This window comes from Leptodactylus fuscus, chromosome 3 (assembly GCF_031893055.1).
Source record: "Leptodactylus fuscus isolate aLepFus1 chromosome 3, aLepFus1.hap2, whole genome shotgun sequence".
In the NCBI taxonomy this organism is placed as follows: Eukaryota; Metazoa; Chordata; class Amphibia; order Anura; family Leptodactylidae; genus Leptodactylus; species Leptodactylus fuscus.
This window is the reverse complement of record NC_134267.1, coordinates 178006307-178150485: the sequence shown is the minus strand read 5'-3', so window position 1 is coordinate 178150485 and position 144179 is coordinate 178006307. Positions and strand designations below refer to the sequence as shown.

The 144179-nt window shown below is 43.3% G+C and overlaps 1 protein-coding gene across 2 annotated transcripts; it reads right to left on the bottom strand.

Annotated features, from left to right (window-relative positions):
• Positions 1 to 43348: 43348 nt before the first annotated feature.
• Positions 43349 to 103566, bottom strand: U2SURP (U2 snRNP associated SURP domain containing). 2 transcript variants are annotated; one of them, XM_075268840.1, is made up of 25 exons: positions 103490 to 103566; positions 95305 to 95406; positions 90945 to 91059; positions 90518 to 90648; positions 89026 to 89093; positions 87828 to 87922; positions 86772 to 86804; positions 86606 to 86688; positions 83715 to 83880; positions 80480 to 80691; positions 78038 to 78081; positions 67901 to 68005; positions 67714 to 67780; positions 67331 to 67494; positions 66468 to 66630; positions 65648 to 65727; positions 64770 to 64857; positions 61421 to 61700; positions 61206 to 61316; positions 55608 to 55674; positions 51435 to 51591; positions 48183 to 48293; positions 47366 to 47484; positions 44583 to 44750; positions 43349 to 43988 (listed from the first exon to the last, which is right to left on the bottom strand). In XM_075268840.1, exons 1-25 carry the CDS (start codon positions 103532 to 103534, stop codon positions 43850 to 43852), a joined length of 2913 nt encoding a protein of 970 aa, XP_075124941.1. In that variant the 5' UTR covers positions 103535 to 103566; the 3' UTR covers positions 43349 to 43849. The 2 variants fall into 2 exon arrangements, with proteins under 2 accessions (XP_075124941.1, XP_075124942.1); XM_075268841.1 differs by having other exon boundaries at positions 61224 to 61316.
• Between the last annotated feature and the right edge of the window lie 40613 nt (positions 103567 to 144179).

The window sequence follows — 144179 nt, the reverse complement described above, 5'->3', positions numbered from 1 at the left end:
TAGCCTAACAATAGCAGTACGCTTCACTGCTGAGTGTGGAGTGGTCCTGCCGGCGGTCAGCTAATGGTAAAAAGCAGTTTTTATTGCTGGTAATAGGGAATCTGTACGAAATATTGCTCCTGAAGATTCTCGTGTCAGAGATGAAACGCGTAGGGCTATAACAGGAGTTACTTATGTCTAAGTGTTTTGAACTGAGCCTTATGTGACCCAGGGCAGAGTTAGCCTGAACCTTTATTCCCTGTTGGTGTGGCGTTAGGCCAGTAGCCTCAGGAAAGGGGGGAAGGTGGCTGCCTTTTCATTAAGCTCTTTTCATTTTCACACTACGGCATATTATTACCACTGACTGACGTAGACAGGGTTCTATCTATTGGGATACTTTGCAGTTTATATCCTCACCCTGTTCTCCACAAACGTATAGGAGAAGTTCTCTACATAGTAGACATACTAAGTGGCCATAAGCATTGGTATAAGTGGTCTGATACATTTCTTTTAACCTTTCTAATACTTTTAAATACGTCAATAAAGGTGAAGTTTTATATTTATCTCCTATTTTGGGAATTTTTTGCTCTTCTACAATTTACACTGACACATAGCAGCGAATCAATCAGCTTTTTGGACACTCAAGTCAGTAAGGATGAAAGGGGCAACTTAACCACAGATCTATTCGTCAACAGTACGGATAGAAATAGCCTCCTCCACTTTTCTAGCTTCCATCCACTAGCCACTAAAAAATCCCTACCCAAATCTCAATACGCCAGGATTAATAGAATAGTGGAGGATGCATCAACACGCACCTCCAGATTGCAGGAGATGAGTGAAAAATTTAGGGAAAGAGGTTACCCAGAGTCTATTTTGGAGACACACGGAACAATTACAACTCAGACGGGGAGCAGGGTTAAACCCAAACGGGTAGCGTTCGTTCACACCTACCACCCTTTCTCATATAAGGTACACCGTATTATAAGAAGACACTGGGGAATACTCCAAAGAGCCTTTCCCAACATAGAGGAATTCCAAAATGGTTTCATGCCCTGTTACAGGCGTCCCAGAAACATACGAGACACCATAGTAAGGGCTGACTTAGGTTCTGATCGTAGAATCCCCAGACAGACGTTCCTGGATACACCCAGACGGGGTACATTCCCCTGTCTGGGTTGTCTCCAGTGCTCTAACATCCTTAAAGGGGACAAAATTTACCACCCTCTTTCAGGCCGCATTTTCCTCTCACCTGGCTTTTTCACTTGTGAATCCACACATGTCGTATATTTAATCAAATGTCCGTGCGGTCTCGCATACGTTGGGGAGACCACCCAGCGTGTGCGAGACCGCATACGGCAACACAAATCAAACATTCGGTGCCAGTTGACACACCTGCCCATCCCAGCACATTTTATTGACAAGGGTCACAACATTTCTCAGTTGAGGTTTCAGGTTCTGGAACAGGTGGAATCCCCTAGAAGAGGAGGTGATAGAGTGCGCCTTCTAAAAAGAAGGGAGGCATTCTGGATCTACACGCTTCAAACGATGGAACCATTAGGTCTGAATAGGGAATACGACATATCAGCCTTCTTGTAATGTTTTGACGCGATTATTTAAGTGCTTTTCGTTTTATTGCAGAATCGCCGCTAGACAACCTTTTGAACAAGATTTGTGACATCGTGACAAAGGTATCCTTGGTCTACATTAGAGAGGTATCGCAGGACTCTGTGATACCGGATCACTCCTATTTTTCCACATTATTTCCTGACTATCTTTTACAACTATTTTCTAACTCATTTCCATAATTATGCGTATTCTCAATATACATTCATTATGTTTATTTCCTCCTTTTCAATTCACATAATTTTTCATAAATTTTTTATCTTTTAGTTTTTCATCTTTTCACTAGTTTCATTTTTGCCACTCCTTTTCCATATTTTATTTTCCATAGTTCTCATTTCATGTCTATATTTCACTACCAACTTACGTCCAGTCCAATTTACATTAACATCCACAATGTCCATTTAGGCAAACCTTACCTCTCACAGGCGTCTTAGGTTCCCCAGGGAACCAGGGTCATGTGAGTGCATTACCCACGTGTCCATCGTATTGGCCGCGGCTAACGTCGGAGCAAGGGGGCGTGTCCTTGCTCCGGCGATGGCCATGACGCGCGACGCTAGAGCGTCGTGACGTCATCATTGAGCGGCGCGGCGCGATTGTCCGCGCCTAGCTCAGCATATACCACACCATCAATGAATATAAGAGAGACACCGGAACGGGCATCATGAGATTACATTACTCTCATGACTGCCTTGTTCGGCCCTGGTAGCGGTTCTTGTCCACGAAGGGGCGGGTCTCGATGCCGACTGACGTCATGACGCACGTCGCACGTGCGACGTGACGTCAGCATCTGAACAATTTAAACACGCACCAAGCCCAGTCCCTACCACACCACCAATGAGATAGGACGTGCAGCCATCCACTCTTTCAGGTAAAGAAACTGAAGTCCTAGCTAACCATGCTCTCCATGAACTATTTATGATTCGCTAAATTTTGGGCCTTGTTACTTACAGATCCCTATCCTAGGCAACCAGCATCATCCATGCTTTGCCATTAATTACCAGCAGGCATCAGCCTTAAAGGTAAAACTGTGTACACATGGGGATACCACTAGGGGCTCTTATTAACTAGATATGTGTTCATGGGTGCCCTACTCATTACGTCTATCATCTTTCGCAGCATTTGCATATTTACTGCCTACATTTATCGCATTCCCCGATACATGCACCCAACTACCTCACGGTTACGGGTAACGATTGAGGTGAGCTAATTTTACATAATTTTACATATCTTTACAGCTGTTTACATAGCCATTAGCGATAGAAATAACATACTTTATTCTTGTGTCCATCAGGTACTAACACCTTTACTTTGGACGTCTTCCTTGTCCTACATTTGTCATACGATTAACTACTGGTACGCTGTTTTCTACCATTTCCCTAACTATCTCCTTATCCTTATTTATGCTTCATAGGGGGCTTATTAGGACAATACTTCACAATATGGATTCTTTACACTTTCTTGTTGTGATGGTGGAATATATTCTCTCTCAATATGACACCTCTTCATCTAATTCTACCACCACTAAAAGACCAAGGACCTACACGATGAGTCGTCGTCTCAATATCTTTGTATACTACTATACAGCATGTACGCCACAGGAATATTTTGTCCCAGTATTGTATGGAGCTCTATAATTTTCAAGATCAACATGAAACGTGATGATGTTATATATGTTTTAAATCTGTTATATACTGTACATAGTCCAGTCTGTGTGCACCAGTTTAGACTGTACTACTATGGTGGAATACTCACTTATTTCGTTTTGTTATTTTACTTTATTTTGTTGTAGAGTCTGATGAAGGCCGGTCAGGCCGAAAACGTTCATTTATTTAACACCAAGTAGTATACACTTTATTGTGAATAAACGCAAATACAAAGAAAACCAAGTTGCTTCGAGTGGGATCCTTTATATAATTGAGTACGGATTGGGACCCTATCCCACACACGAATTTACCCAATTTCATCACACCCTCTGGTTTCTCTACATAGTAGACATACTAAGTGGCCATAAGCATTGGTATAAGTGGTCTGATACATTTCTTTTAACCTTTCTAATACTTTTAAATACGTCAATAAAGGTGAAGTTTTATATTTATCTCCTATTTTGGGAATTTTTTGCTCTTCAGTGATAAGTGTATGGTAAAATAGGATAATACATCATTTCTTTCAGTGAATTACCCATTAATTATCAAAGGCCCATGTATGGAGCTGTAAGCCCATGGCAAGACCCAGGAGAGGTCCTATACAGCGCCGCACCTCCCATGAGGCGACCGCTTCAAGCGGCGCTATGCCGAGGCCCCGGGGGAGGGCGGCAGTTTTGCTGACCTAAGCCAGTCCAGGACAAGCTGTCCTGGACTGGCGTAGCGTCACCGTCTCGGGAGCCCGGCATGGGAAGCGAGCGGTGGATTGGGGTGGCTCTGTGGATGCAGCGCTGCTCCAGCAGCCGCCCCTCACACTTAGCAGAGAGCAGGTCCTCTCCTTGCCTGCTCTCTGCCTGCTAATGACACTCGCTCCGCTCGGCCCCGCCCCCTCCGTTCTGCCCCCTCCTCCGGGGGGGGGGGGAGCGGCTTTCTGACGTCTGCCTCAGGCGGCACAAACCCTAGGTTCACCCCTGGTCCTATACCTGTCCATTTTGCAGAGATGGGCTTCATACTCATATTCAAATCTTGTCTGATGATTTAGCAATTACATTCTGCAGCTTGCAGAAAATTTTAACTACATTAACAAGAAAGGAATATACAGCAAGATACTTCCTCTGACAGCCAGCAGAATGTCTGTTCTAATAGGGAAGGGAATAGAAGGGTAGGTGGGATAGACATGTACTGGTAGTGGGGAGTTAAATTATTAGGGGAACAGACAGGATAATCTGTCACAAAGATAATCAATCATTGAGAAGTGAGGTTAACACATTGCAGATCAGGTTGCTACATTACAAAAATGAGCTGGTGAGGAAGCAGAGGTCCTGGTGAACATTATAGGCAGGTAGAAGTTCTTTAAAAATCATTTAAGGGTCTTAGGCCATAAGCCAAAGGCAAGGACCATCAAAAGCAGCATTTTCTGAAATATAACTGGCACCAAGGGCCACACCAGAGAGGCAATGGGAGATTGGGGAGGGAAACAAGTGGCCCAAAAACTGGTGTAGGAAGGAGGGGTTTGAATTTTTAAAGAACTGGCTGAACTTGCTGGGGACTACAGTTATGTTGGGGAGAAGATGGTGTGAGGGTGTGAAGCTAGAGGGTGCTGTAGCGTGACCAGAAACAGGGTTAAAAAGGTCACTGACCACACCCATACCAAAGAAAGGTGCTCAACTCCAGAGGGAGTGCACACAGCAGGATAGTGCTGTGGGGCCTGCAGGAGCAGGTGGACTGTAGACCAGTTGGAGACAAACAGGAGGGTCTGTCCCAAGAAGACTGGATTCCAGAAGGAGCCCAAATCCAGAGAGGGAGTGTTGCTTGTGACCTGCAGGAGTAGGTGAATTGTGGACTAGTTAGAGACAGATAGGCGGTCTGTTTTGAAGAGAACTGGAATCCAAGAAGGGACTTGATTAAGCTCAGTGTGAGCCAGACTGGTGAGAGGAAACCTCAGAAAAGTGTCTTGCCCTTGGTAGTTTAGACAGGGTTCAAGAAGTGAGGTATTGCCCTGTGTGTGGGCTAGGCTGTTTGGTGTTTTTGAAGTTCCACTCACCCCTCCTGGGTTTCTTACTTCTTTTCAGCTGTAGGCAACAATTCACATTTAGCAATACTGCAGTTTACCAAACACTTGTCTTCCAGGACTTGCGTGGATCTCTTTATGCCCACATCCGAAGCACCATATGTGATGATTGGGGGTAGTTTAGCATCAAAGGTAGCGTTTTTCCTGGACTCTACAGAGGTGTCGGTGGCGCTAGGTGCCAAATAAACAGCAGATCAAGTAATGCGATCCAATATAAGTGGCTTTATTCAGCTTATAACAGAACAAAAATAACAAACAGCTGTTATTAAGGAAAGAAAGCATGTAAACTACTTACATCGCATTCATGTATGTGTGCCGGCTTTACCAACCTGAACATAGCCTGGGGGAGGGACTCCTAGTGTTCTAGTTAGCGATGATGTTAGGAGTCCCTGCCTTCTGTACCTTAGTGATTATATTGCTGGGATAGTTCTTTTTGAGGGATCTAATGACTATTAAAAACAGACTTACACGCCTGTTTTTAATGGCCATTTTGCATCTGTTTTTCCATTTTTGACGGCTAAGTCATCTGTTTTGCATCAATTTTTAACTGTCAGTGACAGTCAAAAAACTGATGAATATCCTTGGTCTTCTTTTTTGACCCAACCCACATCAGTTAAAAAAAGAATCTATTGATCTCTATGGTAAAGCATGTCAGTTTTTTTGATGGTCGTTAAAAAGAGTGAAAAAACTGACGTGTAAATAGACACATTGCAATAAAGTGTGTCCTCAAATGGCCCCGTAAAGGATGTTGCAAAAAAGGACATGAGATGGCTGTTGTGTAAATAAGCTGCACTAAAAAACTACAAGGATAAAAATAATTCATGTAAAACAGATAAAAGCAGCAACGCAGGAGACAGAGAGGATCATGGCCAAAGGGAATAACACAGACCTAAACATATTTTTCAGTTTAATAAAGAGTAAAAAGGTAAAATCTGAAAGTTTTGGCCCTTTAAAGATCAACGAGAGAGAAATTGTGGAGCGTGATGAGCAGAAAGCAAATTTACTAAACATCTTTTTTTCTCCTCTATTCACAGAGGAAAACGAAATGTCAGGTGAAATGCAGAGTGACAAAGTAAACTCTACATTAAATGTCACCTGTTTGACCCAAGAGGAAGAGCAGAGCTGCCTTTAAAGATTAAAATAGAAAAATCACTGGGTCCTCCAGATGGTATACACCCTTGAGTCCTAAGAGAATTAAGTAACGCAATAGACGGACCCTTGTTTCTTTTATTCATAAAACTGGATCTGTACCGCAGGATTGGCACATATCAAATGTAGGGCCAATACTCAAAAAGGTGTCAAACACTTAGCCTGGAAACTATAGGTTGGTAAACTATGGTTATGGGTACATTGGCTATGGCTATGTTATGCGTAATTTGCTTGAAGGATTTTTTAGACATGTTATCCTGGAAAAGACATTTATGCCATATCCAAAGAATATGTCTGATAGACATAGGTCCCAAATCCTGGACCTGCACCTATCTCTAAAATGAGCCCCCCTACTGCTGTGCCCTTCTATTTACCTGACTGGGACCTCACTGTGAAGATTGTTAGCAATGGTCAGACTTTATAGAAGCAGCGTTTCCATAAAGCCAGTCCATAACGGATACTCTTCACAGTGAGGTTGCAATAAGATAAGTAGTGGAGCATGGAGGCTGCGGGGGTCTCATTATAGACATAGATGCAGGTTCTACCTCTGGAACCCGCACCTTTTAGACATTTATGGAATACTAGCTGGTACCCGCGACTTCGTCTGCGGTGATTGTAGAAGTGGGTATATACAGGCGCGGGTAAGGTTTTCGTACTGTGTATAAGGTATGGGATATAAAATGTAACTGTGTATCTTGTTTTTGTTGTAATTCTGAGAGCACATGAGACTTTTGTGTTGAATGTAATTTGTATTTCAGCCGCTATACGGTGTTGGTATAAACTGTACATAGTGTCTTTGGGACAGAAGTATTTCAGGTTAATATACTTCGATATACGACATTGTATGAGTTGTTATTTTGCGCCAGTACATGTAAGTTTTGGGCACAGGATACTCTTGAGCAAGCAACATAAAGTCTGGCCCTGTGCATGACAGTTTAGTAACTCCATGCGCCTCTTATTAATAGCAATTAACCCCATCATGTCCCTCACATTAACCCCAGTGTAAGAGTTACTGATAGAGATGAGCGAGTACTGTTGGGATCAGCCGATCCGAACAGCACGCTCGCATAGAAATGAATGGACGTAGCCGGCACGCGGGGGGTTAAGCGCGCTGGCTACGTCCAAGCGGAAGTACCAGGTGCATCCATTCTTTTCTATGGAGCGTGCTGTTCGGATCGGCTGATCCCAACAGTACTCGCTCATCTCTAGTTACTGATATGTGAGAGACTTGGAGGTAATAATTAAGTATCTTCATTACTGAGGTCTTTTATTAGTACCTCCATATGTCTCACATATTAGTAACCATTATATGGGGCACACAGGGGTTAATATGAGGGACATGATGGGGGTTATTCCTATTAATGTGAGGCACATAGAGTTACTAACACTAAACTAATAACCCCAAATGCCTGACATTAATGAGAATAGGAAGTAAAGGAAGGGAGCTGTGTGTTTCTTACTTTCAGTTTGCTAGCAGCTTCGGCAGGAGCTATCACTATAGCAGGCAGAGACCTGAGCGATTAAGCTCCACCCCCTGGGTTTCCTGCACCCCTCTCAAAGGGGAGTGTCCTTATGCCTCAGCTCTAGTAGAGATTTCATTTAACTCTTGCAGGTCCTGTGCTGCTGGCATGCCAGTGAAATATGGCAGGAGTGCCACTCTTGGCATGTGTGCCAGGGGTTGCTGACCTCTGCTGTAGAGGGTAATATGAATTTTGTGGCTTGCTATGGTCCAAAGTGTGTGAGATTGCAGAGATAGTGATGTGAGTTTGGGTTTTGTGGGGGTCCTGGGAAAAAAGTATGTGCGCTATTGTGACGAAGAGTAGCCTATTGCGCAATCGAGTGTAGGGACTATGTTTGTGGAAAATTTCAGCCAAATCGGTGGAGCGGTTTTTGCGTGATTGACCGCCAAACATCCGAACATCCAAAGGGTCCTGGGAAAATCGTATGTGCGCTATTGTGACGAAAAGTAGCCTATTGCGCAATCGAGTGTAGGGACTATGTTTGTGGAAAATTTCAGCCAAATCGGGGTCCAAAGTGTGTGAGATTGCAGAGATAGTGATGTGAGTTTGGATTTTGTGGGGGTTCTGGGAAAAACGTATGTGCGCTATTGTGACAAAAAGTAGCCTTTTGCGCAATCGAGTGTAGTTACTATGTTTGTGGAAAATTTCAGCCAAATCGGTGGAGTGGTTTTTGCGTGATTGACCGCCAAACATCCGAACATCCAAAGTCACAAACCCACAAACATTTCACATTTATAATATTAATAGGATTCCGTGGATATACCATAAATATCTGTTATGGGACAATCCTTTCAATGATAATAACTAGAGATGAGCGAACAGTGTTCTATCGAACACATGTTCGATCGGATATCAGGGTGTTCGCCATGTTCGAATCGAATCGAACACCGCGTGGTAAAGTGTGCCAAAATTCGATTCCCCTCCCACCTTCCCTGGCGCCTTTTTTGCACCAATAACAGCGCAGGGGAGGTGGGACAGGAACTACGACACCGGGGGCATTGAAAAAAATTGGAAAAAGTCATTGGCTGCCGAAATCAGGTGACCTCCATTTTAGACGAATAGTGGATTTCAAATCCGGGTCATATGAGAATGTGAACTTTGTGACTATGAGACAGGGATAGCTGTACAGGCAGGGATAGCTAGGGATAACCTTTATTTAGGGGGGAATGTTATTAAAAATAACTTTTTGGGGCTCTATCGGGTGTGTAATTGTGATTTTTGTGAGATAAACTTTTTCCCATAGGGATGCATTGGCCAGCGCTGATTGGCCGAATTCCGTACTCTGGCCAATCAGTGCTGGCCAATGCATTCTATTAGCTTGATGAAGCAGAGTGTGCACAAGGGTTCAAGCGCACCCTCGGCTCTGATGTAGCAGAGCCGAGGCTGCACAAGGGTTCAAGCGCACCCTCGGCTCTGATGTAGGAGAGCCGAGGGTGCACTTGAACCCTTGTGCACCCTCGGCTCTGCTACATCAGAGCCGAGGGTGCGCTTGAACCCTTGTGCACACTCTGCTTCATCAAGCTAATAGAATGCATTGGCCAGCGCTGATTGGCCAATGCATTCTATTAGCCCGATGAAGTAGAGCTGAATGTGTGTGCTAAGCACACACATTCAGCTCTACTTCATCGGGCTAATAGAATGCATTGGCCAGCGCTGATTGGCCAGAGTACGGAATTCGGCCAATCAGCGCTGGCTCTGCTGGAGGAGGCGGAGTCTAAGATCGCTCCACACCAGTCTCCATTCAGGTCCGACCTTAGACTCCGCCTCCTCCAGCAGAGCCAGCGCTGATTGGCCGAATTCCGTACTCTGGCCAATCAGCACTGGCTAATGCATTGTATTGGCGTGATGAAGCAGTGCTGAATGTGTGTGCTTAGCACACACATTCAGCTCTACTTCATCGGGCTAATAGAATGCATTGGCCAGCGCTGATTGGCCAGAGTACGGAATTCGGCCAATCAGTGCTGGCTCTGCTGGAGGAGGCGGAGTCTAAGATCGCTCCACACCAGTCTCCATTCAGGTCCGACCTTAGACTCCGCCTCCTCCAGCAGAGCCAGCGCTGATTGGCCGAATTCCGTACTCTGGCCAATCAGCACTGGCTAATGCATTGTATTGGCGTGATGAAGCAGTGCTGAATGTGTGTGCTTAGCACACACATTCAGCTCTACTTCATCGGGCTAATAGAATGCATTGGCCAATCAGCGCTGGCCAATGCATTCTATTAGCGTGAACTGAGTTTGCACAGGGGTTCTAGTGCACCCTCGGCTCTGCTACATCAGATTGCTACATCTGATGTAGCAGTGCCGAGTGTGCATCAGATGTGTAGTTGAGCAAAACTGACTCAGCACTGCTAAGTCTCTGCATTCGCATAGGAATGCATTGGCCAGCCTTCGGCCAATCAGCGCTGGCTCTGCCGGAGGAGGCGGAGTCTAAGGTCGGACCTGAATGGAGACTGGTGTGGAGCGATCTTAGACTCCGCCTCCTCCAGCAGAGCCAGCGCTGATTGGTCGAGTTCCGTACTCTGGCCAATCAGCACTGGCCAATGCATTTCTATGGGGAAAAGTTAGCTTGCGAAAATCGCAAACTGACAGGGATTTCCATGAAATAAAGTGACTTTTATGCCCCCAGACATGCTTCCCCTGCTGTCCCAGTGTCATTCCAGGGTGTTGGTATCATTTCCTGGGGTGTCATAGTGGACTTGGTGACCCTCCAGACACGAATTTGGGTTTCCCCCTTAACGAGTTTATGTTCCCCATAGATTATAATGGGGTTCGAAACCCATTCGAACACTCGAACAGTGAGCGGCTGTTCGAATCGAATTTCGAACCTCGAACATTTTAGTGTTCGCTCATCTCTAATAATAACCATATAAGTCATCATGGGTTTCAGACTAGATCTAGGTGAGACTGGGAAAGCATTGGATATTGTACTATAAAAGGTTAATTTATAAAATGAGAATATTTGGACTAGAAGAACATGTCTGTAAATGGTCAGAGATAGGACAAAGTGGGTAGTTATGTGCAGAATATTCTCAGCCTGCGTCACTATTGCTAATAGGGTTCCAGATTGGTCCTATTCTCTTTAGTATACTTATACACAGTCCAGTCACATTAATGTGAACACCTGTCAAAATCCAGAATAACCACCTTTCGCTGAGCGGACCACTGCGAGACGTGCAGGAAGAGAAGGGATGATGTTCACTGGGATGTTGAGCCATGCCGACTCTAGTGCCGTGGCCAGCTGCGCTAGGATACGCGGTTGAGCATCCATGGCACGAACAACCCGATCAAGGTGGTCCACAGATTCTTGATTGGGTTCAAGTCTGGGGAATTTGCTGGCCAAGGGAGAACGGTAAACTCCTCCTGGTGCTCTTCAAACCACGCACGTACACTGCGAGTTTTATGACACGTCGCATTGTCCTGCTGGTAGATACCATCATCCTGAGGAAAAACAATTCCCATGTAGGGGTGAACATGGTCCGCAAGGATTGATGCATACTTGTGTTTATCCATTGTGCCTTCCACAATGATGATTGTACCCAGATGGCTGATGACACGTGCCTTCTGCGATTGGTTATGTAACGTTGACGTCAAAAGTAGGAGGTGGTCACATTAATATCACTGGACTGTGTAAATGGCCTTACAGAAGGTTGGCTCAGTAAAATATGCATTTTTGTGGATGATACTAAACATTGTAGAGTGGTACAGTGTAACACAAAAGATGTTACTAATGGATCTGGACAACGTAGATACCTGGGCAGAGAAGTGGCAAATGAGTTTTAATACTGGTAAATGTAAAGATATGCACATGGGTAAGGAAAGTGCATATCCGGATACTTACTAAATGGGACTACACTGGCATCAAACATAATTGTAGCTGCCAATGCCAGGCAGCTTCTGCCGAGGCAAATAATGTCATAGGGCACATCAATAGAGGCATGGGTGTGCATAACCCAAAAACGTTTCTGCCTTACTTGTCAGACCGCACATGGGATATTGTGTACAGTGTTCAGCCACTGGGCATAAGAAAGATATAACAGAGACTAAGATTCAAAGCCAGGTAGCCATTATTTCTTGTAGAGCGTGTGAGCGCAATCCGCTCACCGTATTGAAGTCCAAGTTAACAAAGTTGTCTTTTCCTTTTCATAAGCCAGGCTCAGAGAAACTCACTCCACAAACAGCTTGTGTGTGTAAAGTGTGTTCTATTTAATGGTAACAACACAGCGGTATATAATACATAGCATAGACAAAGAAGGTTGGATTAGCATAATTAGCATAACATGATTGGTGGAGAAGTTGGAACAATAGTCCTGGCGCATGTCTATTGGATAAGAAACTGGAGAGAGGTCACACCCCCCTGAGAGCAAAGTGGGGGTTCTGAGTTTACTAAACAAAATGGAGTCCACAGCACATGGCATGGTGGCGGCATGGTCTCACAAAATGGCAGCCGTCAGCACACGTCTCAAATACAAAGTGGAGGTTACACAAGCTGACATCCTCCACAAGCACCACCTTAAGGCTGAGGATATTAACCTATAACGTAGTATTTTATTTTAAATTTGATTTTTATTGAATTTTTTATAAAAACAAAGAATAAATACAACCGAGTAGCACATGAGGAAATACAAAGAGGAAGAAGGGAGGAGAGAAAACACAATGTAGCATAAATACAATTCCAAGGTCAGATGGGTCCAAGAACGCCGAATCGTGACCGTAATGTCCAGAAATGGATTTTCAGAGTCCAACAGCGGTCATGAAGGCCTTATCCGGCAATGGGAGAGGAAAATATGCGGTAACACATCCGACCAAACAGGAACATAAGGCAAACAGGGAGAATGGGACATGAGGGGGAGGGGGAGGGGGAACCAAAACAGCATAAATGAGCAAACAAACAAAATTACAACGAATTAAGCAAATAATACAAAGTATAACAATGCATAGCTGAGTACGATGGTACCAGTAGTCCTGTATGGAAAGTAGTTTTAATATATATAAATATAGATATATGTAGGCCCGAGTCACTGAGGTCCAATGTGGTCAGAGAATAGTAACGGTAGGAGGGGCAGGATGAGAAGATGTGTGTGGTGTGTCTGAATCATCTCCTTTATCCGAAATGTTGAGCCACAGGGCCCACTTAGATAGAAATTTGGAAAAGGAATGGTTTTTGGAAGCCAACATCCTCTCAAAGGTACAGGCTAGGTTAACATGGTGTGTCAACTCATTCACAGTCAAACAAGGCGTAGACCGCCATTGACGGGCTATCATGGATCTGGCCACTACCACAATTTGGCCAAGGACAGTATGGGAACCAGTCGGAAGTGCGTCAGCATCCAAGAAACATAGAGCTAGGCCAAGTGATGGTGGAATATTAAGGCCTGCCACAGAGGACATAAGTTGAAATACAGCCACCCAAAAAGTCTGGACCGGGGGACAGTCCCACCACATGTGGATAAGGGAGCCCACCTGTCCACAGCCTCTCCAACAAAGTTTTGAATAAGTAGGATTTATATGTGCCAACTGGCAGGGGGTCCTATGCCAACATAGCGCGATTTTCAGTGCTGTCTCCCAGTGTGCCGCTCCCCTCGATATACATTTAACAAAACTATTAGCATCATACCAATCCTCAAGGGAAATTGACCTCGTAAGGTCGGTCTCCCTCCTCAGCAGGCATGCGAGTTTGGGCTGTCCAGATGGGGCAGAAAGGAAACTATAAAACGAGGAAGTACCACCCTTTGTGGGGTTCAGCTGTCTCCAGAGGCGTAGGGCCACCTTGGAGAATACGAGCCTCGAAATATCATAGGTCTGGAAGAGGTGTCTTATTTGCAGATATCTAAAAAAGTCATTTCTGGGAAGATCAAACTCTCCCCTCAACATGGAGAACGTTTTAAGGTGCCCATCCGTAAACAGTTGGGTAATCTTATGTAGACCCCTAGATACCCACCCCCGCACTTCCAAATGTGGGATATACCGCCAGGTATAGTAGCGGGAGTTTTACCAGGGGAGACAATGCTTCCAAGGGGGAATGTAACAATAAATATCGCCATGCCCAAACAGAAGTTCTCACACTTAAGAGGGGGGACATTCCCACCGGGGCGCCAAGATCCCTGGGACGCAATAAGCTAACTAGCGGAACACCAAGCATCTCCCTCTCAATCTCCGTCCAACGATAGTCAAGAGAGTCATCCCACCAGGTTCTAAGTTGTTCCGACTAGAGATGAGCGAACAGTGTTCTATCGAACACATGTTCGATCGGATATCAGGGTGTTCGCCATGTTCGAATCGAATCGAACACCGCGTGGTAAAGTGTGCCAAAATTCGATTCCCCTCCCACCTTCCCTGGCGCCTTTTTTGCACCAATAACAGCGCAGGGGAGGTGGGACAGGAACTACGACACCGGGGGCATTGAAAAAAATTTGAAAAAGTCATTGGCTGCCGAAATCAGGTGACCTCCATTTTAGACGAATAGTGGATTTCAAATCCGGGTCATATGAGAATGTGAACTTTGTGACTATGAGACAGGGATAGCTGTACAGGCAGGGATAGCTAGGGATAACCTTTATTTAGGGGGGAATGTTATTAAAAATAACTTTTTGGGGCTCTATCGGGTGTGTAATTGTGATTTTTGTGAGATAAACTTTTTCCCATAGGGATGCATTGGCCAGCGCTGATTGGCCGAATTCCGTACTCTGGCCAATCAGTGCTGGCCAATGCATTCTATTAGCTTGATGAAGCAGAGTGTGCACAAGGGTTCAAGCGCACCCTCGGCTCTGATGTAGCAGAGCCGAGGCTGCACAAGGGTTCAAGCGCACCCTCGGCTCTGATGTAGGAGAGCCGAGGGTGCACTTGAACCCTTGTGCACCCTCGGCTCTGCTACATCAGAGCTGAGGGTGCGCTTGAACCCTTGTGCACACTCTGCTTCATCAAGCTAATAGAATGCATTGGCCAGCGCTGATTGGCCAATGCATTCTATTAGCCCGATGAAGTAGAGCTGAATGTGTGTGCTAAGCACACACATTCAGCTCTACTTCATCGGGCTAATAGAATGCATTGGCCAGCGCTGATTGGCCAGAGTACGGAATTCGGCCAATCAGCGCTGGCTCTGCTGGAGGAGGCGGAGTCTAAGATCGCTCCACACCAGTCTCCATTCAGGTCCGACCTTAGACTCCGCCTCCTCCGGCAGAGCCAGCGCTGATTGGCCGAAGGCTTGCCAATGCATTCCTATGTGAATGCAGAGACTTAGCAGTGCTGAGCCAGTTCTGCTCAACTACACATGATGTAGTTCGACTGAGTTTGCACAGGGGTTCTAGTGCACCCTCGGCTCTGCTACATCAGATTGCTACATCTGATCACGCCAATACAATGCATTAGCCAGTGCTGATTGGCCAGAGTACGGAATTCGGCCAATCAGCGCTGGCTCTGCCGGAGGAGGCGGAGTCTAAGGTCGGACCTGAATGGAGACTGGTGTGGAGCGATCTTAGACTCCGCCTCCTCCAGCAGAGCCAGCGCTGATTGGTCGAGTTCCGTACTCTGGCCAATCAGCACTGGCCAATGCATTTCTATGGGGAAAAGTTAGCTTGCGAAAATCGCAAACTGACAGGGATTTCCATGAAATAAAGTGACTTTTATGCCCCCAGACATGCTTCCCCTGCTGTCCCAGTGTCATTCCAGGGTGTTGGTATCATTTCCTGGGGTGTCATAGTGGACTTGGTGACCCTCCAGACACGAATTTGGGTTTCCCCCTTAACGAGTTTATGTTCCCCATAGACTATAATGGGGTTCGAAACCCATTCGAACACTCGAACAGTGAGCGGCTGTTCGAATTGAATTTCGAACCTCGAACATTTTAGTGTTCGCTCATCTCTAGTTCCAACCCTATAAGGTAGTATTGTGCATTTGGTGAAATCTTATATGTTCTGACAGCAGAACTCTGCTGCAGTCCAGTTACATCTGACAGTCAGTGCGGTTGTAACCTTATTAATATATTGCAGTTGTAGAACTAGGGCACAGTGGGTAAGTGTTACACGGCTCATTAGCTCATCTAACAGGATTATGATATCACAGGTCCTCACCAGAACAATGTATCAATTGTCTAGAAACTTCTAATGAGCTGATCTTCTTTTTACCTCCCTGAAGCATTACTATGATTAAATTCCTTTGTTCTAACGTTTTTCATTCCTCTCTAAAGAACTCATCCACATAGCTCTGCGCACACACATGGCACCCGGCTCTGTGCACTGACATAATCTGGGCTTTCCTGTAATCCCAACATCTCTATGAAACATGTTATATAATATCAATGTGCCGAGGATAAGAGTTTAGGAGAATATGATCAGTGATGTTTCTGAAGGATATATATATTATATAATTATCACAAATATACATAACTTCAGAACAGCAATACTTACAGGCAACAAAATGCGGAGTTTATAAATGGCATTTCTAATAGATTTATTCTGACAGCTCATTCATTTTTAAGCAATGAGCTAATGGCAGAACATTAGTAATGTAACACATGGTAATACATCTGAAAATAAGTATAATGTAGATATTGGGAGATGAGGATATATAAACTGTCACGGGATGGTTAGAGTCTATACTATAGGCAATGTGTAATATATATTTCATGTGGAATGTATTCTCTAACCTGTTATATACATCAGTGTGTAGTTGGCTGATTCGGGTCTAGTGTGTTAGCACATTGTATGCAAATACCTCTAACTAGTGAGGACCAGTGAGGACAATGGGTGGAGATAATCTGATCAGTGTCTCCAAGAAGATGTTGGATGGTGCATTGTCCATAGTAGACAGGGAGTCTGCTCTCCTTGGCATAGGTGAGGGGGGAAGGATCTGTGGCTCAGCCCTTCCCACCCCCAGGTATAGGTGTAACAGTTTAGTATATAGTATATAGCTAGCAGTTAGTATGTGTTAGCCGGCCTGTGCACAGCTCTGCAGAGAGCCAGAATTTAGTTACAGGACCAAGGAACCAAAGCTATCATTGGATTGTGACTTCTGTGGACTTATTGTTATTACGGTTGATGTGACCGCCGCCGGCTACTAACTTTGTGGATTACAATAAATTGCTGTTGTCTCCCGACCTCTTGCGTCCCTGTTGATTCAAAAGACCATCCGGAGGAAGACGTATACCTTTGCTCCGTGACAACTGGTTGGCAGCGGTGGGATCAACAGCGGACAGCGAGATGGACTACAGCAGCCCAGCGATTAATGGAGCCACAACCTCAGAATACAGGAACTGGACTATGGCAAGTCTACAAGTAAGGGCCCGGGAACTAAACCTGAGTTACCAGGGAAGAACGAAAGAGCAACTGATCGAGGCACTGGAGGAGATGACCCTGCAAAGCGACCATGAGGAGGGCTGCCCCCAGGAGACAGTAGAGATACAGGAGTGGCAGGTACAGACCCAAAAGAGCAGATGGGTTGTTTTGTATGAGGAGGAATTGGCAGTGCTGGGGCTAGGAGCAACTGCAGAGCAAAGGAGTAGAGCGTTACAGAGGGCTCAGGAAACGGAGAAGGAGGAACAGAGAATGGCGCATGAAAAGGAAAGAATGGCGCATGAAATGCGAATGGCTGAGATAACTATGAGGAATTATAATCAAACGTCGACCCCCAGCCCAACAGTGAGAGAACCACCATATGTCTCCCATAAACACTTCAAGACCTTTGAGGAAGCGGCTGGGGATGTTGATGGATATTTTCAGGACTTCGAACACCAGTGCCACCTGATGGAAGTCCCAGAGAAGGATTGGGTCCGGTATCTGGTGGGGCACCTACGAGATGGGGCTGCGGAAGCTCTCAGAGCCATGGACCCTAGTGATCAGCGGGACTATGAGGCCATTAAAAGAGCGGTGCAGAAGTATTATGCAGTCACTCCAGAGACCTACCGAGTTCAGTTCCGCTCTTTGTCTTACAATGGGGGAAGCTCCTTCCACATGTTCGCCCACAAGTTGAAGCAAGCATGCAAGCGCTGGCTAGAAGGAGAGGAGGCTGTCACAGTCGATAAGATCCTCCAAGTCATACTTAAGGAACAGTTCTTTTCCCAGTGCCCCGCTGAGATCCGTGAGTGGGTGCTGGAACGGAACCCAGCCACAGTTGAGCAAGCTGCTTCTCTTGCAGATGAGGGCCTGACCATCAAGCCGCAGTGGAAGAGGTTGTTTGCAGAGGAGCGGAAAACTACCACAGTCCGCCAGACACCCTTCAGCCAGCCAACCACCTTTCGTGCCCGGCCTCAGGATTACAATTCCCCCTCTACCCCTGCCCCAGCCCATCGGCCTCCAGCTATGAACAACCCTGTCCCTAGACAACGACCTACTGGAAGAATGCTAGAGCGCAGATGTTTTGGGTGCGGGCGGCCTGGACATTTGCAAGCTAGTTGCCCTGTTAACATGGGGGCACGGGCCACCGTGGCATCCCGGCCTATTCACTACCTGGGAACCACTCCTAGGACAGAAAGTTTGGCCCCATTTCCAGATGACTCCATGAATGACACATCTGTTCCACCTCCAGGGGTCTATGGGATTCAGCCTTCCGCCACACATCCCGCAAACCTTCAGAGGAAGCACTTGCAGGAGGTCCTACTGGATGGCCGAACAGTTGTTGGATTCCGGGACTCGGGAGCTTTCCTAACGGTAGCGGACCCCCGAGTTGTGCGACCCGAGGCCCTAGAGGAGGGTCCTGGCATTTCTATCAAGTTGGCAGGGGGTACTCAAAGACGTATTCCTAAAGCTACCGTGGAACTCGACTATGGTTATGGACCAAAACGATGCACAATTGGTGTGATGAGCGGGCTGCCGGCCGATGTTCTGTTAGGCAACGATGTTGGAAATCTACAGTGCCACTTTGTGGGAGCAGTGACCCGAAGCCAAGCTCAGGGAGAAGCCAACATGGATCCACCGGATTTTCTGACAGATGCCAGCCCTTCAACCCTACAACTTTACCATTCAGTACCGCCGAGGGAACCAACACCAGAACGCGGATGGGTTATCCCGGCAGGAGGACATATGAGCTATAGAGACTGATGTGCATTCCCCAATTTACCTGTGTAGGCCAATTGTGTCATGCACATGTTTTGAGAGGGGGAGGGGTTGTCACGGGATGGTTAGAGTCTATACTATAGGCAATGTGTAATATATATTTCATGTGGAATGTATTCTCTAACCTGTTATATACATCAGTGTGTAGTTGGCTGATTCGGGTCTAGTGTGTTAGCACATTGTATGCAAATACCTCTAACTAGTGAGGACCAGTGAGGACAATGGGTGGAGATAATCTGATCAGTGTCTCCAAGAAGATGTTGGATGGTGCATTGTCCATAGTAGACAGGGAGTCTGCTCTCCTTGGCATAGGTGAGGGGGGAAGGATCTGTGGCTCAGCCCTTCCCACCCCCAGGTATAGGTGTAACAGTTTAGTATATAGTATATAGCTAGCAGTTAGTATGTGTTAGCCGGCCTGTGCACAGCTCTGCAGAGAGCCAGAATTTAGTTACAGGACCAAGGAACCAAAGCTATCATTGGATTGTGACTTCTGTGGACTTATTGTTATTACGGTTGATGTGACCGCCGCCGGCTACTAACTTTGTGGATTACAATAAATTGCTGTTGTCTCCCGACCTCTTGCGTCCCTGTTGATTCAAAAGACCATCCGGAGGAAGACGTATACCTTTGCTCCGTGACATAAACTATCATAGCAATGTGGTAAAGTAGTATGAAAAGTAAGATAAAGGGAGTCTGTCACCAGAACCCAGTATATCAACCCAGCCCTGCAGATAGATAGGTTAGCGTCACCAGAACCCAGTATATCAACCCAGCCCTACAGATAGATAGTTTTGTGTCACCAGAACCCAGTATATCAACCCAGCCCTGCAGATAGATAGGTTAGCGTCACCAGAACCCAGTATATCAACCCAGCCCTGCAGATAGATAGGTTAGCGTCACCAGAACCCAGTATATCAACCCAGCCCTGCAGATAGATAGTTTTGTGTCACCAGAACCCAGTATATCAACCCAGCCCTGCAGATAGATATGTTAGCGTCACCAGAACTCAGCATATCAACCCAGTCCTGCAGATAGATAGTTTTGTGTCACCAGAACCAGCATATCAACCCAGCCCTGCAGATAGATAGGTTAGCATCACCAGAACTCAGCATATCAACCCAGTCCTGCAGATAGATAGGTTAGTGTTACCAGAACCAGCATATCAACCCAGCCCTGCAGATAGATAGGTTAGCGTCACCAGAACCAGCATATCAACCCAGCCCTGCAGATAGATAGTTTTGTGTCACCAGAACCAGCATATCACCCCAGCCCTGCAGATAGATATGTTAGCGTCACCAGAACCAGCATATCAACCCAGCCCTGCAGATAGATATGTTAGCGTCACCAGAACTCAGCATATCAACCCAGTCCTGCAGATAGATAGTTTTGTGTCACCAGAACCCAGTATATCAACCCAGCCCTGCAGATAGATATGTTAGCGTCACCAGAACTCAGCATATCAACCCAGTCCTGCAGATAGATAGGTTAGTGTCACCAGAACCAGCATATAGGTTAGCATCACCAGAACCCAGTATATCAACCCAGCCCTGCAGATAGATATGTTAGCGTCACCAGAACTCAGCATATCAACCCAGTCCTGCAGATAGATAGGTTAGCGTCACCAGAACTCAGCATATCAACCCAGTCCTGCAGATAGATACGTTAGCGTCACCAGAACTCAGCATATCAACCCAGTCCTGCAGATAGATAGGTTAGCGTCACCAGAACCAGCATATCAACCCAGCCCTGCAGATAGATAGGTTAGCGTCACCAGAACTCAGCATATCAACCCAGTCCTGCAGATAGATATGTTAGTGTCACCAGAACCAGCATATCAACCCAGTCCTGCAGATAGATAGGTTAGTGTCACCAGAACCAGCATATCAACCCAGCCCTGCAGATAGATAGGTTAGCGTCACCAGAACCAGCATATCAACCCAGTCCTGCAGATAGATAGGTTAGTGTCACCAGAACCAGCATATCAACCCAGCCCTGCAGATAGATAGGTTAGCGTCACCAGAACCAGCATATCAACCCAGCCCTGCAGATAGATAGGTTAGTGTCACCAGAACCAGCATATCACCCCAGCCCTGCAGATAGATAGGTTAGCATCACCAGAACCCAGTATATCACCCCAGCCCTGCAGATAGATAGGTTAGCATCGCCAGAACCCAGTATATCAACCCAGCCCTGCAGATAGATAGGTTAGTGTCACCAGAACCCAGAATATCAACCCAGCCCTGCAAATAGATAGGTTAGGGTCATCTGGATCCAACTGTGTTTTCACCTCTCTGCCTCCATTTTTGAGATCGCTGTTTTTGTCAATATGCAAATGAGCTGTTTGGAATTTAATTCTTTGTAACAATGACAACGCCCTTTTTACTACAAAGAGCTTATTTGCATAGTGACAAAAACAGTAATATCTCGGCAATGGAGGTCCCGATTCACAAGGGAAAAACACCATTGGATCCAGATGACCCTGACCTATCCTATCGGGGCAGTTTTGGAAATCGCAGTATGTGAATTATACCTACAGAAATGCTGGCAGTTTCTATATAGGAATAATGGAAGCAGAAAGTCTGCAGATGAAAATTCTGCGGACTTTCTCTAAAAAGTGCTGAGGGAAAAACAATGCCAGACTGTTACAGTTATAATAAGTTTTCTTCTTATGGAGTTAGTCAATTATTGATAACTACTTAGTTAGTTTACAGACATTGACAAAGAAAAAACACAGACCGGTATGACTCAGCTGGTAAAAAGTATGCGGCATCTTCTGGATGAAGACACTATGGTCATGGGGGATCATTTTTCACTAGAAAGTCCAGGGCAATTTTGTAGGATTGAGGAATTTTGTCCGCAATGTGGACAAACAAATCTCACAACCTCGACTTTTTAGTATCACGTGAATAACAGTGAACACAAGGCAGATTTTTTTTTTTTTTTTAGTAAATAAGTTTCATTTGTCTGAATTGAATTGTTCGGGCTCCAACCATATGGATTTCTAACATTCAGATATATAGAACAATTGCAGAAATTTCTGAAAGTAATCTGTTGTGTGAATATAAACTTAGGTTTCAGGTTCTCCAGAACTTCCATGGAAAATGATTGTCGTAAGAAAAATATTGCATGTGGTTTTACCTGAAATGGAAAATGCAAGAGGGGATGTGTGTCCTGAAAGACAATTTGTGAATCCCCGCTGACACAAGGATCATGTAGCAGGTCAATGCTGTGCCGACTACTCATAACAAAGAAGTAAATGGAATCTTTCATATCTACTGACCCATGATGCCACCTGCTGATTCTCTCTTGCATTACTTCCCATGTAGTGACTGGAGTATAAGTTCTAGTCACTGACTATCCATAGTGTACATAGTATAGTATACATACATCTGTAAATACCATAATGTTTTACTGCGTAAAACTCTTATACAACATCTGTAATCCAGTGTAGCAGATCTACGTGTGGATTGTATAGGCGTAATGTATGACCTGTCGACTTTACTGTTATTTCCCATGGCAGCGAACCAATGAATCTTTTCTTATCTACTGACCCATAATGCCTACTGCTGATTCTTTCACATCATTGTATACAAAGCTGCTCATGAATATAAGCTCAAGTTATGTGCTGAAAAAACAAGACCTATGTACAAGTATTTGACACTGTTGACCACCAACTATCACTATGCTCCTCTCTGTCGGCCTTTCTCTTGGTTCCCTTCCTATTTCTCAGCCTGCACTTTCAGTGTCTCATTTGTGGGCTCTGTCACTTCCCCTTGCTTATTTGTGTTCCTCATGGATCAGTCCTAGGTCCCCTTCTATTCTCATTGAACATAGCCCCTATTGGGCAAACCATCACTAGATTTGGCTTCTGGTACCATCTTTATGCTGATGACACTCAGATATATTCCTAATACCATGACATCTCCCCTGCATTACTACAGAACACCAGTGCCTGTTAGAGATGAGTGAGTAGTGAAATATTCGAGATTCGATATTCGTTTCGAGTAGAGCCTCAATATTCGACTACTCGATTAAATATCGAATCCCATTATAGTCTATGGGAAAAAATGCTTGTTTCAGTGTAAACCACTATTCGACTAAAGGAGAGTCACTAAGTCCACGACTAGTAAGAGGAGAGTGTTTAGGAGGGGCGCTGCGCAGTTAAAGCGCACGGACCCCATTATAGTCTATGGGGTCCGTGCGCTTTAACTGCACAGCGCTTGCAGTTGCGCTGATATTCCGTTCAGGGGGTCCTCCTGCGGACTCCTTCCGGACGGGAGGCAAGCGCTAATGTAACTGGCCCTTACTCGTCCTGCAGAACCAGCATTGATTGGCCGAATACTATACACTATATAGTATTCGGCAAATAAACGCTGGTTCTGGAGCAGGCTCGTCCTTGCTAGTCGGGAGAGCTGGCAGCTTGCGGTTAGGAGGGAGCTGTACTTTTTCTCATAGGAATGCTTTGACCAGCATTAATTGGCCAATGTACAGCTTTCGGTCAATCAATGCTGGTTCTGCTGGAGGCTCGTCTGTGAGGAGGAGGAGTCTAAGATCGGACCACAGCAGTCTCCATTGTGTTCCGATCTTAGACTCCGCATCCTCACAGACGAGCCTCCGGCAGAATCAGTGTTGATTGGCCGAATGCTGTACACTGTATAGCATTCGGCCAATCATCACTGGTTCTGAATCGAATCTTTACTGCGAATAGCGATACTATTCAAACGAGTAGGAGTATTTCAAATACCGTAGTATTCATTCGAATACCTACTCGATCGAATACTACTTGCTCATCTCTAGTGCCTATCTCTCTGCTGTCTCTCATATCATGTTTTCCCTCTCTGAACTAATCACCCTCATCTCCAAAGCTCTCCATGGCACTGCATCTATGCTCTCCTTTCGGCCAATGACCTAAGACTTACATCATCTATTATCAGAACCTCCCACTCCTGTCTCCAAGATTTCTCCCAAGTTGCACCACTTCTCTGGAATGCTCTACCCTGGACAGAGTAATCTCCAACTTCTACAGATTCAAGTGAATTTTAAAAACGCATCTCTTCAGACAGGTCTATCGCATTTCCCAGTCTAAACACTTCTGCAGTTACGCTCCCTAATACTAACCCTCATTTGTTCACACCCAGACATCTCCCCCCCACCCCACACACATTATCCCACAGGACATGGTGCCTTTATTGGATTGTAACCATGTGTGCCTAGGCACTTTGTATCTGCTAATAAAGACTCTGGCTGGCAATGGCTCATACAAATGTATTTATTTATTTGTATAATTATAGTAAACTTCGTTATAAAAAAAATGGCTAGTTCAGTGTTTAAGTAATGCTACGTCTTGTGTCACCCCCGTATAATTCACAGATTGCAAGCTCTTAAGAGCAGGGCCCTCACTCCTGTTGTGTTAATTGATAGATTACTCTGTTAGGTCTAATTTTGTCCCTTAGAGTGAGTAGAGCCTTTAACAGCAGTGTTTTTGGCCCCTGGAGTGAGTAGAGCCTTTAAAAAGCAGTGGTTTTGGCCTTTTGAGTGAGTACAGCCTTTAAAAAGCATTGTTTTTGGCCCTTGGAGTGAGTAGAGCCTTTAAAAAGCATTGTTTTTGGCCCTTGGAGTGAGTAGAGCCTTGCACCAGCAGTGTTTTTGGCCCTTGGAGTGAGTAGAGCCTCTAACCAGCAGAGTTTGGGGGAATCAGGGTGGATTGAGACTCTAACCAGCAGAGATGGGGGGAATCAGGGTGGATTGAGACTCTAACCAGCGGAGTTTGAGAGAATCAGGGTGGATTGAGACTCTAACCAGCAGAGTTGGAGCAGGGGTGAACCTACCTTTTTTGCCGCCCCAGGTGGACGACAGAAAGGTGCCCCCCCTTCCCCCGGGAGGAGGGGGCGTAGCAGAGGGGGCGGGGCGGAGTTGCGTCAGCAGGCAGGGAGAATACCTGCTCTCTGCCTGAGCATGAGGGGAGGCCGCTGGAGCAGCGCTGCGTCCACAGGGCCTCCCCAATCCATCGCTCGCTTCCCGTGCCGGGCTGCTGAGACGGTGACGCTAAGCCAGTCCAGGACAGCTTGTCCTGGTCTGGCTTAGGTAAGCAAAAATGCGGCCCCCCCCCCGTTCTTCCTGGTGACACTAGGCCCCTCAGTGGCGGTAGTTTGGCGAGTGGGTGCCATTAACGTGTCCCAGACCTTGGAGAGTGTGCCCCTGCCGGGTGTGGACCGGATGGCAGTTGTTAGCCTGTTGGAGCAACTCTCCTGTCTGCGGCAGCAGCTAGGGCTACTATGGCAGTACTTAGAACACTGATAGTGTTGTAGGAGCCTTGGTAGGTGCAGAAACATACCCTTGTGGCTGTATATATATATATATATATATATATATATATAATATATATATATATATATATATATATATATATATATATATATATATATATATATAAATATTTAGGGCAGCCTGGGTTATCATATTTGCCCTCAGACAACTGTGACATAGATAAAGGATACAAATGCAAATTACAGCTAAACCGAGGCATTGGGCAGTGATTCCAGAGGAGAGCTGGTGCACTTGCAGCTGTCTGTATGGCTCCACCTCTGGTGCACTTGCTTGGTGATTTGCATATCCTAATAAAGGTGATTATCTCTGCAGTGCTTCACAAAGGAATGTTCTGCACCTAGCCGACTCCCTTTACATGTTATAGTATTGCAATGTAATCATTACAGACAGGGCCGCCATCAGGAATTTTGGGGCCCCATACAGCCTAAGTGTCTGGGCCCCCACCCCCCCCCCCCCCCCCCCGCCGCCATTTTAAAACTACAGTACTTTAATTTGCGACATACCCATTATGTATTACATTTCCCTTTATTTAGCAGCTTTACAAGGCTTAATCAGATTCTATTTGCAGGTACAATCTGCTCCGTGTGACAGCGCCTATAGAGAGCCAACACCATCTATAAGAGCTCTCTTAATAAATCCTCAGGGCTTATTCACATTGCGTTTTTGGCCTCCCTTGCCGGGATACGTTGGTAACCAGTCAGAATCAGCTGTCAACTTATCCCTGCACGAAGAACTGGCCATTAAAAAAAAAGGGGGGTCTGCAGTTCTCTGTGCAGGGATAAGTGGGGAGCTGATTGTGACTGGTTACCAACATATCCCAGCAAGGGAGGGCAAAAACACAATGTGAACACTCCTTTAAAGTGAAAGTCCCACCCCCAAACAGGCTGCTATGCTAGTAACATAGCCTACATCATTATTAATACAAAGCACACATACCTTTGGAGGTCTTGTGTGCTTTGTAGTTCTCCAGCTAAAAACTTATATATCATATATTATTGCCCCAGTTCCCTCTCTGCAGTGCCGCACACCCGATGCCCCAACAATCCCCCTCCCCCCCCCCGTCCACCTTCTAACATCTTTCCACTGCCCCCTGTACCCATACCTCCCAACTTTTGAAGAACCAAAAGAGGGACAAAATGTGCGGCGCACTTTGCGCGCCGCGGCAAATTTAGCCCCACCCACTGTTATGTTGACTCCACCCATTCTCATTAATTTTTCATGTGCCCACACACAGTATAATCCTCCTACAGTCACCCGTACATTATATGTCCCCCCTCTATCTCTCCCCCAGCTTCATATACACCCTTCATCTGCCCCCAGTTTCATGTCTCCCACCCAATCTCTGCCCCCAGATTCATGTCCGCCCATCCATTTCTGCCACCAGTTTCATGTCCCCTCCATCTCTGTCCTATTTCATGTCCCCCATCTCTACCCCCAGATTCATGCCCTCCATCTCTGCTCCCCAGATTCATGTCCCTCCATTTCTGCCCCCATATTCATGTCCCCTCCATCTCTGCCCCCATATTCATGTCCCCTCCATCTCTGCCCCCATATTCATGTCCCCTCCATCTCTGCCCCCATATTCATGTCCCCTCCATCTCTGCCCCCATATTCATGTCCCCTCCATCTCTGCCCCCAGATTCATGTCCCCTCCATCTCTGCCCCCAGATTCATGTCCCCTCCATCTCTGCCCCCAGATTCATGTCCCCTCCATCTCTGCTCCCATATTCATGTCCCTCCATCTCTGCCCCCATTGTCATGCCGTCCTCTCCATCTTTGCCCCCAGTGTCATGCCGTCCTCTCTCTGCCCCCAGTTTCACGTTCCACATTCCACTGACTGACTTACCTTCTCCTTCGTTCCCTCGCAGCTCTCTGCGCGCCTCTCTCTCACTGGCGCACAGTTATAGACGCGATGTGACGTCATCACATCGCGTCTACAAGCCAGTAGCGGAGGCGGCGAAGCGAGGAGCTGACACAAGTCAGCTCCTCGCTTCAGCCGCATATGTGACAGCGAGAGAGGCGCACAGCGGCGAAGCGAGGAGCTGACCTGTGTCAGCTCCTCGCTTCGCTGTCGGCTACTGGCTTGTAGACGCGATGGCTGAAGCGAGGAGCTGACCTGTGTCAGCTCCTCGCTTCGCTGCTGCTGCCGGCTACTGGCTTTTAGACGCGATGTGAAAACATCGCGTCTAGAAGCCAGTAGCAGCGGCGGCGAAGCGAGGAGCTGACACAGGTCAGCTCCTCGCTTCAGCCGCATATGTGTCAGCGAGAGAGGCACGCAGCGGCGAAGCGAGGAGCTGACCTGTGTCAGCTCCTTGCTTCAGCCGCGTATGTCTTCAACTCAGATCTGCGTCCTCTGGATGCAGATCTGAGTTGAAATAGGACATACACAATGACTGCTACGGGCGCCAGGGGGCCGGCACACGGTGGCAGGCCAAAACCGGGCCCCCCCATTTTTCAATTTGGCCGGGCCCCTGACGCCAGTACCAGTAGTACTGGCCTCTCGGCGGCCCTGATTACAGATATTATAACTTACCTGAACTGCAGAGGAGCTGCCATGTACGGCTCTCAGCAAGAAGCAGAGCTTTCCTTCCTTTTCCCTGTTCTCTGCCCTGCTGACAATATTCCTCACATCAGGGGGCATTTTAATAAACTGCTGGTAAATTGAAAGGTGCTTTGAAGGACTTTATATAATATGAAGATTCATTTTCACATAGATGTTTTATAGTGCTTGGAGATGTTATTCTAGGTCTATTTCTTCTATGTAATAACCTTAAGAGCTCACCTAATATCCTTTAGTGATGATGACTGAAAGTTGAATGAGTTGCACAATGTCCGCACCGCGGGAGCAGCTGCATATGGGAATATCCTGTTAAGTACAATTAAATGCCACAAATATTGCATCTGATAGTCCAGAAAGGCTGATAATCTGGAGCAAAGTACAATATGATGAGCTAAGATTAATTAATCGGATCCAATTAGGAAACTGCTTTGATCTATTACTGTAAAACAATGCTACGCTCTCTCCATATCATATTATACTAAAAACACAGTAGAACAATGGGTCCCAAAATGGAATTCATGACAGGTCTCTGAGGTAAGGTTATACTTTACATACGCTGGCACCCTTCCATAGCAAGCACAGGAATAGTATAGAGTTCTACAGGAATGCTACCTGTGAATAATGTATTACATCAGGGGTATAACTAAGATAGACTGGGCCCCTTGGGCTCCCACATGATATAATGCCCCTTTTACCTGCCCCCACACAGTATAGTGCTCCCTTTCTAGAACCGCCCAACATAGAATAATGCCTCCTGGTCCCCACATAGGATAATGGCACTTTTCCTGGCTCCCACACAGTGTGACTTCCCTTTTACTGACCTGCTACACACTAATTTGACTACTTTACTGAACCACCCCTGTACTGCACATTGCCCACTTTACTGACTCCACACACAGTTGTATTGCCACCTTTATTGGACCCCACACAATATATCGCCAATTTATTGGCCCCACCATACAGTATATTGACTCCTTTATTGGCCCCATACAACATACTGCCCCTTTTATTGGCTCCAACACAGTATATTATCCCTTTATTGTCCTCTATACAGTAGTGTTCCCTTTACTAGCCCCCACAGAGTAACGCTGGGTTCACACCAGCATTCGGGTCTCCATTATCAGGTTTGCAGAAGACGGAAAACTGTCATGCCGAGTCCGGCTGTGAGCACTGGTGAGCGTTTTATGCTCTCCGCGGCGAAACCTTTTTTTAAACCGCTCACGGGCACTCACGACCAGACACTTTTCATACCCATTCAAATGAATGGGATTGAAAGATGGTGGCAGGTTTCCGTCTCCTGCCCAGTTTCGTGCAGGAAACGGAAACCTGCATAACGGAGTCCCAGGTGCAGATGTGAACAAGCCCTTATTAATACAGCAGCTAATGGCTGATATTCACTTACCCATCCTGCTCTTGTTCAGGGGTGCCTCTGGTTCAGGAACAGCCCTTTTTCCTTATAGACTTAATAGGGAAAGAAGAAATGCAGAGACAAATGCAGCAAAATCTCAATGACACCCAGTGTGGGAAAAAAACTCAATGTTTTGCTTCATTTTTTAGCTGCATTTAGCTGCATAACCTTAGACTTCCTGATGCTCTTTGTAAAGCCAAATCTGGGTGTAGGTCATAAAGGCAGAGATGATAGAGAATGGTAAAATGGTATTTCCCCTTTTTTTTCAGTTGCAGGGGCGGATCCAGGGCCGGGCGAGCCGGGCAACCGCCCGGGGCCCCGCGCTTAGCGGGGCCCCGCGGCCCGGCCCTAACAAAATGGTCCCGGTCAGCTCGGGATAGTCGGGCAAGTGCCGGGGCCCACAGAGCCTCTGGGGGCCCCCGGCACTTGCCTGTCACGATTTCAGCTCATCAGCGTCCGTCCGCCGATGAGCTGAATCGCGATTAAAGCAGGAGCTGTGAGCTCAGCTCCTGCTTTAAAGCTCCGGCCCGGCTTGCGTGTGTAGGCGCGATGACGTCATCACATCACGCTTACACACGCAAGCCGGGCCGCAGCTAAGCAGGAGCTGAGCTCACAGCTCCTGCATCGCGTATGTGACTGGAGTGAGAGAGAGGAGCGTCGGGGGAACGATGGAAGGTGAGTGATGGAAGGTGAGTGTAAGTGTTTGTTTTGTATTAAATATTAAGATGGAACATAATGAAGGGGGCCCATGAAACTGGGGGGGGGGGAGGGGGGGAACGGCATGACACTGGGGAAGATGAAGGGGGTGGGGAGAGAACGGCATGAAACTGGGGACAGAGATGGAGGGGGCCCAATGAAACTGGGGGGCAAATGAAGGGGAGGGGGGGAACGGCATGACACTGGGGCAGATGGGGGGTGGAACAGCATGACACTGGGGCAGAGACGGGGGACATGAAACTGTGAGCAGATGAAGGGGGAGAACGTGATGAAACTGGGGACAGAGATGGAGGGGGGACATGAAACTGGGGGCAGAGGAAGGGTGTATATGAAACTGGGGGAGAGATGGAGGGGGGGCATATAATTTACGGGTGACTGTAGGAGGATTATACTGTGTGGGAGCACATGATAAATGAATGAGAATGGGTGGAATCAACAGAAAAGTGGGTGGAGCCAAATTTGCCGCGGCGCGCAGAGCCCCCCGCCTCCTTTACAAGGGGGCCCACTGAGGCTCTGTCGCCCAAGGGCCCATAAAAACCTGGAGCCGGCCCTGGGTCAGCATGTCCCCTCCTACGGACGCCGATGAGCTGAATACATAGGCGTTTAAAGCAGGAGCTGTCACAGCTCAGCTCCTGTTTTAACGCTGCGCTCCGGCATTTGTAGTCGCGATGTGATGACGTCACATCGCGCCTACAATATGTGTATGAGGGAGAGAGCTGCGGGGGAACGAGGGAAAGTGAGTGTGTGTGAGAACAGTATGACGCTGGGGCAGATGGAAGGGAGAGAACAGTATGACACTGGGGCAGATGAAGGGGGGAGAACAGCATGACACTGGGGCAGAGACGGGGGGGACATGAAACTGTGGGCAGATAAAGGAGAATGGCATGAAACTGGGGACAGAGATAGAGGGGGGGGACATGAAACTAGGGGTAGATGAAGGGTGTATATGAAAATGGGGAGAGATGGAGGGGGGACATATAATTTACGGGTGACTGTAGGAGGATTATACTGTGTGGAATCACATGAAAAATGAATGAGAATGGGTGGAGTCAACATAAAAGTGGGTGGGGCCTAATTTGCTGCTGCCCGTAGGGCCCGGCCAAAGTCAATTGCCCAGGGCCCCGCAAACCCTGGATCCGCCACTGTTCAGTTGAGTCCTGGTTTTGGATTCCAAAACTGCATCAAAAAAACCTGACTGTCCTATCAGTGTTTTCAGCATCAGGGTAAGGACGCATATTCAGGTTTTGTTCACGAACTTTTTGAAGCCAACATAAATGGTGGATCTTAAATGGAGCTTCTATTTTATTGTCTATAATAATCCTGGTTTAACTTCTATACCTTTACCTTCAGACGGTGTAGGCTCACAAGCCTTTCCCAAAAGCGGAACCAGTGACTCACAGTTTTTTTATTTTATTTAAATTCCTATGTGTAATAACACAAAGAATAAATATAAATATACAAGTACATTTACTGAAACACATCAGGAGAGGTGACAGATCCTCTTTCAATGCCAACTTGTCAAATAGTTTGCAATTTGCACAGAAATACTGTGGCCATATCTGGAATTGCAGCTCAGTCCCACTCACCTGGATGGGGATGAGCTACAAAACCACACACAGCCCCCAGATAAGCATGGCAATGTTTCTGGAAATCTGTCCTTACTCTAACCAAACTCAAGTTGTTAGTTGGTTTAAAAATTTTGGTGTATTTTTGGCACACCTGAGCACATTCCAACCCCACCCCTTTTTACATAAGCCACACCTCCTTGACATACAAGTTAAAATGTCTAAAAATGATCTAAACGATAAATGTGGTGCACGGCATGTTAAGACAATATTTTGCTACAAATGATATAAAATCCTCTTTATACAGAAGCCTCTGCCTAAGTACTGCATGTCCTCTAATTCGTACCATCCTGGATGTTCTACTTCCCGTTTTAATTCTTTTATTAATGGATAATTATATTACTATTAATAATCATGGTATTTATATAGCCCTAATAATAGTAGTGATAATTTACTGACGGTAGCAGCAGACCACAAGGGAGCAGAGGAGGATAAGAAGGAGACATGTGATTCCCAGCAGTCTGCAGTTAGATATGCCTGCTCCTAATACAGCTCTGGAAAAATCAGTAGAACGTTCTAACACTTAGGAATAGAGATGGGTGAACGGCATAACAAGCCGTAGCTGACCCAATTATTACAAAAGTCTTGGATTCGTCCCCGAAGCTGAAACTCTGGGGGTTCTTCACCCCCAAACCCAGAAGTGAAATTATTATACTCTGGGTTCTCTTCAGATCCCTGAGTATAATGGTTGGAGGCCCAGGGGAGGTGTAAAAAATTAACCAACAATTGGGATGTGCGGCCATGTCTTATTCTTTTTTGATACATATAGTAAGTCTGTCCCCTCATTTTTTGTTTTTCTTTGGTACCAGCACTCCCCCCATTTTGCTGAGGTGTTTTTAATTAGCAGGAGACTGCAAAAATTGACCCACCTACTAGCTCTGTCTTCTGACTGGGGCAACATGGTAAGGTGAATTTTTGAGATCTGTTCACAAGGTGCGGTGCTGCATGGTGTCTGCTGCTCCTGTGGCGCTGTGCCCGTGGGGCGGCAAAGCCCAGAGCCTGGGGGCTTGGTCTGGTGACAGGGGTGTTGCCAGGCCGCTCGCCCTGTGGGCGCTGTGTTGCAGTTGTGGCGGTCGCTGTGCGGCGCCACGCCCAGTAGAGTAGGGACCCACTATAAAGAGGTCGCCGTGAAGTGGCTAGTGGGGTTATGCACATTGATCAATATATATACTAAGAACCTCATGTTCAGTATTATAAAATTTGCTGAGAAGCTCTAGATCATTGTATAAGGTTGGGATGTGCGGCCATGTCTTTTTCTTTTTTTGATACATATAGTAAGTCTGTCCCCTCATTTTTTGTTTTTCCTTGGTACCGGCACTCCTTCCATTTTGCCCAGATGTTTTTAATTAGCAGGAGACTGCAAAAAGGGACCCACCTACTAGCTCTCAGTCCTCTGATTGGGGCAATATGGTAAGGTGAATGTTTGAGCTCCGTTCACACACATGGTAAGGTGAATTTTTGAGCTCCGTTCACACACATGGTAAGGTGAATTTTTGAGATCTGTTCACACGGTGTGGGGCTGCATGGTGTCTGCTGCTTCTGTGGCACTGTACCCGTGGGGCGGCGTGGTCCAAAGCCTGGGGGCTTGGTCTGGTGACAGGGGTGTTGCCAGGCCACTGGGACGCTCGCCCTGCGGGGACGCTGTGTGGCGGTCGCACTGCGGCGCCACGCCCAGTAGAGTAGGGACCCACTATAAAGAGGTCGCCGTGAAGTGGCTAGTGGGCTTATGCACATTGATTAATATGTATACTAAGAACCTCATGTTCGGTATTATAAAATTTGCTCAGAAGCACTAGATCAATGTATAAGGTTGGGATGTGCGGCCATGTCTTTTTCTTTTTTGATACAACAATTATATTCACCTTCTGCCTCCTCATGGCATCTGCAGCTCTCTTTGAATCCCCAAGGGGAACCACACATGCCTGTGACTGGGACTTAGTGGTCACATGGGGCCCACCCATTATCATGAGGTCTCCATAGTCACGTTGTGTGGAGAACAGTTACAACCTAGTCACATTGGATCTAGTTGTCCAGTTTCCTGCTCTAAGGTGTTCTCATTTGCTGACCTGACCTGGCTTTTAGACTTTGTCCCTGCCTGCTGTTCTGCCCCCAGCCTCATCTCAGCTAGTTTCTGACCACCTGCCTGTTCTTGACCATGTACAAACTCTGCCCGCTGGTACTTCACACTGGCGTCGCTAGGTCTTTCTGGCCAGGCGCTACCACCACTAGAAAATGGAGTGACCTGGTAGTTTCCTTGCAATGAAGCCCATATTCTTATATTAATAACCGAGGAGGCCACTTAAATAAACCGTTTAGTAGTGGCTCAAAGTCACACCTGTTTGGTAGCCTGATGAGTCCACATCCGCTTGTTTTTACACCAAGTCTGGAGACATGCTACACAGTCTATATAGCCATTGACATCCCTTCTGAAGGCTGTGCCAATCCCAAATAATATGCAATTGGGACTATGCTGTTTGATGTAAGCTAGACTCTTGTGAACAGTATTCATGCGTCTAACCACAGGGAAATGATGTTACCTATACGTCCTAATATTACCATACAGAAACTTCTGGTTATGCTGATATAGTTTTTAGGACATTTCTATGGTGCTACATGAACCATAACCTCAGAGGAAGCATTAAAGGGGCTCTATCAACAAAATCATGCTGATAGAGCCCCACATATGCATGAATAGCCTTTAAAAAGGCTATTCAGGCACCGTAAAAGTTATATTAAACTACCCCCCCCCCGTTTTAAAAAAATAACCTAAAAAAGAATGTGCTCTACTTACGGATCGTGCATGCTGGGCGGGCATTCAGGGTGTGTCTTCATCTTCATCCCCACCTCTTCTTCCTCCGATGTCTTCGGGTCCCGTCCTCCTTCGGCGCTCGCTCACGGACACTGATATAAAAAAACGGCCTGGGCGCATGCGCAGTAGCATGCGGCTTCTACTACGGCTACTGCGCATGCGCCCAGGCTATCACTGTCCGTTCGTGAGCGCCGGAGGAAGACGGGACCGGAGGACATCGGAGGAAGAAGAGGCGGGGAAGAAGATGAGGACATACCCAGAATGCCCGCCCAGCGTGCACGTTCGGTAAGTAGATAACATTCTTTTTTAGGGTTTTATTTTAAAACGGGGGGGGGGGGGGTAGTTTAATATAAACTATTACGGTGCCCGAATAGCCTTTTTAAAGGCTATGCACGCATATGTGGGGCTCTATCAGCATGATTTTGCTGATATAGCCCCTTTAAGGAAAATCTCCTGAATGTATTCACACTTCTATGTGATCGGACCACACACTGGCCTTACAGTGCCCACACTGAAAATCATTGCTTACAGTATATTGCATGAGGATGAGCTTTTTGATACCCCCATGTAATGGAATTTTGTTACATAAATCACAGAGCAGTTTTTTAAGTTGACTGAGTTCCATTCGTCTGAATGAGGATTAACTGCAATAACTTCTTGAATAAATCGACACGTAAGAACTCAGGATTAAGTGTTTGGTGTTTTGCATCAGTGATTGTAAGCCAAAACCAGGTGCCCTTAGGTCAATGAGGGATTCAACTAACCTCTTTCTAAGATTACAATCCCTCCAACATGTGATAGAAGGAGCTTCCTCCGGGACACTGGAGATCACTTCTGAGGATGTCTCAATGTTTTTGTATACTACAGATTTCCTTTTTGTGTGTTAGGGTAAATATCTTCTGTGCTAGATACTATAGCGCTCCTACTATAGAGATATATGTTCTACATTGTCTGTGATGACTGCAGGTCTTTTACTAATGCAGTGTTATAGTGGCTGCTCTGCTGCGTAAAGTGGGCTCAGTATTAAGTGTGGGCATCATAGTACTATTTTCGGTCACTATGTATACTATCAGTTTACATGTAGTCTATTTTTCAGGTTACTTCTCTTTTCTTTGTGCAACCTTATAGTACCTCTGACGTCAATGCAAACACTTAAAATGACAATCCACCTCTGCTGGAGTTTTGTATTATTTTGGGAAGAATGTAGCTCAATGGGACACGTCATTTCTTCCTTTCCTGTGAAAATGACTCTGCCTTTATGTACAGTGATCACTTCTGGGGGAAAAAAAAAAACCTTAAAAATTGCTCGCTATAATTACTGAAGTTTGTGTCATGCTCTGCAGATTAGATTACATGACTTATTAGCTGGAATTTTTCAATCTACGCTTTCATATCTATCAAACTGTTAGAAATGAGGTCTACATGGCTTCATTTACTTACTTACACTCACACTCTCTCTCTCTCTCTCTCTCTCTCTCTATATATATATATACAGTGCTGACCAAAAGTATTGGCACCCCTGCAATTGTCAGATAATACTCATTTTCTTCCAGAAAATGATTGCAAGCACAAACTCTTTGGTATTATTATCTTCATTTAATTTATGTGCAATGGAAAACCACAAAAAGAATTGTCAAAAAGCCAAATTGGATATAATTCCACACTAAACATAAAAAAGGGAGTGGACAAAAGTATTGGCACTATTTGAAAAATCATGTGATGCTTCTCTAATTTGTTTAATTAACAGCACCTGTTACTTACCTGAAGCACCTAACAGGTGGTGGCAATAACTAAATCACACTTGCAGACAGTTGAAATGGATTAAAGTTGACTCAACCTCTGTCCTGTGTCCTTGTGTGTACCACATTGAGCATGGAGAAAAGAAAGAAGACCAAAGAACTGTCTGAGGACTTGAGAAGCAAAATTGTGAGGAAGCATGAGCAATCTCAAGGCTACAAGTCCATCTCCAAAGACCTGAATGTTCCCGTGTCTACCGTGCGCAGTGTCATCAAGAAGTTTAAAGCCCATGGCACTGTGGCTAACCTCCCTAGATGTGGACGGAAAAGAAAAATTGACAAGAGATTTCAACGCAAGATTGTGCGGATGGTGGATAAAGAACCTCGACTAGCATCCAAACAAGTTCAAGCTGCCCTGCAGTCCGAGGGTACAACAGTGTCATCCCGTACTATCCGTCAGCGTCTGAATGAAAAGGGACTGTATGGTAGGATACCCAGGAAGACCCCACTTCTTACCCAGAGACATAAAAAAAGCCAGGCTGGAGTTTGCCAAAACTTACCTGAGAAAGCCAAAAACGTTTTGGAAGAATGTTCTCTGGTCAGATGAGACAAAAGTAGAGCTTTTTAGCAAAAGGCATCAACATAGAGTTTACAGGAAAAAAAAGAGGCCTTCAAAGAAAAGAACACGGTCCCTACAGTCAAACATGGCGGAGGTTCCCTGATGTTTTGGGGTTGCTTTGCTGCCTCTGGCACTGGACTACTTGACCGTGTGCATGGAGTTATGAAGTCTGAAGACGACCAACAAATTTTGCAGCATAATGTAGGGCCCAGTGTGAGAAAGCTGGGTCTTCCTCAGAGGTCATGGGTCTTCCAGCAGGACAATGACCCAAAACACACTTCAAAAAGCACTAGAAAATGGTTTGAGAGAAAGCACTGGAGACTTCTAAAGTGGCCAGCAATGAGTCCAGACCTGAATCCCATAGAACACCTGTGGAGAGATCTTTTGATGGCAGTTTGGAGAAGGCCCCCTTCACATCTCAGGGGGGACCTGGAGCAGTTTGCCAAAGAAGAATGGTCTAAAATTCCAGCAGAGCATTGTAAGAAACTCATTGATGGTTACCGGAAATGGTTGTTCGCAGTTATTTTGTCTAAAGGTTGTGCTACCAAGTATTAGGCTGAGGGTGCCAATACTTTTGTCCGGCCCATTTTTGGAGTTTTGAGTAAAATGATCAATTATTTGACTTTTTTTTTTTTCTTCATTCTTTTGTGTTTTTTCATTGCAAGCAAAATAAATGAAGATATTAATACCAAAGAGTTTGTGCTCGCAATCATTTTCTGGAAGAAAATGAGTATTATCTGACAGAACTGCAGGGGTGCCAATACTTTTGGCCAACACTGACTGTATATATATATATATATATAGCCATATAACAATCCCTTATGTGACACATCTGACCTCACCTGGCAAGTAATTCCGCACCTGAAGAAGAACTTGTGGAGCTCAAATCACGTAGTGAAGTACGTTTTTGTCCAATAAAGGTCATATTTTATTTACCTTGTTGACACTCCAATCTGTGGACCAGGGAGCGCAGACGTCCATCTCCAGCCGCTGGCCTCCTTCATTCCTTTATGACTTAAGCCAGAAAACTGGAGAGCTTTATAATAAAAATATCAAACTGAGGTGTTCCTATCCCCAACCAGCCAATATTCTCAAAATGTGAGGAGAAAACCTCAGATCGGGCTTGTGGCACACATTTGGCACAAGAAAGGGCCTTACCCCAAAAGTATGCAGAAATATCATTGTAGCCTCCTCCTAATATTTTTTTTTTTTTTTTTTAAGTCTACTGGTGTTATTAATGGGTTAATAAATGTACCCATCTACCTTTTTTGTGTGTTTTGATTGATTTCTAGGTGTATCTGGGGGCTCCTAGTGTCTCCTGCTTTTGTTTACATGCTTCTGCTTCCTGTAACTTCCTAACCCCCTCAACCCCCCCTTCTCTCTAGCTATCCTTCCTAACCCATATTACATACCTGCCCTCCATGCTTCTTCCTGTGCAGACGGCTCCTTCTCCAGTGACGAGTCACCTCTACTGCGAATGTGTAGACGCACAGTAGAGGTGATTTACCAGCAGCAGTGCGCGCACACTGCTAGGAGAAGAGCATGCACCCTGCCTGTACAGAGGAGTCGTCGTCTTGTCAGAAGAAGCCAAGGATGGGTAAGTATGAGCGAAGTGGCTGGGAAGGGGTTAGTAGTAGTAGTAGTAGTGACGATCCAGTTCCAGAAATGCGGAAATGGATCGTCACTGGATAATCAGAAAATGTCCCTTGGGTGGTCACATGACCGACCCAGGAATATTGATAAATATTTTTATTACCATTATTGACTGTCTCTCTGCTGTCTCAAATATCATGTCCTCTCTCTATCTGAAACTAAATCTCTCCAAGACTGAACTACTACTGTTTCCACCATCTAATAGATCTGTCCCTGATATATCCATTGCAGTCTCAGGCCTTACTATAACTCCTAGGCAGCAGGCCCGCTGCCTCGGGGTCATGTTTGACGCAGACCTTTCCTTCACCCCTCATGTTGAATCACTTGCACGTTCATGTCACCTCCACCTCAAAAACATCTCCAGAATACGCCCTTTCCTTACCAGAGATACACTAAAGACACTTATTGTCTCTCTGATTCATTCTCGCCTTGACTACTGTAACTCCTTACTATTCGGTCTTCCCCTCACTAAACTCTCCCCTCTACAATCTATTCTGAATGCAGCGGCCAGGCTCATCTATCAGTCTAGACGCTACAGCGATGCCTCCGGTCTGTGCCAGTCGCTACATTGGCTGCCTATTCAATATAGAATAAAATATAAAGTTATCACCCTCATCTACAAGGCTCTCCATAATGCCGCACCTCCATACATTTCCTCCCTCATCTCTGTCTACCGCCCAACCCGTGCTCTCCGCTCACTCAATGACCTAACACTTACATCCTCTATTATCAGAACCTCCCACGCTCGTATACAAGACTTCTCCCGAGCTTCACCACTTCTCTGGAATGCTCTACCTCGGACAATCAGATTAACTCCCAATTTCTACAGTTTCAAACGCAAACTAAAGACGCATCTTTTCAGACAAGCCTATTACAATGTCTAACGTAAACCCTTAACCGTCCTCTGTCCCCGCTCCCACATTACCCCACATGATATGATGTCATCTCAGGATAACTTTATAGGTCCAAGCTCCATCCACATGTTACAGGACACGACTGGTGACGGCTCATAAAGTTTTATGTTTGTGTAATGACAGTCACCTCTATTACAGAAGTGTCTGACCACTGTATAAGCAATGCCGCCCCTGCTACCTCTTGTGTCACCCCCTCTACCTCATAGATTGTAAGCTCTTGCGAGCAGGGCCCTCAGTCCCATTGTGTGAAATGATTCTCTTTGTAATGTATCTGTCTGTATTTTAACCCTACAAATTGTACAGCGCTGCGGAATATGTTGGCGCTATATAAATAAAATGTATTATTATTATTATTACCAATGTTATTTAGAAAGTAGAAGGGAGAGGGTGTTTAGAATAGTGTAGAGATTTCTAATTATCCCGGACAACCTCTTTAAGGCATGAGTTTTCAACACATGGCATGTCAAATTACACCATGGCCACCAATAGCTCAGGTAGTCGCTCAGCAGGGATGCAGCAGAATCAGCTGTTCAGTGCTATTAGGGAATTCTCTTGCAATTGTCCTTGGATCTGACTGTATATCTTTCACACAGTTAGTTTATATTCACACTACAATTCAATGCTTCCTCTCAGTAATGCAGGATAGGCTCCCTATGGAGACACATGCCTTGAGTATAAACTGCTGCCTTCATTGTTTTATAGGGCACACGCTGTGAAAATTTATAGAATTTTTTTCTAAACAAATTTAATTCATTTTAACCTTGGCTAAGTCTCTAGAGATGAATATTTTGCTTAGATATCAATGCCGAATTTTATATTTATATAGAATTATGGGCTAAATAAATAAGGATAGAGCGGATATACAAAACTGTCAAGAGAAAAAGCCCAGACACCCATATGAAAGGAAGCCATTACATAGTATAGGAGTACAATCCACATTCTGGACGTGTGTTGGGACAAATGCTACAATGGATTGTTGTTCCAGATGGTGTTATGTACACAGAGGACACTACTAAACTTGTAGATGTTCTGGTGGAACTATGAGGAATTCCCTACAAAATCCATACGTACTGCATGCATATTACCAGCCTAAGGCTACTTTCTTATAGCAGTATATTGCATCAGCATTTGTAAGCTAAAATAAGGACTGGGTCCAAAATAGAGAACAGCTAAAAATCTTTTAATATCTTATTTGGGCAACCAAGACAATTAGGGCAATGAGTGGATTGGAGAACAGACAGATTAACAAATATGGGGTTAATTCTGGAAAAAAAAGATGGAGCTGTAATAATGTCCAAATATCTGAAGGGACAGCACCAAGAGCTTTCTAATATGACAAGGGGAGATCCTTCGTGGCCATCAGAGATGGGGATCCTTTACTGTAAGAACAGTGAGGATATGGAACTCATTGCTCCAGGATACTGTGATGGGCAATTCATTGTATACGTTGAACAATCCGGATGCCTTACTTGAACTGAAAAATGTTAAAAGGTTACAGGTTTTACATTTTTGGAGCATACGGGGTTTTATACTGCTTGGGGGATATGGATCAGGAAATGGGTGTTTTTATTTTCTGGATCAACATTGACCTCATATTATATTATGTCCTAGTTTTAGCTTACAAATACTGATCAAATACTGCTGTGTGAATGTGGCCTACATAAAACCCTTGAAGAAACCATTGCAGTAAAGCCACATTAAGGTGAATGGAATAGTTTTCCAGCCATTTTGGGGGAAAAAAAAAAAAAAAAGTAACCTGAACTAGAATTCATACAGATTTATACAATTACATCCACAGACTCTATACTTAATGTAGGTTGTCACATGAATTCTGCACCATGTAAATTCATCTGAATAGGATCAAAACAAATCCATTCATATTAAATAAAAGACCTGGCAAATCTGCCATGTGAATCTCCTCAGGCTGTATTCACACAGCTATAACATGTCCGTATTCTAGCCAAAAATGCTGTCCCAGCCAAGGGTCTAGCTTCGTAAACTAACATCATCATATGGATTACTAATACTGCAAGTTTATCTCATAAGACTTACAGGTCTGGATTGGATTTGCAACTGTAATGCAGTCTGTAAAATACTAACTTACTATGGCCCGAATCCAGCCTTATATGCAACAAGTGTGGTCAAGATGTTCTGGTAGTCTCTGATCTCCTGACATTTTTAAATACAGGGCCGCACAGTGTGAATGGTCTCCTGTAAGTCAGTATGTCAAAAAAAAACTCAAAATGAGAGATGCTTTTGCTGCAGCTCACCTGCATGTCTCTGGAGGGTCACACTTCCTGCAATGCAAGGCTGAAATTCCAAGGTAAAACCTGCAGCAATAACAGACATGCAGCCAATATTATTAACCCCTCAGCTCCAGTCACTTTACGCTTTGGGTTTCAGTCACAGCAGGGGGATGAATTTATTTAGATGTCATTCACAGGATGGCTGCAGTAGATCGCAGCGGAGGATTCAGGCATCATGTAGCTCTGTCCTAAGGTGTATAGACAACGTTGCACCAAACAGAAGACATCTAGTGAGCATCTCATCTGAGTAAGTGCCTTGTTAAAGAGAGAAGTCAGACTGGTTTGCAATGACAGGAAGATGACAATAAGTATTGGTGCAAAACATCATCTAAAACACAGCATGCCTCATTTAGGCGAATGGAAGAGATTTTAAAGATGAGAAATTTCTACAACAATCTGCCACACGTGAAGACCTGCTTAGCATCCAATTATTTCTAGAATGAACCTGTTGTTACACGATAGATGTGAAGTACCTCAAACCTTCACACCTGTTCATTATCACTGATTATAACAGTGTGAACACTGCTTCAATGCAGTATATACAGGTACACTGCACCATGCAATATTAGCAATCCTATCAATCCTGTTGTAAGGTTGTAGCTGCACATCAGGACACAACAATCTTCATATTAGGGAGAAGGATCTCAGGCAAAATTAAGTGCTCTGGGAGGAGCAGAAACACCCTGGGTACACAAAACAGCTCATTAGGAAGAAAGCATTTTGACACAGCAAAAATAAGTTTACAAGGTATACCAGCCCATATAACAGAGTATAAAGAGGTTTAAAGGCTGTGGAAATGCAGCTTTATTTCTTGTAGGGTTTTTTTTTAGCCAAAGTCAGGAGTGGATTACATAGAAGGTGAAAGAATAAGAGCTTTCTAGATACTCCCCATTCCTTTTGTAGCCATTTTTAGCTTTGGCTCAAAAAACGCAGCAAAATCAGCAATAGAAAGGCAAAAAAAAAAAGGCTTCTTTTTACCATCATGGGGTCTCAGCCTAAGGCCCCACAGGCCAGAAACGCAGCGCTGTGGGAACAACTACGGCGTGAACGCATTGCGGTTCTTCCTGCAGTGCTTTGAACAGAAAGTTCACAAAGTTTTCCTCTGCAGACTTTCAGTTACGATTATAATCTATGAGAAAGCCGCCGGAATTTCCATAAATATTATTAACATGCTGCGATTTTCAAAGCCGCAACGGTTTTGGAAATCGCAGCGTGTCCGCGCTGCAATTTGTTCCACAAATTGGAGATGGGATTCACATGAATCCCAACCACTTTGGAAGTACTGTAAAACGCTGCGATTGTTCCCACAGCGTTTCTGCGGTAGGCAAATCGTGGCATTTCCGTCCCATGGGTCCCCGGCCTGAAGTGATTTTGGAGTTGGGAGCCTCCCTCCGTTAAGTAGGCTTGAACTAAAACATACGCCATATGTGATAATAGGCTTGGTTGCCAGTGGAGGGACCTGCACCTATCTCTAGAACTGACAACACATAACAGAAGCGCCCAGAATATAGGATTACTTATGGCTGACCATTATTCTGCAGGAGGACACACCTAGCACAAGGGGAACCAGCTGGACACCCGAATATCAGGGAACATGACATTTTTTTTCCTTTAAAAGTAAGAAGTTAATAATCAGTTCAGATTTTATTTATTTGAAACCTAACGCAAATTTCCAAAGCTACAAAACAAGAAGGTATGGGGACAATGAAATTAGATTTTTTTTCACAACATATTAAAACAGAGATTATGGGAAGGTAAAAAAAAATAAAAGGAAAAGAAATAAAATTAAAAAAAAAAAGAAAAAAAAAAAAAAGAAAGAAAAATCTACTGCCGGCAGATCATATACACAAGGTGTGTGAATCCTAGCACAAAATGGTTCCTTTTGGAGGAAATACATAGCCACAGTCAACAGGATTTTTTACAATATAAAACAGTGACAAATTCTACAGATGCAATTGCTCATAAGTATACACATGCATTCACAAAAAATGTTGGAATGCCGCCTTACAGGACTTATTTTTATCGCTTTTTTTCTTTTTTTTTTAATTTTCATATTTTTCTTAATATGACTTCTCAGGCACAGAGAAAAAAAATTAAATGACATCTTCATAAAAAAAGAAGAAAAACAAAAAGCAACAGTGATGTTCTGTCAGTGTTTGCTTTTCTTTGACTTTTTGTGAGATCTGTGAGGGGATCTGGACTGGGACCTGGACTTTTTCACAGACTTTTTTGGGGACCGTGACCGTGACCTTCTGGATCTTTTAGGTGTTCGAGAGCCTGAAGGTGACCTGAAATATAAATATTTATATACATTAATCAGAGTATTAATAATTATTTCAGGATTATAATAAATATGTACAGACAAAAAAAAATCAACACTGTTAAAAAGCATTTGTTTTTGAGTGGTCATATTCTAAAACCTATAATTATTTTTCTATCAATAGACTTGTACAATGGCTTATTCTGCAGGATAACGTTAAGTTTTCACTTGTATCATTTTAGGATTCAAGCGACTTATTGATCGCTTTGTATTCTGTTTTTTGGATGGAGGGATAAGAATGTGCTGATGTCATTGCACTGTTGACTTTATAGAGGTATATAAAACCAAATTTCAGTGACATCCCTGGAGTCCAAAGGCTGAGCTTCTGCCGTGACACAGCTACACTCCTATGATACAACCAGCTTTGTGTATCCTATGCGCCAGTGAGTACCAGGGGCCTTTCTGATGATTGTGGGTGGTCAAATGCCAATTGTTAAAAGCTTTTCCTAAAGAGGTAATCAACAGAAAATCTTAGAAACCTCTTTAATCTGAAGACACTAAAAGCAAATTGGATTTCTAACCTGCATGAGCTAATAGAGTGCTATAGGGACCTCTACCTCACCTTTTGCCTTTTTTAGTGACATCTCTGGGAGAGTCCTTATGAGAGGATCTGGATCGTGAGTTATCCTTATGCGACCTTTCAGATCGTTCAGATTTTGGTGAAGGAGATTTGCCTCGTTTACTGCTGCTGCTCCGTGACGGACTGGGAGATCCACTGTGACGCCTTTTCCTACAAGGCATAAACATAAGCAATCATTTCATGTCAAAGGTCAGCAAACACCCTATGTTTTGCTCCTCATACACAAGCAGAAAACAGCAATTGTAATCCTGATGGCTGACCGGCAACCCACAACATGGAAGGTTTGCATGTTCTCATGCAGGCGACAAGACCATTAAAGATGTATTCTCATTAAAAGAAACGTGTCAAACGCATACAGTCAAAAAAGTTCAAATGTGCAAGTTTTTTTTAAATTATTAACTGAAGATCTATTACCATATTAAATAACCCCACATGATTCTGAAGCATATGATGTAAAAGTTATATGCATCGGAATAAGGTCCATTGGTGACCAAAATACAAAGACTATTATATTTTAGTGCTTATCCCATTAGTGACTAACAAACATTTACCCTGCATGGTAGAAGATACAAGTGGAAGAATTGGTTTTCACCATTTCATCCCACAAATAAAATCTATTTTATACACACCACACATACATTATACACTCACCGGCCACTTTATTAGGTACACCTGTTCAACTGCTCGTTAACACTTAATTTCTAATCAGCCAATCACATGGCGGCAACTCAGTGCATTTAGGCATGTAGACATGGTCAAGACAATCTCCTGCAGTTCAAACCGAGCATCAGTATGGGGAAGAAAGGTGATTTGAGTGCCTTTGAACGTGGCATGGTTGTTGGTGCCAGAAGGGCTGGTCTGAGTATTTCAGAAACTGCTGATCTACTGGGATTTTCACGAACAACCATCTCTAGGGTTTACAGAGAATGGTCCGAAAAAGAAAAAACATCCAGTGAGCGGCAGTTCTGTGGGCGGAAATGTGTTGTTGATGCCAGAGGTCAGAGGAGAATGGCCAGACTGGTTCGAGCTGATAGAAAGGCAACAGTGACTCAAATAGCCACCCGTTACAACCAAGGTAGCCAGAAGAGCATCTCTGAACGCACAGTACGTCGAACTTTGAGGCAGATGGGCTACAGCAGCAGAAGACCACACCGGGTGCCACTCCTTTCAGCTAAGAACAGAAAACTGAGGCTACAATTTGCACAAGCTCATCGAAATTGGACAATTGAAGATTGGAAAAACGTTGGCTGGTCTGATGAGTCTCGATTTCTGCTGCGACATTCGGATGGTAGGGTCAGAATTTGGCGTCAACAACATGAAAGCATGGATCCATCCTGCCTTGTATCAACGGTTCAGGCTGGTGGTGGTGGTGTCATGGTGTGGGGAATATTTTCTTGGCACTCTTTGGGCCCCTTGGTACCAATTGAGCATCGTTGCAACGCCAAAGCCTACCTGAGTATTGTTGCTGACCATGTCCATCCCTTTATGACCACAATGTACCCAACATCTGATGGCTACTTTCAGCAGGATAATGCGCCATGTCATAAAGCTGGAATCATCTCAGACTGGTTTCTTGAACATGACAATGAGTTCACTGTACTCCAATGGCCTCCACAGTCACCAGATCTCAATCCAATAGAGCATCTTTGGGATGTGGTGGAACGGGAGATTCGCATCATGGATGTGCAGCCGACAAATCTGCGACAACTGTGTGATGCCATCATGTCAATATGGACCAAAATCTCTGAGGAATGCTTCCAGCACCTTGTTGAATCTATGCCACGAAGAATTGAGGCAGTTCTGAAGGCAAAAGGGGGTCCAACCCGTTACTAGCATGGTGTACCTAATAAAGTGGCCGGTGAGTGTATATAGCCATTTTAGTAATGTTTTTTGCTCTAGTTGCCATAGTAATGACTACCAGAAGCTGTACAATGGTGGACACTGCCCACCCCTCTGCGTGCAGGTCCCTGCTAAGTGTTGCCTGGATTTGGCCTCTTTTCTCTGCTCTCTCCTAATATGCATGAGCTAGGGCAGTAAACAGCATTCACACAATTGCTATGCACTCCTGATAAGGACAGTTGCTTGATAGTTGCAAGGTATAAGCATGAGCCTGCTGACAGAAAAGGAGCAGAGATGTACAGGGGTGACTAAAGAGGCTAAAGCCGGGGGGGTACGGGCCGGAAACTCTGCAGGAAAAATCGCAGCATTTTAAAATATCTGCAAAGTGGATGGGATTCATGGGAATCCCATGCCCACTTTGCGTTAAAAACCGCAGCGTGGGCACACTCCGATTTCAAAAACCGGTTTTGGAAATCACAGCATGTCAATTATATCCACAGAAAAGCCGACGGCATTCCTGTAGATACAAGGGTAACAGAAAGTCCATGGAGGAAAACTCAACTTTTTGTTCAAAGCACTGCAGGAAGAACCACGATATGTTCCCTCTGCAGTTGTTCCCGCAGTGCTTTAGCACTGTGTATCGTCCTGTGGGGCCTTAGCCTAAGGGTGAAAATTACACTACAGAATTCCAGTGTTTTGCTTTGATAGTTTTGCCATAATGGTGTGCTAAACTCCAGAGAGCTTTTTTCTTTTACCATTTGTGGGCTGTCCCCTTAAAGAGATTGTGCAGGATATTTTTTATTTTTTTTCCCCATTTGCGGCAGATTTCTATAAGAATTAGCACTCATGAAAATTTGAGACACTTCATACAGGCAATACAGATTTGTGTGTAACTTCTATTATAAACCTCTTGTATCTTTACTTACCTCTCTTTCCTGGTTGGTGTAGTCTCATCTTTGTCTTTTTTCTCTTTTGATCGGTAATCAAACTTGTCCTTATCTTTCTTATCTCTGTCTCTTTCTCTCTCCATTTCTTTTTCTCTTTCCTGTCAGTAACAGTAGAGTTAGTTGGACCATTAAATATCGCCACCTTGTGGTACAATAAAGGTACATACTCGTCTGTGTGTTACATTGCTGAAAAACACTACAGAATATTGGTGAAATAACCTAAACGTGTTAGAATAAGCAGCCAGGAAGTCATGACTCCATCTATTGAGCTTTACAATTACTCGCCACTTAAGGTTGTTATTGTATACTAGGCAACTTACTCTAGTGAATAAAACCCGGGAAACCAATGACACATTTACATAATAATAGGAGGAATCACTTGGCCAGATCAACAGTTGATCAGTGAGATCATAACGTTTGTAAGCTGAAAGACACGATAGACCCCAATGCCAGGTGGTTACCTGATAAGCCAGAGACTACAGATGATCTATTGTTACGGACACTCTACACCACCACCAGGTCTCCACCATTACACTAATCGTCAATCTAATGCTCTCATGAACCCTGGGACTATTCTATTCTACTCAAGTTCACTTGGACATTCTCTCCAAGGAACCAAATATGTGGCAGGATATAAAACTTGGGGTCATAAGGCTACTGGAAACAAAGGGATGTTCTCAGCTAACAATACACACAATGCCCCCTCCATACATTGCTAAGAGGTTGTCATTTGGATTGGAGCAGGGAATATGATGCATAATATACAGAGACAAAAAACAGTTGAGAACACACATACCCTCTGAAGCAGCTTGTCTCTATAATGTTCAACTTGTTCCTGGATACTCTGTCCGGATTTCTTTGGCCTTTTACCAGACTCAATTTCATCCTGGAACTTCATTACCTTCAGCTTCACAGATAAAAGGAAAACATAAGAAAAAAGAAAGAAGTTAGGCCAAGGTCCCACGTGGCGCCTGCAGCAAAAAAAAGCGCTTCGGGAAAAAACGTGGCAGCAATGCATTGCAGTTCTTTCTGCAGTTTCCAGAGGTTTCTCTGCAGACTGTTTCAATTCTAGCTATGGGGAAACCACCAGCGTTTCTGTAGGTATAATTGACAAACTGTGATTTCCAAAAAACGTGCTGCTTTTGGAAATCACGGTGTGTCTACAGCGTGGTTTTCACCGCAAAGTGGGCATGTGTTTTGTTAGAATCCCATCCACTTTGCTCTGAATGTATAATGCCGTCTATTTTCCCATGGTGGATTGTGGAGTTTATGCCATGTGGGGCCCCGGCCTTAAATAGGTTTGAGCCTACTTCTAAAATGGTGAGCCAATTTTATTAGATTAATACAGCAACGTATTGAGGATGGTAAAAAAAAAATGTACAAACTTTTCCTGTAACATATTACATTTTCATTATGCAGATGTCTTAAGACAGAAAATATACAGATTTAGCGAACTTCAACTTCAGTCTGGCTTTCAATGGCTTTTGCAATAAGCTTCAGTATACACGCTGCAGTATAAGTTTGCAAATAAAGCTTTCCTACAATTGCTGGGGTCACATGGCGCTATACACTCACCGGCCACTTTATTAGGTACACCTGTCCAACTGCTCGTTAACACTTAATTTCTAATCAGCCAATCACATGGCAACAACTCAGTGCATTTAGGCATGTAGACATGGTCAAGACAATCTCCTGCAGTTCAAACCGAGCATCAGTATGGGGAAGAAAGGTGATTTGAGTGCCTTTGAACGTGGCATGGTTGTTGGTGCCAGAAGGGCTAGTCTGAGTATTTCAGAAACTGCTGATCTACTGGGATTTTCACGCACAACCATCTCTAGGGTTTACAGAGAATGGTCCGAAAAAGAAAAAACATCCAGTGAGCGGCAGTTCTGTGAGCGGAAATGCGTTGTTGATGCCAGAGATCAGAGGAGAATGGCCAGACTGGTTCGAGCTGATAGAAAGGCAACAGTGACTCAAATAGCCACCCGTTACAACCAAGGTAGCCAGAAGAGCATCTCTGAACGCACAGTACGTCGAACTTTGAGGCAGATGGGCTACAGCAGCAGAAGACCACACCGGGTGCCACTCCTTTCAGCTAAGAACAGGAAACTGAGGCTACAATTTGCACAAGCTCATCGAAATTGGACAATTGAAGATTGGAAAAACGTTGGCTGGTCTGATGAGTCTCGATTTCTGCTGCGACATTCGGATGGTAGGGTCAGAATTTGGCGTCAACAACATGAAAGCATGGATCCATCCTGCCTTGTATCAACGGTTCAGGCTGGTGGTGGTGGTGTCATGGTGTGGGGAATATTTTCTTGGCACTCTTTGGGCCCCTTGGTACCAATTGAGCATCGTTGCAACGCCAAAGCCTACCTGAGTATTGTTGCTGACCATGTCCATCCCTTTATGACCACAATGTACCCAACATCTGATGGCTACTTTCAGCAGGATAATGCGCCATGTCATAAAGCTGGAATCATCTCAGACTGGTTTCTTGAACATGACAATGAGTTCACTGTACTCCAATGGCCTCCACAGTCACCAGATCTCAATCCAATAGAGCATCTTTGGGATGTGGTGGAACGGGAGATTCGCATCATGGATGTGCAGCCGACAAATCTGCGGCAACTGTGTGATGCCATCATGTCAATATGGACCAAAATCTCTGAGGAATGCTTCCAGCACCTTGTTGAATCTATGCCACAAAGAATAGAGGCAGTTCTGAAGGCAAAAGGGGGTCCAACCCGTTACTAGCATGGTGTACCTAATAAAGTGGCCGGTGAGTGTATTTCTATTAAGAAAATTCAGCAGCATGTTTTCCTCAAAGCAGCTGCCTTAAAACCCAAGTGAAATTTTGGAGGCTGCACAGCTGAAAGAACTGACTTTAAACTGACTCCCTTCTTTAAACCTTTGCTTAGCACTGGCTTCAAGTATCATCCAAGGCAAACCCATCCTAAGAAAAAAATCTATGACCAGCTAGGCATTTTCCTTATAGTGGCTCAAATGAATGACCAATCACATAATTCACCATTAACCTAAGTCTTGCACATGTGAGCAAAAAAACTGCTTTTCACAAATTAATAGTACATCTGAATAGAAGAAACTTTGTAATATTTATACTGTTTAAGAAATAGGCTTCCTTCTCCACTTATCACGCATTGATAAGTCTTAGGGTGCATTCATATTACTAATACGCTGCCTGATTCTGAACGTTAAAAACACGTTCAGAATCAGCGCGTATAAAGCAGTTCCCATTCATTTCTATTGGAGCCGGCATACCAGCGCTCCCCATTGAAATGAATGGGCTGCTTTTTTCACTACGAGTGCTCCCATTGAAGTGAATGGGAAGTGCTCGCGTGTATGGCTAGCTCTGCTCATTCTGACGCTAGGTTCACACCTGCGTTCAGCACTCCGTTCTTTGCTTTCCGTCTTCTACATGCAAGAAGACTGAAAGCACAGTCCGGGTCCGGCCGTGAGCGGCGGTGAGCATTTTATGCTCTCCACCGCGAAACGTTTTTTTAAAAAATCCGGACACACAGTACTGCATGTCAGACTCTGTGTCCAGACTAAAAAAAAAAGCTTTCGCAGCAGAGAGCGTAAAATGCTCACCGCCGGACAGCTTTCTCACCCAAGACGCCTACAGGTTTCCGTCTCCTGCTCTGTTTTATGCAGGAAAGAGAAACCTGCATAACGGAGTCCTGGGCGCAGATGCGAACAAGCCCTTAGCCGTACACACGAGCACTTCCCATTCGCTTCAATGGGAGCGCTCGTAGTGAAAAAAGCAGCCCATTCATTTCAATGGGGAGCGCTTGTATGCCGGCTCCCATTGAAATGAATGGGAACTGCTTTATACGCGCTGATTCTGAACGTGTTTTAACGTTCAGAATCAGGCAGCGTATCAGTAGTGTGAATGCACCCTTACACTATTGTCTAGAGAGAAGTGGCACTGCTGGAGTAACTGCTACACTGTGAGTGCCCCCTTGCCCTCCAGGTGCTAGAGACATTGAGAATGATGAACGCACTGCATTGTGAGATCTTCACTAACCTCAATTTCTCGGAGTTTGGCACGCTTCTCTTCACTCATTTCAGAGTATTTGAAGGATTTGGAATCAGACATGTCATCGCGAATAGGGTTGGAGTAGTAGTGTTGGTCCTCTGACTTAGAACTCTGTGTGTCGTCATCTTCACTGTCCTCCTCTTGGCTACAAAATAAATATTAATGTAGAGAGCAATGAATATTAGTCATTCATTACACACACATACAACTCGCTTTAATAACCTAAACCCAGTATGTGATCCATTTGACATACTCCGTGGTATAATGATGCTGTTCACTCATTACTGCTTAAAAGGTTTCTGCAGGACTAGAACATGGGATTGAAAAAAGTTACAGAAAGGGACATCATACCTATTACCGGTCACATGGCAAAACTGCAGCTCAGTCTTGTGAGGCTGTGCTGTAGCATTGACATGTGACTTCCTTAAATGAAGAAAGCAATTATGTTTTCTAATCTTGCACAGCCCCTTTAACCACTTCAGTATCAGGCCAATTTGTGGTCCAGGACCAGACACATTTTTGGGTTTCTTTTGTATGTGCGGTTTTGAGGGCTGTAACATTTTTCCTGTATGTCTCAGTGAACTAATTTTTGCGTCTTTTTTGGGGACACATAGGGCTTTATTTTTAGGTTTTTACTTTCGAATGTGTTAATTTTTTTTTTATATCTGGGAAAATATAAAGATAATAGGAGGGAAATTGTTTCTGGTTTTCAATTTATTATTTTTTTTAAATTTAATAACACAAAGTGCCACTTTATAAAATAGTTTTTCCTCTCCGTTACGGTAATTTTAACCCCTTCCCGCCGATGGCATTTTTTGATTTTCGTTTTTCGTTTTTGACTCCCCTCCTTCTAAACCCCATAACTTTTTTATTTCTCCGCTCCCAGAGTCATATGAGGTCTTAATTTTTGCGGGACAATTTTTTCTTCATGATGCCACCATTAATTATTCTATATAATGTACTGGGAAGCAAGAAAAAAATTCAGAATGGGGTGGATTTGAAGAAAAAATGCATTTCTGCGACTTTCTTACGGGCTTTGGTTTTACGGCGTTCACTGTGCAGCCAAAATAACATGTCCCCTATATTCTGTGTTTCGGTACGATTCCAGGGATACCAAATTTATATGGTTTTATTTACATTTTGACCCCTAAAAAAAATTCCAAAACGGTGTTAAAAAATTTTTTTTCTAAAAGTCGCCATATTCCGACGCCCGTAACTTTTTTATACATAGGTGTACGGGGATGCATAGGGCGTCTTTTTTTGCGGGGCCGGGTGTACTTTTTAGTTCTACCATTTTCGGGAAATGTTATTGCTTTGATCACTTTTTATTCAAATTTTTATCAGAATTAAAACAGTGAAAAAACGGCGGTTTGGCACTTTTGACTATTTTTCCTGCTACGGCGTTTACCGAACAGGAAAAATATTTTTATAGATTTGTGGAGCGGGCGATTTCGGACGTGGGGATACCTAACATGTATATGTTTCACAGTTTTTAACTACTTTTATATGTGTTCTAGGGAAAGGGGGGTGATTTGAACTTTTAATACTTTTTATATTTTTTTTATATTTTTTTTTTACTTTTTTTTTTATTTTTTTTTTGCATTTATTAGACCCCCTAGGGGTGTTGAACCCCAGGGGGTCTGATCACTAATGCAATGCATTACAATGCTAATGCATTGCAATGCATTGCAAAAAATCATCATCTCTTTTGCAGGCTGTATACACCAGCCTGCAAAAGAGAGAATTTGCAGACTGGCTGGGAGCCCTTAACAAGGGGGGGGTCGGCCCTGGAGCATGCTCCAGGAGCCGGCGATCCTTGCCAAAATGGCGCCGGAGGGGTTAATGATCCTTTGACAGCAGCGCCGGAGGGGTTAATGCCTTAGGGGTTAATGCATTAGAGCCGGTTGTCTACTGCTTAAAGCAGTAGACACCCGGCGGCTATGACGGCCGCCCGGTTCCCGGGCGGTCGCCATAGTTACAGACCCGACACGCGCCGTACTATTACGGCGCATGTCGGGAAGGGGTTAATTTTGTATGGTGTTGTCGAGGAGTGGGCTATAACCTTTAATAACGGCGTTTTATTAGCGTATTATTATTACTTTTTTTTTTTGTGACAGAGGCTGATTTCCCCTGCAACTGAGGCTGGTACATTTAGCCTCAGTTGCAGGAGGAATACAGTGTCCTGCACGCTGTATACACAGTATACAGAGCTGATCGGGGTCCTGTAGGACCCAGCAGGTCTTGTAAGACGATCATGGCGGCGTCCACAGCCGTGTATACAGCGCTCATAGAGCGCTGTATACACAGCGATCGAGATGGCAGGGAAGGGAATAAACCTTCCCTGCCATCTCTCTGGGAGCTCTGGCTGAAGTTACCGCCGGCTCCCAGCTTCAGTAGCTGCACGATCTTCGTGCAGCTGTGTTCTGACTGGACATACCGGTACGTCCTGTCAGAACTAGCCAACCACTATCCGGACGTATAAAGTCTATGGGCGGTTCAGAAGTGGTTAAGGAATTCAAGTTACAATACTATTCTGTAATGATGTGGTAATGCTACACTGCAAACTACAGCTCGTGCGTTAGCAAGATCAAAAGATAACCTGTATCCTGTTATACGAAATAATACTTTAACCTAAAGGAAGACTTACCATTTAAAGTAGTGACTGTGAATAAAATCTTTATTCAATCCACTACAGCCTTAGTCACATGAAAGAATCTCCTTTTTCATATGACATAAAAAGGAAGTTTGAATTTTTTATAAGATCTGAAATATTTTTTTTTTTTTTTTTTTTTAAGTGAAGCCCCCTCCCCCATTTACTCTACATATTACACAGCCCCCTACTCCGAACACAGTAAAATTCAGTGAGAGACAGAAACAGCTCTCAATAAAGAAGCAAGGGAAAGAGTGAAAAAAAATGCAGATTTTAAAGAAATGATACAAAATGTGTTAATGAAGTATAATCAAAAGATGTATTAATGACACAAATACTGTCAGAAAAATCTAAAAATCTAAAGTTATCAGAAAGTTTAGTTACACTTTAATTAAAATATTGCTGTTAAAAAACCTCTCTAAAGTTCCTGCCACTAGGTGTCTCACTTCTAGCTAATTTGCAGTTCAGTTCTGGTTACTAGCAAAGAACTGTTCACAGATGCATTAAATAAGCAAGACTTCTTCATAGTGAGTGAAGGGAAGGGAAGGGGAGGGGGAGGGGAGGGGGAGAGGGGGGAGGGGAGGGGGAGAGGGGGGAGGGGAGGGGGAGAGGGGGGAGGGGAGGGGGAGGGGGGGGAGGGGGGGAGGGGGGGGAGGGGAGGGGGAGGGGGGGGAGGGGAGGGGGAGGGGGGGGAGGGGAGGGGGAGGGGGGGGGAGGGGGGGAGGGGGGGGGGAGGGGGGGAGGGGGGGGAGGGGAGGGGGAGGGGGGGAGGGGGGGAGGGGAGGGGGAGGGGGGGAGGGGGGGAGGGGGGGAGGGGGGGGAGGGGGGAGGGGGGGGAGGGGGGAGGGGGGGGAGGGGAGGGGGAGGGGGGAGGGGGGGGGAGGTCTGGTCTCTTCACAAAGTGAATACAGATGGGAATGGCTGATTCTCCTTCATAGCATTCTCTCATGTATGCAAACTGCTGAAACTGAACATTCTGCAGAACCTCACAGCTTACAAGTGTAAGAAAGGTCTCCCATCTACCTTTACTACTTCTGGCTGTTTGTGTGATTACAGGTGGGAGATTATTTACAAACAGCAAGCAGTTTTACCGAATGTGCTTACAGGCTGCAACATGCCTGCATGTATTTGCAGTCCATTGTACCTGAATCTCCTATTTTAGGCTCACTTGAGCTCAGTTCTTTACTATTGTACAGTAACTCCTGGCAGAATTACATGTAAATAGAGGCAATTTAGTAGTAATGGATAGGTGAGGGGAGCAAACTGCCCCTTATTGTACAAGTGACCGGTATCAGTGACAAATGTATAATATGCTAGAGCCATAATAGACATATTAGCAGCAGAAAAACTAATAGGACGCCATGTATGAAGGCTTACACAGCCATAGAACAGAATGCCCAGCAAAAACCTGCACAGAATTCAACTTTTCATGAAAACTCAGGTACGCTTTTTAAAGCCAACCATAATCAAATTGTATCCATAATAAGTGTCAGATTCTTTCTTAGCCTTACTTTTGATTTTCTTCTTCATCAGATGCCTCATGTTGATCAAATATCTCCCATTTAGATGTTGTTACAGCTAGAACAAAATAAAATAGCATAGCGCTTGATTTAATCCAACAACTTTTACTTAATCGAAGACACCATATTAGAAAGACAAAAATACAGAAAACCTACAGCTAAGGGCTCGTTCACATCTGCGCCCTGGGTCTCCGTTATACAGGGTTCCATTTCCTACCCGAAACTGGGCAGGAGACGGAAACCTGCAGGCATTTTTCAAACCCACTCATTTGAATGGGATTGAAAAGTGTCCGGCCGTGAGCGCTGGTGTTTTATGCTCTCTGCGGCGAAACTTTTTTTTTTTTTTTTTTTAACCGGACACAAAGTCGGACATGCAGGACTCTGTGTCCGGTTTAAAAAAAAACTGTTTTGCCACGGAGAGCATAAAACGCTCACGGCCGGACCTGGTCTGACAGGTTTCCGTCTTCTACCGGCAGAAAACGGAAACCTGAGTACGGCGGAGATCGAACGCTGGTGTGAACCCAGCATAAGGCCATATAGTTCCAGAAGAGTTTTTGTGAACTGTGAAAAAGAGTCTTTTTTCTTTTTTTTTTACAGTTGAAGCAAACAAAATTAATAATTTTCATTAAAAGATGACCTTCCAGCACTTCCACCAACACCAGCTGAGGTGCTGCTCTACTGATTCTGGCAATATTGGAATTTATTCATTTGTTAAGTTTAAAAACAATTATGTCCTGTACTGTCAGGGGGGCGGAGCCAGGGCTAAAGCAAAAAGACAGAGACCGCCCATCCAAGAGCAGAGAGCATAACTGCGCTGAACCGTGGGGCTAGAGCAGACCTGGGCAAAGTCCGGCCCCCGGGCCATATCCGGCCCTCTGACTGATTCAGTCCGGCCCGCACAGCTTTGACTAGGGAGGCGTGTCTAGGGGGCGTGTCTTAGTGCCGGCAGAAGATGGAGACATGTATGTGTGTCATAAAAGAGATGTAAGGTGAGATGTAGGGTAGAGAGTGTGTGTGTGTGTCTATATGCGTGTGTCTGTCTGTCTGTCTGTCTATATGCGTGTGTCTGTCTGTCTGTCTGTCTATATGCGTGTGTCTGTCTGTCTGTCTGTCTATATGCGTGTGTCTGTCTGTCTGTCTGTCTATATGCGTGTGTCTGTCTGTCTGTCTGTCTGTCTATATGCGTGTGTCTGTCTGTCTGTCTGTCTGTCTATATGCGTGTGTCTGTCTGTCTGTCTGTCTGTCTATATGCGTGTGTCTGTCTGTCTGTCTGTCTGTCTATATGCGTGTGTCTGTCTGTCTGTCTGTCTGTCTATATGCGTGTGTCTGTCTGTCTGTCTGTCTGTCTATATGCGTGTGTCTGTCTGTCTGTCTGTCTGTCTATATGCGTGTGTCTGTCTGTCTGTCTGTCTGTCTATATGCGTGTGTCTGTCTGTCTGTCTGTCTATATGCGTGTGTCTGTCTGTCTGTCTGTCTATATGCGTGTGTCTGTCTGTCTGTCTGTCTATATGCGTGTGTCTGTCTGTCTGTCTGTCTATATGCGTGTGTCTGTCTGTCTGTCTATATGCGTGTGTCTGTCTGTCTGTCTGTCTATATGCGTGTGTCTGTCTGTCTGTCTGTCTATATGCGTGTGTCTGTCTGTCTGTCTATATGCGTGTGTCTGTCTGTCTGTCTATATGCGTGTGTCTGTCTGTCTGTCTATATGCGTGTGTCTGTCTGTCTGTCTATATGCGTGTGTCTGTCTGTCTGTCTATATGCGTGTGTCTGTCTGTCTGTCTATATGCGTGTGTCTGTCTGTCTGTCTATATGCGTGTGTCTGTCTGTCTGTCTATATGCGTGTGTCTGTCTGTCTGTCTATATGCGTGTGTCTGTCTGTCTGTCTATATGCGTCTGTCTGTCTGTCTGTCTATATGCGTCTGTCTGTCTGTCTGTCTATATGCGTCTGTCTGTCTGTCTGTCTATATGCGTCTGTCTGTCTGTCTGTCTATATGCGTCTGTCTGTCTGTCTGTCTATATGCGTCTGTCTGTCTGTCTGTCTATATGCGTCTGTCTGTCTGTCTATATGCGTCTGTCTGTCTGTCTATATGCGTCTGTCTGTCTGTCTATATGCGTCTGTCTGTCTGTCTATATGCGTCTGTCTGTCTGTCTATATGCGTCTGTCTGTCTGTCTGTCTATATGCGTCTGTCTGTCTGTCTGTCTATATGCGTCTGTCTGTCTGTCTGTCTATATGCGTCTGTCTGTCTGTCTATATGCGTCTGTCTGTCTGTCTGTCTATATGCGTCTGTCTGTCTATATGCGTCTGTCTGTCTGTCTATATGCGTCTGTCTGTCTGTCTATATGCGTCTGTCTGTCTGTCTATATGCGTCTGTCTGTCTGTCTATATGCGTCTGTCTGTCTATATGCGTCTGTCTGTCTGTCTATATGCGTCTGTCTGTCTGTCTATATGCGTCTGTCTGTCTGTCTATATGCGTCTGTCTGTCTGTCTATATGCGTCTGTCTGTCTGTCTATATGCGTCTGTCTGTCTGTCTATATGCGTCTGTCTGTCTGTCTATATGCGTCTGTCTGTCTGTCTATATGCGTCTGTCTGTCTGTCTATATGCGTCTGTCTGTCTGTCTATATGCGTCTGTCTGTCTGTCTATATGCGTCTGTCTGTCTGTCTATATGCGTCTGTCTGTCTGTCTATATGCGTCTGTCTGTCTGTCTATATGCGTGTCTGTCTGTCTGTCTATATGCGTGTCTGTCTGTCTATATGCGTGTCTGTCTGTCTATATGCGTGTCTGTCTGTCTGTCTATATGCGTGTCTGTCTGTCTGTCTATATGCGTGTCTGTCTGTCTGTCTATATGCGTGTCTGTCTGTCTGTCTATATGCGTGTCTGTCTGTCTGTCTATATGCGTGTCTGTCTGTCTGTCTATATGCGTGTCTGTCTGTCTGTCTATATGCGTGTCTGTCTGTCTGTCTATATGCGTGTCTGTCTGTCTGTCTATATGCGTGTCTGTCTGTCTGTCTATATGCGTGTCTGTCTGTCTGTCTATATGCGTGTCTGTCTGTCTGTCTATATGCGTGTCTGTCTGTCTGTCTATATGCGTGTCTGTCTGTCTGTCTATATGCGTGTCTGTCTGTCTGTCTATATGCGTGTCTGTCTGTCTATATGCGTGTCTGTCTGTCTATATGCGTGTCTGTCTGTCTATATGCGTGTCTGTCTGTCTATATGCGTGTCTGTCTGTCTATATGCGTGTCTGTCTGTCTATATGCGTGTCTGTCTGTCTATATGCGTGTCTGTCTGTCTATATGCGTGTCTGTCTGTCTATATGCGTGTCTGTCTGTCTATATGCGTGTCTGTCTGTCTGTCTATATGCGTGTCTGTTTGTGTGTCTCAGTAACCTAGGGGGAGAGATGGAAGGGGAATGTTATACTAGGGCAGAGATGGCAGATGGAGGGGGGTACATGAAACGGAGGGGGGTACATGAAACGGGGGGGGGGGGGGACATGAAACTGGGGGGGGGGGGGGGACATGAAACTGGGGGGGGGGACATGAAACTGGGGGGGGGGGAGATGGAGGGGGGCATGAAATGGGGAAAATAAAGGGGGATATGAAACTGAGGGAGAGATGGAGGGGGGGGACATGAAACTGGGGGTAGATGAAGAGGGCACTTAGACTGGGGGGGACATTAAACCGTGGAAGAAGCTGTAGGGGGACCTGTCTGCCTCTAGTTGCCCCCAGTTTAATGTCACCCTCCAACTACCCCTACTGTTTAATGTCTGCTTCCCGATTTTAATGTCCCCCTCTAGTTGCCCCCAGTTTCATAACCCGCTCCAGCTGTCAATTAATTGCCCCCCTCCAACTACCCCCACTGTTTAATGTCCCCCTCCAGCTGCTCCAGTTTCGTGTCCCCTCTAGTTTCCACCAGTTTATACTGGGGCACCAGGAAAGGGACTTAATACTGTGGGGCAGTTGGAAGGGAACATTATAATGTGGGGACATATAATGTACAGGTGACTGTAGGAGGATTGTACTGTGTAGGGGCACATGGAAAGATGATTGGGAATGGGCGGAGTCAACGTAGAAGTGGGTGGAGCTAAATTTGCTGTGGCGCGGCCCTCTAGCATAGTTTCAATTTCTTATGCGGCCCCATGGGAAAATTAATTGCCCACCCCTGCGCTAGAGAGAGGAGGAAAAGAAAAAAAAAAAAAAAAAAACACACAAAAAAAACCACACAACTTCACCAGAATCAGCGGAGCATCACCTTTAACAGACAAAAAGAGTTCTACATACATGGTGGGGGAAAAATTGCGGAAAATGGACTGTGGTTAGTTTTGCAGAAATACAGCATGTTAAGGTCTATACAAAGGCTGTCTTTCGGTTGTGGTTTTCCCTCACTTTTTTCCCCCCACAGTTTTTCTATGTTGTGTCTTTTTATCCTAAAGTGGGCCCATGTCCTTTAGGACAAGTAAACAGTTGAAGAGTACGGTTTTGACACCCAGGAACCCAGAGGATCAGTTGTTTGCAGCAGCGCAGTGTGAGTGTGTGCTGCTTCTGTTTCACAGGCCATGTGACATCATATCATGGCCTGTTCACACCTCAGTGCCATTCAACTAAATTGGGTTGTGATACCAACCACAGCCAAAGTAAAATTTACAGCACTGTGCTTGGAAGTGTGTGAAGTTTTTGCAGCGCTCTTCCAAATGCTGTGGTCTTCTTAAACAACTGATCAGCAAAGGACCCAAGTATCAGACCCCTGACAATCTGCATCCTATACGCTATAATAAAGGATAGGTCATCAATTGATAAGCCTTGAAAACCCATTTGATATGACATCCCCTTTCTATAATTTGAGGTGGCTTGGAGATCAATCAATTGGTGGTATCAGCTGGTCATATTACATGGAACCTTTCAGTAATATATTAATGAGTCCACCTGAATCATATTCACAGCAGCTTTCGGAATCCGAAGCGCTGATACCTTTTACAATATACAAATACAATTGAGATCTTAATACTTAACATCTGTATACACCCCTATTAATTTACTAGGACATCATAATTCCTACATGTGACAACAATTACTTTAGTCACCAACTGTGGTGTCACCGCGCACAGTGTGATCTTTCTGTGTCTGCATGATCTGTGCACGGTGACGTGGCAGTATACATTGTTTACCTGTAGGGTTGCACTTTGTAATGTCTAGTTAGGTGGTACATTTTAAAAGTTAAATTCACCTAAGTGCCAGGACCCAATGCGCCCTTGCAGAATAGTGCCTAGAGCATTGCATTGTCTCTGTTGACTTGCATTTTTGCCAGAGCGCATCCCATAGTCATATTTTCTGAATCCTGTGGCTAGCTTGGGAATACCAAGTCACCATGAGCACTCGGCCCTGTCTGTAAGCAGGCTGTAATGCACAGAGTTCTAACACCTTTCTGTAATAGCTGGCAATTGGGTTTTGGCCACTAGGATGTTTAAAGATCTCTGAAAGGTATAGTAAGACATACATCGTGAACCCAATGATCAATACATTCTTTACAGTCAGTCATAACTTGGCATAATAAGGAAAAACTAAGGAGAGAATGCACACTTGCAGTAATACTTACATTTCCTCAATTGCTCACCTTGAGACTCCAACTCCGTTTCATCTACAGCTTCCCATTTAGATGGTGCAACTTTGAAAATTGGCTCATTCTTTTTTTCATCATTGATATCCACTAACATAAAAAGAAAAACATAAAAGTCAGAGAACTGTGCAATGTCAAAAACAGCAATGTGATTAAAAATAAATAAATAAAAAATCATAAAAAGCATCTCTTACATGGAAGACCATCTAAGTCATCATCAAGAGTCTTTAATGGTACACCATCTAAATCATCAAGAGGGGCACCATCGATGGGAATCCCATCAACATCCTCCAATGGAGCTCCATCTAATTCTTCCTCAATAGGGGCTCCATCCAAGTCATCAGCTATTATGTCCTCGACTTCCTTTTCTTCAATATTCACAAGACCAAGGAAAATGTTTTGTAGTTTGATCAAAAAGGGCTCAGGATAGATGGTCCAGTCTTCCCAGGCACGGAAGCATGCCATAACTCGTTGCTGCAAGAAGACAACGTACAGAAAGTTACAGAAATTAAATAGGATTCATGAAGAACTTGTTTGCACAACCTCAGCTGCAATTGTACAATGGCTTATAAAATGGAAAGACAAGAATCAATGTGGAGAATGTAGCACTACCCTTCTAGTAGTAAGCATACAGCACAGAGTAGCATTCAGATATACCATCAATCTCAGATTTAAAGATGTACCCTATAAAACCTCAATGATGGATACAATGAAGATCCCACAGTGCTTGATAACATGTGAGGAAACCTTAGGCAACCCAACTCCCTTTCCAAATCAGTGTGACTGCCAACACTTAGCCAAAAATACATCATAGCCCTATTTGCTTATAAAGGTTTCCAGTAGGATAACATGTATTGTAAAAGGAGCAGAATGAGTTAGAAAAAAAGAATCATAATCATGTAATCTATGCCCCAGTACTGTCACCAGTGACTGATTGTACGACGTCCACCTGCTGTATCTATGTCAAACCAGGCGGGTTAGGGTTGCATGTAGGGGAGGCAGAATTTGCCTACACCAACAATTCAACACCCAAAAATGGCAAGGCTCTGGTTGTGTTAGATATGACAGGTTGGCAGCCAGAGCTTACATTCCCAGAGCCAAGGCAGCGCCATCAACTGGATCCACAACATGACACTATTTAAACCAGTCTATTCTAGTCTCAGCCACCATGCTAATGCTCTACAAGATTTCCTTATCCTGCTTGTACAATCTCTGGCTGAAGCAATGACTAGCTGAGCAGACATTGCCTACCAATTCCTGTGTTTTCAGATGAAATTAGAAAACACAGATTAGCTTGGAGCCAGACAGCATCTAACTAGCAGCAGCAGTTTCTGGGGTGTGAACAAATGGATTTTTGTACACACTGTAAAATACTATCATTGTATCCATTGGGGGGGGGGGCGCACAGCATCTTCGGTATATAGACCTGGCCACTAGGAAACCGACACCAGAAATACCAAAAGAGGTTGGCTTTGCCTCTGGGCTGTACCCTTTCCACAGATGATATGCTAGTCAGTTTGTACTGCAGCAGTAGGAGAGACACAAAAAGAAAAATGGCCACTGAGCTAGGAACAAACACCACCATGTCCTGTACCTGGAAATTAACAAAACAGCCCTGGGCAGAAAATATAAGAACAAGAAAAAAGGGTGCAATCTGCTTCCCTCATCAAATACAATGCGGACCCTTGTGGAGAACAAACACAGCATCTGTCCTCCCTCTGCGAGGATCCTCAGGGACAGCAAACAAGATAATCGAATAACAAAAGAGATGAGTGAGAGTCAAAAAGATCTAGATCGCCCAGACCACATCCAGGCAGCAGTGAAGAGAGACCCTGCAGAAGGAAGTAACGGCCACCAGGATGGCAACCATCTAAGACAGAAGGCGAAGAGAGATCTTGCACAAAGACTCGAAGAGGGGAGCCTAAAGCACCTCAATGACAAGATCCTATGGGAGGATGGTAAAGAGGAGCACAGTGAGCCACTCCCTGCAGGAAAATATTCACCTGGGGCCAGAAAGCTAGGGCAGAAATCTGATCTTTAAGAGAATAAAGACAGAGTCCCTGGTCCAGACCAAATTGGAGAAAAGTCAGGATCCTGGGAAGGGAAAAGGAGAACAGATGGAAGTCATTACTCTCACACCACTTCACTGAAACTTGGCTTCTTGAGAACCTGAGGGAGAAAAGGAATAAGAGGAAACAGATAAGGAAGGCGGAGGTCCGATCAGGGGATCACAAGAGCGATGGCCCAAAGGTCCTGGAATCTGGCCAAGTAGCGAGGGAGTTGGTAGTTCAAGTGGGAGGTGAAGAGTCCGACATCCGATGCGCTCCACTGGGAGCACAACTGGAGGTAGGATCTGCTGGTGAAGCCCGGGTCGAGTTTTTGTTGACTTAGGTGGTCTGCAGCCCAATTGTTCATGCCTGGAACGTGGACCACTGACAGGGCCGGAACATGCGCTACACCAAAAGAAGAGAGCGGGAGTCTTCTTGCATGGCTACTCGGCTCCTACTGTCCCTTTTAAGGTTCAAATAGGCAAACATGGTCGAATTGTCAGTCTGGACTCTGATGGGATGCCCTTGGAGGATAGAGGTCCAATGAGACAGGGCAAGGAAGTTGGCTCTCAGTTCCATCAGGTTGAGGGAGGGAGGTCTCGGACTTGGATCACAGGACCTAAAACAGTCAAGGCCCAAAAGACAGCTTGCCAATGGAAATCACATGTCAATGGGGAGAAGGGAGGCAAGGACATCCCCCGGGAGACCCATGAGGAGGAAAAGCCATGAAAGAAGGTCCCAGTGAACCCAGGGCGGCAAAAGGATCGGGTGGTGGAAGCTAGACTGAAGCTTGTGCCAGCAGGCCAGAATTGCAAATTGTATAGGACGCAGTGGGCATAAGGGAGCTTCAATGCCATAGAGGACTGATGGAAACTTACAGGACATCGCAGCACAGGGGAAACTCTTATTTATAAGGGGGTTATTGTAAAGAGATGAACTAGAGCTATTGTATATAATTGCTCCCCCTTATAATAGTCCCCGTATTATAGTTCCTCCCTTATACAAATTCCACCCACACAATACAGAAAAAATTTGCTGAGCAAAGCATAGTGCTGCAGGTTGTAAGTACTCAGCATATCCGTTACCGCTACATGCTCACCAGTGGGTTATAACATTTGCCATACAAGTTTGTAACCTAGGCCCACGTACTGGGAAAAAACTGTTTCTGGTTATGTTTTTTTATTTTTTTTATTGCAGCCGGTTCCACTGGGGAATATCTGCAGCAAACATCCCGCACAGTACCTAACACAAATGGCTTTAGCCTTAAACACCTACTGTAAAATGCACGTGCATTATTGAGACAAGAAATAGGCACAGAAAATGTTATACTCCAGCTTGATCAAACTGAGTGATTACCATTTTAGGGAACTTCAATATAAATAATTCGCTATACACTGAATGTCCAAGGTAATGCTATGCTGAATATGTATGCTGGTATACGCTTGAAAAAACTATTTTGTTTCTGAAAATCAAAGTTGCAGATACATTGACTTACCTTAAAGTTTTCTGACTGTAGGTGTCCTTGTATGGCTCTATAGGCAGCATTCAAATCGGCAAAAATTTGGCATAATTTTGTTTCAAAGCTGAAAATAGAATTAAGAAATTTGTGGTCCAATCCACACAACAATTTCCACAACTATAGTTAAAACTACAGATCCGTTAACCTATAATAGACTTAGGTAGTTACATACATCACTGGTGGGAAGTCATCTGGCACTTTTTAAAGTGCTTGACACACTAATGCCAAGACAAATAGTGAAGATGACATTTAGAGGTATGCTCAGTTTTATTGCTTGGAAAATATAATTACAAGTAATAAAACAGTAGTTCTTGTTTGGTCCAGTGACCATTGTGAGTGTGCAATTTAAGCAAACAAATTGATCCTCTTTATTTCTGTAAACTTGGCACCTTTCTCTCTGACTCCTCTATTCTGTGCTCTAGTATGGTAGTCTGAAACACACCCACCTACTAGTCCACTAAAGAATGATCTCAGACCCAGCTGCACAGAAGTCTGACAAGCTGGTGGTCATTTTACAGAAAGAAAGAAACTGGCATTGGAGGAACCACACTATAAAACTAAAAAAAGAAGAAAAAAACCCCAAAACCAAACAAAAAAAACCTGTATTTTTATTATTTTTGCTGTTTTTAAGTTATGCATTAAATGTTACATTTGCACTGTGAAGTGAAGGGTCACATTAAAGCCGATATTCCAAGATTTGCTACAGGCAGCAAGATTGTAGGAATCCAGTGGTTTCTCCTATGCGCTGCACAGAGCATTCTAGGTAGTTTTTGTATGGTTTGAATTGAAGATCACTACATTACTTAAGTATTGTCTATGTAGCAAATGTCTGTATAATGAATGCAAGTACTTACAATTTTCTATAGTAAGATGCATTGGCAACTTTAGCCGAAGAGTTATACAAGACATCGGACACTAAGTACAGTCGGGCAATCTGCAAATAAGAGCAAAACAAGAGTTAGTAAAAATAAAAATAAGTAGCAGACTCTGCCCAAAATTGTTGGAAAGAAAAGTCCTGCAAGTTTTATATATCAATTTTTAATACACATTATAGACTATGGGGTCCGCAGGTAACCACGTTTTAATCGGACCCAAACACTAGTGTGAACTTAGCATAAGTTTACACCTTACCCTAGGTAGGTACTGTAATTCTATTACTAGGTTCACATGAGAAGATTAAATGTGACAATTCTTTCACAATAGCATTGGGCTCACTGTAAATCAATGTTACAAATCTGTTTTTCTATGGAATCTGTAAGAATGAACACATTTATTCTTCTCAACTTTCACTACTAAAGGTGGGATTAGATGAGTAGTTTGTTCTGAACTGTCCGATTACACAGGCGGATGTAGAGGACATGTAAAGGGAACGATCACTAAAGAGATTCTCCCTCCTCCCCAATATTTACTTTCACTGTCAGTTGGCAGGGTGATTGACTGCAAACATACAATGATTTTTTTTTTTTCCTGCTGAAATCAGCTAAGATCACCCCTGGAACATGCAGACTCTCATTCACCGGCCAATTGACGGCACTTTTAGATAAGCCAATATCCAGGAACGAGTGCGTGCACAAGTTTTCATTTCCAACAATTAGCTTTTACATTGCTCTATCCAATAAGGCCTTAATAACAATTCATTAACATATAAATAACAATCAAAAAACACTTAAAAACCTTTTTTGGGAGAGGGGTTTTCAATATTGACAACGATTCTGCTATGCAATCTACAATTTCTTCTGCTGCTTCAGCATGGTTAAGACAGAACACCATAGCGTCACCAATGTCGTTCTTCCGAGGAGTTAAACCACGTAACACCTCTTCTAACTTGTCCCTTTGCCTAAATAAAAGAAATTGGAAAATTAAAGTTGTACACTTCTACAATTTTACACACAAAGAAAATCTTTATACTGTATAAATGCTTAGTGTTGGATAATTTATGCACTTACATAACGATTGTCGAATGTCTGAGATTAAAGAGGATGTCACCACAAAGAAATGCTAAATGCCATACATTATCTGACTCATGATGAACATTTTTTTTTGCTTTAATTCGTCCAGCCATTTAAAAGATATAGCCCCAGTTGGTTAGAAGATGGGAACCTTTTATTTTCAAACAGAAACTCACCAAGAGAGTTAATGAACAAAAAAACAATTCACTTATAAAACACTAGGGCCATATCTTTGGAATGGTTATATGGATAATAATAAAAAAAAACAAAAAAAAAAACCCAAGACAAAGATGAAATTGATCAAGGACACTCCACTGCCAAATGAGGTATGTAGTTTATCATTTTGTATTGGCTGAACAGAAGCTTCCACAACAATAAACATCAGCTTTTTTTTTCACCATGCAGAAAGGTAATGTAGGATCATAAAAAACGTAATGTGAACAATATGTCATACATTTGTTGTACATCTATAATAAAGCGATCCTGAAGTCTTGCAGTAATCTTGTTTATGCTGGAGTTCACTATCAACTATCTAACTACACGAGCGGCTTTGACTGCAGCCATTTCACTGCTAACATGAATACGTACTCCTCCTTGAGGGTTCCTTTTTTGATGGGCTCCTCAACAAAAGTTTCTGTCTCCTGTTCCTCCGTCATGCCATGTAAGTACGGATTTAATGGTGGTGGCCTCCAAAATGAGCCATTCTTAAACATTCGGAAATCTTCAGTCCTCCACTTTGTAGGAGAATCACCCTGAATGAAGTGAAACAAGAATTTTTACCAATGTACAGAAACAGGGAAAGTTGAAGAAAAAGTATCCATATTGCCCACAGCAACTAAGCACAGCACAGCTTTCATGTCTTCTAGCGCTCAAGAAAAACTCAAAACCTGCACTGTGGTTGGTTGCATTACTGCATTTCACTGAATTTTTAGTAAATGATATGCCTTACTGTTTCATTTTATACTACTTGCCTGTAATATAGAGTAAAGCTTCCACCTGTAATATACATGCGCTGGGGTCTGGTTTTCAAACAGGAATCTGTTAAGACAGAGTACGTTATTTCAGACCATAATAAAAGTAGTCGCAGGTTTTTGTTTTGATTCGTGAAACAATTTAGTAGGAGCCGGATGCTCCAAAAATGAAACCTGGCGTCCTTACCTGAACATTGGATTGTTGATTTCTCTGTTCATGATCATAGCTTCAAACATTGGACCTTCACGCACCACAAATTCGATCATGCGATGGATCAGAGCGAGTAAATTCCTACAACGACAGCAGAGTTAAAGAAAAATGTATTCACACCCTACCTACTAGTTGCACTCCACCTAATACCTACACTGGTTAACTGCAATGTGTTAAGATAGGTGTGCATGTGTCTACCGCTAAATGGGCTGTGATGGTAAAGTAGCCTTGGGACTTCCTACAGCAGCTGAGGGATCAGTCCCAAAGACACTTCGGAGAACAAGCTAACCTTTGAAGCCACATGGTGGCCTAAGAAAGATACAAATGCTACAGCTTTAGATCTGTATTGAAAAGAATTTCCACCCAGATTTTTATTTTCTTTTAAACAGAGATAATCATTTTAGAAGTTACAAGAAGTGTAGGCGTATTGTTGTCACTTTCTGAGAAGCTAAATGACAACATGGGCTTATGGTGTTCCGCTCTTCTATCAGTAATGGCACCAATTTCTTTTCAGATTTTGATAAATTTAAAAATGAAAGAGATATGACTATGCTCGCTAATATATTGATTAATATATGGAAACTTTTTGTATATGGGTGGAAATCCTTTTTAAGGGGAAGTTGCACCTTAAGTTAAAAATAAGAGAGTGGTTATTTTGTGAAAATAGTTGAATTTTAAATATTTGCAGGAAACCTCCTGAAGGTTTTAGAGTCAGCTACACAGGGCACCAGTCACCGTGTAGTGTAATATACAGGCAGGATGTTATAGAGCAGGGGGAGCTGAGCTTACTGGTATATGGTTTTGTTAGAAAACTTACAATGTACGTGGTCATTTATCTCTGCTCATTTGGAGCTTAGGACTCGTCCACTTTGTAGTACAAAAAGCGACTGAATTTGGCTCCGACTCCACCGGAAAAAAACACTTAACTGCCTCCCATTGTTTTCAATGGGAGGCAGAGATCAAAGTAAGGGCTCGTTCACATCTGCGGCCCGGCACTCCGTACTTAGGTTTCCGTTTCCTGCCTAAAACACAGGCAGGATACGGAAACCTGCAGGAGTCTCTCTCACCCATTCATTTGAATGGGTGAGAGCGATGTCCGGCCGTGCGCGGTGGTGAGCGTTTTAGGCTCGCCGCCGCGAAACCGGGTTTTATAATCCGGACACAGAGTCGGACATGCAGTACTCTGTGTCCGGATAAAAAAATCCGGTTTCGCGGCGGAGAGCCTAAAACGCTCACCGCCGCGCACGGCCGGACCCGGTCTATGGTTTCCGTCTTCTGGCATGCAGAAGATGGAAACCATAGAACGGAGACCCCAAACGCAGGTGTGAACCCAGCGTAAGATGCTGAAAAAATAAAGGCCATTCCAGAACAGTCTGGGACTGATCAGCTATATGAAAGCAGCAGTGGAAAGTTTATGGTAACTAATGTATTAGTCTGTGCAGCTCCTCATGCACTATAACATGATGCTTGCAGATTACACTGCATTTTCATGGTGATAGGTTTGCTTTAACCTTGTACCATTTTGTATGCTGTGAGGGCATCCTATAATGAACCCTGCTACCTAGCAGCGCACATGCCCAGCTCTTCATCAATTCTCCACGTCAGACAGTGTGTGATAGAGAAACAGCTGCAAACAGCTTTTTCTGCTTTTCAACCACAGTGTTTAATGCAGCTTTTAAGATTGATGACTTTATTTGGATAGCTCATTAACTGAAGACTGTTGAGGATCCGACATATGGCCTCTTTACCGGAAACCAATCATAACTAGAGATGAGCGAACACTAAAATGTTCGAGGTTCGAAATTCGATTCGAACAGCCGCTCACTGTTCGAGTGTTCGAATGGGTTTCGAACCCCATTATAGTCTATGGGGAACATAAACTCGTTAAGGGGGAAACCCAAATTCGTGTCTGGAGGGTCACCAAGTCCACTATGACACCCCAGGAAATGATACCAACACCCTGGAATGACACTGGGACAGCAGGGGAAGCATGTCTGGGGGCATAAAAGTCACTTTATTTCATGGAAATCCCTGTCAGTTTGCGATTTTCGCAAGCTAACTTTTCCCCATAGAAATGCATTGGCCAGTGCTGATTGGCCAGAGTACGGAACTCGACCAATCAGCGCTGGCTCTGCTGGAGGAGGCGGAGTCTAAGATAGCTCCACACCAGTCTCCATTCAGGTCCGACCTTAGACTCCGCCTCCTCCGGCAGAGCCAGCGCTGATTGGCCGAAGGCTGGCCAATGCATTCCTATGCGAATGCAGACTTAGCAGTGCTGAGTCAGTTTTGCTCAACTACACATCTGATGCACACTCGGCACTGCTACATCAGATGTAGCAATCTGATGTAGCAGAGCCGAGGGTGCACTAGAACCCCTGTGCAAACTCAGTTCACGCTAATAGAATGCATTGGCCAGCGCTGATTGGCCAATGCATTCTATTAGCCCGATGAAGTAGAGCTGAATGTGTGTGCTAAGCACACACATTCAGCACTGCTTCATCAAGCCAATACAATGCATTAGCCAGTGCTGATTGGCCAGAGTACGGAATTCGGCCAATCAGCGCTGGCCAATGCATTCTATTAGCCCGATGAAGTAGAGCTGAATGTGTGTGCTAAGCACACACATTCAGCACTGCTTCATCAAGCCAATACAATGCATTAGCCAGTGCTGATTGGCCAGAGTACGGAATTCGGCCAATCAGCGCTGGCTCTGCTGGAGGAGGCGGAGTCTAAGGTCGCTCCACACCAGTCTCCATTCAGGTCCGACCTTAGACTCCGCCTCCTCCGGCAGAGCCAGCGCTGATTGGCCGAAGGCTGGCCAATGCATTCCTATGCGAATGCAGACTTAGCAGTGCTGAGTCAGTTTTGCTCAACTACACATCTGATGCACACTCGGCACTGCTACATCAGATGTAGCAATCTGATGTAGCAGAGCCGAGGGTGCACTAGAACCCCTGTGCAAACTCAGTTCACGCTAATAGAATGCATTGGCCAGCGCTGATTGGCCAATGCATTCTATTAGCCCGATGAAGTAGAGCTGAATGTGTGTGCTAAGCACACACATTCAGCACTGCTTCATCAAGCCAATACAATGCATTAGCCAGTGCTGATTGGCCAGAGTACGGAATTCGGCCAATCAGCGCTGGCCAATGCATTCTATTAGCCCGATGAAGTAGAGCTGAATGTGTGTGCTAAGCACACACATTCAGCTCTACTTCATCGGGCTAATAGAATGCATTGGCCAGCGCTGATTGGCCAGAGTACGGAACTCGACCAATCAGCGCTGGCTCTGCTGGAGGAGGCGGAGTCTAAGGTCGGACCTGAATGGAGACTGGTGTGGAGCGATCTTAGACTCCGCCTCCTCCAGCAGAGCCAGCGCTGATTGGCCGAATTCCGTACTCTGGCCAATCAGCACTGGCTAATGCATTGTATTGGCGTGATGAAGCAGTGCTGAATGTGTGTGCTTAGCACACACATTCAGCTCTACTTCATCGGGCTAATAGAATGCATTGGCCAGCGCTGATTGGCCGAATTCCGTACTCTGGCCAATCAGTGCTGGCCAATGCATTCTATTAGCTTGATGAAGCAGAGTGTGCACAAGGGTTCAAGCGCACCCTCGGCTCTGATGTAGGAGAGCCGAGGGTGCACTTGAACCCTTGTGCACCCTCAGCTCTGCTACATCAGAGCCGAGGGTGCGCTTGAACCCTTGTGCACACTCTGCTTCATCAAGCTAATAGAATGCATTGGCCAGCGCTGATTGGCCAATGTATTCTATTAGCCTGATGAAGTAGAGCTGAATGTGTGTGCTAAGCACACACATTCAGCTCTACTTCATCGGGCTAATAGAATGCATTGGCCAGCGCTGATTGGCCAGAGTACGGAACTCGACCAATCAGCGCTGGCTCTGCTGGAGGAGGCGGAGTCTAAGATCGCTCCACACCAGTCTCCATTCAGGTCCGACCTTAGACTCCGCCTCCTCCAGCAGAGCCAGCGCTGATTGGCCGAATTCCGTACTCTGGCCAATCAGCACTGGCTAATGCATTGTATTGGCTTGATGAAGCAGTGCTGAATGTGTGTGCTTAGCACACACATTCAGCTCTACTTCATCGGGCTAATAGAATGCATTGGCCAATCAGCGCTGGCCAATGCATTCTATTAGCGTGAACTGAGTTTGCACAGGGGTTCTAGTGCACCCTCGGCTCTGCTACATCAGATTGCTACATCTGATGTAGCAGTGCCGAGTGTGCATCAGATGTGTAGTTGAGCAAAACTGACTCAGCACTGCTAAGTATGCATTCGCATAGGAATGCATTGGCCAGCCTTCGGCCAATCAGCGCTGGCTCTGCCGGAGGAGGCGGAGTCAAAGGTCGGACCTGAATGGAGACTGGTGTGGAGCGACCTTAGACTCCGCCTCCTCCAGCAGAGCCAGCGCTGATTGGCCGAATTCCGTACTCTGGCCAATCAGCACTGGCTAATGCATTGTATTGGCTTGATGAAGCAGTGCTGAATGTGTGTGCTTAGCACACACATTCAGCTCTACTTCATCGGGCTAATAGAATGCATTGGCCAATCAGCGCTGGCCAATGCATTCTATTAGCGTGAACTGAGTTTGCACAGGGGTTCTAGTGCACCCTCGGCTCTGCTACATCAGATTGCTACATCTGATGTAGCAGTGCCGAGTGTGCATCAGATGTGTAGTTGAGCAAAACTGACTCAGCACTGCTAAGTCTCTGCATTCGCATAGGAATGCATTGGCCAGCCTTCGGCCAATCAGCGCTGGCTCTGCCGGAGGAGGCGGAGTCTAAGGTCGGACCTGAATGGAGACTGGTGTGGAGCGATCTTAGACTCCGCCTCCTCCAGCAGAGCCAGCGCTGATTGGTCGAGTTCCGTACTCTGGCCAATCAGCGCTGGCCAATGCATTCTATTAGCCCGATGAAGTAGAGCTGAATGTGTGTGCTTAGCACACACATTCAGCTCTACTTCATCAGGCTAATAGAATACATTGGCCAATCAGCGCTGGCCAATGCATTCTATTAGCTTGATGAAGCAGAGTGTGCACAAGGGTTCAAGCGCACCCTCGGCTCTGATGTAGCAGAGCTGAGGGTGCACAAGGGTTCAAGTGCACCCTCGGCTCTCCTACATCAGAGCCGAGGGTGCGCTTGAACCCTTGTGCAGCCTCGGCTCTGCTACATCAGAGCCGAGGGTGCGCTTGAACCCTTGTGCACACTCTGCTTCATCAAGCTAATAGAATGCATTGGCCAGCACTGATTGGCCAGAGTACGGAATTCGGCCAATCAGCGCTGGCCAATGCATCCCTATGGGAAAAAGTTTATCTCACAAAAATCACAATTAAACACCCGATAGAGCCCCAAAAAGTTATTTTTAATAACATTCCCCCCTAAATAAAGGTTATCCCTAGCTATCCCTGCCTGTACAGCTATCCCTGTCTCATAGTCACAAAGTTCACATTCTCATATGACCCGGATTTGAAATCCACTATTCGTCTAAAATGGAGGTCACCTGATTTCGGCAGCCAATGACTTTTTCCAATTTTTTTCAATGCCCCCAGTGTCGTAGTTCCTGTCCCACCTCCCCTGCGCTGTTATTGGTGCAAAAAAGGCGCCAGGGAAGGTGGGAGGGGAATCGAATTTTGGCGCACTTTACCACGTGGTGTTCGATTCGATTCGAACATGGCGAACACCCTGATATCCGATCGAACATGTGTTCGATAGAACACTGTTCGCTCATCTCTAATCATAACGCTATACGTTGTACAGCAGCTGTGTTCAGTATTGTGCAGTTCAGGGCCATTCACATGAATGAGACTGAGCTGAATCAGGCTACATAATGGATGAATGTGACATCACATGGCCTTCAGCTGATCGACGCCAGTCCCAGGTTTCAGACACCAACCAATCTGATGTCCTAACCAAACAACAGCTCATCAACCTTATAAAACTGAAAAAACCCATTTAAAAATCTGAACTTGATGAGTGCGCAGGGTTATAAGAAGCCGCTCCAACAGCACAAACAAAATGGTATTTTTCTGCAATGTGAGGACTTCAGCCTTAAAGGGTTATCCACCACCTAACATTTATGGCCTATTCCAATATTAGATCTTAAAGGGACCCCATAGATCACCTGTTCTGGTACAGGACAGCATACAAGTATACAAAGTGTAGCAGCAGCTTTAGGTACTACAATGCTGCCCCAATAACGACTCTCTCATTTGTTATAAAGGTGCAACTTTCCTTAAAGCTGAGCTTTGTCAAACCTATGAGTAGGATAAGAATAAAAAGCAGGATAAAGTCAGACAGGATTCTTAGGAGAGGCAGATAATTCGGATTGTCCTGCCCACAGTGTGACTGCCATACAGAATACAGAGAAGGCTGTCATTGTGTGTGTGGTGGTGGGGATCAGGGCTCTTACTCCCTCCTAAGAGTCCTATTAGAAGTTACTCTGCTTTTTACATTCTGTTCCAAATCTAAATATCGCAGAGCTCTGCTTCTCTCCCTCTATTAGATCCTGCTCTCTCAAATGGGAAATCATCTCACAGACATGCACTATGAATATTTAACGTGAACCTATGGGATAACTACTGAGGGAGCGTTCATACTTGTGCCACTGTCCGCCTGCCATGATACCGCCAAAACTCCAGGAAAAACTGCTTGAGGATGGCTTGCTGGCGGTTAGTTTAAAACCCCATTCATTTGAATGGGTTTTTAAAGTAAACCGCTGGTGTCCGTATGCAGCCTCTCTATGGTGAAACCGGGGTTTTTTTTTTTTGCACAGATACAAAGTCTAGCATGTTTGACTGTCCGTACAAAAAAAAAAAACAAACACAAAAACCCACGTTTCATGGCGGAAAGGCTGCATACGGAGACTGATTGTTTGCTTTAAAAACACATTGAAATGAAGGGTTTTTTTTAAACTGACTGCCATCAAGTCATCCCCAAGTGGACAGTGGTGCAAGTGTGAACGCCCCCTAAGAGAGCATTGTTACAATAATAAAAGTGATCCTAACTTTTTCAAAAAAGCACAACAAAACAAAAAAAAAGCTAGAAGGATAAACCCTCTTTTACCATCAAAATACCCTGTGCTTATAACTGGGGTTCATTTCCAAATATATTTCTGGTTCATATTAGCTTCTGCAGTTAAACAACTTTTTATCAAGAACAAGACTGGATCCCACTAGCAAAGAGTAGCAATTTTTTCAGCCACCTCAACTAGGGAGTCACTCTTATTTATATAATAAAAAAAAATAAAAAAAATAAAAATAAAAAAATATTACATAAGAACGACAGGAGAACATGGACGTGAAATATGATTTGGGGTATGAACGATCCCAAGCAATACATATTAACTACCAGCTGTCCTGGCATGTCTATTTCAGAAGATACTGAAACAATTCTGGATCATCATTTCTAATAAGAATGTTGTGATGTTCTTAGGTTATTCCTTATAGAACTGTATACACAACTTGTCAGCTACATAGTCCAACACTGTCAGGTTACTGCTGACAGTATCAGACTGTGCAATCACACACTTTGTAGATATGAGAATAGTGACACCCAGAAGGAAAAGATACTCCAGAATTTTTATATCAAGTGGAATATCCTAAAATAAACATGTCAGGAAATCTAGCAGTTACTGCCGCTACTGTGTGTAGAATAAAAACCTCATTACTGACACAATTACTCAGAGTTAAAATTCACACTACCCTATAAAACATTTCAGAAGGGGTTTAACTAAAACTCAAACACGACACTTTTATAAGAATTGGAAAAAAAAAAAAGAAAAAAAAAAGAAAAGTGGGTCAGAAAAACCCATTATGATAAAAATGTCTATACAAGTGTATCACAGGGACAATACTAAAAAAAAAAAAAAAGTGTAATAAAAAAAACTAAACAAAACTGTAGCACGTTGGTGCAAACTAATCTGGTAAATTTCCAGTGGAGCACCAATACAGTAAAGAAAAACACAAGTGGCCACCTAGTAACCCGTATCTCCGCATCAATGACTACTACCACAGGCCAGCTAACAAGGCCATTACTTTTATAATAGGGACAATATAATACAAGGTTATGAAATGGGCACTTTCAATATTAATAGTAGACACTACGCTTTGGCCAATAGTTAGGTGCTTCAATTATGACAACAACCACATTTATTGGAGTCGATCGTACCAATGTCTGGTCAAAATACTTTCCCAATCCTTCCCTTGATGTTTTCCTGGTCCCCCGCTGCCGCAGACAGTTCAGCTGTGGTGTTGCTCACCAAGGCCAATGTCAAAGTCTTTGGGAATTTGAGTCCGATTCATTTTTTTTTTAAAGTGAGGTTGCATTTTTATCTTGAAGAAAAGACTGCGCTTCGCTGAGCAAGAGTATACTATGCTAAATTTTTATCAACATATAAAAGGGGGGGGGGGGAACTATCATAAAACCCCCTCCGCATTTGTTCTATAAATAAAACTCTTACTTTTTTGTTTTTTTCCTAACATTTTTACACCTTATTTTGTACAATATGGGGGCACAATTGTCATGAGTTGCTGATCTGAGCAGTAAACAGCAATTCCAGAGATATTCCTTCTAATGATGCTGCAAGATTACAGACACAGCCTCTATCCATAGGATAGGGAATATGTGTTACACTGCTGAATCCCCCTAGTGATCAGGAGAGTGGTGGGCTGAAAGTCCCCTTGAATTCACCCTGTGAATGAAGTATCACTTGAAGACTTAAGGGGGCAATTTCGGTTAGACCCCCAGCTATCTGATACCTAAAGGGGTTGTCTGGGATAAAATTAGATCCCTAGACTAGTCTAAACACTGTCCCTCTGCCTACCTTCTAAGTACCATAATTTATCAAAAATGTATATTTACCAATATCCCTGAGGTGGAACATTCACTGATTTTCCAGAAACAGATCATCACTACTACTCCCCCCACCCCCTTAGACTCCATTATACTTACCTCTCTTCCTTCCTGCGGGATGGCTCCTCCCTGTTTTCTGACTGCCGGTGAGCTATAGCCCCAGCGCTGCTCTGTGCAGCCGATAATCCCTCTCTACTGTGCAGGTGTGGGAGCAGCATCACAGACCTGTGCAGTAGAGGTGGATCGTCAGCTACAGAGCAGCGCTGGGTCTATAGCATGTGCTGGCAGTCAGAAAAGAAGGAGGAAGACTGGAAGGAAGAGAGGCAAGTACATAACGGGGTAAGGGGTAGAGATAAGTAGATAGGCAATGGATAGTAGCTGTGAGCAGGATAGTTAAAGAGAGAAGGAGGGAGAGGGGGGGGGGGTGAGAGGTAGCTAGGGTAGAAGTTACATAGCAGGAAGCAGAACCAGGTAAACAAATGCAGATGATACCAGGAGCTCCCAGAGACACCCACAAACCACTCAAAACACTGCTAAAGGTATGTGGGAGCATTATTAACCCATTAATAGCACTAAGATTTACTTAAAAAAACAAAAAACTTTTTCCCCATAAAACCACTTTAACCCCTAACCTGTGAATATTGGATAAGTGTCTTTAATGACAACTCCTTTAAAGGAATTTTTTTTTTTACCACTAATGACACTTACTCCCTTAAGCATCATCCACATGCTCCATTTATTCTAGGCAGTCACCAAAAGTAACGTGAATGTAGAAGTAGTGGGGTAGCCTTAGGGACTACTGCTCTATTTACTTCCATCAAGACAGAAGGATCGTCATTCTAGAAGTTCCACAGAAGTGAAAAGAAAGATGGTTACACACAAGCACCATCACTCCATTCATGTGGAAAGCTTAGTGGGCCTCATTCATTATCTACTATCCTGTGTTATGGGGTCAATAGTGTGAGCCTGTTTTATCTCTCACCAGCTGTATAACAGAGATGTTACCTTCAGTGTTCTGCCAATAAAGATAAGATGGATGAAGGTCAGTACTTGACACTTAGTACAAAACTTGATACCAGAAACCTTTGAAAACTTGCTAGAAAATATACATAATACACATCAATAAGAACTTGTTGCTCAGTGAAGCTCCAGTCAGCTCCTCAAGACAGCCAACCAATTCTTTGTAGCTCTGAAGGGGGTATTTTCTAGGTCATATGAGTAATAATAAAGAAAAAAAATGTACCTTTCTGTTGGGATAACCACTTTGACTATGGCTTGCGACAGAGTCTGTATATGAAGTCACATCAGATAATAAACATAGAATATGTGAGTATTGTTAACAAATAACAAGCAAAAAAATATACATATTCATTTTAAAAACACTAAAAATCTAGCACAACTTTCTGCAGGCACTTTGTGAGAGTCACACCTAACAAGATACAACAAAGTGCCTATGAAGTGGGGGGATAGATGGAAAGCCCTGACACAACATTACAGCAGTAAATAGGTACTACACTGGAAATTATAAGGGAAAGGATTACAAATACTGTGCAGAGGCCTATAGACTATCGCAGGGTTAAAGAATACAGCAAATCAAGCTGCTTATTTCTAGACTAAATCCTCAGTTTTAATAGAAAATACAAAATAAAAGGAAAACGTTACATACAGAGCTTGGTTAGATGGCAAAAAAATTGGTTCAAAGACAAAAATTGGTTCAATGGAACTAGTGTACATGTTAAAGGCTATGTACACTCCCATAACTAAATGGCTCCAATGCATGTAAAATGGAAAAGAAAAAAAAAGAAAAAAGAAAAAAAAAAAAAAAAAAAAAAAAAAAGCTTGTTTTATGCCTGTCTCCATGGTAAAAAACCACCAACAAACCCCGAGTAGTCAGATTCTGCAGTCATACTCCATTACATTTTTCCCAACATACATTTGGTATATTAGGAGGAATGTGAGGACAGATAGAAATGAAGTATAACTGCAAAATTAGACTGTTCCTTCATTGTTTACCATGGAGACACATAGCTCTGGGAAATTTTTAATTAGAGACTATTCACAAAGTTGCTTCTTTTTCACTGTAGATGCACTGGATCCATTATATAAGGATATAAATTAGGGCTGGGCGATCTTGACCTAAATCAAAATTGCGATTAATCAGGCATTTTACCTAAATTATGATTAATGGCGATTTTTTTTAGGCCATGCTCCATTTAAAGTATGAATTTGTGTTGGGCAAACATCGCCAGATTTGTCCCGCTGTTTCGTTTGGCCTGATCACCATCGAACCGCAACTGCTATTTATACTCTGGGGGTCTCTTCAGAACCTAGAGTGCAATAAGTCTTGATCCAGGGAAGGTGATCATGAAAAATAGTGTTAGGGTGAGTTCACACAGGGTTTTTTTGGACCGAAACCTGAGGCGGAGGCAGCAGCATCCAGTCACGCACTCTGTTCCGGACTAGGCCCAAATGAATGGACTTAGTCGGGAGGGAGTGTCTTCAGGCGGATGTCGCGAGGCAAATCTGCCGGAAAGAATGAGCATCTCGCTTCTTTTTCCAGGAGCCGGAACAAACCGGCTCCCGGAAAAAAGAACTGCCGTCTTTTTAGTCAGGATTTTGAGGCAGATACGGCCTCAAAATCCTGACCAAAAAAACCCTGTGTGAACTTACCCTAACTCACCGCTCCTGGGCTCCGGCACAACTCTCTAGTGCCTCAGGCTCTCCTTTGTTACGTTAGAGACTGTTGAGGCCTATGATTGGGCCTCAGCAGTCACATGGTGTTGTGACACATAGATGCAAGAGTCACAACTTCATGTAACCCACTGAGGCCTGTTATTCGGTCCCGACAGTAAGATAACTAGGAGACGGTAGGGAGTCATGCTGGAGCACAAGAAAGGCAAGAAAAGTTTTTTATTTTTGATCACCTCCTCTGGGTCTGAAAAGACCCCAGATTATAATAGCAGCAGTTTCAGGTTCCTGCAAACCTGGGAACCTCACAAATATTTGGTTATTGATAATGACCAAATCGAAATAACCAACGTGGACCAAATCAAATCGGTCATCCAGGCTGATCTTCAGCTTTGGTTATGTTTCCATTAAATCTCCCAGCCCTAATATACCTGTATACATAGCTTTTAAGAGACCACAGTTGAGTACAGCAACATTTGGTCAAAAGTAGTATTGCCAACCTACTACTAATGCCAGGAAGCTGGAATTTCAGACATTTGCCTCCTATAAAAGTTTAGGAAATATTCTATATACTAATGAAGGCAGATAATAGATAAAATTAGTTAAAGAATAAAGTAAAACCAAAAAGTTAAAATTCTACAAAAAAAACAGCAATACTAAAAACTACAGAATATTTTAACCAAGCCCTGTATGTCCCAGATTTCACATATTTTCTACAAAGGTTTACACAATTTCCCCAAACAAGCTATGGGACTATACATTATCCAGGCTACAAAAACCTGATGTAAATATATTTTCACATTATAAGAGGAACTACAGATGTAAAAGCAAGGGTGGGAAACTACTGTGGAAGATGTACTAACCTGTATGAACTATAGGTCGGCACGTGTGTGTATATACTTGGAACAGCTGAGCAGAAGGGCTATATGATATTATATTAAATGTGTAAACTATAAAACACCTGCGATTGTGAGGCAAACTCTTTTAAGCCAATTACCTTCTCAAAATCCTCTTTATTTTTCGGCGGTGGTAACATGGGAGCATTAGGATTCTTGAGACGTTCTCTAGGCTGGGCATTAAAAGGCAGACCAGATGGAGGGGGTGGAAGGGTGTGCTCCATCATAGACGGGGGTATATATATTGGGTGTGGCGGGATAGGCACTGCTTTTCCCCACCCTAGCTTCATCTCAAAGGACATAACCATTTTACCTGTAAATTAGAAAGAAAAACACAAAAAAACTAGTATACTTAACTAAGGGATTTCCTACCAAAAGTTCTCAAATGATGTTACAAGGGGTTGGGCCTTCAATACTCATGGTAATAATTAATATATACCTAATATACATTTGATAGAGTAAGCTTGTAATGATTGATCATATTTAGAAAGGAGGAGGGGAAAAAAAGTGTTATACAACATCAGCACCAGGTGGCGCAGTATTACGTAAGTAAATGCTATAACTATTCAATGGGTCATTTTAACCCTAGAATGCGTGACATCAGAAATCTTCATATTAACGTGTTGGGGGCCTTTTAGGCCCCCATGCGAATCACATGGAAAAACACACTTATATAAAACTTCTACAAGTTTATTTTAAAACTGCTAAATAAAATATGACTAGTAAACAAAATTTTACTAATTTTTCACAAATAAAACCAAAAAAATTATTTTTTTCCAAATTTCTCACAAACATATGAAAAAACGCACAAAAAAACGCATAGAATTCTATACCAAACTAGCTGCAGCTACATTTCTATTATGTTTCTTTTCTATTCTATTAGTCTTCCAAACAATTTTGACAAGTTATTTTTTCGGAAGAATGTTCTTTGCAGACATTTTCCTTACAAATTGAACAAAATCTCTCAGTTTTCCTTTCTACGTTTCTTGGACACATGAAACAGCGTTTTCTTTTTCTTTCTCCTGGCCCTGGAATCATCTGAAACTGTACGCCACACCGTTTCATTGCTTCTTTAGTTTGCTTTATCAAGCCTTTCACGTCACTTCGCTGTATCATGTGAGGCATTACAAGCTCATGACAAAGGTCCTTCAAAAATAGGCGTCTCCTGTCCTTCCTCCGTGCATGGAATTCTGGATGATTTTCTGTATAAATGATGAATGAATTCAGGGCTGCTACATCAAGCATATTTGAAAAAAGTACTACAGGTCATCGTTTTGTTTGCCTCTTGCATGAATATTCTCCCACCATCTCATCCATTTTGTCTACACCTCCTTTAGTTTTATTGTAATACAGGATGATTTCTGGCTTTAATTTTCTGTCATTGCTGTCAATACTGCAATTGTGATGCATGGTACTGAGTAAAATCACTGATTTCTCCTTCTTTGCTTTGTAAGATACCAAAGTCGCTTTGTTATTGAATCCAAAGACACTCTCATAAAGTGCTCGCTGACGATTGTGTTTCAGTGCTTCTGGAATTTCTCGGCGGTTTGCCTTGATAGTACCAACAAGTGTAATATCTTTTTGAAGCAGAAAATTGCCTAGTTCAACATTGGTGAAATAATTGTCCATGGTAATGTTTCTACCTGAACTGAATATTGGAACAGCAAGAGTTTTGACAATTTCAGACCCCAGATCCTTCTGTGCTGGTGCCACAGTAGATTACGCCATTTATGCCATAATAACATGCCGAATCACACATCCAGAAGATTTTGATTCCATATTTGGCTGGCTTGCTGGGCATGTATTGTATGAACTTGCAGCGTCCTCTGAACGAGTCCTCTCAAGTTGCTCATCTACTGTAACATTAGCACTAGGATTGTAAAGTTTGGTGCAATTTTTGATAAATATGTTCCAAATATAACTGATAGGGGCTAATTTGTCTGTTTCAAACCTCAATGCACGTGTTCGCTTATCATCAAATCGAATATGTCTTCTAATTTCCTCATATCTGTCCACTGACATTGTCACCTTATAGTGTGGATCAGAAAGTGGGTCCAGAAATAATTCTCGTATAGGAACATCATACGATTTTTGACTTCCTGCCAGCAGTAAAAGTCCAATGTATGGCCTTACCACTCCCTCCCAAAATCACATGACATCCTCATATGGCATTATCCACACCCTGGCCCTCCCACCAGCATTACTGAGTACAAATAAAGTAACTTGAGACACAAACACTACTGAGAAAATGATAAAATATACATGGGGGCCTAAAAGGCCCCCAACACGTACAGATGTGGTTTTCACCAAAAAAGCATTGTTACACCGAAATGCCTATGAAAAAAATTATATGAACAACTGGATATTACCAAAAACGACATACTTGAGGATTACCTGGAGTTTCAAAATTCTAACTTAAGTAATTTTGCAGATAATAGCAAAAAAGTAAGCATGGGGGCCTAAAAGGCCCCCAATACGCATTCTAGGGTAAACACTGTGTAAATGGAACATATTGTTAGTATTACTTGTAATATGTATATACAGCTATATATAAATAAAAATTCCATACTGTATTGTGGGGTTAAAATGCTTCTTGTTTGGTGTCCATTAGAATTTGTATACAGACACACCAAGAAACAAAGACATCATTAATGGGCTCCCCCAATTGTAAATCTTCTTTATTATGGTATTTGTTTATTTTCTATTCTTTTATTTAATTATCTATATCAGTGGGGTGCGGCATTCTTGATGCTCACTATCCTTAACCCAGGGTAAAAACACATGCAGTCAGACGACTCAAGCTGGGTTCACACTAGTGCTTGGGTTCTGTTTGGTGATTCAGTCCCCAAAACTGCTGGGAAAATGCGGAGAAGTCCCACAAGCAGGACTTTGCTCTCCATATTTTTTTGGGCACAAATCTGGTGGACTCCATTATAATCTATAGCCTAGCTTCCGCAAGTAACCGCTATTTAAGCGTATTGGGTTTCCGTTTTTTTTGGTTCCACAAGCGGATGCATAGACCAGACACCCGAGCACAAGTGTGAACTTTGAGTCTCTTTCCTGTGCCAGTTACAGACAGGCATTTACCATGACGAGGCAATGAACCTTACTACATCCAGTGGACACAGCCTGCCCCAATACCCAGCTGGCACAGCCTGTTTCTGCACTCAGTACAGAAACTCAAGTACACAAAGTTCCATTTAAAAATTTGGGAGATAAAATACATTAGGAAACAGTGCCCAATTCCATTATTATATAGTATACACATACACACTGTAAACTGGGATACATAAAACTCAACATCAGTACACAATGTCCGTGCACTACAAGTGTTACCATTCAAGTTTTTCAGTGCTCTTTCAGCATCTCGTCTGTTCATGAAAGCAACAAAGCCACAGTTCCTTTCTCGTGCTCGCTCCTCATCTGTTCTTGGCCACATGATCTTAACACTAGCCAGTGGGCCAAACCTCCCGAACTCCTGGCACAGCATCTCCTCATTCATCTGGAAAAGTTATTGAATGTCAATAAACACACTTTATTATACAGAGGATTCCAAGCACTGGCATAGGTTTTTACAGCTGGCTTAATTTCTTAACATAAAAATCCTGGGGAATTTTCACACTTTTTTTTATTACCACTTTATTACAAATAGAGCATGTTATAGAGCAGGAGGAGCTTAGCAAACTCATTGGTGGAAAAGATTCAGTATATGCTGCCATTATGAATTTACAACTTGCTTTTTCTATGCCTAGAAACCATCATGACATTCTGTGTGACTGTGTCTGATAGTCCTCATGTCTAGATGATGGTCTCCAAGCACAGAAAGAGATAAATGAAGAAAATGTAAAACGAATACAAGCTATACTGACTCAATCCACAAAAAATATATAGCAACGTGCTCAGCTCCTTCTGCTCTATAACATGGTTGAAGTTTGCACTGCATTCTCTCGTCAGTTGGAACAAAGAGGGGATAAAAACTTTAAACCCATTAATAACCGAGCCTTTTTTTTTGCGCATCATTTTTTCCTCCCCACCTTCCAAGAGTCTTTTAATTATTTATTTATTTTTTTGGGACCACATGATGGCTTATTGTTTGCAAGCCAAATTGCAATTTGTAATGGCACGGTTCAATACCCTGTACAATGTACCGGGAACCTGTAAAGAAAAAAATTCTGAATGAGGTGGAATTGGAAGGGGGGGGGGGATTCAATTTACGCCAATTTCTTTCACGGCATTCACTATGTGGTACAAATGAGGTTACCTGTATTCTGTGGGTCAGAATCACAGCAATACCAGTTTTATAAAGTAATTGTAATGTTTTGATACCTTTAAAAAAATGAAAATCTTTGCAAAACAGAAAACAAAAACAAAAAAAAAAAACTGTGTCGCCATTTTCTGACACCTGTAACTTTATCATATTTCCATGCAAGGCGCTGGGTAAGGCATCTTTATTATGTGCGGCAACACGTAGATCTTATTGATACAATTTGGAGTAAGGTCTGATGCTTTGATCACATTCTATTCAATATTTTATTTTTTTAAATTTTGTTTTTTTTAAAAAAACAAAACAAAACAAAAAGAGGCATTTGGCCATTTTGATGTTCTCTTCCGCTATGATGTTCACTGAATGTGATAAATATTTATATATATTGATAGTTTCAGCATTTTTAAGCACATGGATACCTGAAGTATTTATGTTTATTATTGTTTAATCTTCTGTAATCTATGGACGGTGAGAAATTGAATTTTTGTATATTTTAATATCTTTTTACTTTCAGACCTATAGAGACCTTGAACCCTAGAAGGTCTGATTTCTCATACAATACACTGCAATACTAATGTATTGAAGTGTATAGTAAAATCCAATAGAACTACGGTAATGACATGCCTGGGAGCCTTCAATAAAAGTGTTAGTAGCTGTAGCCATGTGTGTCCCACAAGTTGAATTATACACTGCTGCAGTACCCATAACCTCCACTATTTGAAGTGTAACAAGTTAGCAGCACAATACCGGAAGGTAGTCAAATGCTGGGAGCTACACGCTCCAGGATCCGCTGATTTGTAATATTTTCCAGGAGTCAATCTACTGAACTAAAAATTGATGGTCCGTAAGGTCAAGCCATCTAATTTTTAAAAAGGTGAACAAACCCCCTTAGGGAGGGTTCACACGGTGTAACGTGCCGTGTGATGTGGCACGCCTACACCGCGGGAGCCTTTGCGGGCCGTACACGCTCCCACGCGCTAGTTTGCGGCCGTGGTTTATAGAGTAATCGATTCCTCCTAGACTGACCCATTTGGCTTGGCTTTTATACACACAGTAGGGATTGTTCCTGCAGCGATAATTGCCTTTTGGTACTTCTTTTTCCAACCATGTCTCTTTTTTTGGTGTGAATCGGCTGGACAAGAGATCATCTTTTATTGCCTTACATTTTTTTAAAAGTCACTAAGGGGCGATTCGTTGCTCTTGCGTCTAACAAAGGGTCATTCTCAATAAGATGCCAATTCCTGTGAATGGCATTCTTTATGCAACCTGCCATGGGGCTGTACTTAAACTAAGTGCTGAGTGCATGAAACGGACGTAGCTTGAAATTGTTGCTTCCCCTCTCTTCCTGTGCAAAGTGTTTTAAGAAGGATGAAATAAAGGATCACATTTTTAAATGAAGCACCCCGGTGAGTGCCCTGCTTTTTTTTTTGTGTGTGCATATCTATACTTATAGATAATTTAAAGTTAAACATTTTTGCAAATATAAGTAATTAAAAATTCTGCAAAGTTTTAAAAATTTTCTCTAACTTTCTTAGTGGTGACAGTCTTATCTTGATCGATTGCCAATGGATACGACCACTAATGCAGAAACTTTCTATGGTCTGGGACTTGTCAGGAACCCAGCTATGATTTTCTTATTGTAGCCGGGTATCAGGCAGGGACACTACATGTATCAGACGATATCCCGGTCACAATACGGAAATCATGGCTGATTTTTTGACCTTAAAAAGTTTCTGCATTCATGGTCGTATCCACTGGCAACCGATCAAGACAAAAAGACTGTGACCACAAGATAATAAGAGAAAATCTTTAAAACTCTGCAAAATGTTTAATTACTTATATTTGCAAAAATGTTTAACTTTTGATTATCTACAAATATAAAAATAATTATGTACATGGAAATACCCCTTTAATGAATGAAAAGAAAGAAAAAAAATGCTCTCATAGAACACACTGGTGTTACCTGAGGGTTGATGTTTCCTAGATACAGATTAGTTGTGCTCGGATCTCCAACATCGTGTGATCCAGGGGCATAGTCATCAAGAGCTGAGCAAGAGAGTAAAAAAAAGTTAATAATCAAGAATTCTATAGGGATTGGCATATAATAATTAAAATAAAAGTGGTACCACCAGAAGCTCTGCTTCTTCTTGACTGAGGATCCACTGAAATATGAAAAAAATGCAGCAGGTAAATTGTTTTTATCTTGACTATTTAACATTACATATAGCAAATATACAACTGGAGTGACCTTACCAAAATATATATAAACTATTAAGAAATGGAATCACCTTTCCCTGACATTAACCCACAAACCTGCCTTTACCGTCATGCCTGTTAAAAACTTGCTCAAGTGTATTTTTTCTTAAAGGGGCTCTATCACTGGGAAAAGTCATTTTTATCAAATCACATGCTTGCATAGGCTTTAGAAATGCTACTTCACTCCTACCTTTAGTATGTAAATTGCCTCAGTGGTGTCTGAATAAGTCCATTTTTATTAATATGCTAATGAGCTTTCAGCCAGTACAGGAAGTTCCCAGCAGCCTCCTCTCTCCTATTATCTCCTATGTGTGTGAGGCAAACAGGAAGCTGAGATATCATCAGCAGCAGTCTTCCATAGGAAACAACAGGAGAGGAGTGCACGATGTATCGTGCAACAGTCTAATTAGCATATGAATAAAAACAGACTTATTCAGAAACCACTAAGGCAATCTACATACTAAAGGTAGGTGTGAAATAGACTTTCTAAAGCCTATGCAAGGATGTGATTAGTTAAACACGACTTTTCCCAGTGATAGAGCCCCTTTAACCAGTTATGCAACATAGCCAAAGTCTATTCAAAATCTGCTATTGTCGATGCCGTAACCCACATCTAGGACTTGTATCCATGTCGATTTCTGGCTTCTTCTACACACTGAGGGCTAACGGATCTTCCAGAACCTTAGCCTGAGGATGATGTCACCAAAGGTCATTGTAAAGCTCCTCCATACTGCAAACACTGCATTTAGTCAACAACCTGTTATTTTCTAGCATTCTAGACAGCCCTGATATGTGGTAAAAACATATTCAATATTCTACAAATTACTTATTTGTAATCTACGAGCCAAATCCATATTGCTACAAAAAAAATCTCAACATATTCTTAAAAATCTGACTTGGAAAAGCAACAATTTTAAAACATAACTTACTTGGCCGTCTTTGTCCTTCACCATCTGTTTGTGGAGGCTCAAATCTGCTCATTCTGCCTTTTGTTTTGTGCCTTTCGTCCCTCTCTTCCTGTATCCTAAAAAGAAGAACAAACCAAGTAAGAAGAACAATAATATCCTTTCAGTATATGTTCACACATTTTTTACAGGCAAAAAAAAAAATCTGCTTCAAGAATTATGATTTTTTTTTTCTACTTCAGAACACTATGGATCTGGAAATATATATATATATATATATATATATATATATATATATATATATATATATATTTATTTTTTTTAAAAGCTGTTTGTTTTTTTTTGTTTTTTTTTTTAAAGCTTTTGTGCAAAAAACCACATCAAGTTTTTCCACCCTCCCATTGTGTTCCAAGACAGAATCTGGCTGAAGATAGGCCATACCCCTTTTTTTCCCCACTCTAGCTGACAAAATATCAGTTAGTTAGAGGGGAAAAAAATCTGCTACTGCCATTGAAATGAATGGGAGGTATTTTTTGAGGAAGATTTTGTGACACCGCGATTTTCCCCGCAAATTCACAGTAAGGGCAAAGTGGATAGTATCTAGTGAATCTCATGCCCACTCTGCTGTAAAAACCGCGGTACGGACACGCTACGATTTCCAAAGCCAGTGTGGTTTTTGAAATTGCAGCATGTCAGTTTTACCTATGGAAACACCGGTGGTTTCCCCATAGGTATAATTGTAACAGAAAGTCTGCTGAGAGAAACTCAGCGAACTTTCTGTCTAAAAGGCTGCCGAAAGAACAGCGATGCGTTGCCGCCGCAGATTTTCCTGCAGCTTTTTTTTTTATTATTATTTTTTTTTTTTATAAAAGGTGTAAGGCTCTTAAATTAATGTTAAATCTAGAATGGCAGAAGTGGAGAATTTCTTGTACATTTCCTCCTGTTAACCCTGAACAATACCAATACCATGGTTTTCAAATGTATTTAAAAATAAATAAATGTGAAGAAACAATATATATAAATTATAGACAGATAGGCAAGTGTCCAGCTGCGTGCATAACTCACACGTCCAATGACACTACAAACCGTGTTATCAACAGCAATTACACAAGGAAACCAACCTTATAGAAATGTACATATTATTCTACCCTTGGTAACCTGTGCTGGTTTATCTGGAGCCCGAATAAATTTCACTGTATATTAGTAACAAAAATGTACTTACTGCTTGAGTTCTTCTTTGAAAAGCTCCAAATTACTTTTCTTCTTCTCCTTCTCTCCTTTCTTTAAAGGCTAGTAAAAAAATAAAAACATAATTTTAGAGTTTGGGATTCCATCCACTCAGATTATTTGCAGTAGAAAGAATGGTCACACACTGCAGATAACTAGGGTACATTTAGAGTCTGAATCTTTGATGGGAACAGTTACCTAAAACATGTATGAACTACCAACAATATGTTATAGAGTAAGAGCAGACTGATCAAATCCTTTAGATTGAAATCCCTGCTCTATGTTTTGGAGTCCAGTCTTTATGCATGTGCATACAAGAGTTAGTTGGCGGTCACCACTTAGAACGACTCACTAGACCCCATTATACACTTGTCCTATTCTATGCATTATCCTGCTTAGCTACTCCTGCTTGTTAGCATGCTGTTGGAGGAGAAGACTACACGTTCAACATGACATAACCTGTAGACAGTAAAAAGACCTTTCTAATGATCCTTTTACACCTAGACCTGGAACAGTAACAAAAAGGATCCTCGACAGCTAAAAGAATGAACATTTAACCATCACAAATGGTTCAGCAGTACGGCTGTGGAATACACTGCCACAGGATATTGTGATGGTGGATTCATTGTGTAAGCACAAATGCCTTTCTTAAAAAGAAGCTATAGGTATAAGGTTATGGAGATCAGATTTTGGAGAGGATAAGTTGATCCAGTGTTTAATACAGATAGATCTGGAATCAGAATGAAATCCTCCACACCCGACATGGGGCATCAATGGCATCAAGGGGGGAGGGGTTCTTTTTGTTGCCTTTTTCTGGATAAACAATGAAGGGTTGTAGGCTGGGCTAGATGAATCTGTGTATAATAAGGGCAGAGAACAAGCAGAGCTGTTCTTCGCAGTAGTGATAAGGAGACACTACGTGCTCCATTTATTTGGACTGAATCAAATCATATCAATAGAAACTGACCAGAAACCAGTTTTGGGAAATTTGCTTATCTCTATCCAGGTACAGTCCGTTATCATTGAAGATTCAAGATGCACTAAGATCATCTGATAATCCCACAGAGAAAGCACTCTGTACAAAAAAATTTTGTTACTGCTCTCCACTATTAGCCAAAATGGATTTGATCTAAGCACTAAGTACATATTAGAGAAATACGTCTAATGCAGTTTATAGTTACATTATATCTAACATATAGTTACATACTACTTAATAGTGTAAAATATAATCTCTCATTGCAACAACTCAATGCCTAGACTAGAAGCAGTCTATCTCTCACACAGTGACAAAATGTAGGGCTGACATCAGATATTTGTAAACTAGACAGTAAGAAGGAAGAGTGAAATCCTCATATAAAGCAAGAGTTAGAGACCACCAATAATGGCACATAATATGTGGGGGGGGTTTTGTGTGTGTTTTCTCCCCTCAAAAATGCTGAAATAACCTTCAAACAGTCTTTAAAGTATCAAGTATAATTTTCTCTTACTGGTTTTTTAGGTTCCATTGGTAAAATCTGAGGGGGTGGTCGCTCAATAGGTGCTGGTTGAGGTTTGGGCTCAGAAAACCGTGAAGATGGCTTATACAATTTCCCCTTCTTCTCATCTGCCTCATGTTCATCTGCAATAAAATAATTAGAAACGTTTCTGAGGAGTGATCAATAACCATTGTGATTAAAGTGATATCAGACAATAGGTGCATACATACAAGCAGAGCTACACACTCACGGTGTATACACAAAGCTTGAGCCTTGGAAAGAGGTTGTTTTAGAGACACAGTCATGTTCTGTATGCATGATCAGACAAATGTTAATATTTCATTAGTTATGTCATAGCTTCTTTATATTTCAAGCTAAGACTTAATAACTTAAATTTTTCAACTGGGATACACCAGTGTGTGGGTCTCGTCATACATACCTTTTGTGGCGTTGACAATGCCCCCTCTGACAAATGTTTTAACTTTGCTGGCATCACCTCCCTCAAATGCAGCGAGGAATTCCTCATAGATCTCCGCAGCAGCTTTTTCATCTTCCTGTGTAATGGAAACTGATGGTTAGTACCTAAAGACTAATGAAAGTAAATAATCTTTCAACAAATCATATATGTTCTAATATTCTTAAGGTGCATTCACATTACCGTTCTTAATGTTCGCTGCAGTCATCTGAAATAGGATGACAATAATGGACATTAACTATAAACAGACAAACATAGGGGCTCCCTCTGTCGGTATCCATTCCCATTGACACTAATGTAAATAATATGATGGACTATCTTTCGTCATGTTTGTTTACTTTTGTAACAGAAGAAAAAACTGCATGCACAAATCTTTCTTCAGTCAGAAAAGTAAAAAAATCATGACCACAGATAGCATGTTGTTTATGTTAGTCCCAGTGGGATTACAGAGGAGGGCTCCGTCTAGGTCCGTTATTTTTCTCCAGTTAATGTCCATTGCTGTCATCCTATGACTGACAGCAGCAGACATTAAGACCTTGTGCACACAACTAAGTGTACATCTGGTGTAGGGCACAGTTTGGAGTAGAATGCAGTCGGACAGCTCTCAGAGTCACATCAGACTGTCATCAGAGTGCATTCTGTGATGAATTCACATCTATGTGAGCTTCTGATTTGTTCTGTACATAGGCTGGTCTTACACGGCCGTAATTATTTTACAGTCCACAAGTTGCTGATCGGCAACATAGACACTGCAGATGCCCGTAAACTGCCGCACTCGCCCATAGAGTTCTATGGGCGAGTCCGTGCAGTGCCGCAATTCACGGCCATTACGGACATGTTCTATAAATTGTGGACCACGGTTGCGGCCTGGCCACACCATGATAAAATATCCGGTGGTGTAAGAGGTCGCATTGAATATAATGTGTCCGCAATTGAAAACCCTCAATTGCGGACTTACATTATGGCCGTGTAAGACCAGCCATAGAGTTCAACAACATAGTGCAAACCTATCCTTAGTTTTCAAATATAAGGAAAAGTCATTATAGGGAGAGGGAACATTGATTTTCCCATGGTGGTAAAATTTATTTTTAATTATTTAACTGTACATAAATAAGAGTCAGGGCCAGTAAGTATTAGGTATCTGATGGTCCATCTAATTGGACAAGAAACTGGCACTTGAAATTCCATTCCAAGGGGTATACGTACATATAAATGGATGTGGATCACTTGGTCATGCTGTAGTACTCTGCATCTCATCTGATCAGAAGCATTCGTATTTACAGTAAAGACTGAAGGATAGCAACCCCCTATTTTACTAAAGGAATACTTTATAATACTTTATAATGTCGGCCACTTGCACGAAAGCAAATTTGAATAAATCTGCCAATTTCAGCAGAATAGGAGGATCTTATGTGTTTGTAAGCTCACCTTCCTGGTACCAATAACACATTGGGTAAGGCCTGGTTCACATCTGCGTTCGGTAATCCGTTCGAGGATTCCACATGGGGACCCCCAAACACTGGGGGTCATGAGGTAATATGAGGGACATGATGGGGTTAACAGTTATTAATGTGAGGTATATGGAGTTACTGAAACTAAATTAATAACCCCAAATGCCTGACATTAATAGGCAGAGTAACTAAAGGAAGTCCCTGTGTGTGTCACGTTACTGTAGCTTCCTCTCCTCCATACAACAGACATCTTCCATAAGACACAATGAATCCTGGCCACTCCTCTGCAGGGTAGATGCTAAATCCTAGTGTGCTAAAGGACCTCTGATGACGTCATGACCATGTGATCGGACTCTGGTGTGGGCGGAGCTACTAGGATTTAGACTCCACCTTATCTGCAGATGTTACATACCAGTGGCTACAGGACCTTTGATGACATCACAGTCACATGACCTCATGACAAGCCAATCACAGAGCAGTAGCACTAAAGGACCTCCCCCTTCCAGTTTTCTGTGCTCCGTGGACCCCGACTCGTGTATAAGCCGAAGAGAGCTTTTTCAGCATGAAAAATGTGCAGAAAAAGTCGGATTATACTCGAGTATATACGGTACACTGTAGCTGTGTATTAATGTAGAAATGCATAAACGTCACTCAGACGTGCTCCATTTTGGCCACAGGGGAAACTTATAATTAGCCAAATCTTCACCCAAGCGCTTATAGTTAAAGAATCTTTCATTGCTGTAGTGCGTGTAAATATCATTTCCAACATGTTACATATGCTTTCAGCCATTCAGACAACCCCCTGGGTGTTTAAAGTGAGCAATAGCTGCACTGAAATCACCTTGGTGAGAGGGATGTCAATCCAAAAGGAATGTGTTGAGTAACAGCTATGACTGATTCTGCACAGCCTTACTGACTTCACTATACAATTTACATACATTTGCCCGTAATATTTCTCTAGAAATATATTATACAGTCTATACCAGAGGTTCTCAAACTTATTGCATCTACCACTCAGAGACTCAATTATTTTCTAGCACCCCAATAAAAAAAAATTGAACTTTTTTTTTATCTTAAAGGGATACTATCATTAAAAATCTTTTTTCTGTGGATAACATGTCGGAATAGCCTTTAGAAAGGCTATTCGTCTCTTACCTTTAGATGGGATCTCCGCTGCGCTGTTCCTTAGAAATACCGTTTTTTACCGGTATGTAAATTAGTTCTCTGGCAGCGATGGGGGCGTCCCCCAGCGCTGGAAATGCGATGGGGGCATCCCCACTGCTGCTCGAAAACGGGCTCCAGCAACGCCTCTATCTGCAGCTGGATCCTCCCCTTCCTTCTTCGTCTTTTTTCGGCGTCACGTCGGACGCCTATGCACTTGGCTCCTGCCAGTGGGACACTAGTAGAGCCGACTGTGCATGCGCGGCCATAGTTCTGAGGCCGCAAATTGCGCGCATGCGCAGTCAGCTCTACTAGTGTCAGCCAATAGAGGTGACGCCACCGAAGAAAGAAGGGGAGGATCCAGCAGAAGATAGAGGCGGCGCAGGATCCTGTTCTCAGGCAGCAGTGGGGACGCCCTCATCGCATTTTCAGCTCTGGGGCCTGCCTCCATCGCTGCCAGAGAACTAATTTACATACCAGTAAAAACTGATATTTCTAAGGAACGGCATGGCGGAGATCCCATCTAAAGGTAAGAGACGAATAGCCTTTCTAAAGGCTATTCCGACGTGTTATCCACAGAAAAAAGGTTTTTAATGGTAGAATCCCTTTAAAAATCTCAATCATTACTTTAATTAAAGCGGCCGTATGAGTTCAAACTTACATTGTAAATGAGGCTGATCTAATGAGAGCAATAAAACACAACTTTAGAAATAGTTAGAAAACCTTATTCAAATTAAAACAAACATTTCAATTTAAATTTTAAAACTAATCTAATGTGAAGGGTAAATCTGATTATTTTTAACAAGTTTCTTAATATCAGGAAGAATTTACTCAAAAACAGTTTAAATCACTGCATTCGGTAACATGCAAACTATTTAACTATTAAGTTAGCAGCAATGCCACAGCGCTAAACCCACGTTCACACAAATTGGAACAAGTATCGTTAATCCTACCACTTCATACAGGATTGCTCAAATCGCATTTATCAATAACTTGTTCAAATTTGATAGCTCATGGGCTACCTACAAAAGCCATGATGAACAGGGCAGGAATAAGAACAAAATAATCAATGTAGTGTAGTAGGCAGGTATGGATTTTAGTTTAAAATATTAGAAATACACAAATCAGCTATCGCCCCTCTAAAGCGCTTCAACACTCCCCAATTTTCTCTGGGCCCTTTACCGCCCCCCTGTAGGCCTCCAGTGCCCACAAGGGGCGTTATCACCCACTTTGAGAAGCAGTGGTCTAGGTCATCAGTATGTGGTCTCTGGTGATCAACACCGGGCAGCACAGAGATTGGCTGTTCCATCATTTTCCAGGCTCTCTTTATTCCAGTAATAGGAGAGGTGCTGCAGTTCCCTGGAACCACCACTGGAGTGGATGGGAATGAACCATAGCTTGCTGGCACCAGAACAGCTGATCTGTGTGGGGTCCAGGTATCTGACCTGAATGATTACTTGGGGGCTAGAAAATCCCTTTCAGGGAATGCTTGCACTAACCACATTAGGCTAAGACCCAACGTTGCTGAAAAGTTGCATTTTTTTGAGCCAAAGCCAGGATTGAATTGAACAGAATAATAAGGAAGAAGTATAGATGCTTTCTTTATAGCTCCCCTTCCTTCTGCACCCATGGCTAGGTTTTGTCAGAGGGAGACAGGGCACCCCAACAGTGTTAGCAAAACTTATGCCATAAAACTAAAGGGTTAGTCTCACCTTCTTTTTAAGCTCCTCTTGCTCCTTCTTGCTTAGTGTTCTCTTGGCAGTACTCATTTTCCCAATGCTAAACGCTTTAAGCTTACTTTCCAATAGAGGTTGCTGCAAGTAAAGAACATCTGTTAATGCCCTAGAATGTGAATCCAAAAACGTGAGAACGGCAGTAGAGATTATACACTCCCCCCCCATCTTGTCTAACAACCAAATAGATTTTGCTATAAAAGGGAAACATTGGCAACCGTTTACGATATATAATGTACTATAGGAGAAACCGCTCTAGCCCCCCCCCCCCATCTTTATTTATGTGTGGCCACCTCTATGCTGCAAACAATCCAAAACACATCACACACCAGCAAGTGTACTAAAGCCAAATTTACCCACAAACAGAAGCTGGAAATATCAATGTGGTGATCCCAGAGGGGAGCTAGAACACTTACAGCTGTTTGTAGGCAAAAGGGCTACCCCAAAGCCGGGAGCACCAGAGAGGAGTCCAACGAGAGTCATCGGACTCACCTCTAGGCAAGTATAAAGGTTTATTTTATTTTTTCATTGCAGGTACAGATGGATCTAAAACGGGGCTATTTGGGACACTAAACCCCCAGATTGTAAGGACTTTTGGGTGGTTTAGTGTTCCAAATCCACCCGACAGGTTATCTTTAGTGGATGAGTTGCATGTCCGATCTTACTTTTTTCAGGAATCACAGATGACACACAACTAAAACAATCATGTGAATAAACTAACTGGGAAGATTTTGGACCTGAAAGATTTAGATCTCTGCTCATTCTGTGCTAAGGAGTGCATTGGGCACTTTTACAACTACAGACAGTTTTCCATGAGCATACATATAGCTGCCACAAGAAAAATGGCAGTATTGCAAGCGACCATTTTCTCATGGCCAGCGGGCATGCGCAGTCGGCTTGCCCTAGGCCCGAGAGAACTCATTTACATACCGACATAAACCGGGATTCCTACGGAACGGCAGTGCAGAGAAGACAACGAAAGGTAGAAGAATAGACTTTCTTAAGGCTATTCCTACGTGTTAATGAGAAAAAAATTGTGATTGAATGATAGGACCGCTTTAGTAGGTCTGTCCACTGGACAGAAAGAGCAGAGATCTTAATGAATAACAAGATATTCTGCACCTTTCCTCAAAAACTGGATTGATGTGCTCAGCTCTTGCTACTTTATAACACGATGCCTGCAGATCACACCACGTTTCCAACATGCTAGGTTCTCTTTCAGACTAAGCCCCATGGTTTTTGTTGTTACAGATTTTGCTATGGTTAATTTTAAGCCAAAATAGGGAGTGGCATGAAAAGAAATGGAAAATATAAAAGGAAGCTTAGACTTTTCCCTTCTGTAAAATGCACTCAAAATCCCACAGCAATATCTGCAGCAAAAATGCTGGCTTTCTGCACTGTGGGGCATTAGACTTAAGGTCTGTCCGATGAAATACACTTTTTTCATATCCTTGAACAGAGATCTCTGAGCACCCAATGACAGAGGTTGCAGGCAGTCAGGATGTCCCATACACACTAGGTTATTGGCAGAGTCCCTGTCACATCCAGCCAAAAGCTTTTTTCACATCCTAGTAACTTCAGCTTCATCCCGGGCAGGATTTGTTTGAGTTCGAGTTGCAGAACCTCAATATCATAAGCTTATGTTTAATGTTTTGTTACAATCTCAGCAGGTTCTCTGGCATTGCAGGAGACACTGCTGAGACTGCAGTCACTGCTACTAACCGATATGGAGATTGCTTTCTAAACTACAGATTTCCTATCATATGGGGCATCTACAAAACACAGCAGTGTAAAGTATAAGGGTTTATGTAGGGTAACTATCTTTAGTTTGTGTTTTAATATAGTACCTGGACATAAGGCACAGGGACACACCTCTTATTCCCTGTGATAGTTGTATAAAATCCAGCACCTAGCCAGACATTTTTCCTTTAGGGTCCTGTGGTCATAGCCGCACTCAGTGCTGGGGCTGTTAGAAGCAGATTGCTGGCTATTTCTCATTAGTGCCATGAATGGAGCAGAGTACAGCACCTCGCCACGGGACTAAAGCAGCGGAAACGTGTTCTGTGGAGTGGAGATTCACCATTCTCTATCAGGTAGTCTGATGGAAAAGTCCGAGATTGATGAAAGCCAGGAGAAGGAGAATGTTACCTACTTCACTGAATTGTGCAGGCTGTAAAGTTTGATGCAGGAGATAGAATGCTAAGGGGGTGGTTTTCAGGGGTTGGCCTAAACCCCTTAGTTCTAGAATTGGAAAATCCTTGTGCCTTAGTATCTCAAGACATTTTACACAATTGTACACACAAAGCAAGATCCATACAGATATTACTGGGAATGTTTGATTGTCCTTCTCAATCCCACTGATCACCTTTGGAATGAACTAGAAGGAATATTGTGAACCAGGCCCTCTGACCCAACATCGGTGTCACCTCAAAAATGCTCTTCAGCATATATTGGCAAAAGTTCCCCACAGACATACTCCAAAATCTTGTAGAAAACCAGAAGAGTGGAAGCTGTTTAGCAGCAGGGAAGCTCCTGTCTGTGTAATACTTTTGTTCATATAGCGTATGTTCACATTTGTATATTGCCCAACCAATATGTGTGGACTTCAGAGCTCTCAAATGAAAAAATAAAAAGTCCCAGCTTGTGGTGAACTTTTTTTCCCCCTAACAATTATGTACAGGCATTCTTATGATGTGGCTACTAAACAAATACATTGAAACATTTCCCTGCATCAATGTAATAATGGTGTATCACCTGCTTTAAGTCTATGGGATGGCTGAAAATAGTAAAGTACAACAATACTTTTCAGATAATCTCATAGACTCTAAATGAAGCTACAGGACATCCGGTCCGGTGCCTATACATTTATATAGGGGACATGGGACTCCCATCATGGTGATACATGGGGCTCCAGCAGTCAGAACCCCCATCTATCTAATAATCAGGTGATAAACCTCAATCTTAGTACAACCCCTTTAAGGGTCATTAGAACATTCCTAGAGATATCGAGAAACCGGTTTCTGAGATTTGTCTAGTCTTGAACCGAACAACATCTTGTTTCCTGCAGATATTTGGAACGACTAAAGTGACGCCCCCATAAGTTGCTTGTTCCTAGTTATGTGATTTCTGCTGTTTCCATGTATGATCTGCATTAGAAGGAAGAGAATATAATCACAACGGACCTGGGTTCACTTCCCACTCAAGTACTAAACATAATGCGCACATTATGAACAAAGATCAGCAGGAGATCTGTATACAGGGTACTCAAGCAGCAGGTCTAAAGTCTCTGAATGTCTTTGTACTCAGCAGCTAAACGGTAAAAAGTGAAAAACAAAAACCCCTTGAGCAGAATGACATTTCTATTCCAATGTGAGTCTGTAACAAATTAACTATTTCTACAATCTACATCTATAGTACATTAATTGGAGGAAGTCCAGCGCTCAATTAGAATTCCATAAAAGGTATCCTATGGAGGTTATGACTACAAGCATGTAATGTCTATTACACATAAACTGTGACTGGATACAATAAAAGACGCACCCTTTATGGAATATTACACAGACAATGGACTATCACCAATGTGACAAACTACACAGGTATATAGTATATGGACGGCTGAGCTCATAAATCTTTTAGCACTCATGTATAAAAGCCTATAGGTTTAGACAAGTGCAGCATCACAGAGGTAACAAGAACATGTGCATGTAGATGAAGCAAAGAATACATTGTCCAGTGCTTACAACCACTACATACACCAAGGGGATCATTCTTTATCCTTTCCTTTGTTTCTCTACTACTGTCACTAGGTGTACGAGCTCTCATAAAATGTACAAAAGTTGAGACTGGAGTCAGTGCCTGCAGTTATATTTTGGGCATTTTAAGACAAACCAGTGGTGTCACATACAAGAAGAGATTCTCAGCTTTCAAATGGCATCAAGATGACAGTTCTGTAATTATAAGGAGTTGCTCACGGTCAGAAGCACTGTTCTATACTAGCTTGGTTATTAGTGACACGACAGTACCACCTTCAATCGCTGAGCTAAGACTAGGTTCGCACCTGCCCCTGGTTCTCCATCATTCGGGTCTGAACAGAGAGCCTGACTGCTATAACACCATTGGACACAGGCAGACCCCATAGGCTATTATGGGATCCGGGATATGGATATGGGATTTCTGGCGGTTACTGCAGCACAGATGCAATCTTAAAAGGGTTATCCAGCTTTCAAAAATGATCTGCACTCTCTGTTCCCTTGTGTAGCCTTTTCTTGGTTTTATTTTACTTGAGACTCCTTGTATCACTGTTACTTGTGAATCTATGAAGGAAAAAAAAAACTACATTTCCCATTAAGCAGCTCCCTGCTCTTCACTCTGATGAAATCACATGTAATAAATCACTTCCACATGAGGTCATGTGATGCTGTGATGTTTCTTTTGCAAGCTCCCCCTTTGAGCAGGGAGATAAACAGTTATGAGAGAGTTCTAAGGCACTCTGGGGACATCTGGTCCTAGAGGTATTTGGACAAGCTAGGAATCCATTAATATATATATATATATATATATATATATATATATATATATATATATATATATATATATCCTTGTGACCAATGGGAGAACGCATACCTCTTTTTTTTTCATAATAGGGTTTGTATCCGTCTTGGCCCTATGAACACTTTTGAGTTCTTTGTTACTTTTTTATGTGCAGTTTCTACCCATTGATAGCCTACAGAACAACAATGGATGCCAATGACAATGTCTCCTTTGTTATATTGCTACTCATAGGATCGATATAACTTACAGCTTTCATAGTTTAGGATGTCAGCATCTTACAAATAGATATTGATCCATTGCCTTATATGCTGTACCTTGGATCATGCTATTCTACTTTGTAATGTTTTGTTATACCTCCATGATTATTTTGTATATGAAATCTAATAAAATAACTGAACCAGAAGCAATGTTCTAGGTTTTATCGTGGCCGAGATATAACTGTTTGATGTGATCCTCTGCCTCAAGTTTCCCTGTATTATACAAGAGCTCCCCCCTCCATATCCCTAATGAAAGGAAGTAGAGAATTTCACAGGAGATAGCCAACATTTGTTAATAAAAATATAGTAGAAATCACTGCCAAAAAAAAAAAAATCAAGCGTAAAATTAACCTTAAAAAGAGAGTGTTAACAGGGAAAAAAAAAATCGGTATCGGACTAATAACAGTACCTTGCAGTGCTTCTACACTTTCCAAAGATGTTGGTTATCTAGAGCAGACGGTGAAGCCCTGGCAGGAGAAGCAACCTAAAACCTTTTCCAGCTAATTTTCATAAGATTAAAACACTTATATTCATGAAAGCGGAGCTGCAATGCAGGCTAAGACAGGCTTCTTTGGAAAGTGTAGTGTAGCAGTCATTGGCCAGATACTGATTTTCCTGCTGACAGACTCCCTAGATTTAAAAAGGAAAAAAAAAAAAAAAAAGAGGTCAGTAAAAGTTCTTTTAAAAAGAAACTTTACAAACATGATCTAACATAGGTAAGGTTCTGAAAGTGGGTTCTCTTTAAATAGACAATCAAATAGGAAAAAAAATGCCCACAAGGGGTTAAAAAGTATGTAAGTGGGCATCAGCTGGACTTTAAGGTCCTAACGTCCCATGTAATGTTGAGCGAATAGTATTTGAATCCTAGTTTCGAATACCTCGCTCCCATAAAAATGCATTGAAGCCGGCCTGCGCTTAACCCCTTCGCAATCAGCAGCTCCCATGCATTCCTATGGGAGCGAAGGTATCCAAATCTAGGATTTGAATACTATTCCCACGTGGTAAAACATAACTTTAAAGAGAAAATGTGCACACATCATCTGGAGTCAGGGGGCCATAACAGAAATCTTCATCAGCTCCTTGTTGGCATCGTCTACACCAGAAAACTGGCAGGAATGGTAATAAATCTGATCTGTGAAGAAAAGTGTTGTGGCTCAAAATGAAAGACGTTTAAATTATTGCTACTTTTTTCCCATGAATTGCGCACTAGACTTTGGTACACAAACCCCAATGTGTTTGTGCTGTATGACAGCCGTTACATGGTCGTTTTTCCTGTATGTGTGAATAAAGCCTCTCTTTTTGGCCATCTTACAAATACATAAGTGTTAGACTTGTCATCTATTGGTCCATTCAATATGTTCTAAACTTAGAGACTCCATCAGGTGGAGCGTTACATAATATTCAGCTCTACAGACCAATACAAACAAGAAAAGTCCAAGAGTTACGACACGACTGTAAGCGGAAACTGCTCCATGACAGACAGAAATAGCCCTGGAGAAGAGGAAAGCAAACTGTTTACCCTGGTCACAGAAGACACCAGTGTACTTCACTTCTCAAAACAAGAGGAGTCAATGTTACCTGTATATTATAGGAATCTAGAACCATGGAAACAATGTCATCTAGTCTCTCTACGCATTACATAATATCTAACCTTCATGTAGCCACTGGAAGTCACATGACCCAGTACAGGCATTAGTAGAATGCCTTATGTACTGTACAGTAGATTATTATTATAACATATTATATTACTAGTATAGGGAGAACATTTACAAGGACACATTCAGTTCCACTGTCACAGGTATATAAAATTCAGCACTTTGCCAGGCCGTCTGCCCTTATATACATTTGTTCAAAGGATTTCAATGAATGTCATTGTGCTACTGTAAATGGATGCTATCATTGTAACAGTGTCAGTTCATGATATTTCTTCCCTGCTTGATATTCCATGACCAGTTGTGAATGGTATAAATGAAAAGTAGAAGTGTTTAAAAACCACAGCAACACAGCCATAAAGTGGCCAACCGCATAACATTTCAGAGCGGAGGGGTAAAGGCCAGCAAGGTCACCGACACTCTGCTTATTCACTACCTACAGACTTCCAAATATCCTCTATCCTCAACATCAGCACAATAACTGTGTAGCATGGGCTTCCATATCCGAGGAGCTGCATAGATAGAGTGGAGTAAAGCAAGCCAGCAATGAACTCTGGAGTAGTACTGATGTGTTCTGTGGAGTGAAGAACCAAGCTTCCTTTTCTGGTGGTCTGATGGACAAATCACTTGGCAAATGCAGGAGGACATCAACTGCCTGACTATATTATGGTAGCTGTAAAGTGGTGGTGCGAGACCCCTTAGGCTGGTCTTACACAACCGTATTGAATGTACAGTCCGCAAGTTGCTGATCGGCAACATAGGCTCCGCAGATGTCCGTGTCCTGCCGCACTTGCCCATTGAGTTCTATGGGCGAGTCCGTGCAGTGCCGCAATTCACGGCCATTACGGACATGTCCTATAAATTGTGGACAATGGTTGCGGCCCGGCACACCATGGATAAAATATCTGGTGGTGTAAGAGGCCACAATGAATATAATGTGTCCGCAAATGGTCCGGAATTGAAAACCCTCATTACACATTCCTCATGTACAACAGTCATTTATGGGATGGCCAGATGACTAACAGTACCTACTATAACACAAACTGCACCAAATTGTGTATATGATCTTATGTATTGCCAATGGTGAAATCTGTAGTGAAACTCCACAACATAAATGCCATTTGCACCATAGATGACTTCCCTCTGTGCAGTGTTATGCATGGTGTGCATGAAATTCACTGAAGTCCTGTCCACGTTGCTGTTATGGTAAATGTGGTGGATTTTGCTTTCCTGTGTAGATACAGCCATGGAAGTCTTTCCGACCCCTCAGGCAGAACGGAGGAACCCCAACCAAGGCCACGACAACCACAACCCGGGGGAAAGTTACCAATAAGGCCACCCTTAGCCAGGACCAGCATGACCACTGACTACACGGTCTCCATGGCCGCAGTCCTACACTGCAGCTCCCACCTCACAGTGACATATACCCGGTAACCCCGCTGTCCAGCCCGTACTCCACACCGGCACCTACTAGGCCGCCACATGTCGGTAACATCATTCATGGCACTAGAGACAAGAGAAGCAGCAGGCCGCAGACACCGGAGGACGGCCACAGAATGAGGGCAGGCCGCGGCTCCTGCGCACCACACACTGCGGTCACACGCTCCTCACAGCCGCTTCCACTACAGCCCAGAATCCTCTCAGCACATTACCGTGACACCGCTCACACCGAGCCCTGCCCTCCCCGCCACTACGCGCTCTCACCTTAGAACCCGCTCTCTGCGAGCCGCCAGACATCTTCTCCGCCATCTTGCGTCTCTACAGCCCCTTCAGGCCAAACAATCGAGAGCGGAAGGAGGTGTGTGCGAGCCGCGAATCAGCCCTGAAGCCGATACCTGAGCTATCGATGCCACATAGAAGGGAAAGAAGCGCGCTGTGCGGCGCTGAGATGACGTCACTGTTACCTATGATGTGTGGATGGGACTGTAGTGATGGCTGTGCAAGAATTTCTTTAGTCTTGTGTTACAGCATTAGTGTGCGACAGGAATCTGGGATAGTGGTGGGGTAGAGTCTAAATCCTAGTGGGCTAAAGGACCTGGTCCCTCTGCCCACTTGGATTTAGCTTGTTCTATATAGAGCCGGCTATATCCTAGTGGGCTAAGGGACCAGGTCCTTTAGCCCACTAGCATTTAGCCTGTTTTATATAAGAAAGCTAAATCCTATGTGGCAAAAGGACCTGTAATATATACAGAAATCTAATTTTTTTTTTTTTTTTAAATATAAAAATGTTTTATTTTAATTTATTTATATTTTTTGATAGCGCCAAAGTATTCCGACACATTTGTTTCATGTTCTTGGTCCATTTTATTGATGGATTATCTGATCAATTTATATTTCATGGGACTTTCATCAACATTTTGGACCTGCAGTGACGTTTGCGAAAACCGTTTACAATTTATTGGCCGTATGACGTAAGTCACATGACTTGATTGCAACTTGGTCCCATTCAAATAAATAAACTGAGCTGTAAAATCAAGCACGTGAACGCTGATCCGCTGTGGACTCCTGTCAATCTATAATTTCCCCCTAGAGATACAGTTTTGAGTAGAAGGACCAGGTCCCTTCGCCCACTAGGATTTAGGCGGCTCTATATAAGGATGCTAAATCCTAGTGGGCTAAAGGACTAGGTCCCTCAGCACCCTAGAGATACACAGTTTTCAGTAGAAGGACCAGGTCCCTTAGCCCACTAGGATTTAGCCGGCTCTATATAAGAATGCTAAATCCTAGTGGGCTAAAGGACCAGATCCCTCAGCCCCCTAGATATAGCTAGTTTTGAGTAGAAGGACCAGGTCCCTTAGCCCACTAGGATTTAGCCGGCTCTATATAAGGATGCTAAATCCTAGTGGGCTAAAGGACCAGGTCCCTCAGCCCACTAGATATAGCTAGTTTTCAGTACAAGGACCAGGTCCCTTAGCCCACTAGGATTTAGCCGGCTCTATATAAGGATGCTAAATCCTAGTGGGCTAAAGGACAGGTCCCTCAGCCCACTAGATATAGCTAGTTTTGAGTAGAAGGACCAGGTCCCTCAGCCCACTAGATGTCGCTAGTTTTCAGTACAAGGACCAGGTCCCTTAGCCCACTAGGATTTAGCCGGCTCTATATAAGGATGCTAAATCCTAGTGGGCTAAAGGACCTGGTCCTTGTACTGAAAACTAGCGACATCTAGTGGGCTGAGGGACCTGGTCCTTCTACTCAAAACTAGCTATATCTAGGGGGCTGAGGGACCTGGTCCCTTAGCCCACTAGGATTTAGCCGGCTCTATATAAGGATGCTAAATCCTAGTGGGCTAAAGGACCAGGTCCCTCAGCCCCCTAGATATAGCTAGTTTTGAGTAGAAGGACCAGGTCCCTCAGCCCACTAGATGTCGCTAGTTTTCAGTACAAGGACCAGGTCCCTTAGCCCACTAGGATTTAGCCGGCTCTATATAAGGATGCTAAATCCTAGTGGGCTAAAGGACCAGGTCCCTCAGCCCACTAGATATAGCTAGTTTTCAGTACAAGGACCAGGTCCCTTAGTCCACTAGGATTTAGCCGGCTCTATATAAGGATGCTAAATCTTAGTGGGCTAAAGGACCAGGTCCCTCAGCCCACTAGATGTCGCTAGTTTTGAGTAGAAGGACCAGGTCCCTTAGCCCACTAGGATTTAGCCGGCTCTATATAAGGATGCTAAATCCTAGTGGGCTAAAGGACCAGGTCCCTCAGCCCACTAGATATAGCTAGTTTTGAGTAGAAGGACCAGGTCCCTTAGCCCACTAGGATTTAGCCGGCTCTATATAAGGATGCTAAATCCTAGTGGGCTAAAGGACCAGGTCCCTCAGCCCCCTAGACATACACAGTTTTGAACAGAGGGACCAGGTCCTTCAGCCCACTAGCATTTAGCCTGTTTTATATAAGAAAGCTAAATCCTATTTGGCTAAGGACATGTAATATATACAGAAATTTAATTTTTTAAATTGTTTTTTATTTAAATATAAAAATGGTTTACTTTGATTTATTTATATTTTCTGATAGCGCTGACATATTCCAACACATTTTTCAGGTTCTTGGTCCATTTTATTGTTGCATTATCTGATCAATTTATATTCCATGGGGCTTTCATCAGCAGTTTGAAGCTGCAGAAACTGTTTTCATTTTATTGGTCCTATGACGTAAGTCATATCACTTGATCGCAGCTCAGTCCCATTCAAATAAATGAGCTGAGCTGTGAAATACGTGAACGCTGATCCGCTGTGGACTTCTGTCAATCTGTATTTGCCCACTATAGTTTTCAGACTAAATCCTAGTGGGCTAAGGGACCTGGTCCTTCTGCTCAAAACTAGCTATCTCTAGTGGGTAAAGGCACCTGGTCCCTCAGCCCACTAGGATTTAGCCTGCTCTATTTAAGAATGGTAAATCCTATGGGGGCTAAAGGACCAGGTGCCTTTACCCACTAGAGATAGCTAGTTTTGAGCAGAAGGACCAGGTCCCTCTGCCCTCTTGGATTTAGCCTGCCCTATATAGATAAGATAAATCCTACTACAGGTAGTCCTCGGGTTCCGACGTTTCGTGGTTACGACAGCTCCCTTGTAACAGAAAACTGCCAGCACTCCCAGCTAGCAAGGACTAGCCTGCGGAAAATCAATGCTGGCAGCTTGCTGTTACAAGTGAGCTTGTAAAATAAAACCCTGAAACAGAATGTGAAACTTACCGTACGGTGCAGGGTGGGCGGGCGGGCATTCAGGACTCCTCTTCCTCCGATGTCCTGACCACTTCCTCCGGCGCTCGCGAACTGTTAATGGCCAGGGCACATGCGCAGTATCATGATGCTTCTATTACAGCTACTGCGCATGCGCCCAGGCCATTATCAGCTTGCGAGCACCGGAGGAGGACGGAACATCGGAGGAAGAGGAGGCCTGAATGCCCGCCCGCCCACCCTGCACCGTACGGTAAGTTTCACATTCTGTTTCAGGGTTTTATTTTAAAGGGGGGGGGGTTGATCCGTTCCTACGCGGCGTCGGTATGGTAGGTTTCCAACTTACGTCGAAATTCGGTTTACGACGCCGCGCAAGAACGGATCAACGTCGTAAGTCGAGGACTACCTGTACTTCGGTTTGTCTCATTCTTCTTGCTCCGTATCTGCATCTCCTCTCACAATTTGAGCCTATTGGCAGATTTAGATGTCCACATATGGTCTGTCTGGACAAAATGGCCAATGTATTGGCCGCATTTCAGTGAGTGACCATGGGTGAGATGAGCAGAACTCCCTCTAATATCCATCACTATGACACAGTAAGTTTAGTTCAGATAAATTGCAGCTCAGCCTCAGCCACTTGAATAGGAGTGAACTGTAACCAGGCCATGTGATTGATGTGATGACCGGTGTCATACTGCCGATATGTGAGTTGGGGCCCGGTGTCATACTGCCGATATGTGAGGGGGAGGGGGGTAACGTGGTGTCATACTGCTGATATGTAAGTTGGGGCCCGGTGTCATATCGCCGATATATGTTGGGGGACCCCGGTGTCATACTGCCAATATGTGAGGGAACCCAGTGTTATACCGCTGCTATAATGTTGATGACCTATCCACACCCTGCCTTCTTTCCAGAAAGTGCTAATAGTGGTGTCAAAGAGGCTATTTGTAAATAAAAAACAGTTTGCGACTTTTTTTTTGCCATAAGCACAAGGGGTTGATGAATTTCCCAGTGAGTTCAAAGCAAGAAAAAAGCAAGAGTAAAAACACAGACTGACGTGGGCCAAACTGTGGTGATCACATTTATGGGAGGTGGGGGGCATCTCCAATATGGATGGTCTTGTGGGGTGTTCATGGTATATTTTAGTTAGAACCTACCAAAAGTGCTCCAAGGAAGGTACAACCAATGAACCAGCAACGGGGTCATGCAAGCCTAAAGCTCATCAATGGATGTGAGGAGTGTAGGTTCGCCCGCCTGGTCTGACCGCAGATAAAACCCCCTGGAGCACAAGCTGCTGTAACGTCTGTCGGCTGGGCTGCATTCACACCATGTTGCCTGTGGCAGTTTTCTGGCATACAAGGCATAAAAATAGAAACCGTGTTAAAAGGCAATTTTCACAAAAAAATATTTTTTTATATTTTGGTTCTGTGCCACCCGTGCCACTTTTCCAAGGAGGCCCCATCAGATTTACCATCATTTACACCCAAAATGTGGCGTAAATGATGGGAGAAACGTATGGCGGCTACAAGATGGCGCACATTTCCCCTGAATCATGCCTTATCTACGAGGAGCGCCTGATCATACTGACCATAATGTCTTCTGTTCATCGTCAAACATTTCCATCAGAATTGTATGATGGAACAGTAAAAGATGCCTGGTCATCAAAACCCTCCTTATAAGGATCTTAAAGGGACTGTCTCTCCCACCTTGTTTCCCAGTAGAGGCCCCATCTATAGTATAGAGCAGGGGTAGGGAACGTACGGCTCTCCAGCTGTTGCAAAACTACAACTCCCAGCATGCATACTTGCTCTGCTGTTCTTGGAACGCCCATGGAAGTGAATGGAGCATGTTGGGAGTTGTAGTTTCACAGCAGCTGGAGAGCCGAAGGTTCCCTACCCCTGGTATAGAGAATAAATCCCTGATCAGTGGGGTCTGAACACTGAGACCCCCACTTATCCCAAGAACAGGAGATTATTTTCCCCTCCTGCACATTGAGGCATGACTGGTAGTGGCCGGCGCCCCCATTCTCTTCAGGGGGTGCACCGGAGATAGCCAAAGTCCAGCATTCAGTGATATCTGACGCCGTCCACCACCAGATACACCTACATTCAGCCTGACTTTGATCAGGCTCAATGCAAAGCAGGTGAAAAGAACCCCCTCAACTCTCGGGACCGGTGGGGGACACAGTCGTCAGACCCACACCGATCAGATATTTGTCGCCTATCCTGTGGACAGATAAATACTTTTCATGGCATAATCCTATTTACAGGGTTTTATTTTAAGCTTAGTACCTATTACAGCGGCCAATCCCCACAGCTCTGACACTAATCTATCCTGACCACTAGGACCCCCACCATCATCAAAACAGGGGTCCTACATTTGTACTACTGTGCCATTCATCTCTATGGGAATGATGAAAAGAAGTAGAGATCAGAATTATTATCTCTGGCAGTCTCAAAGAGATGAACAAATCATAAGCGCACATTGTGGATCATATAGGGGAGAAACAGCACATGTGATCAGTGGGGGCCCAATATACAGATCCCCAGTGATCTACTTCTTATTCCTAGAGGGAATAGCTTGTTGTCTCTGGTGCTGGAAGCCGACATCTGTGTCCCTGGTATAGCGGTGATGCTGGAGGACTACAGCCCTGCCCCCAATGACTAGGAACACAGCTGCAGTATTCACCACCACCTATATCCAGTGTACACAGCTGCAGTATTAACCACCGCCTATATTCAGTGTACAGAGCTGTAATATTAACCACCGCCTATATACAGTGTACAGAGCTGTAATATTAACCACCGCCTATATCCAGTGTACACAGCTGCAGTATTAACCACCGCCTATATTCAGTGTACAGAGCTGTAATATTAACCACCGCCTATATTCAGTGTACAGAGCTGTAATATTAACCACCGCCTATATTCAGTGTACAAAGCTGTAGTATTAACCACTGCCTATTTAGGCTGGTCTTACACGACCGTAATGATTCCATGGTCCGCATGTTGCTGATCAGCAACATACACTCCGCAGATGTCCTGCTGCACTCGCCCATACAGTTCTATGGGCGAGTCCGTGCAGTGCTGCAATTCACGGGCATTACGGACATGTTCTATAAATTGCAGACCACGGTTTCAGCCCGGCCACACCACGGATAAAATATCCGGTGGTGTAAGAGGCCGCATTGAGTATAATGTGTCCGCAATTGAAAACCCTCAATTGCAGACCATTTGCGGACTTACATTACAGTCGTGTAAGACCAGCCATACAGTGAACAGAACTGTAGTATTAACCACCGCCTATATACAGCGATCAGAGCTGTAGTATTCTACCCCGCCCATATACAGTCTACAGAGCCTTCGAGGTTCTAGCACTGGAGACTGGCTGGAAGTGCTGAGTTCTGGGCCCCACTGATCAAATATTGGTGACCTTATCCTAAGGAAGGGGGGGGACCATCAAAATGAAAACAGGACAATGAATATATTTAGTTAAAAATCGATTTTAATTTCATATTTAGTATCAAAAAGGTATTCATTAAAATACAAAGAAAACATTATATATGTACAAAATATAGAAAACCCCGTGCAGGGGGCATACAAATAAAGATCACATATAAAAACCCATAATGTATAGTATAAGTTAAGGTAAAAAAAAAAATTAAAAACCTACAAAAGAAAGACCGAGGAGGAGGGGAAGACCCAAATAAACAAGGAATGGGAATAGGCGGAGAGGCGGGGGAAGGGAATTCTAGACCACATCACGTTGAAAGATTATATATAATTATATAAGTATATACTTACAGTGTTGGCATAAAGCATTGGCACCCCTGCAATTCTGTCAGATAATACTCATTTTCTTCCAGAAAATGATTGCAATCACAAATTCTTTGGTATTATTATCTTCATTTAATTTGTCTTCAATGGAAAACCACAAAAAGAATTGTCAAAAAGCCAAACTGGATATTATTCCACACCAAACATAAAAAAGAGGGTGGACAAAAGTATTGGCACTGTTTGAAAAATCATGTGATGCTTCTCTAATTTGTGTAATTAACAGCACCTGTTACTTACCTGAGGCACCTAACAGGTGGTGGTAATAACTAAATCACACTTGCAGCCAGTTGAAATGGATTAAAGTTGACTCAACCTCTGTCCTGTGTCCTTGTGTGTACCACATTGAGCACGGAGAAAAGAAAGAAGACCAAAGAACTGTCTGAGGACTTGAGAAGCAAAATTGTGAGGAAGCCTGAGCAATCTCAAGGCTACAAGTCCATCTCCAAAGACCTGAATGTTCCTGTGTCTACCGTGCGCAGTGTCATCAAGAAGTGTAAAGCCCATGGCACTGTGGCTAACCTCCCTAGATGTGGACGCAAAAGAAAAATTGACCAGAGATTTCACCGCAAGATTGTGCAGATGGTGGATAAAGAACCTTGACTAACATCCAAACAAGTTCAAGCTGCCCTGCAGTCCGAGGGTACAACAGTGTCACCCCGTACTATCCAGCGTCAGCGTCTGAATGAGAAGGGACTGTATGGTAGGAGACCCAGGAAGACCCCACTTCTTACCCAGAGACATAAGCCAGGCTGGAGTTTGCCAAAACTTACCTGAGAAAGCCAAAACCGTTCTGGAAGAATGTTCTCTGGTCAGATGAGACAAAAGTAGGAAAAGGCATCAACATAGAGTTCACAGGGAAAAAAAAGAGGCCTTCAAAGAGAAGAAGATGCCCCCTACAGTCAGACATGGCAGAGGTCCCTGATGTTTGAGGTTGCTTTGCTGCCTCTGGCACTGGACTGCTTGACCATGTGCATTATGAAGTCTGAAGACGACCAACACATTGTGCAGCATAATGTAGGGCCCAGTGTGAGTCCAGACCTGAATCCCATAGAAAACCTGTGGAGAGATCTCACAATGGCAGTTTGGAGAAGGCCCCCTTCACATCTCAGGGGGGACCTGGAGCAGTTTGCTAAAGAAGAATGGTCTAAGATTCCAGCAGAGCCTTGTAAGAAACTCATTGATGGTTACCGGAAGCGGTTGTGCGCAGTTATTGTCTCTAAAGGTTGTGCTACCAAGTATTAGGCTGAGGGCGCCAATACTTTTGTCTGGCCCATTTTTGGAGTTTTGTGTAAAATGATCAGTGATTTGACTTTTTTTTCATTCTCTTTTGTGTTTTTTCATTGCAAGCAAAATAACTGAAGATATTAATACCAAAGAGTTTGTGCTTGCAATCATTTTCTGGAAGAACATGAGTATTATCTGACAGAACTGCCAATACTTTTGGCCAACACTGTAATAATAATGGACATCTCATGGGTCTGGGGTAACAGCTAGTGTCAGATCCTGAGGGGCCGCGCCTACAATGCACTGGGATTGGTTGTTGCTAGCAATAGGTGGATTCACATCTGCAATATTTCCTCTGTCCCCTATTCCACTTGAAAAATGTGGAGAGAAAAATCCTACAAGCAGCACTTTTCTCTCCGCATGATTCGTGTGGAAAATACACAGACCCCATTATAGCCTATGGGGTCCATGTGGTTTCATTGCTTATCACTTTTTAATGCGTTCAACATTACGTTCAGAGGGCATCCCCAAGCGGACTCCCTGAATGGAATACCGAACACAGATGTGAACCAGGCCTTAGCAAATGCATCATGGTACGTGTAGGGTGACTCACACTACCTCAACCACCGTCTCTCTAGCTATCCCGCCCACTACTAGACCTTCCCAACTAACTTAGCCCACCGCCCCCGCCCCATCATACTTGCCTCTATCTTACTTCCAGACTTCCTCCGGCGAGACAGCTCCTCCCTCTTTTCTGACTCTGCCGGAGCACGCAATAGTCCCGCCGCTGCTCTTTGCTCTGCAGTCGGCAATCCACCTCTACAACGCAGGCATCAGAGGCTATTGCTCCCACACATGCATAGTAGAGGTGGATTGTCAGCAAAGAGGGAGGAGACATCCTGCAGGAGGAAGTCCAAAAGGAAGAGAGGTAAGTATGATGGGGTGGAGGGAAATGGGGTGGAGGGAAAAGGAGTGGGGGGGGGGGAGTAGTACTAACGTTCTGTTTCCGGAAACGGAACGTCACCAGTAACCAGAAAATGTCCCTGGGGCGGTCACATGATCGCCACAGGGATATGGGTAAATATATATTTTTGATAAATTATGTAATTTAGAAAGTAGTTGGGGGTGGGGTGTTTATATTAGTATAGGAATTACATTTTATCCGGGACCACTCCTTTAATGTTTGCGGGACAAATTTGTTCTTCATAAAGGTGCCATTTTTTATTCTGTACAATGTGCTGTGAAGCTGGAAAAAAAAATCAGAAGTGGGTGGAATTTGAGAAAAACTGCATTTGTGCAACTTTTTTTACGGGCTTTGTTTTAATGGCATTTACTCTGTAGCCAAAAATGACACGTCCCCTGTATTCTATGTGTCCCCCCTGTATTCTATGTGTCTCCTCCGTATTATATGTGTCCCCTGTATTCTATGTGCCCCCCTGTATTCTATGTGTCCCCCCTGTATTCTATGTGTCTCCTCCGTATTATATGTGTCCCCTGTATTCTATGTGTCCCCCTGTATTCTATGTGTCCCCCTGTATTCTATGTGTCCCCCTGTATTCTATGTGTCCCCCTGTATTCTATGTGTCCCCCTGTATTCTATGTGTCCCCCTGTATTCTATGTGTCCCCCTGTATTCTATGTGTCCCCCTGTATTATATGTGTCCCCCTGTATTATGTGTCCCCCCTGTATTCTATGTGTCCCCCCTGTATTCTATGTGTCCCCCCTGTATTCTATGTGTCCTCCTGTATTCTATGTGCCCCCCTGTATTCTATGTGTCCTCCCTGTATTATATGTGTGTCATCTGTATTCTATGTGTCTCCCCCGTATTATGTGTGTGTCACCTGTATTCTAGGAGTCCCCCCGTATTATATGTGTGTCATCTGTATTCTATGTGTCTCCCCCGTATTATGTGTGTGTCACCTGTATTCTAGGAGTCCCCCCGTATTATATGTGTGTCCCCTGTATTCTATGTGTCCCCCCTGTATTATATGTGTGTCATCTGTATTCTATGTGTCTCCCCCGTATTATGTGTGTGTCACCTGTATTCTAGGAGTCCCCCCGTATTATGTGTGTGTCCCCTGTACTCTAAGTTTCGGTACAATTCCAGGGAAAACAAATTTACATATTATGCCATATTATGACACCCATAACTTTTTTCTAATTCTGTGTATGGGGGTGCATAGGGCAGGTGTACCCCCTGGGGGCCTTGAACCCCAGGGAGTCTGATCCCTAATGTAATGCATTACAAAATATTGGCACTTCTACTGCAGGCTGCATACATGTAGAGGCAGAGTAAGGGCCATTATATAAGATGTTGGTCGCTGTGGGGCCATTATATTACATGTGGGCACTGAAAGAGGGGGGGGGCACTGAGGGGGCCATCAAATAAATGTTACTGAAGGCTCCAAACAAAGCCGTATTTTATAAACCTTTACAAGTGTTGCCTATTTGGATGTGCCCGGTTGAGACATTTGATCACTAGGGGGCACTTCACTTGGTCTAGAACACTGGCACCTAATGATCTTGTAGCGGGGTCTTCACACCATTGAGATCTCACATAAACCTAGAAACAAAAAAAAAAACCTAGATAAACATTGTTTTGAGGTTAAATTTTAGTAAAAAAAAACCCAGAGGACATTCTGGAATTTGATGTGACAGCAGAGACACAAACCTCGTGTAAAACAATGAATAACCCCCCCCCCCCCATATGTTAAGTGTTCCCTTCATGAGACTGACCCATTTGTCACACATCCTGCACCTCTCCCTCTTCCCCACACACAGCCTGAACCCCGTTTCCCTTTCTCACACAGAGCTATACTCTCAATGTACCCCTTTTATCACGCGAGCTGCAACCCCAATTCTCCATCTTGGGCAGCCTGCACCCCCATCTCCTCTTTATTTCTCAAGCATCCTGTACATCCCCCTCTATTTTTCACACAAAGTGCTCCCAACGCCCTCTTTTGCTCATACACAGCCTGAACCCCACTATCATGCTCATACACATCCTGAACCCCACTATCATGCTCATACATAGCCTGAACCCCACTATCATGCTCACACACAGCCTGAACCCCACTATCATGCTCATACATAGCCTGAACCCCTTTATCATGCTCACACACAGCCTGAACCCCACTATTATGCTCACACACAGCCTGAACCCCACTATCATACGCACACACAGCCTGAACCCCTTTATCATGCTCACACACAGCCTGAACCCCACTATTATGCTCACACACAGCCTGAACCCCACTATCATACGCACACACAGCCTGAACCCCTTTATCATGCTCACACACAGCCTGAACCCCACTATTATGCTCACACACAGCCTGAACCCCACTATCATACGCACACACAGCCTGAACTCCTTTATCATGCTCTCACACAGCCTGAACCCCACTATTATGCTCACACAGAGCCTGAACCGCTCTATCATGCTCATACACACCCTGAACCCCACTATCATGCTCACACAGTCTGAACCCCACTATCATGCTCACATACAGCCTGAACCCAACTATCATGCTCACATATACAGCCTGAACCCAACTATCATGCTCACATACACAGCCTGAACCCCACTATCATGCTCACATACACAGCCTGAACCCCACTATCATGCTCATACACAGCCTGAACCCCTCTATCATGCTCACATACGCAGCCTGAACCCCACTATCATGCTCACATACGCAGCCTGAACCCCACTATCATGCTCATACACAGCCTGAATACCACTATCATGCCCATACACAGCCTGAACCCCACTATCATGCTCACATACACAGCCAGAACCCCACTATCATGCTCATACACAGCCTCAACCCCTCTATCATGCTCACATACGCAGCCTGAACCCCTCTATCATGCTCACATACGCAGCCTGAACCCCACTATCATGCTCACATACACAGCCTCAACCCCACTATCATACTCATACACAGCCTGAACCCCACTATCATGCTCATACACAGCCTGAACACCACTATCATGCCCATACACAGCCTGAACCCCACTATCATGCTCACATACACAGCCTGAACCCCACTATCATGCTCATACACAGCCTGAACCCCACTATCATGCTCACATACGCAGCCTGAACCCCACTATCATGCTCACATACGCAGCCTGAACCCCACTATCATGCTCACATACGCAGCCTGAACCCCACTATCATGCTCATACACAGCCTGAACCCCACTATCATGCTCATACACAGCCTGAACCCCACTATCATGCTCACATACACAGCCTGAACCCCACTATCATGCTCACATACACAGCCTGAACCCCACTATCATGCTCACATACACAGCCTGAACCCCACTATCATGCTCACATACACAGCCTGAACCCCACTATCATGCTCACATACACAGCCTGAACCCCACTATCATGCTCACATACACAGCCTGAACCCCACTATCATGCTCACATACACAGCCTGAACCCCACTATCATGCTCACATACACAGCCTGAACCCCACTATCATGCTCACACACAGCCTGAACCCCACTATCATGCTCACATACAGCCTGAACCCCACTATCATACTCACACACTGCCAGCTTACACATGCTATGTCTTTCCCTCCATCTTACCTTCCAGCCTCCATTCACTGCAGCCTTCTCTTCCTGTGTAACTCCGCACTGTCTTGAATAGCTCCGCCCACACCAGAGGCTGATCACATGGTCACGACGTCACCGGAAGTCCTTTAGCCCACTAGGATTTAGCAGCTACCATAGTGGTGGAAGTGCAACTAGGCTGGAGGTTATAGTATATGTGTTGTGTATTGTAGTCATGTGCTATTTGTAATCCCCAAAACTGTATGTATAGGACAGGTTTATGTAATTACTTTTAGGCAGACCATGGAAAGATTTGGCTGAGGCCTCATGCTGCAGATTTTGCTGTGGTGTTTTGAGCCAAAGCCAGGACGAGATTGAACAGAAGGTAGAAGTGTAAGGCCTGGTTCACATTTGCGTTCGGTATTCCATTCAGGAAGTCGTCTTGGGGAACCCCCCCTAATGGAATATCGAACGAGAGCAATGAAAACAGACCCTGTAGACTATAATGGGGTCCGTGTGTTTTCCATACGAATCATGCAGAAAGAAAAATACTTCCAGCAGTACTTTTGTCTCTGCATGATTCGTGCAGACACCGAGCGGAACCCCATTATAGTGTATGGGGTTCATGTGTTTTCATTGCTCACTGCTCTTTAATACGTTCGGTATTCCGTTCACGAGTCCCCAAGCGGACTCCCCGAATGAGATACCGAACGCAGATGTGAACCGGGCCTCAGAGCTTCCTTTATATTTTCCAATCTCATTATCCCTCAGTCCCATTGTGTGAAATTACTTTCTTTGTAATGTATCTTTCTGTCTGTATTTGAACCCTACAGTGCTGCGGAATATGTTCGCGCTATATAAATAAAAAATTTTATTATTATTATAGCTATTTTTGGCTATGACTCAAAAATAACGCAGTAAGGGTGCATGCACACTACGTAACGCCGGGCGTGTATGAGAGCCGTACACGCCGGCGTTACAGCAGGGCTGCCGAGCACTTCCCATTCACTTCAATGGGAGCGCTCGTAAACGCCGCTGTTACGAGCGCTCCCATTGAAGTGAATGGGAAGTGTTCGGCAGTCTGCTGTAATGCCGGCGTGTACGGCTCTCATACACGCCCGGCGTTACTCAGTGTGCATGCACCCTAAGGGTGCATTCACACTACGTATACTGAAGCTTATTCTGAACGTAAAACACGTTCAGAATAAGCGGCGTATAAAGCAGCTCCATTCATTTCTATGGGAGCCGGCATACGAGCGCTCCCCATAGAAATGCCGGCTCCCATAGAAATGAATGGAACTGCTTTATACGCCGCTTATTCTGAACGTGTTTTACGTTCAGAATAAGCTTCAGTATACGTAGTGTGAATGCACCCTAAGGGAGCCTTCACACGGAGTAAACGTGTGTGTGTTTTTGCAAAATACACGTGTGAAAATAAGACTCCCATTGACTTTAATGACATTTTACAGGCGTATTTTTACAGGTGTATTTTTACGCGTGTAAAAAATATTGAAGTCAATGGGAGTTTTTTTTTTCCTATAACGCGCATTATTTTGCACGCGCAAAATAACACGCACAAAAATACGAGCATTATGCAAAAAAAAAAGACATTGAGCTCAATAACCTAATTAGGAAGGGTTTTTTCCGGTGCCAAAATAAGCCACATGTTATTTACGTGTGAACTAAGCCTAAGAGACTTGACATGCATAGCTCAAGCCTATAGTGGACCATAGGCAGCTTGTAATAGAAGTGAATGGATTTTATTATTCACTACAATGTATAAGTCATCAGATTCCTTATAGTTCAAGGTCTATAGGGGTCTGAAAATAAAAGTAAAAGAAAAAAAACACAAAAAATATCAAAGTTCAAATCACCACCTTTTCCCTAGATTGCATATAAAAATAAATAAAACAAAAGTAAACATAAACACTTTAGGCATCCTTGTGCTCCAACATGTCCAAACTATTAAAATATATAAGTATTTGTCCCATATGGTGAACGACGTAGTGGGGACTATGACGACGAGAGATGAGCGAACAATGAAATATTCGTTTCGAGTAGAGCCTCAATATTCGAACACTCGATCGAATATCGAAAGTCATTATAGTCTATGGGAAAAGGGTATGTAATGTTCTATTGGCTTGGGTTTGCGCCCTCCGTTCCAGTATGGTCTTTGTCAAGGGACTTTGTCGCTCTATTAGGATGAATTGATTCAAACATGAGTTTATGTTAACTGTGGAGCTTTAGGGGTATGTGCATTTATTGGTATGTTTATTGAGGTGTGGTTATATACAGTATGTTCCACTCAGGTGTTCATGTCTTCTATCTGTTATATTTTTGAACTGTATATATGTTTTTATAATAAAGTTGTAAAAAATTTTTTATACATTTCCCGGATTTTCTTTGAAATGTGATTATTATTGATCTTTATCATTGGTGGGGTTTATTATGGGATATCTTTAGTCCCTGCTTTGAATATGTTTAGTTTTAGCCATAAGTAGTTGAGCTGGTAAAGGATGTACAGCAGGAGAGGCAAAAAGGGAGTTCATATACTGTGGTGAGAGGAATGAAAAAGGAGTCATATGTTATTGGGGGGCCTTGAAAAGGGGAAAGAAATTGTGGGGTAGGGGATCATATCGTGTGTGGTGCCAAAAAGGGGTTCAGACACTGTGGGAGGCCAAAAAAAAGGGTCATATACTGTAGGGGGGGACGACAAAAAAAAAGGGAAGTCATATACTGTGTGAGGAACAATAAAAGGGGGTCATATACTATGGGGGCCAAATATAAGGGTGCTAAAAAATAGGGGGTCGTATACTGGATAGTATAGTGGAAGCCAAGAAAAGTTGTCATGTACCATGTCATGTAGGGATCCCTCCCCCCCCCCCAAAAAAAAAAAAGGATTGTGTAATGTGTGTGGGGGATTTACTGATGAGTGGGCCTATCCCACAATTTTAAATAGGGGGGCCCCAGCATGCAAAGATATATATATATATATATATATATATATATATGCAGATAGGATAGGATCACCCCTGCTCAGGTTGTTATACTCATTCAGAATCTGGTCTTTTTGCCAGATTCTATGCCGCTGAACTTGTCTGTGAAATTCAATACTCGAATGGCGTTATCCACAGATAAATACATTTTCCAGAGCCTTCTCTTAAGTCTGACCTTAAAATCAGACATGTTTTATTGATAACAAATATTAGGATGAACTTTCCAAACGATAATATATTTTTTTTATTTAACAGAGACCTTAAGCCTGAGAACATCATGGTGGCTGAAACAGGCCTTGTGAAGATCACTGACTTTGATTTCGCAGTTGACAACATCCTTGGAGTCCGAACAGTCATTGGATACGCTGGGACAGCAGGCTACATGGCTCCTGAGGTGAGAAGATTTTCCTAGTATTGACACACAGTAACTATATTCGCCATCTTGGACATGCACATTCTACATAAGCCCTTTACAGATCACATGCAGTAAATGAGACATTTTGACAACAGATTTACACATCCAAAAAACTATAATTCAGATAGGAAAGGGGCATGGTGTCCAGAAGAGCTCTATGGATCCTTTCAGTGATTGGTAGAAGTCACAGCATAGAGACCTTCACTCATTACATGGCATAAGAATATGTAAGGTTTAAGGGCCCGTTCACAAGGAGTTACTGGTACTCTTTTGGTATCATCCTAATAGAAATGGTTATCAGTGAGTGTACAGACCATTCGACACTTGAAGATACATCCTACGGCCTTGATAACATTATTAACCCCTTAGCGACCCTTGACGTAACTGTACGTCATGGGTCGCATGGGGATGTATGGAGCGAGCTCACACGCTGAGCTCGCTCCATACACGGCAGATGCCAGAGGCATCGTCTAATAGAAGTGCTGCGATTTTGCTATTCACTGCAGTACTGTAGTATTGCAGTGAATAGTATGAGCGATCAGACTCCCTAGGTTTCAAGGTACCTAAGGGGTCTGATCATAAATGTAACAGAAGAAAAAAAAAAAGTTTTTAAAAGTATTAAAAAAATAAAAAAAATATAAAAGTTCAAATCACCCCCCTTTCCCTAGATTAGCTATAAAAGTAATTAAAGAACATTAAACATAAACATATTAGGTATCCCTGCGCTCCAAAATGCCCGAACTATTAGAATATTAAAACATTTATCCCGTACTGCGAACGGCGTAGCGGCAAAAAAAATAAAAACCGCCAAAAAGCGTTTTTTTCAACACTTTGCCTCCTATAAAAAATTGAATAAAAAGTGATCAAACCATCAGATCTTTCCCCAAATGGTATCAAAAGAAACGTCATCTTGTCCCGCATAAAAAGACACCACAACCAGCTCCATACATGGAAATATGAAAAAGTTACAGGTGTTAGAACATGATGACACAAAATTTTTTTTCTATTTTGCAAAGTTTATCATTTTTTTAAAAGTATCAAAACATTTCAAATACTATATAAATTTGGTATCACCGCGTTCGTACTGACACGTAGAACACAGGTAACATGTCATTTGTACCAAACAGTGAACGTTGTAAAAATTAAACCCATAAGAAAATGGCGCAAATGCATTTTTTCTCCAATTGCACCTCATTCTGAATTTTTTTCCAGCTTCCCAGTACATTGCACAGCATATTGAATGATGCCATTACAAAGTACAATTTGTCCCGCAAACAATAAGCCATCATGTGACTCTGTGAACTGAAAAATGAAAAAGTTATGGCTCTTGAAATGTGAGGAGGGAAAAACGAAAATGCGAAACCAAAAAATAGCCGGGTCCTTAAGGGGTTAAATAGCTCCTTCAAAAGGATCCTACAAGGTAGTTAGGAGTCCATGGTAACATCAGAGAGCATGGATTCTTCCAGTTTATCGATTGGGTCTCTGTGGAAGCCCTATAACTGCCTCCGCCATACATACCAATAGTAAGTACATATTGTATATTTATCATAATCTAAAGTAGTTTGAGCCAAAACATTACAAACCCCTGCAGGGCCGGTTTTAGGCAAAATGGGGCCCTAGGTGAGTTTTGGAGTGGGGCCCTAAATTCTAAGATACCGTACCAACGTCACAATTTGGTAACTGAATACACATATAATCACTCAAAACTATATTTTAATTATATTAAAGAAATTCAATGTAATATAAACCAAACATTATTTAATAGAACTTAAAATTCTGCATCCTAATGGCTGGCTTCACATAGATGCATTAAAATAATTGCGGTGTCTACGCCACACGGAGCCCCAGCCTTAGGCGTGGTTCACATCTGCAGTCGGATTTCCATTTGAGGAGTCCGGGTGGGCACTCCATGAACAGAAACCTATACACATTAAAAAGTAGTTACCGAAGGAAACCACATGGACCCCATGGGTATAATGGGGTCTGTGTGGTTTCCGCTCGGTTTCCACATGAATAATGCGGAAAGAAAAGTGGAGCTTGCAGGAAACCAAGTGGAGACCACACGGACCCCATTATAGTCTATGGGGTCTGCAGGTTTCCCTGGTAACTGCTTTTTAATCCGGGTTAGATTTCCATTAGGGGTGTCCCCAAGTGAACATCCCGAACAGAAATCTGAACGCAGATGTGAATGAAGTCTTAAAGGGGATTTTGTTACACCAGGAGTAGGCAACCTAATTTTAATATTGATGACACCTACACTAAAGTCATACCACAAACTGTAACATAGGGGTGCTGTCATACTGTGCTCCAGGACACATACATTTAGCGCTATTTGCCTGGATACATGTGTACTTTTCCATTAGAAGCAATGTCAGTACACATATCACCTACAATTAGAGGTAAATGTATCCTAATTACATCATGGAAGACAGATTTGCATATTCTTCCCATGGTTCCTTGCGAAGTGGAGTGCTAAAGGCTTAATAAATCTCCACACACCTATATGGTGGTCTCTCCCTAAGGAGTGACAATATCCCCTTAGTGAGAGTGAGTAGGATTGTGACACACGATGTACCTGGATGCTGCATCCAGTCCCCGGCCACCGGTACTTTCACTTTTTTGTAAGTGAAATGCGGATTAATTTCAACCACTTTTAATTTCTGACTGTACAGCAACAGCAAAAACCCAGCCTGGAACTAATGAGTGTCACACTTACCCCAAAGTGACAGCACTGGTGCCCATGGACTGCATTTGGCTGCAGCCGCATCTGTCTACACAGTGTGTCACCACCTGAAAAGAAACACCCTAAGGCTGAGGCCCCACGTTGCGGAAATGCAGCTTTTTTTGTTGCAGATTTTGCTGCATTTTTTTTTCCAACAAAGCCAAGAATGGCTATTAAAGGAATGGGAAATATAAAGGAAGCTCTTCTACTTCTACCTTCTTCTCAATCCACTGATGGCTTTTGCTCAAAAAATTGCAACAAAAACGCTGTGTTTCTGCAACGTGGGGCCTCACCCTTAGGCCTGCTTCACATCTGCATTCTGTATTCCGTTCGGGGAGTCCACATTAGTCAAGCAGAGAGGAAAGTAGTTCATGAAGTACTTTTCTCTCTGCATGTTCTGTGCAGAGACCGCGTGGAAAACACACGGACCCCATTATAGTCTATGGGGTCCGTGTGCTTTCATTGCTCACCGCTTGTCAATGTGTTCGGTACTCTGTTCGGAGTGCCCCTAAGTGGATTCCCCGAACGGAATAATGAATCAGATGTGAACCGGGCCTTAGAGATCTCCTGTACACAAATTGCATGGATGTGGTTATTACTGAGCCAGAAATGCAGACAGCTGTAGGATAGATATAGGACCTGCTCCATAATTTGCAGCTCTTCAGTTTGGCAAAAATTTCCACAAAAAGAATGTCTGTGTGTACGAGTCCATTGAAAAGTACAGGTCCATATTTTATCCTCAGTTGTGCATAAGAAGTATAGTCATGTGCATTACAGTTTAACAATTCCATGTGCCTCATATTAATAGCAGTTAAGCCCATCATGTGTCTAACATTAACCCCTGTGCTCTACATAAGGATTACTGATGTGAGATATATGGAGGTAATAATTAAGCATGTTCATCATTGAGGAATTTCATTAGTACCCTCATATGTCTCATATATCAGTAACCCTTATGTGAAGTATACAGGGCTTAATATGAGGGACATGATGGGGTTAACTGCTATTAATGTGAGGCACATGGAGTTACTGAAACTAAATTATTAACCCCAAATGAATGACATTAATAGGAATAATAACCCCAACATGTACCTTTGTGTTTTTCTTTTTTACTTTCACTCTCCTCTCCTTAGGGAGACTATGCAGGATGCAGAGCAGGAGCTCAGCAATTGCACAGTTTGTCCCCAACGCCGGCCCTGCAAACAAGTAAAGCAACTTAGGCAGAATAGTTATTTTAACCACGGCTATGCGGCCGAAGAGAGACAAAGGCAATCCCCGCAACCTAGCAAATAGGGACTGAATGTGTCTATAGAGCGGGGGAAAATTCGCTTGGCATAGCTGGGAGAAAGACCTCGTCAAATGTATACCCAGGTATTTCAGCCAAGAGGACCGCCAAGTGTATCTAAGGGTAAGTTCACATGGGGTATTTTGGTCAGGATTCTGAGGCTGTATCCGCCTCAAAATCCTGACCAAAGAGACGGCTTGCATTGAAATCAATGGGAGCCAGTCAGTTCTTTCAGGTGCCAGTGCTCATTCTTTCAGGTGGATTCGCTTTGCGACATCTGCCTGAAGACACTCCCTCCCGACTAGGCCCATTCATTTGGGCCTAATCCAGAGTGGAGTGTGCGACTGGATGCTGGTGCAGTGCACCGGCATCCAGTCGCAGCTACCCGTATTTTGGTCCGGAACCAAAAAAACCCCGTGTGAACGTATCGTTTAAGAAACCTGAAGCCCAGCCAAAACCGAAGGAGAGATACGGATAGGTAAAGCCTCTCTCTTAGAGGTGTTAATTTTATAACCGGACAAGCGGCCAAAACAGGAGAGGAGAGCATGGAGGTTAGAGAGGGAGAAATGCGGGTTAGTGAGAGTGAGAAGAATTTCAACCACGAACAACGAAAGTTTAAACTCTTGGTCATGTACACGCACCCCTGGGACGTCAGGGCTCTATGCAAAGGACAAATAAGAGCGAAGACAACGGGCAACATTGCCTAGTGCCGTTATGGCATCTGCCACCAATTTAATGTCTCCCCTTCATCTGCCACCAGTTTAATGTCTCCCCTTCATCTGCCACCAATTTAATGTCCCCCTTCATCTGCCACCAATTTAATGTCCCCCTTCATCTGTCACCAGCCTAATGTCCCCTTCATTTGCCCCCAGTTTAATTAACCCCCTACATCTACCACCAGTTTAATGTCCCCCTTCATCTGCCACTAACTTAATGTCCCCCTTTATCTGCCCCCCATTAAATGTCCCCCTTCATTTGCCCCCAGTTTTATTTCCCCTTCATCTGCCTTCAGTTTAATTGCCCCTATATCTACCCCCAGCGCAGATGTACACATGCGTAGTGTACCTTGGATGCATGTGCCTGGTGCACTAGAGATGAGTCCAATGAGAGCACCCACAGATTGCTTAGAAATCTAGTACTGCCAGTTTCTCAGGCAGAAGACGGAAACCTGCAAAGTGGAGACTGGGCACAGGTGTGAACCTGCCCTTACCTGTTTTTAGCTGAGTAAAATTGCATTTCAGATGGCCAGTCTATGATACCTTTAAGGAAGGAGGACATATGTTCAACAGTATAAATTTGATATTATTGTTATTTTCCAGGTCTCACAATGTCCCAACATAGAAACTGTTCCTCAACATAGAAAAGTTCTAAAAATATATAATTTACTGCACTATTATATAAGAATGTGATATATGTGACCTTGTGCGCGGACATCCACACCCTGTGATAAGTCGCTGTGGAGCCCCAGTGATACTGAAGTCCTCATATATAGTATAGGAGAAGTGATTCTGTGCAGTGTCCATATATACAGTATAGGAGAAGTGATACTACACAGTGTCCATATATAAAGTATAGGAGAAGTGACACTGTGTAGTGTCTATATATATATATATATATATATATATATATATATATATATGTATATATATTATAAGAGAAGTGATTCTGTACAGTGTCCATATATACAGTATAGGTGAAGTGATACTTATATACATACATACCTGCCTACTCTTCCATTAGCTTGTGAAGAAAGGAATGTCTTCACAAACAGCAGGCAAATCTCCTACGCTAGCAGGGTAGCAGACATGTTATATGTAACTTGTACACTTTATGTTCTGATCACGTCTGAAAAGGGGACATGGCGAGCACATCTAGTGCCCACGTCACAAAGATAAACACTACTGTCTTTTCTGTACCAGGGTAAATATCGCTCAGTGTCTGCTATGTAGTGAGTAGCGGAGGCGGCAGAGCCACTGTCTCTATAGGACTCAGCCATTACATATTTACCAGGTGCCCCTTGGCATGGCAGAACTGAGGCATACCCAACTTTACAAATTAAAAAAGAGGCTAGCTTTCTCACCTTTTACACAGGTAACCCAGAATAAAGCTAGCAAGACAGAAAATCTTTAAGTAATGTGTTAATACACTGCCCTATATTTCATGAAGGAATGTTGTAAAATTATTCTGGTAGCCTAACCAATGAGAAAGGGCCAATAAACCACTATGTGCAGAGAAATGCTAGAAAAGTGTCTGGCCATTAAAGGGTTAAATTTACATCACTGGTCAGCAGCCAATAGGATCGCTGGAAAAGAATTTGAAAAAAAACAACTGGCAGTTTTCCTCAGTTTGTTACAGAGCAACGCCGAGGTAAGATCTTCCCATCATCTGATAGGACTGAGCCCGATTTATCTCCCATGGGGCCTCACTCACATTATCAGGAATCAGTGTTGCTTTATATCAGCACGCTGTACATAAAAGGTTGCCTGTCCCTGACTTAGACATTGAACTTACATAACAGTCACCAGTATGCCTCTATTCTCCCCCTAGTGGTGGCTGCAGGCAGCTAGAATTTATAGTTTTATTCTGTGGTATTTCAGGGGATTGTGACCTCTGTGGGGGAGAAACTGACTGCTATAAAGCTATAATAAGAAATGAGAGGGGTAACACCACTGGGATAGTATAGCAGTGTTTCATTATACAGGGGGGCGACACCAGGACGTACACCCCCTATCTGTACATCGGAAAGCTGCAGTGTTTGAGACTTTATCACATCTGTGGGGGTTTTTTTGGGGGTTTACAGATTTTGCTACGGATTACAGTCATGGATCGCAGATCAATGGAGGTGAGTGTCTTCATTATAACCTGATCCCTTGTCCTATTGTCCTCTGCTCCTCCATCCCTGATAAGTGACACTTACTGTATTCTCTTCTCCTTAGCACGTCTACCGCCGCCAGGAATGCATTTATGGACTCACACCCTTCTTAAGTGAGTATTTTTAACCCCATAATTTCATTGATGAAACTGAATGTTGTTTATTTATATGGTTTTATGCCCATCCTATAATCCAGCATATTTGATAATCCAGCACCTAGCAGGCTGCATTGTTGGTGGATAAATTAATTTTACTGTATTTTTTTGGATATTATCATTACTGCTATGACTGATCCCATTATTTATTTTTTCTCTCTTCAGATTATCCCTGCACCGTGGAAGAAAGAAACGCACAACTCCTCATCTACTCCGTCAAGTACCTGCCATTACCTATCTTCAATATGGAGGTTAGTGATTACAAAACATGCTGAGCGGGACCAGTGCTGGGCTGGTGTAGGAGCCTTTTTTGCAGGTAGATTTGGAGGCGGATTCCGCATCAAAATCCACCTGCAAAAAACTCTGTGTGAACATACTCTTACAGTGGGGAAAACTCCTTCTATCTGTCCAGCACTAGTTTGCTGTAAGGCTCCTGCAGTCTCTCTTCTCTCACCCCAACTATATCTGGTCTAGTCCTTCTGTCTGCCTGGAGCCCTCTGTGTGCCCCCTGGTTCACCACCTTACACAACACGAAAGCATCAATACTATGTAAATATAGATACTAGTAATACTAAGAAGTGTATTTATCCTATATGCTTAGGATAGAGGATAAATACTGGATAGGTGGTGGTCTGACCGCTGAGAACCTCACTGATCCTGAGGACGGGGGTCTTTTTCCCTCTGTTGTGAATTCAGCCTGACTACAGTCAGCCTGAATATAGGAGTGTCACTTGGTGGATATACAAATCCTCGCTCCTATTCTCTTCAATGGGAGTGCCACAGATAGCTGAGTACTGTAGTTCGGCTATCTTTGGCACTGCTATCCAAGTGAATTGGAGTGCAGGTTTGTATATCCACCAAGTGGTACTCCTATAGTCATGCTGGCTGCAGTCAGGCTGAATTCATAACGGAGATAATAATTACCATTACCCCTACCCGTCCTCAGAATCACTGGGGCTCTCTGTAGTCAGACCCCCAACAATTAGGTATTTATCCTTTATCCTAAGGGTAGAGGATAAATATTTCTCATTTCATAAACTCCTTTAGGCTAAAGCCCCATGTAGTGGGCCACAGTGAAAAAGTGTTGTAGGAAAAACCGTGGCGGCAAGGTATCGCGGTTTTACATACAGCACTTTTCACAGAAAGCCAGCATTTTTCCTCTGCGGGCTTTTCTGCATCAATTATACGTATAAGGAAACCATTTCCATAGGTATAATTGACATGCTGAGATTTCCAAAAACACAATGGTTTTGGAAATCACAGCATTTCTGCTTTGGGTAATTTTCTGCAATGTGTGGATGGAATTCACTAGAACCTCATCCACTTTGCAAGGACTGTAAAATATTGTGGTTTTTGCCCTCACTTTTCAGCTGCAGCAAACTACAGCATTTACACCACGTGCGGCCCTAAATTGAGGCCCCATGCTGTGGAAACACAGCTTTTCTTTTGAGCCAAAGTCAGGAGTATATTTAACAGAAGAGTATTGTCTAAGAACTCCTTTTATATTTTCCACTTTTTCAGGCCACTCTTTGGCTCAAAAAAAAAAAAAATTGCAGCAAAATCTGCAACAAAAAAATGCAGCATTTCTATAATATGGGGCCTCAGCCTTATGTAAAAAGATGCCTCCTTGCTGCAAATAGTAGTAGGGGATATAAAGAAAGAACCCCTTATTCAGAAAAAAAAGTATGTTGTTAGTGTTATCTTGATGCCAGCTATTCATTTGAATTGCTTGGTGGTCCCTGTTTATTTGTATGTCAGGAGCTGCCCAGCAATTCTTATGAATAGCCTGCTCCTGCTCCCCCCTTCTCCCAACTAACGCTTCAATGGGATTGGGTTACTCCTGGTCACAATGACAGTAAGGCACTTCAGTAGGTTAATTTTAATCTGTCTGACAGTAACAGCAGTCACCCAGCTAATGCAGGGATTCCTTTGTAGCTTTAAGAGTCACTAGTTAATACTGATGCATCTGCATGTCCCCTGTCAGAATGAACTACTGCAAGAACTCTTATGGTATGTTCATACAGAGAAATTTGGACCATATTCTGCCTCAAAATCACCTCCAAATTCCACCTGAAATCTGCCTCCCATTCATTTTAATGGAAGAAAGAAGCAGAAATTTTCTGGCAGTCGATTTTTTTCCAGCTAGCAGAAAAAGGAAGCATCCGGCTTGTACCTCAGGTAGATACTAAATGAGAGGCAAATTCAGCGGGATATTTGTCAGTGTGAACATACCCTTAATGCTACATAGGAATCCCTGCACTAGCTGTGTCACTGTCAATATGACTGGGAGTAACCCAATTGCATTGAAGTGGGGGGTGGCAGGTGGAATTGACACAGTTTTTTTTTCTCAGTGTCTCTCCATCCTTGAAAGACTGTGGATATGTGAGAGGCCCCATTGACCATAATGGGTCTGTGTGCGGTCTTATTATAATTTTTTTTTCCAAATGAACATTTGCATAGTACAACGTTACTAAATAATTTTACAGTGAAGCTGTCAGTAAGTTATAGTCTCCCCTCCGCAGCACTGATCTCTGTCATGAGTTATAGTACATTTATTGTGTGACGATAGGAGTATGCGATGCTAGTCGAATGTAAACTCAAATTTATTTATTTATTTTTTTGGGGGAAGGGTATCGGGGTCACCTTTCTATAGTTCGCCTCAGGCAGCAGAGAGGCTAGATCAGTGATGGAGAACCTTTATGAGACCGAGTGCCCAAACTGCAACCCACAAAATTATCGCAAAGTGCCAACACGGTTATTTAACCTTAATACTGTGCGAATCCACAATTGCAGACAGTTATGGACCCACAAATCACATGAATGGGGCTTTGCAGAGCTTTCAATAATACCAACAATTTTGTACTGAAAGGTAAAGGTCTCTGCATTTGGTACTTTTGAACAATTAATGTTCACTATTTACATTGCACAGGATCTGTTTTATAGTCACCGTGCAATGTTATTACAGCTTGTAATAATATCATGTCTGCTATGCAACAGATACTGTGTGATACAAATAGTGAAGGGGCCCTAACACAGTATTATATACTCCACAGTAGTCCCTCCACAGTATTATATGCTCCACAGTAGTCCCTCCACAGTATTATATGCTCTATAGTAGCCCCCCCCACAGTATTTTATGCTCTACAGTAGCCCCCTCACAGTATTATATGCTCCACAGTAGCCCCCCACGATATTATATGCTTTACAGTAGCCCCCCCCCACACAATATTATATGCTGTACAGTAGCCCCCCACAAACACAGTATTATATGCTGTTTAGTAGGGCTCCCCCCACCACACACACAGTATTATATGCTCCTCAATACACCCCCCCCTCTTCCCACACACACACAGTATTAACCCCTTAACGACCGGCCCATAGGAAATCTACGTCGGCACTGACAGGTCCTTCCTGACTGCCCTATAGGAAGACTACATGGGGCAGTCAGGGAAGGATTCCCTGTCAGTGCCCACGTAGTTGGAGCAAGTCTTAGCTGTATCTTATAGCTAAGACCTTGCTTCATAACCCCCCATCGGAGGGGGCTCCGATGTTTTTTTTTTAACCCCTTCAGTTCCGTGATCAAACATGTAGACGCATCGCTTGGCTTCCTGTTACAGACTGGAGACACGTGCAGCCTGTGTCTCCAGCCTGTAACATTGATTCAGCATTGAAATCAGTGCTGAATCAAGTGTCCTAACAGAGACACACAAAAAAGTGAAATAAAAAGTGAAAAAAAGTGAAAAATAAATAAATAAAGCTTTTGAAAAAAATGAATAGTTATAAAGCCCCAAAAATCTCCTTTTTTCTATAGAAAATGAGTTATGTAAAAAAAAACCTAAAAATTAATAAAAACAATACATATTTGGTATCGTCGCGTCCGGAACAATCTGTACAATAAAACTGAAATAATATTTAATGTATACAGTAAATGTCGGGAAAAAAAACGGAAAAAACCAGCCGGAAGTAGTGATTTTTCGCCATCTCACCTTAGAAAATATGCTATAAAAAGTGATCAAAAACTCATATACACCCCACAATAGTACCAATAAAAAGCGCAGGTTCTCCCGCAAAAAATAAACCCCCAACCAACACTGTCAACCGAAAAATAAAAATGTTACGTCTCTCAGAAGATGGCGATGCAAAAATCACTGATTTATGTCCCCAAATGTGTTATTGTTCTGCAGAATTAGTATCGCATAAAAAAATACTATAAATGAGGTATCGCCGTAACCGTACCGACCCGCAGAATAAAGGTCACATGTTACTTATACTGTACGCTGCATGGTGCAAAATTTAAAAGGGAAGATGCAATGCCAGAATTGATTTTATTTTTTTAAATCCAGCAAAAACAGAGTTAATAAAATGTAATCAGTAAGTTGTAGGCGCCCAAGATGGTGTCATTACAAAATACACCTCATCCCGCAAACAACAAGCCCTTATATGGCCACGTCACCAGAAAAATAAAGAAAATATAACATCTAGTAATGTGAAGACAAAAACCCGCAAAAATCGCCAAATTATTAGAACACAACTGGCTGCGGCAGGAAGGGAATATATAAGCTGTGTGAGCGGATATCAGCAGACACCCCAGATTTACAGCTTATGAGGGAACAGACACCAGAAATGACCCCCAAAGTGACCCCCAGAGTGACTCCCCCAATCATAGGAGCTACTGGAACATAGTAGGGAATTTGGTGTTTGCAATGTCCTCCACACAGCTTACATATCCCCTTTTCGCCATCCGCTGTGCAGTCACGTCTGGGATACTAATACTCACTACACCCCCTGATAAATTCTTTGAGGGGTGCAGTTTTCAAAATGGGGTCACTCCTTTGGGGAATCCACTTTTCTGGTACCTTTCAGGCTCTACAAACATGACATGGCATCCAGATACCAAACATCTGAATCTGTACTCCAAAAGCCGCATCGCGCTCCTTCCCTTCTGCGCCCTGCTGTGCGCCCAAACTGCAGTTTATGCCACATGTATGACACATGTATGACACTGGTGTACCCAGGATAACGGACGTAATGTCATATGTAAGTATTAACTGAAATTAGGGCACAGCCGGACACAGAAGGGAAGAAGGGTTATTGGGTTTTTGGAGCACAGACGGTTTGGTTTTTGGATGCCATGACACTTTTGCAGAGCTGAAACACCAGTAAAGTGGAATCCCCTGATATGAGACCTTATTTTGGAAACTACACCCCTGAAGGATTTATCCAGGGGTAAAAAGAGCATTTTTAACTCCCAAGTGTTGCTATAACTTATTATCCATAAATGAATACGAAGCTGATTGTGTGAAGTGAAAATGACCAGTTTTCCAGGAATACGTAATTTCAGTGGCTAATATGTTGTGTCCGACTTGTATCAGAGATGAACGCTCTGAAAGCTGTTGTGCCTGGGATACCCATTTACCAGTTTTTGGAGTGTGTATCTGTTAAATATCTCTGAAGTTGCGGGTGAGACTCGTGCCACATGTTATAGGCCTTATCCATGAAGGAAGGAGTCAGCTTGTTATAAAAATGTAGGGGTTTATTAATATCTTGAAGGAAAACACAGGAACAGGGAAAATGTCCAAATAACACAAATATCAGTCAATGTCAATAGCTTACATCTTCAGATAAGTTAGGTTTCTATCTGGATATCTTGTGGTTACAGCTTGGTTCATGCTTGATCATCTGGTCTGGTCAGATTCCCCATGGATCCCCCTCATGGATGATGACGACCTGCCAGGACCACCCACCCTGGTCTTCCCAACGACCGACCTCCTGGTCTTCTTCCCAAAGACAGACCCAGACATGTGTATTTCTTACTCATTTATATTCATGAGAGGGGGTGTTACCTTCCATCTTGCTGCTATGTAAGGAGATTTCTAAAATGGTGTACTCTAACCGCACCCATGTTCCCAGAATACTACAGATATGATGTCAGTAGAGTGTTAACCCCATGTCTGCTAGAGAATATTGTAAATATAATATTTAACAGTATCTCTGCTGACATAAGTTGGGCACAACATATCGGGCACTAAAATGGCGAATCTCTGGAAAAACTTTCATTTTTAACTTCTCATTATCAGCTGCGATTTAATTTCTGGAAACTAAATAAATGCAACACTCAGGGGTTAAAAATGCTTGCTACGCCACTTGATAAATCCCATCAGTGGGCTAGTGTCCAAAATGGGGTGACATGTCTGCAGATTCCACTTTATTGGCAATTCAGGGGCTTTGCAAAAGTGACTTCCAAAAACCAAACTATGCGCCAAAAACCAAAATAGCGCTCCTTCCCTTCTATGTCCGGCTGTGCCCAAACAGCCGATTCTACCCACATATGGCATTAAGTCCGTTATCCGGAGTACACCAGTGTCATACATGTGGGCATACACCGCCATTTAGGTACACAGCAGGGCGCAGATGTGAAGGAGCGATATGTGCTTTTGGAGTGCAGATTTAGATTGTTGGTGTTTGGACACCATGTCACATTTGCAGAGACCCTAAAATTGCCCCTACAAAATGGGGTCACTTCTTGGGGAATTCCAGTATACTGGAACCTCCAGGGCTCTGCAAAAACATCATGGCGCCCAGAGGGTCCCTCTAAATATGTACCCCAAAAGCTAAAAAGCACAGTGCTCCTTCCCTTCTGAGCCCTGCTGTGTTCCCAAGCAGCAGTTTACACCCACATATGTAATTTTTCACCCTTCGGGATGGCCCTTTAATAGTTTTGGAGTGCAGGTCTCTGACAACACAAAGTGGGTGCAACGTATTGGGCACCGAAATGGCATATTTCTTTCAAAATTTCAATTTTCATTTTGTACATTAATTTTTGGGAAGCATTTTTAGGCTCAAAATGATAATATGCCTTGATACATTCTTTGATGGGTGTAGTTTTTAAAATGGGGTCACTTTTGAGGGGTTTCCATTGTATTGATACTTTAGGGGCTCAGCAAATGCGACATGGCACCTGAAAACTATTCCAGCAACATCTGCCGTCCAAAACCCAAATAGCGCTCTTTCCATTCTGAGCCCCACCATGTACCCATACAGCAGATTATGGCCACATATGGGGTATTGCCGTGTTCAGGAGAAATTGTGTAACAAACTGTGCGGGGCTTTTTCTTATTTAACCCCTTGTGAAAATTAAAACTTTGGAGATAAAAGGACATTTTAGTAAATTTTAACCTACACATCCCAAGGTTAGTAAAATCTGTGAGACGGCTATGGGGTCAAAATACTCACTATACCCCTCAATGAATACCTTAAGGGGTCTAGTTTATAAAATGGTGTCATTTATGGGGGTTTTCAATTGCTTTGGTAACTGAAATCTTGTTTGAATGTGCAATGGGCCTAAAATATCTGCAAGCAAAATTTGTGTTTTGAAATCCAGTCGGCCCTTTCTACCTCTTGGGCCCTACTGTATGTGCGTACATAGGACTAAGGCCACAAAGTGTACATTTTTTAACACAGGAGAAATGGGGTGATATATTTTGGAGTGTGTTTCTTCTTTTTGATGTCTTGTGTGCAAAAAAACTGGCTTTAATATGACACATATTTGAAGAAAATGAAAATGTAATTTTTTTCATCATTTGTAATAATTCTTGCAAAACAATATTTGTTTGATCAAAATGCCCACTATACCCCTCAAAGAATACCTGAAGGGGTCTAGTTTTACAAATTGGGTCATTTAATGGGAGTTTCTGTCATTATGCCACCAATTCCTATCTGTAAACATAGCTTGGTACAGGAAAAAATCACATACATAAACTTGATAAACTTGTAAATTGTCTAAATTACTCAAATATGCTAAAATTATTTCAAATATGCTTGAAACACAAAAGGAACATTTAGAAATATATAACTACTAACTTTTTTGCCCTGTATTATTGTGCATATGTGAGATATCGCAGCTGAAAATGGAAAACATTGAAAAAGTTTCAAAATTTTCAGCATTTGCGAGTTTTTTAAATAAATTTATACAAGTTATATCAGTCTAATTTTACCTTTTCAGTAAAGTACAACATGTCACGAAAAAACAATATCAGAATCGCTTGGATGCCTAAAACTGTTACAGAATTATTCACTGATAAAGTCACACAGGGCAAATTTCCAAAATTTGGCTTGGTCATTAAGGTCCAAAATAGGCTGGTCACTAAGGGGTTAAACTTACCCATGAAGAGCCGCCAGGCATCCTCCTTCTTCTGATAGAAGGCGCTGATGACTTATGTCATCGCACTTGCGTCAGGCCAGAGAACACTCTCTGCAATCAGTGTAGACCGCAGTCGTGCAAACCGCAGCTTACACTGACAGCTTTCATCTGTATGTGAATTTGCACATACAGCTGAAAGCAGAGATTGCTCACTAACAGGGAATCTGAATCAGATTTCCCGATAGTGAGCGATCTAGGCGACAGCGCACGTGCCAGCAGAGAGGGCTCTGCATGCCCTCATTGCCATGCGTACCATAGGTTCGCCATTATGGGCCTAGGTTCACCCCTGATTCTGCCTGCTATGTTATCATTAGATTCACACATGTCCTTACTATAGATGTAAAAGTTGTATAAGAAAGTCTCAATAGACATTTGACTAATTCCTTATTCTTTAGCGCCTCATGCCGACCAACCGTGAAGCCCAGAAGAAATATCTGCCTTTTCCGCTGGATGATGAAGAACCTGGACCGTGCCAAGAGAAGGAGGAAGAACCTGGGCCATCCCAAGAGAAGAAGGAAGAACCTGGGCCGTCCCAAGAGAAGAAGGAAGAGACAGAGAAGATACAAGAAAAGGCTCAAAAGTGTCAAGTGAAGAGGAAGCGAGTAGAGAAAGAAGAAAAGAAGACCCCTGAGGAGACCAGTGAAGAGGAAGAAGAGATGGCGAGGAAGAAGAAAAGGGAAGATGGAGAAACCAGCCAGACTCATCTATATGCCCTCCTCTGGTACATCCACATGATGCTTGGAGGAAAGAAAAACATCCTGTCCAATATTCTCCTCCATCCATGGTGCAGGTAACGTATGGGAGTCCCAAGCTGTAATAAGATCAGCAGCAGATATAATAGTATTAATAGTAATTATATTCATAGCCATAAAATAGTAATAATAGTAATAGTAGTATAATAATAATCTTAGAAAAAAAATAGTATAAAATAATATTAATATTAAGGTTACTTAGTTATTAATTAGAATAGGAATCAGCAGGCTTGATCCAAGGTCCTAGGACCGATCGCCTTTTCCCGGGGTCAAGAAGGAATTTTCCCCCTGTGACATGAATTGGCCGAATGTGTCCAGGGGTTTTCGCCTTCTTTTGGATCAACAGCTTTAGAGATAGGACTTACTGGTATTATTGCTAGATTACTCTAATTATACATTAATATTAAAAAACATTAAAAAAAAATAAAAAAAAAATAGAATAGTAATAGTAGTAATCAGCTAATAAAAAAAAAAGATAGTAGTAGACTCAATTCATAGAGATCTTAATATATAAAACAGAAATAGTAATATTGATAACAATAATTGTAAGATTCCAATATAGACTTGTAATATTATTAGTTATATTAATAGGAAAAAAAAAAAAAGCATTTAGGTTAATGAACTATAATGATTATTAGATTATAATTATCTTCAGCAGGTTTGATCCGGGGTCCTCGGACTGATCGCCTTTTCCCGGGGTCAAGAAGGAATTTTCCCCCTGTGACACGAATTGGCTGAATGTGTCCAGGGGTTTTCGCCTTCTTCTGGATCAACAGCTTTAGGGATAGGGATGTAGTTTATAGTAACATAATAATAGAAACAGGAATAAAAATAGTAAAAAAATATAATAGGCATCTAACAATATTGATAGTGATAATTATAAAATGACAATATAGAATAGTAATAGTGATTTCAATAATAATTCTAATATTAGAAGTTTTAAGTTAATTAACTATAATAATTATTATTATAATAGACTTCAGCAGGTTTGATCCGGGGTCCTCGGACTGATCGCCTTTTCCCGGGGTCAAGAAGGAATTTTCCCCCTAGGACACGAATTGGCCGAATGTGTCCAGGGGTTTTCGCCTTCTTCTGGATCAACAGCTTTAGGGATAGGGATGTAGTTTATATTTATAGCACTATATCAATAGAATTATTACTAATAATGATAATACATAATATAAAGATAGCTATGATAATATTAGCCAAAATAACATAGTAACAGTTACTAATAAGAAAATATTAATCATAATTTACTTAATATATATGATATTTAATACGTCCTTAACAGGACTTAGTAGGTTTGATCCGGGGTCCTCGGACTGATCGCCTTTTCCCGGGGTCAAGAAGGAATTTTCCCCCTGTGACATGAATTGGCCGAATGTGTCCAGGGGTTTTCGCCTTCTTTTGGATCAACAGCTTTAGGGATAGGGATGTAATTTAGCATTTAGAACAGAATTATAAAATAAATATTAGTAATGATAGTATTATTATATATAATAATCCAAAAAATTAATTAAAAATATTATAGCATCATTTAGGGTAATATAATTGTTAGAAATAAATTATTTCTTATTAGTGTAACTATGTGTCGTCTCCTTTTGTTCCCTACAAACATTTCACATATATGTTATACATTTTCACTGTCCCTGGGAGCAGCATAGTATGGGGACAAGTCCTTAGAGTTATGAGTCCGGTGTATTCATGAGGGGCACGCTCCTCCCCACCCTCCTCGCAATGCTGGACGGGATGTTCTGTATGTAGATATACAGCAGCCAGCCATCAGTCACCACTAAGAGGGGCAGAAAAGGAAGACGGGAGTGTTCTCCTCATGTATACGCCAGACTGCAGTGTTCAGACATTTGTGCTGTCTCTCCATTCATTGTGTGTGACAGTGATCAGAAACCTGCAGCTGTTGTGAAACTACACTCTGGGCCGGTTTTAGACAAGACGGGGCCCTGGGCAAAATTAAAAGTGGGGCCCCACCTACTACATATTTATATTATTAATTTGATGTCCTGCACTGCCTATCACTGGTGTTTAGTGAAGTGTTCCCAAGGTCTTTAAGGCCAGGGCCGCACATTGCAAAAACACACCATTTTGGCCACAGCAAAAACATTGCAGCAAAAAACAGCGTTTTACAGTACCTACAAAGTGGAGGAGATTCTGGCTAATCCCATACACACATTGCACAAAAAATGCAGCAACATCTGCAAAAAAAATCTGATTTTACTTAATGACACATAGCGTTTATAGTGGCTGAAGAAAATGCCAGCAAAGTGAACAAAATGTCATATTTTAATCTAATCCACAGCAGGTTAATTTTAGCTGTGGGCTGTGGCGAGCATTACCACATGTATTTAATAGGGGGAGAAACTGCAGAGAAAAAGGCAGCAAAAACTCAATGAAAAACACTGTGGCGAAAAAAAACCTGTTGCTGCTTTTTTTCTCCTGTGTTGTTTTTGCAGCGTTTTGCTGTGCTTGACCTAATCCTTAGGCTAAGACCCCACAGGTCGTCCCGCAGCAAAAAAGCGCTGTGGGAATAACTGCGGCAGCAATGCATCTCGGTTCTTCCTGCAGCGCTTTAGACGGAAAGTTTACAGAGTCTTCCCCTGCAAACTTTCTTTTACAATTATACCTATGGGGAAACTGCCGGTGTTTCCGTAGGTATAATTGACATGCTGCAATTTCTAAAATCACACCAGTTTTGGAAATTGCGGCGTGTCCGCACCGCAGTGTTTACCGCAAAGTGGGCATGGGATTCGCTAGAATTTCATCCACTTTTCCATGACTGTAAAATGCCAAGATTTTTCCTGTGGGGTCCCGGCCTTAAAAAGATTGTCCAGAAACTACAGGTTTCAGTAAGGAGGCCGTGGAAGGTGAAAAATCAAACCCACACTCACCCTTCCCTGGTCCTTCAACCCCTGTCTGGTCCAGCGGCTCCCCAAGGCTTGTTCCAGCGGCAATCCTTGCCACACGTAACCAGTGAGGCCAATCAGGGGGCACAGTAGCCGAAAGAAAGGAACTGGGATGTCTCACATAGGTCACCTGTGACGTGTCCTTTCCTTTGGCTGCTGATTGGCCTCACCAGTCATGTGCGGCAAGGACTTCTGCCAGAAAAAGCCCGCGCCGCTGCCCCAGACAGCCACGTAAGACATCGGGGACAGGTGAGTACGGGTTTTCTTTTTCTTATTTTTCCCCTTCCCCTATCTCCTTGCAGAAAACTGTAATTCCTGGGCAACCCCTTTAACATCTCAATATACAGTACAGAGGCCCGGTTCACATCTGCATTTGAGCTATTCTGTGAAATAACTTCTGAAGCAATGACCATGGCTGCACTAATACCAAAATATGGAGCTGAGAAAAGAGGTTTTGCTGCTTCACCATCTTTTGGTATTAGTGCAGCCATTATTATTGCCTTAGAATCCTACCAGACTGATACACAGCTTGAACAGAACATCCTGGCCTGAACTCTCCCTGCTCCCACAACAACTCTTCCCCTCCGCTCCAGCAGCAGGGTTACTGTAGAGAACAGTCGTGGCCATTTTCTTACAAGCATACCCCTAGAGGCTACATAAGTTCTTGCCTCTTACTAAGAGGATGTATCAGGCAGGTTAACCTGATGTTTTTTCTAATTTTTATTTCTTGACCAATTCTCCGAGGGCCCCTTCAGGGAACAATATTATGTGTAGGTCTAATAATTTGATTTACAGAAATGACCTAGTCTTCCTTTGTTTTGGAGCAACACACTCCCTGAACTGCTGATGTTATGATCTGTGTAGCCATCACATATGACAGCGGTCATCCCTAGCAGTGATACGAGAGACACTCACAGCTCAGCGATATGTGCAGGACATTCTATGGCCACATGTGTTGCTTGGTATGGCAAGACTTCTAATGTACAAGTTTCAGCAGGATAATGCTTACCCATACACAAGCAGAGGTTTCTCAGGAATGTCTCATCAGATTGCAACACTTCCTTGACTCACCCAACACCAGATTTAATCACTAATCGAGCATTTATAGGACCACCTATAGCCAGGTCCAGCAACCTACAAGTTTGTAAAATCCACAGAACCAGCTGCAAAATCTGTGGACAAAAGTGCCATAGGATAACATAGAGAACCTGTATGTGTCCATACCCAACTGTACCTTATCTTGTATGCAGGCTAGGGCGACCCAATAGAGTACTTCAGCCTCATTTCAATTGTACAGTTCTCTCCAATAAACTTACCCTTTCTCTCTTATATTGTTATGACTTACATATAGCATCACCCCATTCATTTCACAGCACAGTTGAGAGTGGATTGGAGAGGAGTGAGAGCATTAGGCTCCGTTCCCAAGGAGTAACGCACCTCTCATTTAGACTTGTAAACACGTGTTGGTGCAAGGTGCTTCAGAACAGATCCCATTGACTTCATTGGGTGCCGGCTTATGCGTGCTGCACATTGAAATCAATGGGTTATAAAGCCTTCCATTGATTTCAATGAGTAGCGCGCGTAAGTCGGCACCCATAGAAGTCAATGGAATCTGTTTTGAAGCGCCGCGCTCTGATACGTGTTTACGTGTCTAAATGAGAGGCGCGTTACTCCGTGAGAACGGGGCCTTAGATAGGAAGACATAGAGAAAGATGTTACAGTACTCTAAGGGGGAGATGTTAAGAGCACGGACTGGCATTTTTTCATTGGCTGTAGTGTATACATGTATGTGTTATATGAATATATATATATGTAACAAGATGAAAAAAACACCCATCATAAAAATGTGCCCTCACCCTAATTTTATATGACTATAGGAGCACCTTCACCTCCCAGACAATCCCACAATATCAGTAAGAAAATCCCAACAATTATAACTCCCTCTTTTGGGAAAGGGAATATGTAGATGTGAACACAGCCTTAAGATGGTGGGAGTAATAGAGGACTGAGGGTTGTTTGAATTGTGTGGAAAAACTGCTTTGCATTGTATGTATTCTTTTAACCCATTGGTGCAAGATGAAATGCAGGGATGGAAATAAAGCTAGGACTGCAAAGTTATTGGCCACAGCTTCTGTCACGTGATCAAAAAACGCTGCATAACTGCAGCTCCTTCAATAATGTTAGAGAATGGACTCCAGGGGCGTAACTACCGTAGAGGCAGCGGAGGCGGCTGCCACAGGGCCAGGGCCATTAGGGGACCCGGTGACAGCCGCTATCGCTGCGTTTTTTGTTTTTTTTTAATAGGCCGATATGGGCCCTATTTACTTGCCGATCCTGGCTGGGCCAGGATCGGCAAGTGAGACAGCGGGCCCCACAAACACTATCATTATACTCGGGGGTCTTTGCAGACCCCCAAGTATAATGATCGGCGGACCGGGAGAGGTAAGGGAACCTAAAAAATACTATTACTTACCTCTCCATGATCCTGCCAGGCCTCCGTCATTCGTGTCTGACGTCACATGACCCAGGCCTGCTTCCTGGGTCATGTGACGTCCGATGTCATTAACCGGTTAAGGACCGCTGGCTGTAAATTTACGGCCAGCAGTCCTGGTCTCTAAGACCAGCCGATTGTAAATTTACGGCCGGTCTTCAGAGACTCACTAGGCAGGGGGTGGGGCGGGGGGAGGGCAGGGGTTAGGTGTTACTGACACCTAACCACCCCCTCAACAACATTCAGTCGGACTCAGTTCCGACTGAACGTTTTAACCCTTTCGATCGCGCCGTGAAACATCACGGCGCGATCGAAAGGGATCCGCCGCATATTGAAGCTGATCGGCACCCCCCGCGGCGAGATCGGGGGGTGCCGATGTCAGTAAAAGGTAGTCTGGGGTCTGGCCAGTGACCCCAGACTACCGGAGCTCCCACATACCTGGTTGATCCTGCCGACCGATGGAGGAAGTGAGCGATGTGTCTCACTTCCTCTGCTGCTTGCAGGACACGAGCAGGCTCATGTCCTGCTCGTGTCCTGCAAGCTACTATACAAAATCAGTTGATGCTTTCATGAAAGCATCAACTGATTCAAGTGTCCTAAAGGGACACATGAAAAAGTTAAAAAAAAAAAGTTAAAAAAAAAGTAAAGTGTATGAAAAAAGTAATAAAGTTATAAAGCCCAAAAATCCCTTTTTCTCTATACAAAATGAACTATATAAAAAAGTACTAAAAATTAATAAAAACAATGCATATTTGGTATCGCCGCGTCCGTAACAACCTGTACAATAAAACTGAAATAATATTTAATGTATACGGTGTACATCTGAAAAAAAAAACGGAAAAAACCCGCCAGAAGTAGTGATTTTTCACCATATCACCTTACAAAATATGCTATAAAAAGTGATCAAAAAATCATATGCACCCCACAACAGTACCAATAAAAAGCGCAGGTTGTCCCGCAAAAAATAAGCCCTCAACCAACACTGTCAACCGAAAAATAAAAATGTTACGCCTCTCATAAGATGGCGATGCAAAAATCACTGATTTATGTCCCCAAATGTGTTTTTGTTCTGCAGAATTAGTATCGCATAAAAAAATAGTATAAATGAGGTATCGCCGTAACCGTACTGACCCGCAGAATAAAGGCTACATGTTACTTTTACTGTGCGCTGCATGGCGAAAAATTTAAAGGGTACAACTCAATGCCAGGATTTTATTTTTTTTTAAATCCAGCAAGAAAGAGTTAATAAAATGTATTCAGTATGTTGTAGGCACCCAAAAATGGTGTCATTACAAAATATATCACATCCCGCAAACAACAAGCCCTTATATGGCCGCGTCACCAAAAGAATAAAGAAAATATAGCATCTACCAATGTGAAGACAAAAAAACCCAAAATCGCCAAATTATTAGAATACAACTGGCGGCGTCAGGAAGGGAATGTATAAGCTGTGTCAGTGTACTTCAGGAGACACCCCAGATTTACAGTTTACAAGGGAAAGACACCAGAAGTGACCCCCAAAATGAGCCCCAGAGTGACTCCCCCAATCATAGGAGCTACTGGGACATAGTAGGGAATTTGGTGTCTGCAATGTACTCCGCACCGCTTACACATTCCCTCTTCGCCATCCGCTGTGCATTCATGTCCGGGATACTAATACTCACTACACCCCCTGAGAAATTCTTTGAGGGGTGCAGTTTTCAAAATGGGGTCACTCCTTTGGGGAATCCACTTTTCTGGTACCTTACAGGCTCTACAAACATGGCATGGCGTCCAGATACCAAACATCTGAATCTGTACTCCAAAAGCCTCATCGCGCTCCTTCCCTTCTGCGCCCTGCTGTGCGCCCAAACTGCAGTTTATGCCACATGTATGACACATGTATGACACTGGTGTACCCGGGATAACGGACGTAATGTCATATGTGGGTATAAACTGATATTAGGGCACAGCCGGACACAGAAGGGAAGAAGGGTTATTGGGTTTTTGGAGCGCAGACGGTTTGGTTTTTGGATGCCATGACACTTTTGCAGAGACCCTAAACTTGCCCCTACAAAATGGGGTTTACAGTTACCTCCAGGTCTCTCCAAAAGGAACATGGCCCCCAGAAAGTCCCTCTAAATCTGTACCCCAAAAGCTAAAAAGCGCAGTGCTCCTTCCCTTCTGAGCCCTCCTGTGTGCCCAAGCAGCAGTTTACACCCACATATATATATTTTTTGCCCCTCGGGATGGCCCCTTAATAGTTTTAGGAGTGCAGGTCTCTGACAACACAAAGTGGGTGCAATGTATGGGGCACCGAAATGGCATATTTCTTTCAAAATTTAAATTTTCATTTTGGACATTCATTTTTTGGAAGCATTTTAGGCACAAAATGATAATACCCCTTGATTCATTCCTTGACAGGTGTAGTTTCTAAAATGGGGTCACAATGGGGGGTTTCCATTGTATTGATACTTTAGGGGCTCAGCAAATGCGACATGGCACCTCAAAACTATTCCAGCCACATCTGCCCTCCAAAATCCAAATAGCTCTCTTTCCATTCTGAGCCCCACCATGTACCCATACAGCAGATTATGGCCACATATGGGGTATTGCCGTGTTCAGGAGAAATTTTGTAACAAACTGTGGGGGGCTTTTAATTCTTTAACTACTTGCAAAATTAAAAATATGGCGCTAAATGGACGATTCATTGGGAAAAAAAGTAATTTTTCATTTTTACATCCCAATGTTAATAAAATCTGTGAAACAGCTGTGAGGCCAAAATGCTCAGTATACCCCTAGATAAATTCTATGAGTGGTGTAGTTTCCAAAATGGGGTCACTTTTAGGGGGTTTCCACTGTATTGGTACTTTAGGGGCTCTGCAAATGCGACATGGGACTTGAAAAATATTCCAGCAAAATCTGTCCTTCAAAAGCCAAATAGCTCTCTTTCCATTCTGAGCCCCACCATGTTCCCATACAGCAGATTATTACCACATATGGGGCATTTCTGTGTTCAGGAGAAATTGTTTAACAAACTTTATGGAGCTTTTTCCCCTTTATCCTCTTGTGAAAATGAAAAATTTGGGGCTAAATTGACAGTTTATTGGAAAAAAAGTAATTTTTCATTTTCATGCCCCAATGTTAATAAAATCTGTGAAACAGCTGTAGGGTCAAAATGCTCACTCTACCCTTTAATATGTTCTGTGGGGGGTGTAGTTTCCAAAATGGGGTCACTTTTAGGGGGTTTCCACTGTATTGGTACTCTAGGGGCTCTGCAAATGAGACATGGCACCTAAAATT

Bases quoted from the DNA above. Each gene is read 5' to 3' on its own strand.
- U2SURP (XM_075268840.1), bottom strand. From the start codon at position 103,534: ATGGCGGAGAAGATGTCTGGCGGCTCGCAGAGAGCGGGTTCTAAG. The intron at 89,094-90,517 runs GTAAGAGAAAAT...TTTTTTTACTAG, and splicing joins CAATGGAACCTAAAAAACCA to CCTTTAAAGAAAGGAGAGAA. The intron at 55,675-61,205 runs GTAAGTATTACT...ATTTTGTTCTAG, and splicing joins AGGTGAGCAATTGAGGAAAT to CTGTAACAACATCTAAATGG.